At 38.0% G+C, this 144,179-nt stretch overlaps 4 protein-coding genes, 1 non-coding gene and 6 pseudogenes across 5 annotated transcripts; 9 read left to right on the top strand and 2 right to left on the bottom strand.

Moving 5' to 3' along the window:
* Positions 1 to 3,276: 3,276 nt before the first annotated feature.
* On the top strand, positions 3,277 to 4,207 carry LOC125120735 (olfactory receptor 140-like; annotated as a pseudogene).
* An 11,767-nt stretch (positions 4,208 to 15,974) lies between these two features.
* LOC125120734 (olfactory receptor 140-like) lies at positions 15,975 to 16,910 on the top strand (annotated as a pseudogene).
* A 7,324-nt stretch (positions 16,911 to 24,234) lies between these two features.
* LOC125120733 (olfactory receptor 4C6-like) lies at positions 24,235 to 27,271 on the top strand (annotated as a pseudogene).
* A 9,304-nt stretch (positions 27,272 to 36,575) lies between these two features.
* On the top strand, positions 36,576 to 37,511 carry LOC125120732 (olfactory receptor 4C15-like). The gene is given in 1 exon segment (XM_047769180.1): positions 36,576 to 37,511. A coding segment is annotated over 1 exon segment (936 nt).
* A 16,795-nt stretch (positions 37,512 to 54,306) lies between these two features.
* Positions 54,307 to 55,226, top strand: LOC125121136 (olfactory receptor 4C11-like). Its single transcript, XM_047769421.1, has one exon. The coding sequence runs from the start codon at positions 54,307 to 54,309 to the stop codon at positions 55,219 to 55,221; it is 915 nt and encodes a 304-aa protein (XP_047625377.1). The 3' UTR covers positions 55,222 to 55,226.
* An 8,846-nt stretch (positions 55,227 to 64,072) lies between these two features.
* LOC125121135 (olfactory receptor 4C11-like) lies at positions 64,073 to 64,986 on the top strand (annotated as a pseudogene).
* Positions 64,987 to 75,875: 10,889 nt separating this feature from the next.
* On the bottom strand, positions 75,876 to 112,966 carry LOC125120731 (olfactory receptor 4C6-like). Its single transcript, XM_047769179.1, is given in 4 exon segments — positions 75,876 to 76,068; positions 76,070 to 76,434; positions 76,437 to 76,915; positions 112,939 to 112,966. Coding segments are annotated over 4 exon segments (1,065 nt in total).
* Positions 112,967 to 113,204: 238 nt separating this feature from the next.
* On the top strand, positions 113,205 to 115,109 carry LOC125120730 (olfactory receptor 4C16-like; annotated as a pseudogene).
* A 3,514-nt stretch (positions 115,110 to 118,623) lies between these two features.
* LOC125121767 (small nucleolar RNA SNORA18) lies at positions 118,624 to 118,754 on the top strand. Its single transcript, XR_007133630.1, has one exon. It is a non-coding gene; the product is annotated as a small nucleolar RNA SNORA18 (small nucleolar RNA).
* A 6,776-nt stretch (positions 118,755 to 125,530) lies between these two features.
* On the top strand, positions 125,531 to 126,510 carry LOC125120729 (olfactory receptor 4P4-like; annotated as a pseudogene).
* Positions 126,511 to 134,526: 8,016 nt separating this feature from the next.
* On the bottom strand, positions 134,527 to 135,477 carry LOC125121133 (olfactory receptor 4S2-like). Its single transcript, XM_047769420.1, has one exon. The coding sequence runs from the start codon at positions 135,460 to 135,462 to the stop codon at positions 134,527 to 134,529; it is 936 nt and encodes a 311-aa protein (XP_047625376.1). The 5' UTR covers positions 135,463 to 135,477.
* Between the last annotated feature and the right edge of the window lie 8,702 nt (positions 135,478 to 144,179).

Genomic DNA, 144,179 nt, shown 5'->3' with positions numbered 1-144,179 from the left:
TGAAAAATAGTAAATGTATATGTATACGTATGGTTGATTCACTTTGTTTTACACCTGAAACTAACACAACATTGTAAATCACCTACCATCCAATAAAAATTTTAAAAAATTTAAGAGTGTTGGCCCAGGATTTAGTGCCCTAGCTTCTTATTTACTCTTGGCATATGGCATTCTTACTGCTGGTCTTATATTTTTTCTGTGGTAAATTCGAGTACTATTGCCTATTTTTTGCTATTCCATTTGGATATTATACAATTACAATTAAATGATTGAAATAAATGCAACTCGCCATCTCTAACTATAATTGAAGAATAGAATTTTGTTCATCATTATCATGGTAATCTAATTCCAGAATTGGCATGGGAAAGAACTCCTTTGAAGAGGCACTATAAATTTAATCTTGTGTTAAATGCCATATTATAATAGGATTCAAAATTATCATTTAATGTTCATCTGAAAATAACATTTAAAAATTATGATTTGCATTAATTCTAGATCACGTAAAATTAATATAATACAATTAAAATCATATTTTACATTCCTAAATGTTTAACTTGCACAATACTAAACATTGAGGGTCCATAATAAGCTCATATGTTATCAAAACTTAAATTCACAAGTATTTAAGTGAGATTCACCTTTTTTTTGTCTTGTCATAGTACTTTGTCTTCATGTAGACTCAGGGAGAGGTTCAAAATAAATGATGAATGCAATAAAACTTCAGCTCTGCTATTCAGTTAACTTACATGACATGATTAGGTTGTGGGCAAGGTCTGCTAACAGTAATGAAATACCCCTGAGGTCCAATTAGCCACAACTAAGAAACCTCATGGAATTCACTTGAAAAGACAATATGTTGCCGTACTTTTAAGGTCTACCATAGGTACTTTTATAAATCAACAAAACACTTATAGTTTAGCTAGTTGACATTTTTACATCTTACAACTCTACTTCTTTCTTAATAAACTGCCAGCTGTTTGAGGGCCCGAGCCTGTAGTTATGGTGGACAAGTTAAAAGGTAAGATTTTTTTTCCAGGAAATCATTTGATCATAGACTTTCTGATCTTACAAATCATTTCTCTTCATATATGCCAATCTGAAATTTTACTCCCTTCTTCAGCATACAAAACACCTTGAAAGATAATACTACCAATTTAGAAGTAAAAATATTTTGGGCTATTTTTTTCTTATTGATAAAAATTTAAAATATGTAAAATTGTAACAAATTTAGTTAGAAAAAATTAGAATATTTATACAATTCAAATTTTCATCAAATATTTTCTTCAATTTATGTTAAGTACACTCCTATGATACTGCCTAATTTTTAAAAACATCTTGTGAAAGCTGTACGTCAGAGACACACTCTTTTAATTATCCATTTTTCTGATGTTGAACATTCAATGTCATTTCTATTTTTTCATAGTTATTTTTAAAACATTTTTGTTAATTATGTCTAACACTTAATTATGTACACACTATAATTCTCTGATCTGTTAGGGGAGCCCAACTTAGAATAAGGGAGTGCAATGGAGCTGCTGTACTTTGTTTCCACATATGTATAGCATTTTCATTATGGATAATTAAAAAATAAAGTTCTTTAGCCATTTATCTTTGAAAGAAAAGACATGTTTTTTTGTAGAATCGATTTTATTATATTCATTTATTATCTTCTCTTTCCTTAGGAAATTTATATTCCCAAATTTCTCATTCTATTAGAAATGCAGTACCCTGTAACCAAATGATGGAAGATGGGCAGTATGGGAAGATGGGAGAAGGCATGAGAATGCATTTAACAGAACAATAAGGGAGTACGAAGAAAAAATGTATCATGAGTGGGTCCTTGCTGCTGTATGTTAATGAATTTCTGGCATTAAGGGCATTTAACAGGCAGACTCTTCTGGACTTTGTGTGAACACATTCATATACATAGTACGTGTCCAATAAATATTTGCTGAATGTGTGAACTTTGATAAATATTTATAAAAAGTAATAAATTTTATGTTTGTTTGTGTTGGTCTGTGTATATATGTATAGTACATTATCTCTCTGTCTTACCTAGCAGACTATTTCTTTTCTTCTCCACATTTAATTTTGATTTTTAGAACTTATTTTTTAAAACTATAAAATGTTTTAAAATAAAACTTATTTAAACTTTAAATAAGTTTAAACTTATTTTTAAACCCTTATTTTTTGAACAAAAGAGTTCTTTTGCTTGATATACCTTGTAACAAATACTAATTCAATGGTGTCTATTTTTATGCAATCAACAGAAACTGTGCTTGTACTAAATATGACTATTTTAACTTGATGTAGAACATAAATTTGAAGAATAAAAAATATTAATTAACAAGCCCACTAATTTTCTAAAGTAAAATGAACAATTAACATAGTTTTTTCCCAGTGGTAATTTAAAATTTTACCACATAAAATGTGGCAGAAACTATTAAACTGGAGGGCAGCTTCCTTTCAGTGTCCATTTATATTTCTCACATTGTAGAGAGAAATGATAAACAGAGCAGGAGAACTAGAACACTTGAATTTCCCCCAAGTTTATGATCTGGGGAAGCAGTATTATTCTTGCCCATGGAGAATGGCAACTCACTAAGCATATACTCATCACCTAATAGGTTTCAGACACTGAAGACACCATGCCTGGCAGTACTGCATGGGAGGAAGCATGCTCGAATAACTTATGTGTTCTGATGTGTACCAGGGATAGTGTGTCACCAATATATATATATTTCTGGTAACACTCTGCTTGTGATAGATATTTACTGATGGTGTATTTCTTTGCACATTTAGAGCTGAGCGTTCAAATGTGAATTATCTGTGAAGGAATAATTCTTAAATCTGCGGGCCAACTCTCCATTTCTAAGATACAACTGAAAATTACAATGTGTAAGTTCTTGGACACAGAGGAGGGCTCAGAAGCATGAAACACTGAAATGACCTACAAAGTCACTCAGAGTTAGAAGCAGGAGGAGAAACCTGATCTTGTTTAGATAGCATAGTGTTTATGTATCCAATGTTGCACCACAGATATTTAACGGGTGAAAGGTTGTAGGTGTCTGAAGAGATGTAAATTGTGGAGAAAATAAGGAAGAATTGAAACAAAGACTGGGGCAGGTCTGCCAAGGACATGCTCCTCACTGAAAGTGATGACTCTAGTTTTAAGAAAGTGAGACCATAATACTTTCCTGATGAAGACATGTCATTTTTTATTTTTTGTAGATATTCAGGACCCAGGAGTGTGTTCCTTCCTAAGTGGATTTCCACATGCGTCCCAACAATGTGACTGAATTTGTTCTCTTGGGACTCACACAGGATCCACACTTGCGGAAAATACCCTTCATGGTCTTTTTGTCCATTTTCCTGGTTGCCTTGCTGGCCAATCTCTTCATTGTCATTACCATCTCCCTCAGCCCCACACTTTTGACTCCTATGTACTTTTATTCATTCACTTGCCCTTCATAGATGCCTCCCTCACCTCTGTCGCTACCCCCAAGATTACCATTGACTTGCTGTACCAAGGACAACCATCTCCTGGGGTGGCTGCATGATTCAACTCTCTTTAGAACATTTCCTTGCAGCATCAGAGATCACTGTCCTCATTGCCATGGCTTATGACCTCTATGTGGCCATTTGCAAGCCTCTGCACTACATGACTATCATGAGACATGGGTTGTGTCAGTTCTTAGTGGTGGTGGCCTGGATTGGAGGGATAATACACGCTGCTGTGCAGATTCACTTCGTGCTTGAATTGCCCTTCTGTGGTCCCAATGTCATTGACCACTTCATGTGTGATTTCTTCTCACTGTTGGAACTTGCCTGTAGTGACACCTACTGGCATGGAATAGTGATATCAGCTAACACTGGGGGCATGTGCTTGCTCATTTGTTTCATGCTACTCACCTCCTACATAGTCATTCTGAGCTCCCCAAAATCCCTTGGCTCTGAAGGAAGATGCAAAGCCCTCTCTACGTGTGGCTCCCACTTTACAGTAGTGGTACTCACTTTTGTCCCTTGTATATTCATCTGCCTATGTCCTGTGGCCACCTATCCGGTGGACAAGTTGGTGAGTTTGTTCTGTGGAACTTTCACTCCCATGTTAAATCCTTTAACTTATACAGTGAGGAACACAGAGTTGAAAAATGCCATGAAGTGTTTGTTGAAGAGGAGAGTAACTTGGGTTGTACATGATGCCTAGAAATTAATAATTCATGTACATAGGGAGGTTTATATCTATTGTAAATTGTGAAAGAAAACTAAGAAATCTTGCCGATCAGTGACAGAAATAAAGGCCAAAACTAATATTTGTTGATTATTTAATAGTGGCTAAGTATTTATTAGTCATCTTGATAACATTTAATATTCTTCTCAAAGCTTCAATATTCATGTTCATAACTTCAGAATAGACAATGGAAAAACAATTATATAACCCTCATTTTATGAATATAGAGTATGTTTTACTCCAGATTCTTATACTACTTTACTAAATTCTTCACTGGTGTTACTTGGATGAAATTGGCTTTTCCACCTTGGTCTCAGAGCTTCTTCAATTTTTCTTAAACCTGTATTAAAGCAAAGAAAGCATAGAAATTCTTAGTAGATGCATAGAAAAGGTGCAGTTGCAAGAAAGAATTTCAGCAGGGTTTTTTTGTTTTTTGTTTTTGTTTTTGTTATTTTTGTAATATGAATTTACCAAAAGCAAGGAGAGAGTCACTTATAAAAGGGGAAAAGATTAATTTGCAATCTATTTCTTTACTTGGCACAAAGATAATTAGAAATTACTCTGAATTTGCTCTATTTTCTTAAAATCCTATGGCCAATAGTTTTGAATATAAAAGAGATGTTTTCATTTTCCATACCATGAATTGAGTCCTTTGAAACAAGTTTAAGCATCTTTTATCAAATTTGAATGAATATGATTAGTTTCCAAAGCTATGGTTCTGTAATTCTGATACCATATATACCATAAATTAATGCTTTATCAACTTCATTGATTTACCCATGTAAAAACTGGTGTTTCCATTATTAGCATCCCCACTTCACCTAAAAGCAAATTAAATCCAAAAGAGTTTCACTAAGTTACTTGCCTCTTACATCATGCATGCTTCATCCATAAAGTGTGCTAGGAAATATTACACTGGAAGGTGGTTTCCTTTCAAAGTTTCAGCTACAACTTCCAACCCAAGTCTTTAAAACTTGAACCTACTTTCTTTCTAATGAAATATGATTATCTGTGGTATGTTTAAGTCTACAGACAAAATTATCTGCAATCTTAATAATTAATGCACTTTGAATTTCAAGGAGATATCATCCATATATTGTAGAATTGTCTCACATGTAGCAATATATTTCATCACTGTATTTTCCTCTCTTTGAAAGTTCAAGTTATGCCACTTCACTTTTAAAAAAGAGCAACACTAGTATGGTAACATTTTTTTGGTAAAAGTAAAAATCCCCTTCAGATTTCATTCTCATAAGTGAAAATATGCACTAACATAGAACTTCAAAAAATCAAAATGGCTAAGGTGAAACTTCTGAAAGTAAGAGATACTTGCAATGTGCCTCTACATATGCGGAGAATAACAGGTGATTCTACATTATTACATCTTGTTAATCCAAGCCTCTCTGACTACAGCATTCCAACGAATTTTACTTCTCAGAAAATCCAAGTCTACGTTCAACCCAAACTATTTCTTCCACAAATTGACCATACATTAATGCCCCAGAACTGTACTGGGGAGAACATGTTTACTAAGATGTGCTTGGCTGTCTCCAAGGAGGCAAGAATATACAACAGAGAAAAGAGAGTCTCTTCAACAAGTGGTGCTAGTATTGACCAAAAAAAAAAAAAAAAAACTTAAAATTTAAGAATTATATTTTATTTGGTGGATGTTCTGAAGACTTGGGCATGGGCTAGATCATCTCAGATAATGCAAAGAAACTGCTATGAAGATGCAAAGGGAGGAGGCAGGATATATGAGCATGTAGTCAGAACATCAAGATTACTATTAATAAAAGAAAACCTCATACCTCAAGTTAAGCAACTTAGAGCTTTTCCATGCATGGGGAGATGCAGGGTCTGGGCTCACTGCAATCATTCCTTGGATAGGCACCTCAGCTCTCTGGGTCAGTGTCCTGTGCTTTCTCAGCCTGAATCTCCTCAGTGTGCCCATCCTGGATCTTTGGAGCAGGTTACTGGTAAATGGCTGGTAGTTTTTTTCCCATCCTGTGTTCCCTTTAGGGCTTACCATGAAGGTGGCTGTAGCGTGGTGTCTTGATGGCTGCCACACCCTTTGTTTACTCACATGGCAGGCAATATTTTAGTTCACTGTCCATATCTTTGGTCCAAAAGTCAACCAATATCTGGCAGATGTTTCATGAACAATTTATGTCCTATGACACTAGGAAATTCATCCCCAATCAGGTGAAATAAATACCATTGATGTGCCACTCCTGGTGATAATTTGTGTATTATGCCCTGTTGAGAATTTAAAATTCTCTGGATCCTTGTCTTACCAGTCTAATATAATCCAGGAAATATTTTCCCTTCCTCCTCCTTCTCATATCAAGAATCACACTATTGCAATTATTCTCTAGGTGTCATAAATGTGATCTATTTCCTCAAGATATTTAGCTATGCTCATTTTTATTGGAGTCTTGGATACATATTGGTTTAGGTAAGAGAAAAAAACTTATAAAATAGACAGGATATAAGTCATACAGTTAGTATCATTGACAAATTCATAGCACAGCAAGGAGACACAAAACAAAACACTTTGTAAGCCAATAAAATTAAATTAATGAGTAATGTAATGAGTGTTGAGTTATAATCTGGTTGCGATAAGCCATAAAATTTGCAGTAGACCTAGCTGGAAAAGCCACATTATGGACAAAACAGATAGAAAGAATAAGATGGTCCATCTTTGTTCACATAGGTATATTTACCAACTTGTTGTAGGTCATAGCACAAACAGAAACTTTTTCTGGAAAACAAAGATCCAAGGCCAGTCTATTAACCCCAAAATTTCATAAAGTTATAAATGATATCTATGAGTTTCTTCAGTACCACATGATGAATTAATGTTGAACTGGATGACGTCTTCAGGTTTTCCATTAGAGTTTTGCCATTTGTTACTCGGTTTGGTGACATTATCTAAATAAAGGCCACCAGAGCAATGTAATTGGCAGGAAAGTGGGATATTTATGTGATAATTTATGATATTTTAAGAAAGTAACAAGGATTACGACTGAAAAGATTATATTAGAGCATGTTAAATTTTATGAATTTCATATACAGTTTGGACAATATATAATAAACACATTTATCTAAATGCTATTACCAAAAGCTTATCTCCAATCACTTGAAAATATTTCTCAAGTAGTTTAACATACCAAAGAAACTTAATTAGTTTAAAGTTCCTCTCTGAGATGTCACAGTTATCCTTTGAAGGATCCCAGGTTTAGCTGGGGCTTTAAAGAACTTAAGTTAGCTTTTGATAGTTGAGAAATTTTTTCAAAAACTGAAAGTTTTTTAAAAAAACAAGATCACATATCACTGTGAAGCAATATTTATTGAACCAAAATCACAAGATTTAAATTAAAAAGCAAATACAGATCACTCAAGAGCCCTGAAACCCACATAATGTCTATCAATAGTAGTGCTTGAAGAAAACTTTGTTCTCTTAATAAAGGAAAAAAAATAAATCTAGTATTGTACTAGCTTCCTTTTTAATTTTTTTTTTTAATTTATGGCCACACCCAGAGCATATGGAAGTTCCCAGATCAGAGATTGAATCCAAGGCACATCTGTAACCTACACTGCAGCTGTAGAAATTTAATCCACTAAATGAGGTCAGGGATTGAAGACACATCCTCACAGAGACACTATCAGGTCCTTAACCAGCTGAGCCACAATGAGACGTCCAATGAGATATATATTAATAGTGATTCAAACCAATAGAACACAGGAGGCTTCCCCATAAAGAGAATGTTGAGGATACCACTAAATGAGACCCTGAAAGTTTTTCAAGTTTACTCCCCAAAATAGTGTGGCAGAGGTCAAGATTTCAAAATAAATACACACAAACACACACACACACACACATGCACACACACATACACAGGCAATTCTAAGAAGATCAGGTAGAATATTCAGATCTCAAAGACCAAGGAAGGGAAACATTAAGTTCCCCCACGAGGCATTTGTTTGAGGTAAGAAGCCTCTAAAAATATTTTCATAAAGTCAGTGTTTTTGCTTAACTGTATACTACCACCCCAAACAAATAAAATCAGCCCATTTGGGCTATTTAGGCCTGAGATGTCTTTTAGTATAATTTAGGAACTCTCAAGAGTGAGCTCTGTTAAGCACAGTACATTGATGGAGCTAGAGTGAAAACTGTAGGTTGGCTTTAAAGAGTTCAGATCAGCCTCCTCCCCAAACTCTCAGCTCAGACTGTTTAGTTTCTTTAGCACATTTCAGGCTCAACTAATATCTTTCAATCAGGGGAATTTTTCCACAGTTTTATTATTATTATTACTACACCAGGTGCCCATGATAAGTTTCATAAGGGGAATTACTCCTCAATATCTTTCAACCAGCGATCCAGGATCAAGGTGTCTGTTAGATACTGCCATATAAAAATCAAGATCATCAACAAATGCTAGGAAAGTCCAAAAACCAGGAAAAACTTGGCCAAAATATTTTGGACTCTCCAAGAATGTGGATGGGCAAAAGTGGCCTCTGCTTGTACAAAGGACCCAGGCTCTCACATAATTCATGCATACTAGGGAAGTCTGCCCTGAGGCCCTTTGTTATTGGTCACCCAAACTGACAACTGGAAAACAAAAAACAAAAACAAACAAACAAAAAAAAAAACACATCACCCGTAAAAGTTGAGAGTATATTTTATCTGGTGAACAAAACTCAGGACTTAAGCCTGGGACACAGTATTTCAATTTCAGATAATTCTGAGACAATACTCTGAGGAGGCAATAGGGGTGTACAGGCAGAATATACAGGAGTTTTTGCAAGAAAACACCAGCTAGTTGGAACCAAAAGATTATTGTTAATTAAAGAAAACTCAGTATCTCAAATTAAGGAATTAATCCCTTTTCCATAGATGGGAAGATACAACATGTCAGCTTATTTTAATCATTTATTATGGATTCACCTCAGCTCCCTAGGGACAGTATTCTGTGTTCTGTCATCCTGTGTCTCCTCAGGGTGCACTGTTGGGGCTGGATGTAGTGTTGGGCATTGCTTACATCTTGAGTTTTCCTCAAAGGTCACTGTCCAGGTATCTGTAATGTAATGCTTGATAGCTGTCACATCCTTTGTTTACTGATATGGCAGGTGATATTTCTTATTCACCAGTCTAAGGGAAAAGGAAATGGACCACTCTTAAAGTTGTTCAATCAGGGATGCATAATAAATTTACAAATACCTACAAAACTGGCTTTGTCTGCAATGGTCAGGGAAATCAATTAAACTTTTAATAGATGGTTCTCCATGTGGTCATGGCCTCTGACTGCTATGTGGCCACCTGTTGACCTCTGCACTATGTGATCATGATGAACCAACACACAAGCTGGCTCCTGGTGGAAGTGGGTTTTTGTTGATTGATTGGACAGATCCTTGTCATTTTCTGGATCCCATTCTGTTGTTCAGACACCATGGATCACTTCATGTGTGAGTTTTTCCCCTGAATTGCCTGCATTGACTCTTTCCTTGATGGTCTTGGTTCCTGAAATGGTGCAGTAGTCCCTGTGATCACTGTTGTAATGTTGTTGGTATCCAGTATGTTCATCCAGAGGACTCAGTTCTTCAGGGAGGAAGAAGTCCTGTCTGACAGTAGCTCCATCGTCACAGTTTTTCCGTGTTCTTTGTGCCTGTATTTTTATGATTCTGTGACTGGTAGCTACTTTTTCCCATGGAGAAATCCATAGCAGTGTTCACTATTATTGTTACTCCCATCTCAAATGCTGTTCCTTACACAGTAAAAATACAGCAATCACAAAGGCAACTAAAATGATATTAAACAGGTATGCAAATTCAGATAATGCATGACCCAAAATGTACATTTTTTCTATCATAATCTTTACATTTTCATATTTTATAACTCTAAATTTCTTTCCATACCTCTCATTTGACACTAAAAGCACCTGCAAGATGTTATGATTACCCCATTCCACACCTAAAGAACAATGAAATTCAAAGAACTTAAATAATCCACCCATGATCAGAAACAGAGCTAGTATTCAGAGCTCCATTCTTCTAAAGCCAATTTTGATTTTCTTTCAATAGTTTCAGTGCTGTCAGAGAAAATGCCATTCCCTCAGAACATCTCTTATTTTGTAGTAGTGTAAAAGTTTCCTTTCAGGAAGTTCCTATTGTGGGTCAACAGGTTATGCATGGTTCTAGGATCCAGAGGTTGTGAGTTCCATGCATGGCTTTGCTCAGTGGGTTAGGGATCCAGTGTTGCCATGAATGGTATGTAGGTCCAGACCCAGCTCAGATCCTGCCTTGCTGTTGCTGTGGCATAGGCTGTTAGCTTTAGCTCCAACTCGACCTCTAGCCTGGGAACTTCCACATGCCACACATGGGGTCCTAAAAGGAAAAAAAAAATGTTTTTTTCATTATGTAGTTATATACTATGCCTATATAAAAAAAATCAGTGGGTTCTCAGAAAGCTGTATGGCCTACTGGTACCTAGGATGCTATGGAATATGAAGTAGAAAGAAGATACTTACCAGTACTCACTTGACACATAACTGATACAACTATCCAAGGTTTATTGGAGTTCTTATTCTCTTTGGAAGAGTTTTCAGTGATTAAAAAATTATTGGCAAACTATTTAAAGTGATGTGAAAATTATGAAATGTTCTGAAATGGTTATAAAAATGTTATAAAATTAAAATTTTGTGGTATTAATTTACAGAAATTAATGGAATATCAGAAAGTTTAATTATATCATAGGGCCTGTAAGTCATCTTTGAGCCTAAATACTCTCCTTCCACATCCTCTTATCTTTTTTACATAGAATGTTTGGGTGCATGTGTTTGATTATATTTGGTATATAGAGGTATTTTTGATTATATGCCATAGGCAGTGATAATTTTTAGATTAACAGTGATTGCTTGCAATTAACTGCTTGTTCTTTTCAAAAGCACACAGTAAAATATATCTGTAAAATAATTTCACTATTAGATATTTGGCTTTCCACTTAGTTCCTTGAATCTGGAATCCTCTTTGAAAACTGACTAGATGAGTTATAGGAATATGTATATTTAAAAAAAACAAAACAGGAATCATTACTCCACATTTGACCAGACGAAGGATTTCTCAAACTAAACAAAATACCTACTTATAAGACTTTGTTGTGAATTAATTGTGGCTCTTTTCATAAATTAAGTCTTCTTCTAAAATAAAAATAAATACAAATGTGCATATATGTCATAGAGGTATTTACAGCTTCGTCTTTTGACAGACAAATCCAACTCCCATTTAATGGTTATCATATGCTGTATTGAAGAAATCAGTGAACCATGGATATAGCGATATTTAGCAAGTATATTGTAGTTATGAAAACATGATGGAGAATAAGAACACTAGCTTCATAATAAGAAGACATGAATTTTCTTTTACACTATGCCATCATCTTCTATATTAACCTTAAACAACTTGCCCCATTTCTACAGGTAATTTATTTAGGTAAATTGGAAGGTTTTTCTAAGTTCTGCAATTCTGCCCAAGCCAATGTGTTAATTGCCACAAATATCATCCTACATGCTTTTTCTTCAATTATAAGTAAAATTAGAAGAGTTCTGAGACCAATTCCACCTCTCATTTCTGGTAAGCAGCTTAGAGAATGTCCTTATGGGATGAAAGACTTTTGCAATGGATTAATACCATGGGAGCTCTGCTCCTGAGTGCTTTGTTATTTTGAGACTGTGTCTCTACCCATTAAAATACATGAAATTGCAGGTACCTGGTTTTTGTTAATTGGTACCTGGTTTTTGTTAATTGGTCTCTGAATCTACCAAATATCATATCATACCTCAATTAGTTTCTGATCATACCTCAATTAGTTTCAATTGTGCTAAGATCCATATACAATTCCTCCTGCTTTCATTCTGGTTTACCCTTCAAGTTTGAGATCCTGTGTTGCTGTCCTTTTAAGGTTTTAAACCATGTCATTCTTGCATTTATATTCTGGAAACAGCTTTTTCAGGTATTACTCCAGGAACTTCTCTTGTGAAAATTGTCTTCATAGGCAAATGTCACTGATTTAGATCTAAACTTTACTCATTTTCCCTTCCTTGCTACTATAGGTCTTAAGGCTAGACTAGATGGATGTAAGCTTTCTAAAACAACCTCTATATCCATCACTGTAGCTATTTAAGTAGATACTGGATCACCACTTAATGAATGGATATCAATCTCTCATGAGGTTGGGAATGATGACTTTTTCAATACATTCTAAGTCTCTGAACAGTGGCTTTCATTCCAGAGTTAGAGGCAAGTTCAAGATATTTCCAGGATGACACTAAATTAAATATACATTCCTTATAATTTCTTAGATAATCTCAAATGCTCATTCAAGCTGTCTTTGCTGTCTACCATCACAAATATTATTTTGGCACTAAAATATTGGAGTGTTTACTCTTTGTAGGTTGAGTCCTGTGGCTTCAGCTTTCTTAACCTATTTTCCTTCATGACACATGCTGCTCACAGTGACTACATTCTCCGGAGCCCATCCAGAGTTGTGTAATTTTTTTTTTATTAGGGTAAACATATTGGAATATGGTGAGTGAGTGAAATTCCTGAGTTTAACTGAATTATATTTATTTATAAAATAATTTCTAGTAATGATATATATTTCTTTAATATACAATTGCTTTAGGCCTTACAACTGGTGGACTATGCTAGTATCATGACACTTTAGTTGTAAACCAGCAATTTGAAGATAAGAAACCTGGCCCACGATTCAGTGACCTAACTTTTACTTCCCCTTTGAAAATGGTGCTCTTATCCCCTGTGTTGTATTTTCTACTTATAAATTGTGAATGTTATTGCCTAATTTTATCTCTTCTATAGCTATACTTTGAGATTAAATTTAAATGATGAATAAAGGCATTATTCATCATTTTTGAAAATCATTTAAAAAAGGAATTATTTCCATCATTATCTTGTTCATCCAATTCCAGAATTGGCACAGGAAACAACTTCTTTGAAGATGTACTGTAATTTTACTTGGTATGAAGTGCCAGTATTATAGTAGGGTTTAGAATGATCACCTACAGTACATCAGAAAATGATATTTAAATATTATGATGAGTGTGACTGATAGATCACCTATAAATAAAATATTTGAATTCCTTTTGTGGCTCAGAGGGTTAAGAACCCAAAATATTGTCTGTGAGGATGCAGTTTTGATTCCTGGTCTTGCTTAGTGGGTTGAGGATCCGGTGTTGCTACAAGCTGTGGCGTAGATAGCCACTATGTGGCTCAGATGTGCCATTGCTATGGCTGTGGCATAGACCAGCAGCTGCAGCTCTGATTTGACCCTTGGCTCGGGAACTTCTATATGCCATGGTTGAGGCTGTAAAAAGCAAGTAAATTATAAAGAAAACAAATTTAAATCAGATAGCTACCTTTTTTTTTTAAATATAGCAGTCAATATTCAGACTCCATATTATGCTCATTTGTTAACAAACAACAGATTTCAGATGTGATCCACTTGCTGGTTTTTTTTTTTTTTTTCCTCATCGTAGTATTTGGTCCTCATGAAGACCTAAGGGAAAGTTCTAAATTAAAGTGAAAAAAATAAAATTCTCCTCTGCTTTTCAGTTATGTGAAATAATTGGTGTGTTGGCATGATCTGCTAATGGTGGTGAAATAGCCCTAATGTCTAATTAGCCACAGTTTAGAATCTTCACAGCATTTGCCTACAATTAGAATATGTGGTAGCACTTTTAAGGCTCAAACAAAAGGCCTTATGCAAAGGTACTATTTATAAATATAGCTGAGCTAGTTGGCATGTTTAATCTTACAACTTCTTTCTTGGTGAACCAACAGCTGCTGGGGGTTCTATCCATGAAGCTGTGTCAGACAAATTCATAGGTGAGGTTTTTTTTTTCCTGGAACTCATACAATCATAGACTCCCAGGTTTAAATTGATCATACAAATTTATATAATCACTTCTCACCCTCAAACATGCATTCATATACATCGAGTCCAATAAATATTCATAGAATGAGTGAACTTGTAGTAGGTATTTATAGTCAGTAAAAAGTTTTATATGTGTTTGCATATATGTGTATATATGCATATATGCATATTGCATTATCTATCTTACCTAGTAAACTATTTCTTTTTGCTTTTCATATTAAATTTCTATTTTTAGAGTTTTAAAAATAGAAGGATTCCTCTGCTTGATAGGTCCTTGCATATTGACCATGTATGCAATGGTTTTATTTTGTTTTTATCCAAATCTGTGGAAGCAATAAGTTTATGGATTATGACTGTGTTATGTGTTGAAGAGAATTTTAAAGAATAAACATATTGAATAATAAATATTCTAATATCTTAAAAGTAAAAAGACCCAATATCACTCTCTTACCCAGAGGAAATTAGTATTTTCACACTTATCCTATAAATTAGTCAGAAAAACCTGGAATGGCACTTGGTTTTCAAATGTTTATTTCTGTTTTTCAAAGCGAGTAATGCTAAACAGCACAGGAGGATGAAAACACTTGAAAATCATGCATATGTTCGCCCATAAAGAATGGCAATTCATAAGCATTTACTTAATATGTAGCAGGTTTCAGACACTGTAGACATTATTCCAGGCACTATGGTGAGAAAACAGCTAAATAGCATATGTATGTTTTTTTTTCTTTTTTTTTTTTGTTATTCCCCCAATACAATTTTTTTTTTCTATTGTACATCATGGTGACCCAGTTACACATACATGTACACATTCTATTTTCTCACATTATCATGCTCCATCATAAGTGATTGGACATAGTTCCCAGTGCCACACAGCAGGAGATCATTGCTAATCCATTCCAAAGGCAACAGTTTGCATCTATTGTTTTGGTAGTAACCAGGGAGGGTGTCACCAACAATACATGTATTTCCCCAAACCGGCTTGTTTATGGCAGATATTTACTGACAGGGTCTTTCTTTCCACATTTTATTTTTTTATTTTATTTTATTTATTTATTTATTTTAGGGCTGTACCTGTGGCATGTGGAGGTTCCCAGATTAGGGGTCAAATCAGAGCTGTAGCCACTGGCCAACACCACAGCCAAAGCCATGCCAAATCTGAGCTGCACCTGTGACCTATACCACAGCTCATGACAATGCAGGATCCTTAACACACTGAGCAAGGCCAGGGATCAAACCTGCATCCTCATGGATACTATTCAGATTCATCTCCACCAAGCCACAATGGAAACTCTCTCTTTCCATATTTGAGAGCTGAGGGTTCAGTTATGAATTCTCATGGAAGAGAGAGTAACTCTTACCTGTATAAGTGACCTCTCAGCTCACAATATATATCTGAGAATTACAATGTGTAAGTTCACAAACCCAGAGGAGGGTTCAGAACCATGGGACACTGAGATGACTTATAAAGGCACTTGGAGTTGGAACCAAGAGGAAAATCCAGATCTCACACAGATGACACAGTGTTTTCTCAGTAAATTACACACCCAGTTTTGCCCTATAGATTTTTCACAAGTGACAGGTGCTAGGGGTCTGAAGAGATGTAAATCAACTTGGAGAAAGTAAGAGAGAACGGAAACAAGGGCTTAGGCAAGACTGCCAAGAACATGCTCCTCAATAACAGTGACCCTTTTATTTATAAAAATTGAGACTGTAATTCTTTTCTCATTAATAGTTATCATTCTTTATTCCATTGCACTCAGTTCAGGCCTCAAGAAGGTTTTCCTTTGCTGAATGGATCTCCACATGTCTCCCAACAATGTGACTGAATTTGTTCTCTTGGGATTCACACATAATCCACACTTGTGGAAAGTGTTCTTCATGGTCTTTTTGTTCATTTTTCTATTTACATTGTTGGCCAATCTGTTCATTGTTATTACCATCTCCCTAAGCCCCCCACTTTTGACTCCTTTCTCACTTACTTGGCCTTCATAGATGCCTCCTTCACCTCCGTCACCACCCCCAAAATGATTTTGACCTGCTGGTATCAGAGGACAACCATCTCCTGGGGTGGCTGCCTGACTAAGCTGTTTTTAGAACACTTCCTGGGAGGATCAGAGATCATCGTCCTCATTGCCATGGCTTATGACCACTATGTGGCCATCTGCAAGCCTCTGCGCTACACAACCATCATGTGACATGGGCTGTGCCAGCTCCTGGTTGTGGTGGCATGGATTGGGGGGATCCTGCACTCCACTGTGCAGGTTCTTTTCACACATGAGTTGACCTTCTGTGGCCCCAATGTCATTGACCACTTTCATGGGTGATTTCTTCGCACTGTTGGAATTTGCCTGCAGTGAAACCTACACACTTGGAATTGTGGTGGCTACTAACAGTGGGGGCATGTGCTTGCTCATTTTTTTCATGCTGCACATTTCCTACATTGTCATTTTGAGCTCTCTGAAATCCCATGGCTCTGAAGGAAGATACAAAGACATTTCTACATGTGGCTCCCACTTTACAATAGTGGTACTCTTCTTTGTCCCATGTATCTTCACCTACATGCATCCTGTGGCTACTTACCCTGCGGACAAGTTGGTAACTATGTTCTTTGCAATCCTCACTCCCATGTTAAGCCCTCTCATTTATACAGTGAGGAACACAGAGGTGAAAACAGCCATGAGGATGTTGTTGAAGAGGAGAGTAACTCAGGCCACTCATGATGCCTAGAGGTGATGATTTCTAGATTATACTTGTAAATTGTGAAAGTTTAGCAATTTTGCTGCTCATTGATTGGAAAAATGACAAGAACTTAACATTTGTTGAATCTCAAATAATAATGGCTAGTTATTTATTAGGTACTTTGACAGCTTTTATCCTACTTTACTAAGGCTTCAATATTCACATTCATAACTTCAGAATAGACAATGGAAATAACTTCTTTAACCCCCTAGTTCAATGATTGTAGAATATGCTTTTCTCAACTGTCTTACTCCTTCTCTACCAAATTCTTTGTATATGTTACTTGAATGAAATTGGCTTTACTCTAGACCTTCTTATGAGCAATCTTGAATTGCCTAACTTGTTGTAAACAAGATAATGGGTAAAAATTCTTTGATAGTTACCCAAGGAAGGGAAGGAACAGTTGGGGAGTGAAAGTATCACTGCTGATTTTTTTTTTTTTTTTTTTTGCTGCACTATGAATTTACCAAATGTGAAAAGGGAGACATTCACAAAATAAGGAAAAGAATAATTCATAATCTAGTTACTTTCATGGCTCAAAAATTAAGCCAGACATTTTGATATACTTTTTTCTTAAAGCTAGATTTAGTTGATTAAAAATGCTATTCTTTATTATATTCTGTACTTATGATTTTATAATGTTAAAAATATCCTTTCTTTTGTGAGAAAATAGTGAGAGTACATGATGGTTGGTGTTTTATGAATTTTATTTCTTAATGAAAACTTATTTTCAAAGTTGTTCATATATGTGAAATTACAGACTCTGGAAAGCACCTCCCTGCATTATCTGCCTCCTGTTAGGAACTCTAGGAGACCTGTGATGATTGCATGCTTCCTCCGCATGATATGGCTCCTGGAATGAGGGGAAGAAGAGGTAGAGAATGACTAAAGTTTATTTTATTTGTTATTTTATTTTATTATTGAAGTATAGTTGATTTACAATGTCATGCTGTAATTTGCTCTGGTTACTTCAATAGCCTTATGGCACACTTTTTTTTTTCTTGAATATAAAGAAAATGTTTTCTTTTTCCATACTAATACTTCAGGAGCCATTAGAAACAAGAAGGGTAACAATATTTCACCAAATTTCAACCGAAAGGTATATGGTCAGGTTCCAAATCTGTTACTCAGTTGTCCTTGGTCTGATACATACATTTACATAAAACAACCCCCTTACCATCTATCAAGCATTGTTCCTTCAATTGATTTACTCAAATACTAAACTGCTATTTTCATTTTTGTTATCTTTTTATTTTCTTCAGAAAAACAAACTGAAACCAAGAGAGGTTTACTAATTAACTTGCCTTACATCATATGTGCTTACTCCATAATATGTGTGAGAAAAACTAAAATGAAACTTCCTTTCAAAATTCAGCTACAAACTTCAAACTCAGGTCAATAAAACACAGTCTTTTTTTCAAAGGAAACGTAGTTTCCTGCTTTATGTTTAGGTCTAGAGATAAGAAAATTAACTGCTATCTTAAAGATTCACTTTACCCTTCTAGAAGACGGTTTTAAATTTGTTGTATCTTTGTTTCACATGAAGCATTACATTTTTGCACTACAATTTTTTTCCTCTCTTTGAATGTCTTAATTAAGCCACCTTTTACAAAAGACTAACATTAGCATGGCTATATATATATATTTACTTATATTTATATATTTATGTATAATACATATATATATGCAGAAATCCCCTTGAATTTCTTTCTATTAGAGAAAACAAGTACTATCATTGGTCTTAAAGGCAAAGTGGATGATGTGAACTTTTGGAAACTAGGGGATCCTTGTGATGCTCCTGTATACATGTGGAAAATATCAAATAATTCTACATTATTTACATCTTATTTTTTATAAATCAAATCTTCTCTGACAGCAATACTCCAACTCATTACTTCTCACAAATATCCTGTTCTCAAACTCACTGTACATCTGGGGCTATTTCTTCTATAAACAGTAGAACATACAGTAATTTTCAAGCATGGTACTGGGGTGACTCTGTTTACTAAGTTATGCATGGGTGTCTCCACTTCATAAGAAACAGAACTTGTTCACACAAAGTCAAGTCATGGAAGATGACATAATCCATACTTCATCTATTAAAATGATTAAGTTTGCAACTGTTCATGAAAATGAAACATTTCAACAGAATCTAGACTGAATGATATATGGTTCATTTTGTTTTATGACTGTTAGATAGGAGATTAGAGTAATTCAGGGATAACAATAAGAAAAATATTGAGTAAATGACATTTCTACTTAAGACCAAATGAAGGATTTAGAGGGCACTTGTTACCAATCAGTAATTAGGGGCTACCAAGGGCTCAGTGGAGGGGTAAGAAAAGTAACAAGGCAGAAATTATAAACTTTCAATAGCAAACTTAAAAAGCGTATGGATTGAAGCATGAAGTTTTTTTTGTTTTGTGAGAAAAATTAAAGATTATTAAGATGTTCCTTTGCACTCATCATTAAGAATGTCTCCTAAGGACAAATTGCCATCTGATTATTTCTGATTCTTATGAAACAAACAAAAAACATATAGGGGAATAAGCATATTTCTCCTAAAATTAATGAGATAGATAATGTTTGAATGTTGTGTAAGGATACATTAGTTTAATATGAAATTTTAGTGAAAATATTAGTCATTAGGTGAGAGGAATAAACTAACTATGGTTGAAGGTCAACTAAGAGGCATACATTTTGGTAGCTTCTTTACATACATTAACTCTTTTAATGTAGCAACATATATTATTAAAGAGATTTTTACTTCATTTCATAGAAGAAAATAAGACTCAATGAAGTTAAGCAATGATATCAAGTCTTCTTAACTCATATACTCTACTCAATCCACTTCAACATACTCCTTGATATCATGATGTGAAAATACCAAAAAGTAGATCTGGTCATTGGCCACATTGTGAAGATTGTTACTGAGGCAACCTCCCCCACCCCCTTTTTTGGGGGAGGGTGAGGGCTTTCTTCTCCTCAGCTATTCGTTGATATTCTTTACCCAGGCAACTTGCAGTCTCTTGATTCCTCTTGTGTCATGGAAAAACCATTAGTCATCTCATTCATGCAGATGGCGTACCCTTCCTTCATGGGCATCATGAAAAGTGAAATGTTATGGGCACAAGAAGTTAAATTCAAATAGTTGAGCAAGGCCAAGGATCAAGCCCCACCTCCTCATGGATACTAGTCAGATTCATTTCTGCTGCACCACAATGGTAACTCCAATAAGGAGGTGTTTATTTTTTTATTACTCAAATGAATTTATCACATCTGTAGTTGTATAATGATCATAACAATCTGATTTCACAGGATTCCCATCCCACAGCCCAAGAACATCCCCCCACCCCCAAACTGTCTCCTCCAGAGACCATAAATTTTTTGATGTCTGTGAGTCAGCATCTGCTCTGCAAACGAAGTTCCGTCTGTCCTTTACTCAGATTCCACATGTCAGTGAAAGCACTTTGATGTTGGTGTCTCATTGTATGGCTGACTTCACTTAGCATGATAGTTTCTAGGTCCATCCAAGTTGCAAAAAATGCTGGTATTTCATTCTTTTTAATGGCTGAGTAATATTCCATTGTGTATATGTACCACATTCTTCTTGATCCCACTCCTCTGTTGATGGACAGTTTAGGTTGTTCCCATGTTTTCAGCTATTGCAAATAGTGCTGCAATGAACATTGGAGGACATGTGTCTTTGCTGAGTGTCCGGTTTTCTCTGGGTAGATGCCCAGGAGTGGGATTGCTACATCAAATGGTAGTTCTATGTTTAGTTTTCTGAGGAATCTCCATACTGCTTTCCACAGTGGTTGAACAATTTACAATTCCCACCAAGAGTGCACTAGTGTTCTTTTTTCTCCACACCCTCTCCAGCACTTCTTGTTTGTAGACTTTTGGATGATGGCATTCTGGCTGGTGTCAGGTGGTACCTCAGAATGGTTTTGATTTGCATCTCTCTAATAATGAGTAATGTTGAACATCCTTTCATGTGTTTCTCAGCCCTCTGTATGTCTTCTTTGGAGAACTGTCTGTTTAGATCTTCTGCCCATTTTTATATGAGGTTGTTTGGTTTTTTTTTTTTGGTATGGAGCTGCAGAAGTTGTTTATAAATTTTGGAGGTTAATCCCTTGTCAGGCGATGACTTGCAAAGATTTTCTCCCATTTCTGTGGGTTGTCTTTTGTGTGGTTTAGGGTTTCCTTTGCTGTGCAGAATCTTTGACGTTTGATTAGGTCCCATTTGTTCATTTTTGTTCTTGTTGTCAATACTCTGAGAGGTGGATCTGAGAAGATGTTGCTGTCATTTATGTCAGAGAGTGTTTGGCCTAGGAGGTCTTTTAAATACATGCATTTGATGGTAACAATACATCTAAGAAGTAGGTAAACACGGTTTCTTGGGAGGGGTGAATGCTTATTATTGTTTATACATAAATTCATGGAGACAGACATGTAGGTAGATAGATAATCACATATATAGGCAATAAATTTATGGTATTACTATTTCACACGTGGAAGTCATTAAGGGAACAAAGTATCTAAAAAAGCACTTTTGAAGGTGTTCCTGTCATGGCTCAGCAATAATGAACCCAGACTAGTATCCATGAGTATGTGGGATCAATCCCTGGCCTGGCTCAGTGGGTCAGGGCCTCATCCGGTTGGTTAGGGATCTGGCATTGATGAGAGCTGACTCAGCTCAGATCCCATGTTGCTGTGGCAGTGGTAGCTGCAAGGCTGGCAACTGTAGCTCAATTTGACCCCTAGCCTGGGAACACCATATGCCATGGGTGTGGCACTAAAAAACCAAAACAAAACAAAAAGCACTTTTGAGTGGCGATAGTGAAGAAACAGTTGGGGAATACTGCCCTTACTCATGTCTAAATGGAGTGATTAGAATGTTAGTAGAGGAGATCCAAGCCAAGAGGTTGGCCCATCACCTGTGAGGATCATATTCAGTAAAATTCAGACTCTTCTTCTCATGAGAGTTCCCAGAGCATATCATCAGATAGGCTTATGAACCAATTGTACTTTATGAAGTGTATTGTAAATGAATGACAGCGGTTTTTTTTGTTTTGTTTTTTGTTTTGTTTTTTACTATTAAAATTAGAGAATGAAGGCTATAATCTCAAATATTTCAAAATTGAAAACATATCATTGGAGACTACTAATTGTTATGCAGTGAGAAAGAATTTAGATCTTTTTTTTTCTTGGCTAAGGAGAATTTTTAAATCTTTTATAATAGCAAATATCCCACTGTTAGATGTGACACAATTTTAGTACTAGTCAAATGATGTAGAGAGCATCAGATTAGGTGATGGAAAAATCAGTCCTGGTACTAGGTGGGTGGCCAAGAACAAGTCCTATTGACTTTTCATCATCTGTATTATCAGGCAGATGAATCACTGTGGGGCCATCCTTCGACTGAGGAAGAGAAATTAGTTGTGGAGCAAATAATTGAGTGCTTAATACCATGATCGTGTTTTGTGTTTGTGGAATCAGCTTGTCCTGGCTCCAGTAAAGCTCTGCTCCTGGGAGAAGTAGATCATTGCAGGGTTAGATGGGAATTCACTGATGGTGATTCATGCTTCAGTCTATAGAGACACAGCCTCAAAGGAATGCAGTTGAAATGATGCAAGTCTATACATTTTGAAATCCTGTGTCATTTGAAAATGGTATTCTTCCCTATATCACCTCATGTCTGTTGTCCAAAGAACAATTGATTAATGCTATTTATTCAAAGATGTGAATTTTAAACTGTTTACAAATTAAACTTGAATACAGCTAAAGGACATAGTTCCATGAATTATTTGTATAAACAGTTTATAAAAGCTGACTTTTTGGAAACCTTTCTTTTTTAGATGAAATTTGAATTCCTCTGCCATCCACATGGGTTGTATTGTATATAAATGTTTGGACACTTTGAACATTTGCTTAGAACACACATTTGCTAAGTTGAAAATCTGCTACTGTCAGTGTAGACAAAAAGTTTCTATTAAGTACATCCTGGATGGAGCCAGACCTCTGGTTACCCTGCGGTCTTTGCCTTCTGCTTACAGAGAATATCAAGTTTTTAGAGGTCACAGAGATAACATGAGATTGAGTTTTGGAGGTGATTTGATTATTAAATATGGTCTTATTAACATAAACTACCATTTTGAAATCATTGAAATAATTGAATAATATATGCACGCATATTATATTTTAAAATTGTCAATAATTCACCTATTTTGTATGTATAAACAAATTTTATCCTCAAGATGGAGAGCCTTAACCTTCCAAATTTTTTAGTTTAATTTACTTTTATCTCTTTTAGCATTATCAAAACTTAAGTGTCTACCTTTAACTCTATTGAGATCATGAGATGGCAAATAAAAGAGAGTGTTTCAAAGATGTGTTTTAGAAAAAGTAGTAATAGGAGTAGCTGGTATATATAGAATATCGATTTTGTTTAAACGAATAGTTTAAAGATTTTGTTTCCTTTCCTTCAAACAATTTTCTCTGTGTGTATGTATTATATAAATAATAGACATAATAGTTTTACCGTATAATATATATATGCATATATATATTTCTGCATTACTCTTGTACCAACTATTGTGTTTTTCTACTAAACACCTTTAAGAAAGACTGTATGTGATATTTTTATTTTGATAAGTTAAAAATTCTAAATATTTAATGAAACTAAAAAGTTGGATTAAATATATATCATATATATGTAAAGATACAATTACTTGTGAGCAGCTCTGCCTACAAGGGTAGTGTTGGTGTTTTTGCTGAGGGTGATATGAAAGTTTATTCAGGAATTAAGCCCCTCCCTCTGGAAGCATCCCGAGAAAGCATTATTTTTGTACCTACAATGGTATAGTAATTTCCATCCTAAAAATGTGGTACCTTAGATAATTCCATTTCCACTCATCTTTTAAAGAAGGTGCAGTGAGTTAGGAAGACTTATGGACAGCAATAACCCTTTTTCTTTTATCTTATGTATTTTTTATTTTTATTTTTTATTTTAATTTTTAATGTTATTTCCCCAACAAACTTTTTTTTTTCCCACTTACAGCATGAGGAACCAGTTACACATACATGTATACATAATTTTTCTCCCACTTGTGCTGGGTTGTAAGTATCTAGACATAGTTTTCAGTGCTACACAGCAGGATCTCATTGTAAATCCATTCCCTGAGCAATAGTTTGCATCCTTGACACCAAGCTCCCAATCCCTCCCACTCCCCTCCCTCTCCCCCAGGCAATCACCTTTCGAAGCCCTTCATTAGAGACATAGTCTGTTGATGATGCCTGTGCTCAAGTAATGGATCTTTTGAGGAACCAGGACACTGATGCTCCTAAAAATGGCAATATAGAGACTCTCCCTAAATACATTGCTCTCACCTTCAAGTTATCCAGGAATTTACTGAGTAAATCATTTAGCTCCATAAGAAATTCACATACAAGAAACACATATCAAACCATAAAGTTGGCTCCTTGGATTCATATCCAGGCTTTATCACTTGCTAACTGTATTTTCTTGCAGATCAATTATTTTGCTTTACTTCAACCATAAAATGTGTTTTATCATAGTTAATCATGAGGAGTAAATGAGAAAATGTGTATAAAGTATTGCAAAATATCTGGTATATAGCCTACACTAAATAATTTATTTATTATTGTTAGTTTGATTTGGATATGTATATAGATCACTTATCTCTTTATAGCAATTCCATTGCTTTAATTTAACTTTGGAGGCTAACCTTCATTGTTTATGTTATCAATGAAATTCTGTGAATGAATGATTGAGTGAATGTAAATTAAAATGAGATAATTTTTCAACTGATTTTTTAAAAAATATATTCAAAGTTGATAGTATTTAGTGTTGGCAAGTCTATGGAGAAAATAGCATATTCTTTAATATGCTATTTATGGGGATAAAATATGTTTCAGGATTTTGAGATCAATGCTAATTTAAACATATGTATATTTTTTGTCTTGGTGATGACATAGATTTCTCCCATAGAAATAAGTAAGTCTGTAAGTGATATTCTTTGTGATCCTGTGTGTAAGGCATAATATCAGAAATGAAATAAATTTAAAGCAAAAACAGATTGGTTATATTAATTATGTTGTAACCATAAAATGGAAAGATATGTAGCAATTAAAATAAAGGCAAATTCATAAATATTGACAAATAGTTCTCATAAAAACTGTAATTAGCATTTCAAGTGTATTATTATATTATACACTGTGTATTTTATATAGGGTAAAATGGCTCTACATATCCATAAATGACTGTGCCTGTACCTACATACAAATCCATACCTAAGGAGCATTTACTAAACTGTTAATAGAGGGGCAAATGAAAATGAGTGGTCATCGTTGGGAGAAGTTGTTTGACTTTATTATTATTATTTTTGGCTTCAGATATTTTTGTTGTGATAAAAAAATACAACACAATATTTTAACTTTGACCTTTTCTAAATGTAAAATTCAGTGACCATACATTCACAGTTTTGTATAACTGTTACAACTGCCTATAGCTGAAACTTTGTCATCATCCTCAACCAAACTCCATGCAAATTACACAATACTTTCTTTGACTTTAAACTTTCTATCACTCTATTTATACAAACAATTTTCCATGGGCCACTTTTTACTGTTATAATTTTAAAAAATAAAGTACATTTATTTTAACTCTTCTACTTTTGGTTAAAACTGTATATTAGAAAACAAGTCTGGAACATTTTTCATTTAAAGTCAATTCAAAAACTTACATACTGCCAAGTGTTGGGGACCCATTAAGCTGGTATCCAGTTAGCCAATTAAGCATTTAATAGATGTGTATATAAACACATGATCCAAAGGCAGGGGATCTGTTTTAAAATAGTTTGTGGTCAGTAGCTTTCTCCTTATGCTGGGCGAAGACATAAGGAGCTAATACAAGCCCTTTAATGATAAAATCATTCAATCTTTCCAACAACTCTTTCAGGTAGATAACATTACTTTCCCAATTTATGGAGAATGAAACTGAGGCACAGAGAACTTGTCTGATATACTATATGTACTCAGAAGCAGTAATTAAGTGTAATGTGAAAAATCAAGAATTTGTGTAGGTTTCCTTAAGAGTATAGCTCATATTATTTTCAATTGAATGGTAGTCTGGCTAGGTACCTGTACAAATGACCTCATATCTCAGATTATAGGGGTGTATGTGACCAACTCTCATGAGACACACAAAATATGGCAGGATACTGTACTACTTAATAAGCATTTAAACTAGAATTTAAGTTCACATTTTAATGACACTTTAATATATATAAAGCTGAATATTAAAATTTAAACTTATGTTTAATACAAAAACTCTTAGAAAAACAACTGTGATTTATAAAAAATAAACAACTTCTAGTTAATTACATCCCTGGATGGTCTATAATGAAATCCAGGTTTTCTGAGCTCAAAGTCCATATATGTTGCTTATGTCCACCATATTTACCTCCCTTAACCAACTGGGAGAGGCCAGGGATTGAACCTGCATCCTTATAGATACTAGTTGGGTTCTTAATCCTCTGAGCCACAAGGGATACTCCCTTCCTTGTCCCTTTTGGATGTCACTTTCTCATCTGTCATTGCCCCCAAGATGACTGTGGACTCCCTCTCGGAGAGCACTGTCATCTCCCTGGAAGGCTGCATGGCCCAGCTCTTCAGGGAGCACTTCTTTGGTGGCCTGGAGATCATCTTTCTCATTGTGATGGCCTATGACTGCTATGTGGCCATCTGTAAGCCCCTGCACTACATGACCATCATGAAGCCTTGGGTGTGCTGCCTGGTGCTGGCAGGGGCCTGCAGGGTGTGTGTGGGGAGGTTGGCACCCATATAGTAATACATCTTCTCTTCATGTATCAGATACCTTTCTGTGGTCACACTATCAGAGAGCACTTTACAGGTGATCTGTTTCCACTGTTGAACCTGGCCTGCATGGACACCCACCTCCTGGGCCTCTTAGTCCTCCTCCACAGTGGGGTGATGTCTGTGGTCATCTTCCTTTCCTCATCTCCTCCTATGTGGTCATCCTCTGCTCCCTGAGGTCTTGCAGCTCTGAAGGGTGGGGTAAAGCCCTCTCCACCTGTGGCTCCCACCTCACAGTGGTTGTCATGTTCTTTGTTCCATGCACGTTCTTGTACGTGAGACCTGTGGCCATTAACCCCATAGACAAGGCAATGGCTGTGTCTGATTGCATCATCACACCCATGTTAAATCCTTTGATCTACACCCTGAGGAACACAGAGGTGAAAAATGCCCTGACGAAACTGTGGATGATGGAAAAGACCTTCTGTTCTATTAACTTGCATGCTTAGAACAATTTTTTCTTACAAGGACCATGAGTTCTTACCCTCCCCAATTACTCCAAACCTTTGAGGACACAGCAGCCAAGGGCATCTTTTAATCATGCAAATCAGGGTTAGAGATTACAAAGCCATCACTGTCTATGTCTCTAGCACATTTCATCCCCCTTCCTTCTTTTCACAGGACTATAGCTGATCTCTCTCTCTGTCTCTTTTGCTCACTCTCACTTTTTACCCTGTATTTTGAATAATTCAAGCCTTTCTCAGTTCAAGGTTTTTATTTATACTATTCTGCTCACTGCTGGAATTCCCTTTTCCAGAATTTCAGCTTGGCTGGATCCAGCCCATTTTATCAACTCTCAGATGAACTCCCACCTCCTTAGACAAGTTTTCTCTGTTGAATTTTTTTTACTTTTCTTGAGTTATTCTCTAATCCATCTAGTTATACCCTTAATGTCAATGATCACAAGCTAGACTTTACAAATTATGTCTTGGAGTTCCCATCATGGCACAGTAGAAATGAATCTGACTAGGAACCATGAGATTGCAGGTTTGATCCCTAGCCTTACTAAGTGGGTGAAGGATCCAGCATTGCTGCAAGGTGTGGTGTAGGGTGCAGACGTGGCTCAGATCCCAGGTTACTGTGGCTGTAGTGTAGGCCCATGGCTACAGCTCTGATTCGATCCCTAGCCTGGGAACCTCCATATGCTGCTGGTGCAGCCCTAAAAATAAAATATAAAATAAAATATATAAAAATTATGTCTTGACTTTTATTTTCTCTGTGTTCACCACAAGTTTGTACTCCCTGTAAGGTCAGGTATTATGTTTATTTGTTCATGCTGAGGGTAGAACACTGCCAGTCACCTTGTATGTGCTTAATAAATATTGCTGAATAACTCTGAGTCTAAAAGTGACTTAGCTGTTTTTGATATTTTCAAATTCATAGATCGGGTAAAAAGAAGGAGAGAGCAAATAAATATAAGTAATAGAGGAGTTAGAATTTTCCAGTTTTCATGCTTCCAAGTGTCTTTGTGTGGAAGCAAGTACAATCTCACATTAGTAGTTGACTATTTTATGTGGAAGACAATACTGCAAAACTCTCTACTACCAGTTTTCCATGCTTGGAGAAACAGAATGAGAATCACTCATTCTGGAGTTAATGTACTTCAGAATCTAAGGTCCCTGTCAATATCTAGATATAGTGTCTATATCTATACCATTTATGAGAAAAGAGCAAGCCTATAGACCTATATTTTTTTAACTAGGGATAAATATTCTTTTTTTCTCTTTTTTTTTGGCCTCACTCAAGGCATATTGAAGTTCCAGGGCAGGGGAACGAACCCACTGGAACTCAGCAGAGCCCCAAGCCACTGCAGAAACCAGCAGGATCCTTAACCTGCTCTGCCACTGCCAGAACTCCAGGATAAAAATTCTTTCTGTTACAACCTAGAGTTGGGTTTCTAAATCCAAAGCATGTTTATTTTCTCCAAAGTCTTACTTTGTCTGTCACTAGAGAGACTCTGACAATGATTAGAGACTGACATCAATCTGCTTCTTTCCATAGGGTGTGAATACACATGAAAATAAGAGGGACAAACACCTTGGTATGGACTCTCTCTGAAGGGAACTCATGAGCTAAATCCAGATTTTCCCTAATCTTCAATCACAATGCTTCATTCCTTTAGAGTAAACAGATCTGTCATCCCTTCTTTTCCAAAAAATGAAAAAAATCCTTTAATCTCTAGAAATTGTGCTTTTAATTTTAAAGATATGGCATATCAAGCTCAGGTTCCAAGAGGGAAAAAAAAAACACCTTTGGTATGAATGCATACATGCTTGCATATTTATACATAAAATTTTTATTCTTTAATAAGCATGGACTGCTCCTCTAGTCCGCAAACACTACACCTCTTTATAGATTGATGATGTGCCCTATCCCAGAGCTATTTTTTTTTCATTTAATAAATACACAGGTATTTCACCCTAATTCTGCAAAAGGCACTGTGTTTCATCCCAGTATACACCCTTTTCTATTTCTGAATATGAAAGGAAACAAAAGCATGTTCCAACAGAAGCCCAGAAGATGTTAAAAAAAAAAAAAAAAAAACTCTAATTTTTACAAATAGTTGAGGAAGTCAAACTGTGTTTTGGAAAATTGTATTGATGGGAAATTTCCAAACCCTGAGGAGAACTGAGAAGCAATTCTGCAGGTTCATGACCTCTCAGGGAAACCTCTTTAAATTCCAGTTTGAGGTCAAGCTGGAAACTTTTGATCCTTTACTTTTTCCTTGAGGTCATGTTGAAGATAGTGCTTGAGAAACAGTGGGGGAAATTCTCTTTCTCATCTGCCAGAGTGTTTTTTCTCTCTCTCTTAAATGCAGAAGTAAGCCTGGGAACTCTACTTCATATTTTGGCCAGCTATTGAATGGACTTTTCTCTGTAGAGAATAGAAGATTGCCATTACCAGAATTTTCAAGGAACAGACATGTGGTGAGATTAATAATTCACATTTTTGCATTTTCAGAGGATTTTAAATTGGGATGTAGTCCTTAAAACATGGATATTGTGATGCAGGCTACCAAGTGTAAGGCAAGCTATGCTCTATCACTTACCCTGTGTATACCTAGGACAGTTATATACAAATTTTCACCCTAAAAATGTTCATTTTTGATGGGGTCCTATGTTAGCAAGGTCAAAGGATTTGGAAAAAAAAATGAAAGAATACACCTCGAGTTAACCAGACATAACTTGACACAAATGAGTGCTCAGTAAATAGCAGCTGTCTGAGTGCAAACTTTTTTTTTTTTTTTAATTTTGGTGAGATAGGAGGACCTATTCAATTCTAATGAAATTAGACCTAAGTTCAGTTTTTCATCTTTAAGTCCAAATAACTGAAATACACTAAGTGAAAATTCCTGTCATAGCTATTCAATAGCATTTTATGTGTTTGTTCTTAATATTTTTGCACTTATCATTCACCCTCTAAATCTGTCCTTCATCCTGGTGTTTTAGATAAAAAAGTGGAAGTTTTTTGAGGTGACACAAATAATACCAATATAGAAGCAATGTAATTCAGTTCTGTTTATCATTTAGGGAGTTATTGATATGTAAATGTAGCACTTAATATTCCCACAAGGAATTGCCTGGGGAAGGACATGAAAAGTAGGAAAGAGTCTCTTGCTCAAGTCACAGATTTTTTTATTTTAAATTTGTTCATTTATTTTTTTTCTACGTGTACTTGTCATAAATAGCATTTGATTTCTGCTTCTAATTGTTCCAGAATATTTAAATGGCTGAAGTTCTGGACTGACTTAGTGCTAGTGGTTGTGGTTCATCTCACTCTTAAAATGAGCTAAATTGCTGAGATAACAGATGGAAAGAAGTCTCAGGCATCCATCAGGAGGAACACAGCGGAAACATACAAAGCTTATTTTTTCCAAATTCCAGAAATAGTAGAGTAGAAAGTTTGAGACATTTACAGAGAATATTGAGAGGAAAGAAAAGGTCTGAAACCTGAAGAGAACACATTTTTCAACCTGTAAAGGAGAAGAATATGCTTAGCTAGATAGACAAAGAATATTTTTTTTTGTCTTTTTGCCTTTTCTAGGGCCGCTCCCTCGGCACATGGAGTTTCCCAGGCAGGGGTCTAATCGGAACTGTAGATACCGGCCTACACCAGCGCCACAGTAATGCCAGATCCTCATCTGTGACCTACAGCACAGCTCAAGACAACACAATATCCCTAATCCACTGATCAAAGCTGGGGACCTCACCCGCAACCTCTTTGTTCCAAGTCTTATTTGTTAACCACTGAGCTACGATAGGAGCTCCTTTTTTTTTTTTTTTTTGACAAAGAATAAATCTTTTATTGCTGAAGTAAATAACAATCGTGGATCAAAAATTCAAGGAAATTAACAGTGAGGGTAATGAGAATGAGGTTTTAATTTACTTAATAGTAAAATATGATCAGGAGCTCCCATCATGGCTCAGGGGTAATGAACCTGACTAGTATTCATGAGGATGTGGGCTTGATCTCTGGCCTTGCTCAGAGGCTTAAGGATCCAGGTGTTGCTGTGAGCTCTGGGCTGTGGTGTAGGTGTAGGTTGCAAACACGGCTTGGATCCCATGTTGCTATGGCATAGCCCGGCAGATGCAGCTCCAATTCAACCCCTAGCCTGGGAAATTCCATATGCCACAGGTGTGGCCCTAAAATGCAAAGAAAGAAAAAGAAAGAAAGAAAGAAAGAAAGAAAGAAAGAAAGAACGAAATAACGAATACAGCAATAAGAACAAAGAAAGAAAAAGGAAGGAAGAAGGAAAGAAGGAAGGAAGGGAAGGAAGGAAGGAAGGAAGGAAGGAAGGAGGAGGAAGGAGGAAGGAAGGAAGGAAGAAAGAAAGAAAAAAAAGAAATAAAGAAAGAAAGAAAAAAGAAGAAAGAAAGAAAGAAAGAAAGAAAGAAAGAAAGAAAGAAAGAAAAGACCATGGAAAACTTCTATGAGAAATATAACCAGAATGAAATAGTTCCTCTAGGAGTATATGCAATGAAAAGTGATATTAGAGTGAACACATAGGATAGGGAAGGCTGGGCCCCTGGTTTGGCTATTTGTGGATGGTTTACAGCAGATACTTTTAATATAAGATTCTATGTCATGTTAGCATGCTGGTTCCATCTAGGCAAATTAGTTACACTGGCTAGATAATAAAATTTTCTTAAAACATCATCTTTTTTTGAACAAATATGCAGGTGATACATAGTATGGTGTTCTGGGTATTAAAGTTGATTTGTAATGTTAGATTTTCTTGTATATATATGTATATATCAAAATATATATTGAAAATAAAAAGTCTCTACCATTTTCACATATTCCTTTCTTGATTTTAAAATTATATTAAAATGTCTGTATAAATGAGTGAGGTTGTTACAATATTTTTTGTGTTTTTCTCATTTAACATATTGTAAAAATTCTTCACTTCTATGTCCTTATATTTTAATTAATGTTTATGCCTAACACACTTTGCTATTAATTAATGTATTAATTAATGTATTATTAATGATATTAATGTATTATTATTCAACAATTAATATTTCTGAATTTTCGCTATAATATATGACACAGCATCATCTACTATAAAATTTATACCACCTCATTATACCTATAGAATAATTTTTAAGGTTGGAATTACTAGTATAAAGAATACAACCATATTTAGGATTTTGGAAATATTTGATAAAACATTTCCCAATAAGATTACATGAATGAAGCCGTTTCGTTGCAATTTAGAATTTAGAATGAAAAAAACATGATTTAGCAACATTTTACTATTTGGATAGATTCAATTCTCCAGTTCACCTTGTGTGTACAGACACTATTTAAAAATAATGCTTATATCAATATTTCACATCTTTCTCTTAAATTATACATTACAGAGTATGCTCATAAATACTGCCTTATTTGACTCTGAGGCCAGCAGTTTGAACAAGTGTTTCTCTATCTGTTTCATGGGAGAGAACTCCAAGGATTGTGCTTTATTCAATAACACAAGGTTATGAATCTGTAATAGCTAGATTTTTATATACAATTATTATATAACATTAATTAACTTCTATTTTGGAATAATTTTAAATTAATAAAAAAGTTCTCAGAGTTCCCATCATGGCGCAGTGGAAGCGAATCTGACAAGGAACCATGAGGTTGCGGGTTCAATCCCTGGCTTCTCTCAGTGGGTTAAGGATCTTGTGTTGCCATGAGCTGTGGTGTAGGTCACAGATGTGGATTGGATCTGGCATTACTGTGGCTGTGGTGTAAGCCAGCAGCTGTAGCTCAGATTCAACCCCTAGCCTAGGAATATCCATATGCTGCAAGTGGGACCCTAAAAAAGACAAAAAAAAATCCCAAGATATTACAGAGTTCCTGTCTACTGCTCAGTTATTTTTCCCTAATAATTATTGTATAAATTTTCCAGGAGTATATTTGTCAGTATTGTGAAGTGAACCTTGATATATAGCTCCTAAGAAAACACCAGATTTTTTTCACATTTCACAAATTTCCCCACTATTGTTTCTTTTCTTTTCTGGGATTAAAACCAGGACAAAAAAATGCATTAGGACAATTACCTTTTAAGTGATTTCAAATCATAAACCTTGTGATCACAAGCTCCAAAGAACTATAGTCTCCATTGCTGAAGTTTTAATGATAATTTGGAAATTTCTTTTATCTTAAAAAAGAGAGGACCGATTTGTTTATATTTAATGAGTATTTTTACTTTAAAATGGTATTTCCCTTAGAAACTCCCCAGATCAGGGAGTTAGAGAGCCTAAGAATCATTTAATTGTTAGATTAACATAGAGCCTTATTCTTTCTCTCCACCCTTTGCCCTATTTTTTTTTCCTATTGTACAGCATGGGGACCAAGTTACACATACATGTATATATACTTTTTCCTCCCATTGTTGTGTTGTGATGTAAGTATCTAAACATAGTTCTCAATGCTACACAGCAGGATCTCATTGTAAATCCATTCCAAGAGCAATAGTTTGCATCCATTTGCTCTTTTTGATCTTACTTGTACAATGAGGGTAACTGAAGAAGAAATAGACACAAGAGGGTCTGCGGGCCACAGTAGTTTATCCAGGGTTTATTAAAGACATTTAAAAGTGTCCCACATTTAAACAATAGCTTATCTTCTCTGTGACCAATAAAATATTTTATATTTGTGAATATCTAAAAGGATGAGTGAAGATATTTATCAGATTTGATCATGGTAAAGCAGAAATTAGAAGTAAAACATCACCATTTCTGCTGTGTGTCAGAGGCTCTGAGAGCTTACTTTTACTGTTTATCATATTTTTTTCCAGTGCATCTAAGTGCATAAATGGTTTTATGAGTATTACCTCATCTGATTCTCACAAGAGTAAATAAAAAGTCAAATATTAGAACACATACTTGTATATTTAGGTTTACTAACATTTCAATTATTTTTTTGTTAGCTGTCAGTGTCATTCAACTTTTTTTTTTTTTTTTCCTGGCTGTGCTCACAATATGCGGAAGTTCCTGGGCCAGGGATTGAAACCACACTGCAGATGCAGCTGAGCCATAGAAGTGACAATGCTGAATCATTAACCTGCACTACCAGGGAAGTCCCAGAATACACTTTTGCTTACAGGAAGCCTAATTATTCCCAGAATACACTTTGCTTACAGGAAGCCTAATTATTCCCAGAATACACTTTGCTTACAGGAAGCCTAATTATTCCCATCATGGCTCAGCTGTAACAAACTCCACTAGCATCCATGATTCCTGGCCTTGCTCAGTGGGTTAGGGATCTGGCATTGCCATGAGCTAAGGTGTAGGTCACAGAAATGGCCCCCACCTCACATAAGCCAGCAACTACAGCTCTGATTCAACCTCTAGCTTGGGAATTTTCATGTGCAGCACTAAAAAGACAAAAAAAAAAAGGTTCTACATATATGTACACACACAAACATGAATGCCCTTGGGATGATAATTTTCTCTTATATATACAGATGTGGACACAATTATCCTTCAAAGTTTGCTATGCAAATGAAATCAAAAGTTGGAGTAATGATCTGGATGGCCCATGGAATAGCTTTCTGTGTGGGTAAGGTGTCTGGTTTTGTAAGTGAGAGAAGAGTGACTAAAATTGGTAAGGGCATTTTATCATAAGGCACATTTTCACGTTTTCCAATTTAATACTCATTATAATCCTTAAGAGTAGGGAGGCTGTATATGAACATCCCTGTATTACAATAAATCATAAATTTGACACAGATACACATTGGTGAGTAGTACTTGATCTGACTTGGTCATGTTGTATAAATAATTTTCAAATAATTAATAAAGCATTAAGACTCTGGCTTTATTCAACGTATTATTTTTCTTCCTGACCTGTGTGATAGTTGCCCATTTTTATCTGCAAGTAGTCAGGCCATTACCTTTGATCCTATATCATCAGCTCTGTGTCCTTTATCAAAAGGAATCATTCAAATAGGAACAAAGGAATCAGAAGGTTTTAACCTCTACAGTGAATGGAGACTCTAGAAAGGTCATCCCTGCTCTCAAGTTCTTGCTAGAAAAGAAAAATGTTAACTTCTTTCCCCATAGAATCAGTGGGAAGGACTTGGGATTTGGACTCACAGGTTCTGGGTTAATATTCCAGACTCAGCACCTGTTATTTGTTTGATTTTCTCTCTTTAGGCATGAATTTCCTACCAATAAAATAGGGTAATATGATCTAATATGGATTGTTTCCAATTCAGGAGGCTCTGAAATTTTCCTTCCTTGCATTATGTCTTAGTCATCATAATAATACTCATTAGAAGGTGATATTATTTAGTATAGACTTGGGTTCTTATTGAGAATAGCCAACTCAACACATGTATACTAGTTATGCATTAGTCTAAAGCAGGGCATATTCTGACTGATCTTTTTCTTTTATGAAGAATGAATTAATCTAAAAGTCTCAGTTCATTTCAGTCTTTTAAAGAAATAACTGGGGGAATTGCCATGATATCCAAGCACCTCTTAAATTGGGTATTATGTCTTCTCCTTGTAGATAAGGAAGTTACCTGGTCAGAGGTGGCATGCAAATCATCTTTGCTCCCTTTCCATGCACATGGAGAGTGTGATCAATAAACTACCACCCTTCCTTCCTCAGAATTGGGATCCTTGCTTCAGAATCCGTCTCACGGTTCACTCCAGGAAACCATTACTAAGTGATTAGAGTTGGAAACTGAGATGAAAAATCTTTCTCATCCCTACCACACATCCCTATCCTTCCCTTTCATTGAAGTTTGGGCTTAGAGTATTTAATAATCTATCTATAGCTCAATTCTTCCTAATATCCCACTACCACCCTAAAAAAAGTTTCTAATTTCGTTTTCTCCATGAGCAGAGAAGCTCAAGCATGTAAGATAATTTTTTTTTTAATTTTCCTTCTGTACAGCAAGGGGATCAAGTTATCCTTACATGTATACATTACAATTACATTTTTCCCCACCCTTTGTTCTGTTGCAACATGAGTATCTGGACAAAGTTCTCAATGCTACTCAGCAGGATCTCCTTGTAAATCTATTCTAAGTTGTGCCTGATAAGCCCAAGCTCCCAATCCCTCCCACTCCCTCCCCCTCCCATCAGGCAGCCACAAGTCTTTTCTCCAAGATAATTTTTTATGTGAATGCACCAACTTGATGACTATGATAATATTACAAACATGGCTGAGACAGTTTTTTTTTTTTTTTCACATAATTGTAAATTCTACCTGCTCATCCTGGCAGCTTTCCCCTTTTACTTGGAAAATATGCAGAAGCAAAGCTTCATAACTGAGTTTTTCCTCCTGGGGCTTTCACAGAATCCAAGTGTTCAGAAGACAGTATTTCTCGTATTTTTGTTTATTTACATTGCAACTGTCATGGGCAACTTTCTGATTGTGGTGACCATGAGTAGCAGCCCAGCTCTTCCGGGCTCCCCCATGTATTTCTTTTTGGCTTTTCTGTCCTTATTGGATGCATGTTTCTCCTCTGTTATTGCCCCAAAGATGATCGTAGACTCTCTCTATGAGAGGAGAACCATCCCCTTTGAAGGCTGCATGACCCAGGTCTTTGCTGAACACTTCTTTGCTGGAGTGGAGGTGATTGTCCTCACTGCCATGGCCTATGACCGCTATGTGGCCATCTTCAAACCCTTGCACTACTCATCCGTCATGAATTGGAGGCTCTGTGGCATTCTAATAGGTGTGGCCTGGGCAGGGGGCTTCCTGCATTCCACGATACAGATTCACTTCACCGTCCAGCTGCCCTTCTGTGGCCCCAATGTCATTGACCATTTCATGTGTGACTTGTACCCATGATTGGAGCTTGCCTGCACTGACAGCCATTTCTTTGGGCTTTTGGTGACCACCAACATTGGATTAATCTGCATCCTAATCTTCTCCTTGTTGCTTGCCTCCTATGGAGTCATCTTGCTGTCTCTCAGAAACCATAGTACTGAGGGGCAGCAGAAAGCCTTCTCCACCTGTGGCACTCACATTGCTGTTGTGGTTTCATTCTTTGTCCCATGCATATTTTTGTATGCACGACCTCCCTCTGCTTTCCCCTTTAACAAGATGGTAGGCATACTTTACACCTTCCTGAATCCTTTGCTCAATCCTTTGATTTACACTTTCAGGAACAAGGAAGTGAAAAGTGTTATGAAGAAAGTGTGGCACAGAATAATGGCGGTTACTTTTTTTATATAATTTTTTTTATTTTCCCACTGTACAACAAGGGGGTCAGGTTATCCTTACATGTATACATTACAATTACATTTTTCCCCCACCATTTTTTCTGTTGCAACATGAGTATCTAGACAAAGTTCTCAATGCTATTCAGCAGGATCTCCTTGTAAATCTATTCTAAGTTGTGTCTGATAAGCCCAAGCTCCTGATCCCTCCCACTCCCTCCCCCTCCCCCTCCCATCAGGCAGCCACAAGTCTCTTCTCCAAGTCCATGATTTTCTTTTCTGAGGAGATGTTCATTTGTGCTGGATATTAGATTCCAGTTATAAGTGATATCATATGGTATTTGTCTTTGTCTTTCCGGCTCATTTCACTCAGGATGAGAGTCTCTAGTTCCATCCATGTTGCTGCAAATGGCATTATGTCATTCTTTTCTATGGCTGAGTAGTATTCCATTGTGTATATATACCACATCTTCCGAATCCAATCCTCTATCGATGGACATTTGGGTTGTTTCCATGTCCTGGCTATTGTGAATAGTGCTGCAATGAACATGTGGGTGCATGTGACTCTTTTAGATAGAGTTTTGTCCGGATATATGCCCAAGAGTGGGATTGCGGGGTCATATGGAAGTTCTATGTATAGATTTCTAAGGTATCTCCAAACTGTTCGCAATAGTGGCTGTACCAGTTTACATTCCCACCAAGAGTGCAGGAGGGTTCCCTTTTCTCCACAGCCCCTCCAGCACTTGTTATTTGTGGACTTATGAATGATGGCCATTCTGACTGGCGTAAGGTGGTACCTCATGGTAGTTTTGATTTGCATTTCTCTTATAATCAGCGATGTTGAGCATTTTTTCATGTGTTTGCTGGCTATCTCTATATCTTCCTTGGAGAACAGTCTATTCAGGTCTTTTGCCCATTTTTCCATTGGGTGATTGGCTTTTTTGCTGTTGGGTTGTATATATATAAACAGCCAACAGCTGTTGGCTGTTTATATATTCTAGAGATTAAGCCCTTGTCGGTTGCATCATTTGAAACTATTTTCTCCCATTCTGTAAGTGGTCTTTTTGGTTTCTTTTGGGTTTCCTTTGCTGTGCAAGAGCTTTTCAGTTTGATGAGGTCCCATGGGATTATTTTTGCTCTAATTTCTATTGCTTTGGGAGACTGACCTGAGAAAATATCCATGATGTTGATGTCCGAGAGTGTTTTGCCTATGTTTTCTTCTAGGAGTTTGATGGTGTCCTGTCATATATTTAAGTCTTTCAGCCATTTTGAGTTGATTTTTGTGCATGGTGTGAGGGTGTGTTCTAGTTTCAATGCTTTGCATGCAGCTGTCCAGGTTTCCCAGCAATGCTTGCTGAATAGACTTTCTTGTTCCCATTTGATGGTCTTGCCTCCCTTGTCAAAGATTAATTGACCATAGGTGTCAGGGTTTATTTCCGGATTCTCTATACTGTTCCATTGGTCTGTCTGTCTGTTTTGATACCAGTACCACACTGTTTTGATGACTGTGGCTTTGTAGTATTTCTTGAAGTCTGGGAGATTTATGCCTCCTGCTTGGTTTTTGTTTCTCAGGATTGCTTTGGCGATTCTGGGTCTTTTGTGGTTCCATATAAATGTTTGGATTGTTTGTCCTAGTTCTGTGAAAAATGTCATGGGCAATTTGATAGGGATTGCATTGAATCTGTAGATTGCTTTGGGTAGTATGGCCATTTTTACAATATTGATTTTTCCAATCCAGGAACATGGAATATCTTTCCATTTCTTTCCATCTTCTTTGATTTCTTTGATTAAAGGTTTATAGTTCTCGGCATATAGGTCCTTTACCTCCTTGGTCAGGTGTATTCCGAGGTATTTGATTTTGTGAGGACCAATTTAAAAAGGTATGGTATTTTTGTATTCCTTTGCTAAGATTTCATTGCTGGTATTCAGAAATGCAACTGACTTCTGAATGTTAATGTTATAGCCTGCTACTTTGCTGAATTTATGAATCAGTTCAAGTAGTTTTGGGGTTGAGTCCTTAGGGTGTTCTATGTATAGTATCATGTCATCTGCATACAGTGACAGTTTGATCTCTTCTCTTCCTATATGGATGCCTTTTAGTTCTTTTGTGTGTCTAATTTCTGTGGCTAGGCCTTCCAAAACGATGTTGAAGAGCAGTGGTGAGAGTGGGCATCCCTGTCTTGTTCCAGATTGGAGTGAGAAGGCTTTCAGTGTTTCCCCATTGAGGATTATATTTGCTGTGGGTTTCTCATAAATGGCTTTGATTATGTTCAGGAATGTTCCCTCTATACCCACTTTGGCGAGGGTCTTGATCATGAATGGATGTTGGACTTTTTCAAATGCTTTTTCTGCATCTATTGAGATGATCATATGATGTTTGACATTCTTTTTGTTAATGTGGTGTATGATGCTGATTGATTTGCATATGTTGAACCATCCTTGTGAACCTGGGATGAACCCATCCTGGTCATGGTGTATAATTTTTTTGGTATGTTGTTGGATTCGGTTGGCTAAGATTTTTTTGAGAATTTTTGCATCTATATTCATCAATGATATTGGGCGATAGTTTTCTTTTTTGGTGGTATCTCTGTCTGGTTTTGGAATGAGGGTGAGGGTGGCATCATAGAAGGTCTTTGGGAGTATTCCTTCTTCTTCAACCTTTTGAAAGAGTTTAAGTAGGATGGACACCAGTTCCTCCTTATATGTTTGATATAATTCACGTGTGAAGCCATCTAGTCCTGGACTTTTATTTGTAGGGAGTAATTTTATGACCTCTTCAATTTCATTTGTAGTGATCAGTCTGTTCAGTTGGTTTGTTTTGGCTTGATTCAGTTTTGGCAGGCTATAAGATTCTAGAAAATTGTCCATTTCTTCCAGACTGTCAAACTTTTTGTCGTATAGTTGTTCATAGTATTCTCTTATGTTTTTTTGTATTTCTGCTGTATCCGTTGTGATTTCTCCTTTTTCATTTCTAATTTTGGTTATTTGGGTTCTTTCTCTCCTCTTTTTAGTGAGTCTGGCCAGGGGTTTGTCAATTTTCTTCACCTTTTCAAAGAAGCAGCTCTTGGTTTTATTAATTTTCTCTATTGTTTTTTGAGTCTCTATTTTATTGATTTCTTCTTTGATCTTTATAATTTCCTTCCATCTGCTGACTTTAGGCCTTTTTTCTTCTTCTTTTTCTAATTCATTTAGGTGGAAGGTTAACTTGTCCATTTGGGATCTTTCTTCTTTTTTGAGAAAGGCCTGTATGGCTATGAATTTCCCTCTGAGACCTGCTTTTGCAGCATCCCATAGATTTTGAGAGGTTGTGTCTTCATTATCATTTGTTTCAAGGTAGTTTTTAATTTCCTTCTTGGTTTCCTCATTGACCCATTGGTTTTTTAGTAGCATGTTGTTTCGTCTCCATGCAGTAGGTTTTTTCTCTTTCCTTTTCCCATGGTTGATTTCTAATTTCATGGCATTGTGATCAGAGAAGATACTTGAGATAATTTCTATGCTCCTAAATTTATTGAGATTCGCTTTGTGTCCCAATATGTGGTCGATTCTTGAGAATGTTCCATGAGCATTTGAGAAGCATGTGTATTCTGCTTTTTTTGGATGTAGTGTCCTGAAGATATCAGTTAAGTCTAACTTTTCTATTGTTTCCTTTAGGATCTCTGTTGCTTTATTGGTTTTCTGTCTAGAGGATCTGTCCATTGATGTGAGGGGGGTATTAAGGACTCCTACTATGATTGTATTCTCATCAATATCTCCCTTTATGTCTGTTAATACTTGATGTATGTATCTGGGTGCTCCTGTATTTCGGGCATATATGTTGACGATAATCACATCCCCTCCTTGGATGGATCCCTCAATCATTAAGTAGTGTCTTCTTTATGTCTTTTGTTTTAAAGTCTATTTTGTCTGATATGAGCATTGCGACTCCTGCTTTTCTGCCGTGTCTATTGGCGTGAAATATTTTTCCCCACCCTTTCACTTTCAATCTATATGTATCCTTTGTCCTAAGGTGGGTTTCTTGTAGGCAGCATATTGAAGGTTTTTGCCTTTTTATCCACTCAGCCACTCTGTGTCTTTGGATTGGGGCATTCAGTCCATTGACCTTTAAGGTGATAATTGATAGATGATTATTTATTGCCATTTTGAACCTCGTGTTCCAGTTGATTTCTATGTTTCTCCATTTTTCTTTCTTTCTTTTTTTTTTTTTTGGTTTTATGGTCTCCTGTTATTATCTGCTTGAGTGTATTTTTTTCATTTTTTCCAAATGCAATATTTGCTTTTGGCTTGTGGTTGCCCTGTTATTTAAGTATGCTAACCCCTTCCCATAATTGTGTATTTTAGCCTGATGGTCCTGTAAGTTCAAACACTTCATTACTATCTTAAATTTAAGAAGAGAAACATACAAACAAACAAAAAGTTTTATTTATTTCCTAACATCCCTTGCCCACATTTTATGGTTTTGATGACTCTTTTTTATTTTTTTCCTTTTTAATTTTATTTTGTTTGAAGCATGTTCATGATTAAATCTGTATGCTGGCTTATTTGAGTGACTGCTCTCTGACTCTGGTTTCCTCAGTCCTAGTTCATCCTCTTCTTCTTCTTCTTCTTCTTTTTTCTTTTCTTTTTTCTTCCCTTTCCTTCCTTTCTTTTTGGCTTAGAGAAGCAATTTCAATATTTCCTTTAACCTGGGCTTTGTGATGCTGTATTCTTTAAGATTTTGTTTGTTGGAAAAAATTTTTTATTTCCCCTTCTCTTTTAAATGATATTCTTGCTGGATAGAGTATTCTAGGTTGCATATTTTTTCCTTTGAGCATTTTAAATATCTCTTGCCATTCCCTCCTGGCCTGTAGTGTTTCTGAATAGAAATCAGCTGATAACCTTATGGGAGTTCCCTTGTAGGTAACATTCCGCTTTTCTTTTGCTGCTTTTAGGATCCTGTCTTTATCACTAACTTTTGCATTTTTATTATGATTTGTCTTGGTTTGGGTCTATTTGCGTTCAGTTTGTTTGGGGCCCTCTGTGCTTCTTGTATCTTGAACCCAGTATCCTTTAGATTTGGGAAGTTTCCAGCGATAATTTCTTCAAATATATTTTCCATTCCCTTATCTTTTTCTACTCCTTCTGGAATTCCTATTGTGCGTAGATTGGCCCGCTTTATATTATCCCATAGGTCTCTTATATTGCTTTCCAGTTTTTTGATTCGGTTTTCTGTCTGCTGACCAGATTGGGTGATTTCCATTATTCTATCTTCCATATCACTGATTTGTTCTTCTGCATTACTCATTCTGGTTTTTACTGCCCTTAGTTCAGTTTGCATCTCTGCAAATGAATGTTCTGGTTTTTCTTGGCTCCTCCTTATATGTTCTAGCTCCTTTCTGATGGTGTCTGCATTACTGTTCATATCTTCTCTTAATTCCTTCTGTATTTTCACTGTTTCTCTTTTGAACTCCAGGTCTGTCAGACTGCAGAGATCAGTTTCATTGTTGACTGTTTTAGGTGAGTTCTCCTGTTGGTTTGACTGGGGGTGGTTTCTCTGCTTCTTCATCTTGCTTGTTGTTTTCTTTCTCCTGAGGGAGTTGTACTCTCCGTGATCGGGCAGTGTTTGCCTTGTCACTGCCATGGAATATTTCCTGAGGGCTGGCGTTGTTGGTCAATCTTTTTTGAGGTAGTGTGGCTATTCTGGAGTGTTGATGGGGATAACAGGGTCTCTTTGAGGCAAAGGAGGACTTCCTGAGGGCAGACAGGACTGGGAGGTCCACACCACGATGGCAGCAGATTTCACTCGGTCATGCAGAGCTTGCTCTGGTATTTTTAGGCTGTGGGGTTCTTGCAGGGGGTTGGCGGTGTTGGGCTACTGTTCCTCAGGAATGCAGCACCCCCTGGGTGCTGGGACAGCTATCTGGGTCACTTAGAACCTAAGAGGCTCTTCCCTAGGGTAGCCCAACTCAGAAGGATGGCCTGAGAATGTAGGCATATCTTTTCACCGTCTGGCCAAGCTTGTTGCAGCTTTTCTGGGCTGCAGGGGCTCCTCCAGGGGGCTGGTAGTGCTGAGCAGCTATTCCATGGCACGAGGCACCCCCTGAGGGCTTGGGTGGCTAGCAGGGCTGCTGAAAACCCAGGAGGCTCCTCCCCAGGGCAGCCCCACTCAGAAAGACCATCTGAGATCTTTTCCTGACTCGGCCAGGCTTATTGCAGTTTTTCTGGGCTGCAGGGGGTCCTGCCTGGAGCTGGCATTCCTATGCAGCTGATTCACTAGGTCTCGGCACCCCCTGGGGGCTTGGGCAGGTAGCAGGGCCACTGGAAACCCAGGAGGCTCCTCACCAGGGCAGCCCGACTCAGAAAGACCATCTGAGATCTTTTCCCAGCCCGGCCAAGCTTATTGCATCTTTTCTGGGCTGCAGGGGGTCCTGCCTGGAGCTGGCAGTCCTATGCAGCTGATTTTGTAGGTCTTGGCACCCCCTGGGGGCTTGGGTGGGTAGCGGGGCGCTGAAAACCCAGGAGGCTCCTCCCCAGGGCAGCCCAACTCAGAAACACCATCTGAGATCTTTTCCCAGCTCGGCCAAGCTTGCTGCAGCTTTTCTGGGCTGCAGGGGGTCTTGCCTGGAGTTGGTAGTCATATGTAGCTGATCCACTAGGTCTTGGCACCCCCTGGGTTCTTGGCCTGGTAGTGGGGCCACTGAAAACCCAGGAGGCTCTTCCCCAGGGAAGCCCGACTCAGAAAAACCATCCGAGAATTAGGCAGTTCTATTCACGGCCTGGCTAGGCTTGTTCTAGCTTTTCTGGGCTGCAGGTCTTTTCTCAGGGGCTGGTGGTGTTTGGTGCTGCTCTGCGGAAGTGTAGCCCCTCCAAAGGGCAAGCAAGCCTGTGCAGGGACAGCCCCTGCGGTGGTAGGCTTCAGGCAATTGTTGAGGCCAGCCCTCCTGGATGGCAGGCAGCCCCAGGTTCTGAGAGAGCGTAGGGGGTGGCGGGGGTGGGGGGAGGGGATGCACTGGGAAGCACAGCTTTCTGCTAGCTAGTGGGCCTGTAAGCTTGCTGTGGCGTGGCGAGTATTCTATGGGGACCCACCCCTTCTTCTCTCCCCTCCCCAGCATGGGCGCAGACCAGGCTCTTCTCCCAGGTTCCCTCTGATGCAGCTTTCCACTTCGCCACCCCTAGAGTATTGCTCCCTTCCTCTGTGACAGCTTTGTTTTCTAGTCCCCCAGGAAGTCTCTGCCCTGTCAAGTCACAGACCAGTTTCTAGACCTCCCAAGCAGTCTCCACTCCGCCCCACCCCCCCCCAGCCTATTCTTGGGGAGTAACCTCTGTAGCTGAGGTCTCGGTGCCCAGCCCCCACCCAGGCGTCTCAAATTTGGTGACTGTGCCCGTAGTTCAGATGGTGCGTTTGGTTCTTGATCGGCTTTTCCCTACTCCAACTTACTGCTACACTCTTCTCTGCATCTGGAGATTCCTCTGGTTCGTTTGATCTTTCCCCCGTGTAGGTGAATTTCCAGGGTGCAGGATCCCTTTCTCCTCCACAGTTCCCTTTCGGGAGTGCACGTCCGGCTCGGATTCACCTTCTCTCACTCTCCTCCTTTCTCCCGTTCTGCCCCGTAATGTCACGAACTTCTTGCCGTTATTGGAGTTTAGGTTCCTCTGCCAATGATTGGTTGCTGTTCTGTGCAAGTCTTTTATTCTGTAGATGTGCTTTTTTTGTTGTGTTTGTGGGAGAGTGCGAGCGTGTCCCCCTACTCCTCTGCCATCTTGTCCTCTCTCTCCTCGAATAATGGTGGTTTCTAATGAGACATAAAACAATAAAGATTGAGAAAAAAGTAAAAATTTGAATTTTCAGGTTAGACAAAAACTTTATGCAGATGGGCCTTGTTGGGAAGGTGGTAAAGTAAGGTAGTATAAAAAGCATTAAAAAAAGGGTCAGGAAATTATGTTTCAACTTTAGATTAGTTATGAACTCTGACTTGACAACTCAGTATCCTCATACAGAAACTAAATGGATTGAATTTTATGCTCATTAGGAATCTAAAAGTCAAAAAAGAATGAACAGACATTAACTCTCAGACCTCTTTCCACTCATTTGATGCTTTGGAAAACCTTTGTGGAGGGAAGATAAAACTATCTTAGATATTATAAGTGGAAACAATTTTAACATTAAAAATTATATTTAGAATGTGATTTCAGCAACAGATGGAAAAATCATGATTCAGGAATGGAAGGGCTTAGAATATTCACAGAAGCTCCCCTGTACCTTGTATCACATGGCTACATATTTTAAAACAGCAATTCATACCTTAGATTTCATAAACCCTCTCCCTATCTACACTTTATTTTTAGAGATACATCCCCACTTGTTGATATACTGTATAATTTGTTTACTTATTATTACTGATTTTGTCTGCCTTCTCTCATAGAATGCAAGAGAGGATGTGGGATGCTATTTTTTCTTTTGTTTATTGATGTGTCATTAACGTCCAGAACAGCCTGGTGTAGGAGCTCAGTAAAGATCTGCTGAATAATTGAATATCCAAAATTAAACACTATCTTTAACAATAACACAGCAATATTTCAATTTTGGCAAAGTAGTAAAATTATTGTTGATATTAGTCCTTTGATTCTGATGACACCTCTAAGTCATGTATTGATATAACACAGACCAGAGTATTTAAAGTACTTTCTGTATTCTAGTTAATTTCCCTCCCAAAATTCTAAATATAATACACAAATTCAAGTAGAAAATGAAACCATTTTTTCTGTATACACCTTTTTCTCATTTTTTTTGTCTTTTTAGGACCATACCCATGGCATATGGAGGTTCCCAGGCTAGGGGTCTAATCGGAGCTACAGCTGCCACCCTATGCCACAGCCACAGCAGCACCATATCCGAGCCGCATCTGCAAACTACACCTCAGCTCACCAGCAATGCCAGACCCCTAACCCACTGAGCAAGGCTACGGATCGAACCCACAACCTCATGGTTCCTAATTGGATTTGTATCTGCTGTACCACAATGGGAACTCCTCTTTTTCTCATTCTTTATTTTCAAATTTTCCTCCACTCCCTATAAAATTAAATATTACTTTCAGTGATCTGACTTTTATTCTGAAAGTATTTCTGATTCCAATAAAATTTCTATGACCACAAACTTGAATTTTAGAGTGTGTTTAATCTGGCCAGAGTATCTGTATCATTCACTGAGCGCCTTGCCTTAGTAAGATACAACTTTAATTGAAAAGAGTTTAAACTAGAGTCCGAGTTCATCCTAAGACTGAATGTGAGACAGTGCTAAACTCAGAAATGATAGAAACCTCAGTGGTCCTCTACCCCTGCTTCCACAGTTTCCATGATGGAATAACCATTGTCAACTGCCTTCAGTAAGATCTTGGCCTTGGTATAACAAAACTAGGATTCCAGTTGGGTAATCCAATATTTCATATTAATATTAATTTTAATAAACTCAGATTTAGGAAACCCAGACATTGAATGAACTTCAAGAGATCATTGACTCACCTTTTGCCTTTGTCCAATTCAATGATCTCCTTTGAAATTGCTCTTTGCAATTTTCCTTCCCAAAAGAACTTACAGAGCTTACATAATCCTTCAAAGGCAGGGTGTTAATTTAGGGCTCTGTGACTGGGAAGTTTAATGCAGTTTAACTCTTTCATTGCTATTCTTGTTTTCTAGGTTAGGAAGTCTTATGACATTACTATGAATGTCATACTAAAGAGATTTAGATTCATAATAGTAGTTAATAGGTTTGGGGTCTAGACTCAGTTCTGTTTTTTGTATTTTTGGTTTTTGTTTTGTCTTTTTTTCTTTTTTTTGGGCTGCATCCATGGCATATGGTGGTTCCTAGGCTAGGGGTTGAATTAGGCTACAGCTTCTGGCCTACGCCTAATGCACATCAATGCCAGATCTGTGCCGCATCTATGACCTACACCACAGCTCATAGCAATGCTGGATCCTTAACCCACTGAGCGAGGCCAGGATCAAACGCACAACCTCATGGTTCCTGGTTGGACTCATTTCTGCTGCACCACAATGGGAACTCCATAGACTCATTTCTGTTTTTAACTAGCCAAGTAAACTTAGTGAGTTATTTCACTTTCTCTGTCTCTAATGTCTAAGGAAGATTGAAAAAAATGCATAAATATGTCTTCTGTACTTTCTCTGAGACAGGGATGCTTTCTTTTCGTATGTTATATATCATAATAATTTGGGGAAGGTTTAAAAGGTAAGTCTTTATATCCCCATTTAATTGATGGGAGAACTAAGGCTCAAAGACTTTAAATGACACACAAAAAACCTTCCTCAGAGCCTTCCATTTCACTTGTTGTTAAAAAACAACAGGTGTTGGGGTATGATTTTTCTCTATAAATTTTCTCAGAGATGCTTGGCCTTGCTGGTTGCCATTAGACCTTCAGCAAAAGTGGGAAGTGTGGTGCGATCTTTTCGTGGCATGCTCCCTCTGCAATTTCTCTCTTGCCCTCTCTCCTTTCATCTCTACCTTGGACCTATCACTTCACCCTCACTGAAGGTACTTAGCAAGAAATGTCATACCTTGCAAGAAACTCTTAGACCAGAGTGTGGTTGTAAGATGTACTCCCAGATAGAAAAGTACTTTTGTAATTCAATCTATCACTTCTTTAATAGCTTGTAACCATTCAAAACCTTTCCTTTAAGTGGAAGGACATATATATTTGAAAAGATAGAGTTCCCACTGTGGCATGGTGGGTTAAGAATCCAGTTGCAGTGGGTCTGGTCACTGAAGAGGCATAGTCTTTTAAAGGATCCATCTTTGCCATAGCTGTGGCATAGGTCACAGCTGCAGCTTAGATTCAACCCCTGGTCAACTTCCATATGCCTCAGGTGTGGCGGTGAAAGAAAGAAGGAAGGAAGGGAGAAAGGGAAAGAAAGAAAAGAATGGAAGATAGGAAGGATGGAAGGAAGGAAAGAAGGAAGGAAGGAAGAAGACAGGTATTCAATAATTCCTTTCATTTTCCTTCTTTCCTGTCTTCCTGCCTACATTGACTAAAAACTGAATATTAATAATGCTAAATTAAATATATATTTAATTACTACTTGACATTTAACAATGAGAAAATAGGAAAATCAAGATGTTGAGAAACTGTATAAATTCATATAGTAGAAAAGTGGTGAGGCCAGGACTTGTTTACTATATCTATTTCATTAACTGGCTTCAAAGACTCCCAGGCCTCCAGAAGAGATGGGCTTAAGGAAATCTGACAGAGAAGGGAACGGTTTTTTCACACCAAGTCACGTGAGTTGAAATTTAACTAAATGGCCCCAAGATTTGTTTTGCCCTTGGACTGTTTGAGCACGATAGCTCATGGCATATCTTTTGGGATTGGTTTGGGAGAACTAGTTTCCTGGAAACGCCTTAGGCTGAGGGCCAACCTTAGTCGTTTGCAACCTTTTGTGGAAATTACTATAAATATCCAATGCAGTAAAAAAAAAAAAAAAAAAAAAACAAACACTTAGCTCATGATTTTCCATAAGAGGTACTGTAGGAAGGGAGGTAGCTTCAGAGGCATTTCTGTCTTAGAATGCAGAAGTGATTTTCTTCATAATGTTTCCAAGCACGGAATTAAGAAATATGCTCCAATTATGCTCCAAATACCCTCCTCTCTGCTCCTATACAGACCTCATTGTTTTGTCTAATTCAGTTCTTCTGGGGAGGAACTGTGAGAAGTAGCGCCACATGCATAGTTCCTTTTCCCCATAAAACCTGACCTTCTATAACCTCTTGTGATAGAAATCACTGATCAATCTCAATGAAGTGTATCTGGTGTGTTTTATTCAGGCTTCATTCATATAATTCACCTTCTAAGTAAAGGAAAGGTGAAGATAGGAAAAAATCTACTCTATTGGAAGTCATCTATTTGGTCATAAGAGGTAAGTGTTTCAGTTTGTCTGAAATGTGTTCTTCTAATTGCCTCTTCAAGATTGATCCTGTTTCTTCTAGCAATCTTAGAGCTCCGGGTGAGTATACCCACAGTGAAGACTTAAGCCTTCCCTGAGCTATCTCTCAAATGCATCGCTGCACACAGAGGATGCAATACATGGCACCGAGGCCAGCTTGCTAGAAGTTTTTATCTTGAGGATGCCCTCCTTTGAAGTTTTAGGTCAGTGGTAATGTTTCTGGGACAGAGTATAAAAAAGGCTGCACCTTCTACACACCTGGGTTTTCAAGACCCTTCACCACCCTTGACCTATGGCCCCCTCTCACAGTCCCTCCCACGTTTAGGGGGCAAGTGTTGGTATTGTGGGTCAGGGAGAAAGAAGCTGAACTCTGTGATAAAATCTTGGGTAAAACTACCCTCTAACATTTTTTGTTTACCTTCCTGGATCCTGTCCTGGACTCCTTCCCTGGTATCTATTCACTTTCACTCTCTCCTGCTCTGACTTCATTTCATCTCTGCTTCTTTCCTCCTCTTCACTATTATTCCTTTAGGCATTTGTTTTTCTGCTTTGCCGTTAATCTCAACATGCAGTTTAAGTAACTTGACTTTGGAGTCAGGATTGAAATTTAAGGTATCAATTGTCATCCTTCTATGATTGTTCAGGTTTTCTCTTTTCTGAGATACAGTCTACCTGGTAATTTGGATGTGATGTTTCATATGACAAGGAGAGTGAATGCTGGAGGGAGAAGCTATCTAGTTGAATCCTTCTCTAGTTCTAACCTGGCTGTCTTATGTAAAACTTTTCTGTATCACAGGTCAAACCTTGTACCTAGAAAAGAACAGAACTGTACCTAGAAAAGAACAAAGCAAATAGCCACATATACCTTGTCAAAAAAAAAAAAAAAAGAAAAAATGTGTGGGTCAAGTGAAATAACATAAGTGAAAACTTGTTTGAATAAGGTTATCATACAAGATTAATATTTTCCTATATATCTAAACTCACATAGTAATAGGGGTAGATACAGATGTCTAGATGTATATCTGGGGAGAAAATTGGAAGACTTTTGTTACCCGTATATTTGAATTGGTTAAAATTTCATCAGGTGAAAACAAAACTTAAGGGTCAAGGAAGGGAAAATATCTCCCTCAACTACCATGATGTCCTCCTAAATCAAAGAGGTAAAGAAATAGTTAGATATAGTATGAATAATTAGAAATAATGGCTGAATTCCATGATAAAATTCTGCGGTGGTATTGATCTGACCTCAGGCACACATCTTGTCAAGTGTTGCTTTTCTGTCTTTGTATCTCCAAATCTTCTCTTTGCTTGTTTAAAATAAAACAAAATAGAATTACGTGATTCTGGATTTCATGGTTGTCCATTACTTGTGCATAAATTTACCTCTTAATTTTTTTTTTTTTTTTTTTTTTTTTTGCTTTTTAGGGCCGTACCTTTGGCATATGGAGGTTCCCAGGCTAGGGGTCAAATCAGAGCTACAGCTGCTGCCCTGTGCCACAGCCACAGCAACACAGAATCCAAGCTGCATCTGCGACCTACAACACAGCTCACAGCAATGCTGGATCCTTGACCCACTGAGTGAGGCCAGAGATCGAGCCCACATCTTCAAGGATACTAGTTGGATTCGTTGCCCCTGTTCCACAATGGGAACTCCCTCTTCAGCTCTTTTATTTAACAAGAGTGTAGTTTAGTTTTTTATGAAGAGGATATCTATTTTATCTGAAGAAATGCATGCTCTTCCCCTTCAAAAAGTATTTAATCACTTTTCTCACCAAATCGCTCCTCTTGTCCCCAAAATCTCCTTCCATTCTGCCTTTATTCATTATTGGAAACCTAATGTATTAAAGTTAAGTGATCATTATTTTCTTTTTTATAGTCACTAGAAATAATTGGAACTGCCAAGCATAACTTGTAGTGATTATAATATTTCTAATTTCTCACACTGAACTAATATGATTTTAGTTCAACTGCAAGGAAGTAACTTTATCAGAGGTAAATGGACGATTTGACTTACTCATACTTAAATATTTATTCTACTTAAGGAAACTCAGTATAAGCTTACTGAATACTTGAGTTTTAGGAAAACCTTATTGGAAATTTCTGTTTAACACATTTAAATCCATAAGTCCACTTCTTTCTCATGTTTGAACTTCACTGTCCAAATGATTTATCTCTAGGGATTCTTCAACTATTGGAATCAAAATTAATTTGGTATTATCACATAGAGTTGTGTGTAATTTTTATATAATTAATGATCTTACCTAGATATATGTTATCCCCCCAAATCGGTTTTAAAGAGGCTGAGGGCATCTTTCCATGCCCTATCAGTTGACTCCAGACATAACTAAGTTCTTAGTACACGTATGATGACAGAGTTGATGGTGTTATTGATTGATTACTAATTGATTGTTGACTAATCAGATTAGGAAATGTATCTCACAACTCATTAAAATAAATTCTACGTCATTTGACATTAAATTTAAAAGGCATAGAAATACTATAAGATAATAAATATGATATCTCCCAGGGGTTCCTTCCTGGTCTAGTGGTTAAGGATTAGGATGTTGTCACAGCAGCAACTTGGATTTGATCCCTGTCTGGAAACTTCTTAATGTCATGAGCATGGCAAAAAAAAAAAAAAAAAAAAAAAAAAAAAAAAAAAATATATATATATATATATATATATATATATATATATATATATATACAACAAATTTAAATAGTAAACTACAATCTAAAATGAAAACAGGAGTGAAAATTGATAGTTTGGTTTTTTTTTTTGATCTTTGTAATTATTTGTCCTTTTAGGGGCCGCATCCATGGCTTATGAAGGTTGCCCAGGCCAGGGGTCGAAATCGGAGAGCTATATCCACTGGGCACTACCCCACAAGCCACAGCAAGGCAGGATCCCAGCCGCATTTGCAAACTACATCACAGCTCACACCAATGCAAGAGCCCTAACCCTGAGCAAGGCCAGGAATCAAACCTGCAACCTCATGGTTCCTAGGTCATATGTCGGTTCCTTCCACTGAGTCCATGGCAGGAAACTTTTTCTTCCAAATTGGATAGGTTTTATTGTATACAATTGAGAAAGCCCAAAAAATGTGCATCAGAAGCTTAAAGATGTCAAAATTTAACTGGACAAAGAGATATACTATAATTCAAAATAGATGAATATAAGAAATCAAATAACCAAAAATGTTCTATTAACAATCCAAAAGGCATATGATCCTAAGTTTAATTCTGTATTAAGTAATAAAATTCCCCAAGGGTTAGATTTTATTTGTAATTTAGTGCATATCTGCTATAGTTTTAGAAACATGGGAAAATTATTGATCATTTGCACCTAAAAGATAATATTTATATATTTTATAAATAGTTTTCATACAGATGTGTAAGGAAATGATATTTTCCTCTAGGCTATGGGAGTAAGTTAATTATGAATTTTTGAGAGTACTATTTCTCATCGGCTATAATCGTAGCTTCAAACTGCAGACATTTTAGTATGTGAATATACTCATTCTATAATTATTTTTCCCAATAAATATTTGAAACAAACAAACTGGAGGGTTATTTGAGAACAGTTGTCAATAATTATGAAAAGATCAATATTTATGTTAGTAATTCCCTGGACATACATTTTAATGAAATTACTAAAATAAGCAAAAGGCTGTTATTGAAAGTATTTTTATTAAGACAAATATCTGAAAAAAACTTAAATGAAAATGAATGGTAGAATTTCTGTTATGACATTTTTCCATGTTAATTTATAATTGCTAAATAGATACATTATTCAGTCAAATGCTCTACCACTGAGCTATGACCCACTAAACAGATACATTATGGGAGATAATTCACTACATGGAAAGGCCTTTTAAAAAATTAAAAGGAAATAAGAACTGTACTTATAGAGGATGAGTGAATATATGCATTATAATTCGAATGTTTATATATGCAAAGACTGAAGTAGAACAGTGAGAAGTATTGGTAGTGTTGAAATTCTGAAATACCTTTTTAAAATTATGTTTTAGAAAAGATGAAATTTGGAAAGAAGGTAAACCTCTGAATGATGGTGGTAGGAGAATCAAATATAAGAGAGAACATTACACAGGTTATCCAAATATAAGAAGTGTCACAACAGGTCAGATCCAAAGGATGTGAAACTTAGTATCATGCTTCCAACATAAGCTATGGATTATTTCAAATATATAGCAAATTTCCTCAATTTTTCTACCTTCAATGATTTACTAAAATATATCATACGCTTTAACTGACAATGAAGGTAAAATTACAGCTCTAATGAGCCTAAATATGGAAAATAAATTTTTTAAAGCATAATCTAACCAAGATATTGAAGTCCAAATAATAAATGTGCCTGCAAAGTATTATTTCTAAATATATATAGGGATATCATTTGTCAATAACTGAGATGCATAAATATTACATATGCATTTACATCATATATACATGCTTAATAAAGCATCTATTAGAATCTCTAATCATCATATGAAGAAAAATCTTCAAGGCATTAAAGTTACTTGCTCAAGATCATAAAGCAAAGTCACTAGTTCTCGGACCTTGGTCCAGAGCACAATCACTTGAGGGCTTCCCATCTCCCCCCAAAATTTTTGTCCCCATAGGAATACCTTGAAAGGATGCCTATGGTTAAAGATGAATGTCACTGTTTTTTTAAAAAGTCTTCCAAATGAATGTAATACATGAAAAAAAAAATGAGTAACACTGAATTATACTTGTTCATGGAGTTAGAAATTTAAAAGTTGTAATTCCAAGCCCAAATACACTGCCACTGTCAAGTCACAATTGCCCCATTTTTCTTTACAGATGAAGCACTTAGCTGTATCTGTTCTACATTCACCATAACCATGCAGATGAACAGCAGTGTGAATGAGTTCATTCTGTCTGGATTGACACAGGATGTACTAATGGGGAAAGTAATATTTGTGATCTTCTTGTTTCTATACCTCACGACTCTCTTGGCAAACTTCCTTATTATGATGACCATAAAATATAGCCAGACACTTGGGAGCCCCATGTACTTCTTCCTTTTTTATTTATCCTTTGCTGATGCCTGTTTTTCAACAACCACTGCTCCTAGGTTGATAGCAGATTCCATATCTGAAAAGAAAGTCATCTCCTACAGTGAATGCATGACCCAGATCTTTGCAGTTCACTTCTTTGGGTGCATGGAGCCCTTGGTGCTGATCCTTATGTCCTTTGATCGCTATGTGGCCATTTGTAAGCCCCTGAGGTACACGACCATCATGAGCCAACGTGTCTGTGATATGTTGGTGAATCTGGCCTGGCTGGGGTCTTACATCCATTCTTCAGCACAGATTGTCTTGGCTTTGAGATTACACTTCTGTGGCCCCAATGATATTGATCACTATTTCTGTGATATGCAACCTTTGTTGGAACTTTCCTGCATAGATACTTATATCATCAACCTACTCAGTGTGTTTAACAGTGGGGCCATATGCATGATAAGTTTCATAATGCTGATTATCTCCTATGCTTTGGTTTTACATTCTCTGAGGAATCAGAGTGCAGAAGGAAGAATGAAAGCCCTTTCCACCTGCACCTCCCACATTACTGTTATCATTTTATTCTTTGTACCATGTATATTCACATATACTCGCCCTTTAACTCTGTTTCCAGTGGATAAGTTAGTGGCTGTGTTTTACACTATTGTGACACCTTTGCTCAACCCTCTGATTTACACTCTGAGGAATGCAGAAGTCAAAAATGCCATGAGAAAGTTATGGTGCAACAAACTCTGACTCAACGTGGCAAAGAGCAGAAGATGTTAATTGTTAATTCTGTCGTGCAAAAAATAAAATTGAATAGATGGAAAAGAGAAAATGTTCTACTTCTGGTATAGACAATATAATCCTCTTACAGGAGATGTTTGAGGGAATAGGTAGACTATATTGATGACAGATCTGAATTATTTTAAGCCAGTGCCACACAGAGTGAGAGAATATGAAGTACCACTGTCTTTGTGGCAGCACAAGCCCATTCCTCACTCTCATTCTGCATTGAGCCCTCTGTTCTTTTGAAGCTTGTGAGCCAGAGCATGTTGTTTCTGTAGGTTTCTGGTTTTGTACATTATTATTTTTTCATGCTTCTTATCCATGTTTTATAATTTGTTTCTGATTTCCATCATCCACGTTGTTAGCAAATCAACCCTGGTGCTACTGAGTCTGTACCATGTCTTTTCTGGCTCAAGAGTCAATAACATCAAGTCACTCCCAGAAACATATGCCCAACAAGCAGCATAAATATCAACTAGTTAAGCCCCTATTTGATGCTTATCTACCCTTTGTAATACTCTTAAAAATTGACCTTTCATTTGCCTGCCTATGTACAGGGAAATAACATCACGTTCTATTCCAATAGGATAATTCTAGTTATAACAAATTCATTGTATTGATCCATAATTGATCTTTATGTACATTAATTTATTTTTATTTTTCATGTCCATCATTACTTTTGTATTACTTAGTTTTACATATATACCTACTTTTGTAATTCAAGTTCATGGGTACTTCCCTAATCTTTGGTGGCTGGATTAGTGGAAATTTTATAAAATTGTAAGAGTTACAAAAAACAGCACCTCATGGATGAGATCATAATATAAAGGTAACAACGAACATATAAAACAGAGCTAATGTCATAACAGCCCATCCAAAGAGGAACAATGTCCACAGAAGTGCGATTCCTAGCTTGGGACGCAGAAGAAAATATATCAAAGAAGCTAAATGTCTCATTAGATATAATCCATAGGCCTATTGCAGAGAAGTGTTTCACTGACTAGTGGATAGGACTGGCCAGTTGCCTAACATGTACACTTCTGAATGAGGAGAGACTCTTCAGGCTACAGATATTGCAACTGTACATTTATCAAGCAAATTTTGTCTGGTAATTGCGCTTCCTATAGAAGCCCTCCCTGGATAGGAAGATATTGATCAGTGACTGGGATAAGTATTTTGGTGTTTTAATTTATATTTTTTTCATAAATCATTAAATTTATATTCTGGTTCAGGTACTGTTAACTAATAAGTATAGACAATAGGAACCATTTATGAAGAGTGGGCATTGATTATCTCTCTGAGAATAAATATATAGGCTATTTTCCTTCAGATCTGAAGATTAGACCATAATGTGTGGCAGATAATGCCATGTAATGCCATTTTGAGATGTTTTTCATGACCTTGCCTTCTTGGGAATATGTCACTGATGGACTGTAAAACTCTGATAATAAAGTTTGGAAGATCTGATTATATTCCCACTTGTAACAACTTCAGATGTTAACTGGTCTTATTGGGTTGATCTTTCTTTATGTATAAAAGTATTGAATTATAATTTTGTATACCTGAAACTAATGTGATATTGTATGATAATTATAATCCAATTTTAAAAAGTTTGGAAGATTTGTTTATTTATTTATTTATTGTTTTTTAGGGCTGCACCCATGGCATATGAAAGTTCCCAGGCTAGGGGTCAAATTGTAGCTATAGCCACCAGCCTATACCACAGCCACAGCAATGTCAGATCTGAGCTGTGTCTGCGACATTCCCCATAGCTCACTGCAATGCCAGATCCTTAACCCACCGAGTGAGGCCAGGGTTGAACCTGTAAACTCATTGTTCCTAGTCAGATTCGTTTCCACTGACCCATGACAGGAACCCCTCGCAGATTTATTTAAAACTCGAATTCTTTTCTAGAAAACTTTTCAAGTACATATTTTACAGATGATGAGGCAGGGCCTTCTTAATTTGTAACATAAGCATTGATAGGAATCAACTAGAAGAGAAAAAACTGCAAAGACAAAATCATATGGAGGTTAAACAATATGGTACTAAACAGCAAATGGATCAATGAAAGAAAATCAAAGAAGAAATTGAAAAGTACCTAAAGACAAATGAAAACAAAAGCACAAAGATCTAAATTCCATGGGATGTAGCAAAAGCAGTTCTAAGAGTTAGGGTTTTTTTCGTTTTTTTTTTTTTTTTTTTTTTTTTTTTTTTTTTTTTTTTTTTCAGAGCTGCATCTCTGACACACGGAAGTTCCCAGACTAGAGATCAAATTGGAGCTGCAGCTGCTGGCCACAACCACAGCCACAGCAATGACAGATCAAAGCTTCATCTGTGACCTGTACCACAGCTCATGGCAACAACAGATCCTTAACCCGCTGGGCAAGGCCAGGGATTGAACCCACATCCTCATAGATACTACTTGGGTTCATAACCTCCTGAGCCACAATGGGAACTCCTAAGAATGATATTTTTAGCAATACTAGCACACATCAAGGAACAAACAAAATCTAAAACAACAACCTAACCTTAACCTAAAGAATCTTCAAAAAGAACAAAACCCAAATTTAGTAGAAGGAAAGAAATAGTACAGATCAGAGAAGAAACACAATGAAATAAGGAATGAAACAAACAAAAGAAAAAAATCATGGAAACTAAAGTCTGGAATTTTAAAAAGATAAAAAATATGTATATACATGACAGACCTTTAGACAAACTCATCAAGGAGAAAAAGAAAGGGTCCAATAAAATCAGAAATAAAAAAGAAGTTACAACCAACAAAAAAGAAACAGAAAGGTGCATAAGAGATTACTATGAACAATTATATGCCAAAAAAAGGACAAATTCCTAGAAATGTGTAATTTCCCCAAACTGAAACTGGAATAAATAAAACATATGAACAGACTAATTACCAGTAATGAAACTGAATTAGTAATTTAAACAATCCCCCGACAAAAAAATGTCCAGGACCAGATGATTTCACAGGTGATTATATGAAACATTTAGTCAATAATTGACACCTGTCCTTCTCAAACTATTCCACAGTAATTGCAGAGAAAGGAACACTTCCAAACACATGGTATAAGGCCATTGTCATTGTGATACCAACAGCAAACAAAGATATCACAAAAAAGGAAAATTACATGCTATTATCTCTGGTGGACATAGATGCAGAAATACTCAACAAAATAACTGCAAACCAAGTTCAACAATACATTAAAAGGATCATAAACCACAATCAAGTGAGGTTTATCCCAGGGATGCAAGTATGGTTCAATGTCTGTAAATCAATCAATGAGATATACCACATGAACAAATTGAACAAGAAAAATCATATGATCATCTCAATAGATACAGAAAAAGATTTTTACAAAATTCAACATCCATCTATGATAAATTATTCTCAAAAGAGGTGTAGAGGGAATATACCTCAATATAATAAAAGCCATATGTAATAATCCCACAGCTAATGCCATACAGTGAAAAGCTGAAACCATTTTCTCTATGAAAAAAATAGGACAGGGATGCCCACTATTGCCACTTTTGCTCAACAAAGTATTGGAGGTCATGGCAGAGCAATAAGATAAGAAAAGGAAGTAAAAGGGATCTAATTTGGAAAGGAAGAAATAAAACTGCCATTGCAGTTGACATGATAATATAAACAGAAAATCCTAAAAATACCGACAAGAAACCTCTAAAGCTTGTCAATGAATTTGGTAGTTTCAGGATACAAAATTAATATACAGAAATCTGTTGCATTTCTATATGTTAACAATGGCCCATTAGAAAGAGTAATTAAGAAAACAATTCCATTTATAATTTCATCAAAAATAATAGCATATCTATGAATAACTATGGTGGGTTCTAAAAAATAAAATGAATGAAAGAATATAACAAAAATAATAAAAATGAAGCAGACTCAGAGTTATAGTAGTTACCAAAGGGGAGTGGAGAAGGGAAAAAATATGGATAGGGAATTAAAAGGTGCAAACTACTGTGTATAAATAAATGCATACATAAATACATAAACTACTTGTTTTGGCAGCTTTTCCACAAGTTTAGCATTGCTATCTAATACAGTTTAGCACTGACACATAAACAGAGGGAAAAAGAGATAAGGAGAAGCAGTATCATATAGAGATGAGCTCATGGATGAGAGAATGCATTTTGCTTCGAGTTTTAGGAATATTTTCTGGGGAAAGTGTTTATTAAGGGTCAGTTATGATCAGGAAGATTTATTTTTTTTTGAATTATGATTAGCTTAAATTTCTCTGAAAATGCATGTGTTTAGGGTCCCAAAGTTAAGGAGAAGTTTTATTTCCTATGTTTTATTAAAACACTAAAATAAAATTAAGTTCTGGTGACTTTAAATTCCATCTCTATGCTCATGGACCTCATTTATATCTGTACATTTATATCTCTACTGCAGACCTCTCCCTTGAATATCGGAGTTGTATACTCAACAGCTTGCTTGATATATTCCTGTATAAATCTGATAGGAATATTCATATTTAATGACTGATTATTCTTACCCAAAACATAAGCTAGATGTAACTTTCCCCAGGAATTTCTATCTTTCTAGATTCCAGGCAGAAATTATGGAGTCAAAAACATTGACTATATCACAGACCTACACCTAATTTGTTAAACAAATAAAATTATGTGCCTAAAATATATGCAGAATATAATAATGTTTTCACTAATTCTACTACCTTCTTGGTTGGAGCTGTCATTATCTCTTAGCTCCAGCCACACTGGCTTCATTATAATTCCTTGACCGCAGGATTTCACATTGTGATCTTTGCTTCAGCTAAGAAATTCTCTTCCAGGAGAAACATTCTTCCAGGAGATCTCTGGCTAATATCCTCCTCTCCTTAAGGTATTATTCTAATCTCTCTTCCATAAAGCCTGCCTTAGGCCATATTTAATACAGTATTCCCACTCGCATTCCTGATCCCCTTATCTTACTCCATTTTTCCCTCTTTTTACACAGCAATTTTCATCTTCCAACATTTTATAATATTTATTGTTTCTTGTCTATTTTTACTAGAATGTAAGCTCCAAAAATGTGGGGGTTTTTGTTTACTTATTCAGGAACATATACCAACTCATGTGGAGAGTGTTTTATAAAAAGTTTAATAAAACACTGTATTCCTAATTAATCATAAATTGAATTTAACCCTCGGAGTTTTATATGCACATTAAAGTTTGAGAAACATTGCCACAGAGCACTGCCATCTAAGGTTGAAACACAATCAACTTGGTTTCAGATTTTAAGAAGGGAAAATCAACTTAGAAGATACACATACATTGTTTTAGATCTCAGCCTGGAGGTAAATGTGTAGCCTTCTCCTCAAATCCAACTGTCTGGAAATTAGTCACAGAATTACACTTAGATGCAAATGGACCCTGGAATGTAGGCTGTGCTTAGGTGGTTATGAATGCAGACAGCCCCCGCCCCCCGTTACTGCAGAGCAAGGGGAAAATAGATTCTAGTAGATAAATAGCATTCTCTGTCCCTAATGCCAAGCCCCTGGAACATCCACAGAAACATTTTTCATTCAAATTAAATTTAATTTATGTCTTTAAAAAATTATTGTTAAATCTCCAGTGCCTAGAATAACTCTGGTCAATAAATACTTATTGCATTAATAAATAAAAATTACAGAAATATAAAAACCATCAGAAGTTGGGAAATGGCATGGAAAAGATTGTCCTTCATACCCTCAGATAAAACCATATAGCAATACCACATATTAAAGAGCAGAAGGGAAAAAAATAGAATGTAAATATGGAGAAAACACACAAAAAGCCAAAATCTGATTCTTTGACTAGAATAAAATTAATAATCTCCTACCATGTGTTGGTATTTAAGGGAGTATATACATTTGTCAAACGTCATCTAGTGTATGCTTAAAAATGGTGCATTCTATTACATGTAAATTATATTTTAAGAAGCTGATATAAAAATAAAAATAAGTAAAAATATTTTATTTACATTTTTTTCTTCCTCTAATTGACCAATTGACTTCAAAATATAAAAATTGTAGAGATTTTAATTAGTAAAGTCTCATTGTCCCTATTTATATTTTACAAGTATAATTAGGATTTATAAGAATTATTATGACTAACAGTAATGTTTTCTAGAATATGCAGTAGGAGAAGTTAAGAAACTTGCTTAAAGCCACAGAAACATAAATCATGAGGCTAGAATTCAATTAGATCCCATTTATTTGAATCTTTACCTGAGTTCAGAGCTTTGTCTGCCTTAGAAAAAACCTGACTTAAAAGACAGAAACTTTGGTAGCATTTAGTGTTCCACACCTCAGTAGACTGAAAGTGTGTTTTTTCTGGAGTAGGGTGACTGAGTGGAGGCTTTGGTAATTGAAAGGGGAGGCATCTGTCCCTTAGGAATGAAGAGGAGGGGAGGAGGGCTCTGTGGACAGAATCTGCCTGTTGGCAGCCTTGTCTGGGATTAATTATCCCTATGTTTGCTTTGATTCTGGATTAACTGAACTAAGTGGCTCATTTAGCAAATCCTTCAGGATTGGGTGGGAAGGGTGGAAACCTTGTTCCTCCAAAAACTGGACATTTGTGAACTTTTTGTGAAATTCCTGTAAATACCTGATGGAGGAAATAGGAATATTTAATTCACATGCTCTGCCAGGGAATGATTTGGGACAATGTAAGTGGCTATTTAGAGATGCTCCTAACACAGTATAGTGGGGGTATTTCCTATTCATTCTAGAAATTTCTAAAAATAGAAGTAAGAAACTTTCTGCCGGTGTTACGGACCCTTTTAAAGAGTCTAACGATGCCTTCTAGGAAGGGCTGGCTCTCTATGGAGAATCCTCTCTCCCCATAGATCCTGCAACAGAAAACAGAGTGGATCTATTTGAAGTACAATTTACATGTTGCAGACACTGCACAGGATTCATCTTCAGAGTAAATCTGAATTGAAGGAATAAAAGCTATGAGCTCCCACTTGGATATCATTTCATTTATAAAGAGAAGAGGTAAGTTCTCTAGCCCAACTGAACAATTTCCATTTTCTTGCTTTTCATTCAAGATTGGGTTTTTAGGACAGTTGCTTTTATGCAGTTCTATCTCCTGAGAAAGAAGTAATTCAATAAAATTGTTTCCCTCCATGATGAAATCATGAAGTTTCAAGGTTCCCCAGCTTCTACTGGTCTCTTCTTGATGCAGCACTGGCTCCAACCTATTCTTATTGGAAAAAAGAGGGTATATTGAGTAAAGCATAGGTATGTTATTCTATACCTGCCGATGTCTTATTTGCAAAGCACAATGACAGGAAAAGGATGGGGTGTATGTTGATGATATGCAGTGAATATGCATTGATACTACTGATACCGTGAGTCTATGATACTCTGATACTGATTTTCCTGATCTTACCTTACTTACATTCATTGTCCAGGACCCACCAGTATCCCTCCTCACAGCCTCGGATTACATTCTCTTTCTGAGACTGGGGTAAGGGATAAAAAGGGGAGTGGGAGAGAAGGAAACAAACTCTCTAATGAAATCCTAGGACGAACTCCTCTGTATCCCTCACATGGGTCTTTGCTCGCTTTTGTATTGGGTGTTTTTCACTGTTTCATCCCCTGATTCTTCTTCCTTCTCAGGCTATTTTCTGCAATCATATTTTTCTCTGATCCCTGCCATATTTCACATATCTCTATATTGCCTCTATTTTCCCTATTATTTTTCAAATATACATATAAAAGGATGATCTCTCTGTTTGACCCAACCTGACATTTGCATACATCTGAGAGTCAGGACATGCATGGAATGTGTCAGGGGTTTTCTTCTTTACCTGCTTATGATTTCCAGGCTGTATGCTGACTCTCTCCTGATGGTTGTAGACTAGTGCTTTGCAAGGGAGCATAGGGTGGCATAGGGTGACACAGAGATTGCCATGGAGCACAAAGGTTTGAGTTCTGGTCCTGGTTCCTCTGTAATTACTCTCAATTAAATCCTGCCTCCAAGCTTAGCCTAGACTGCATGAAGAAAAATGAAATGAACTTGCTTTATGAAATAGCAAAATCAAATAAACAAGAGATATTAAAGAAAAACGAGATAAGGCTGTAGTTAGGGATTGCATAATTTAGTAAACATGTACACCTATGCAACACATATGCAACACATATTCACACACACACACACACATGCACACGCACACACACACACACACACTTTAAATTAGTTGGCCATAAGCAAGTTATGAAACTGATAATATTTTCTTCAAGAGGGTTTCTCCAACAATATCCATGTTTAATCATATTGGAATAGTGCTATTATTATTTCTACAAACACAGAAATGTTGCAAAATACTTGAAATATATGTAGGTAGATAGATATAAAATATTTTTATATTTTATTTTTTTCCTAAGATTTTTTTAGGAAAACTCAGACTAAGATAAGGCAAATATTAGCAGTCCATTTATTATAGGAAGGCTAAATTTTAAAGTGTTTAATTCATTTGATCAAGGGACGTATTCTTTATGCAGTTCTCAATCTTCATTGTAATAAACATTCTTAAGGGAATTTACTTTTTGTTCTCAAAATACCAAGACCTGGATCCAAGGCAACCAGTTTCTGAACCAACAGATGGACCTGGGAGAAGCTTGGACATCTGCAAATTTCCAAAGATTCATAGCAGATTAAAGGCGACTGGAAGTAACAGTGCATGAAACAAAAGGAATACAGAGTTCAACCCACTGATTTTCCGAAGGTGTCACTTTTTCTCTCTGCAGATTAAGCCTTTGTCAACGGCATCTTACCTACAACCATTGGCATGTCAATAAATAACAGTGTGACCGAATTCATTCTTTTTGGATTGACACAGGATGCAGGAAAGCAGAAAGCAATATTTGGAGTATTTTTGATTCTGTACCTTGCAACACTGTTGGGGAACTTTCTCATTGCAGTGACTATTAGGACCAGCCGGACACTTGAGAGTCCCATGTACTTCTTCCTATTTTATCTGGCCTTTGCTGATGCCTGCTTCTCTACAACCATAACCCCCAGGTTAATTGTAGATGCCCTTTCTCAGAAGAAGACCATTTCCTATAACGAGTGCATGACCCAGGTCTTTGCAAGCCATTTCTTTGGCTGCATGGAAATCTTTGTTCTCATCCTCATGGCCTTTGATCGCTATGTAGCCATTTGTGAGCCCCTGTGATACACAAACATCATGAGCTGGCAAGTCTGTGGTGCACTGGTGAAACTGGCCTGGGTGGGATCTTGTATCCACTCTTCAGCACAGATTTTCCTGGCTTTGAGATTGACCTTCTGTGGCTCCAATGTGATTGACCACTATTCCTGTGATTTGCAGCCCTTGTTGAAACTTGCCTGCATGGACACATATGTGATAAATTTGTTGGTTGTTTCTAATAGTGGAGCCATATGCATGGTGAGTTTCATAATCTTGCTTATCTCCTATGTTGTAATCTTGTACTCACTCAGAAACCACACTGCAGAAGGAAGGAGGAAAGCCCTTTCCACATGCACCTCCCACTTTATTGTGGTTGTCATATTTTTTGGCCCATGTATATCCATATACACACGCCCGCAATCACATTTCCAATAGACAAAATGGTGTCTGTGTTCTATAGTATTGGGACACCCTTGCTCAACCCCCTGATCTATACATTAAGGAATGCAGAAGTAAAAAGTGCCATGAAAAATGTATGGTGTAGCAACGTGTGACTTCAGTTAATAAATGATATACAGGAATTCTAATGTATATTTCCTTAACAGATTAGTTTTGTTTAATAAGCAGGAAAGATAACATATTTTTGTTGGGAAACAAATAATTAAGAAATATGTAGGTATAGATAAAAAGATAGCTATAGATACATCATACCTTTATTCTAGAGGATTGCATTAAATATGATTAACGATTTTGAACACTCTCTGATGACTCTTACTTGAATTCTATCAACATCTGACCACACTGACATGGTAATCTATCGAGATATTTCTTAAAAAAGAAATGTACTACTGACATAATGAGTGTTTGTGCTTGTGTTCACATTGATTTTTTTCTAGATTTTATTCTAGATCTTATGAATGTGTTCATAGGAGTTAATCCATAAGGGGCAGGGACCTTACAAAATCAAAACTACTGTCCTGACCATCTGAGGGTTAGAGAAGATGTACTGAGAAAATGTTGCTCTGGAAATTCATGCCTGAACCTGCCTCTGCAGTGTATCTGCATTGATGGACCCTCAAACTCCAAAAAAAGCTGGAAATATCAATGAAAACCTAGACTATCCTTGGAAAACCTCTCAAAGTTCTAGGCAGAGTGAGGATGGGGGGAGTCTTATATTTGACTTTGTAGGAAATATTAGCCAGTCAATTGCCCTTCAGAGTCTTTCACATCACTCTTCCTAAAGAAGAGGGAAGGGGAAGTAAGAGAGTTTGGCAACAGGAATCTGCAGAAGAGGAAGTAAAAGGAAGGAAGAAGGACAGGAAATGATTCATGTTGAAGGGAGAAAATGTGAAATGTAGTGGTCATTTTATCCAAGTGGGAGAGAAGGAGCTTTATCTTCCATATGTTTTGAGAATCACTTTTGGGTATATGAACATTTGCAGGAAAAAAATTGTTTCAATATATTCCTGTATTATTAAGCTTCCTTGGCTGTTATGCTTTTTTTTTGTTTTTCTGCTTCCCAATAACATCTGAAAACTCAAAAATTCAGATTTCTTGGGGAGCTTGACATTGAAAAGTCAGTTCTAGTTCTTCTCAATGTTTGCCCTTCAGCTTTATAAGAGATTTTTAAAAACTGAGTATTCTCACTTTTGAAAATAGCCTAGTCTGTATGTATAATACCCACTCGACACCACTGCCATCACCTTATAATCTCATAATTAAATAGCATCTTTTTTTTTTCAGTACCCAAATTTATACTTCCTATCAAATTGGCACCAAAAATATTCCTTTAATAATGCAGGCAATCGAGAAAAAAAACACAATGAACTTAATAAGTATGTGAAGCATTGCTATCAAGTGAAGTCAAATATTATCATGTTGCACCAAAGAACCCTAATTGTTCTGATATAGAAAGTGGTGGCAGAAAAAAAAAAACTGTTTAAGACTATAAGGGACATTTATCAGAGCTCTCAATATCATATTCACAAGTGGCAGTTTTGTTTCACACTCCCTCCACATAAACACTCCTGATTTTTCTAACTTTATATCTAATAGTTCTATTTTTAAAATATTTGGGTCTGGTCCTATACAGATTACATTTAAGTGTAATTAGTTCTTAAGTAACAAAGATATAATCCAAATAAAACTTTAATTCTTATCTCTGGCTGGCTTTTCTTGAGTTTAATAGATTGGGGAGATTTTATTTTTTGTCTGTGCCTAGATGAAAACCCAAGGATTTTATTTTCCTTAATAGGTAATACAGAACCCAGTTTCACTTAGATTTTAGACAAGGGCTAATTAAAAAAATAGCCAAAAGACACAAAAGTTTTATTGACCTGGTGTCTTAACAACCTGGCTTACTGTCTCTGGGCTTGAAGGATGTTGAAAACTTTTTATTTTATTTCCTTTTGGTGACTTTTTCTAGGTCCTCTCATCCTGGTATTCTTGACATAGGAGGAAAATATCTATTACTTATAATCATTAGTGACTCCATGCTTAGCCCTTAGAAAGCCAGGGATTACTTTAAAAATTCTGCACTCTTTTATGTGACTCTATTGGTTTGGTCCTTCAAAAAGTCATGTATGCCCTAAAAAAAAAGAAAGAAAAAGAAAGTAGTTCCTGTCATGGGGCAGTGGAAATGAATCCGACTAGGAACCATGAGGTTGCAGGTTTGATCCCTGGCCTTGCTCAGTGGGTTAGGACTCTGGAATTGCCATGAGCTGTGGTGTAGATTGTAGACATGGCTTGGATCCTGTGTTGCTGTGGCTGTGGTGTAGGCCGGCAGCTGTACCTCTGATTGGACCCCTAGCCTGGGAACGTCCATATGCAGCTAATATAGCCCTAAAAAAAAAATGCCTTGTATGACTCCACGATGGCAGTCTGTGGGGAAACATCCATGCATCTCTGCCCTAAGGAACACTATTAATGCAGAAAGACTGTTAATGTATCCTGACCTCATTGACCCACACTAGCCTGATTCCACGAGTCTCCTTCCGGTCTAGACTTTTTTGATCACAGTCCCTTGTGCCCACCAATATTGAGGACATCATGCTAGGCTCTCAGAGTTACACTCAACTGCATGCACATGCACAAACACACACAAACACACACATAAATTCACACACACACAAAGTATGGGATAAAGACAGGGCATATCTCTACAGCGATTTTCTCCAAGGTTGTTCTCACAAACCAGTCTCCCACTTTATAATCTGACTAGATTTATATCCTTTGTCTAGTTGTAGGATGCTTATTTTTATTAATTCCTTTGGTTTGAAGACAGGCATAGAGTGATTTGAGTGAGGTTTCTAATTGCATATCTATTGTGTCTAGTCAAAATTTCAGTTTTAACTTTTTTTTTTTTACTTAAGAAATGTTAATTCATAAATACTTTGTATTAACACTGGAATTCAAGCGAATTTGTCTTCTTTTAGAAAGGGATTGTACATTATTCCAAGTAGAGAAGTATTTCTTTGGACTCACATAAAGCATACACTATATGGACAAAAAATTGTACAATTATTTATAAACAGGGAAAATGACCAAGTGAATTAGGTGGAGAATGACTTTAGAAGGAATAATGAAGAAAGAGGGAAGTAAAATGTCAACTAAAGAAAAAAAAAGAGCACAATCTCAAAGTTGAGAATTATGTTTTATTTGGTGAACAGAACTGAGGACTTAAGTCTAGAAGATAGCGAGACTGCTCTGAAGAAGGAAGTAAAGAGCCAGAGTATTCAGGAGTTTTGCAAAACAAACAAATAAACAACAACAAAAACCCAGGTAGTATGAACAGAAAACTGTTACTCTTAATAAAGTATAGCACTGGAACTATGTCTGGTCACTTGTGATGGAGCATGATAATGTGAGAAAAAAGAAAGTATACATGTATGTATAACTGGGACACCTTGCTGTGCAGTAGAAAATTGACAGAACACTGTAAATCAGCTATATGTAAAAAAAGAAAAAGAAAAAAAATTAAAGAAATCCAGACTTTAGCACTCCTCTTTCTATGGAGAGATGTAAGTGTCTGGGCTCTTTGATATCATTCCTTTGATATATGCCTTAAGTATCTAGGGCCAGTATCCTGCTCTGCTTTTCTAAGTGTATATCACATTTACCTTTGGAGCCTGGGTGGAGATACCAATTAAACTTCATGGTCTGAGAGTGGGAGTGAGCATGTGGGGTCTAGTATCGCAAAGAAAAAAGAAAGGAAATATATTTACTGCACAACATACAAAACCAAAAGCATCTATACCAGAGATTGATCACTCTGCTTTACCCATTTTCACAACTGCTTTATGAGGTACCCAAGGCAACAGACACTCCCATGCCTGCCTCCTGTTCATATAGTGACATTGCATAAATTGGAAATGCCAGGTCTGCCATCAAGACACTTTACTTCCACATAGCAAATTGCCATAGCACACTAAGTGTTTACAAGACCCTTCCCTGCCATATGTCAAAACACTGCAGTAATTGGAGTTCCTGTTGTGGCTCAGGGGTTAATGAATCAGACTAGGAAACATGAGGTTGCCAGTTTGATCCCTGGCCTCACTCAGTGGATTGGGGATCCGGCATTGCCATGAGCTGTGGTGCAGGTCAAAGATGCAGCTTGGATCCCACATTGCTGTGACTCTGGCACAGGCCTGTGGCTACAGCTCCAATTAGACCCCTAGCCTAGGAACTTCCATATGCCGCAGGTGTGGCCCTAGAAGAAAGACAAAAAAAAATCTCAGGAATAAATACAAACATCTTGGATACTTTGATGTAAAAATTCCTTGGATGGAGGGCCCAAGTACACACAAGTGTGTGGCAGCTTTGGATGTCCCCTTTAGGCAGAATCAATTCTTATTGATGCGGTTCTATACCATGCCATGGAAAATTCACTCTCCATTGGGAAACATTTTGATACTATTAACATTCAGTTAGAGTCTCTCAGAGTTACTCTTAATACTCTGGCTAGGGCAGAGAAAAGCATTCCTACTGGAGGTTTCCATGATCTCATCACTTTCATCTCTGCCAAATTAGAGGCATTAGTGTCCCTCAGTCAGATATCTTCCATTGATTTCATGGAACATCACAATCCTTTCTCAGGCAAGTTCATTAGTTATTGTTACGCAAATCATTTCCAGTTTGATTTTGTCTATAGCTTCCCTCCCTCCCTTCCTTCCTTCCATTCTTCTTTTTCTCTTTATTTCATTTTCCCCTCCCTCCTTCCCTTCTTCCCTCCTTTCTTCCTTAATTTCTTTTTTTCTCCTTCTATCAACCAATTGTTTATTAATCACATACTAGATTCCATGACAGGTGGATATAAAGTTGAAGAAGAGAGTCATGGAGACAGTCTTTCAGAGACCTACGTCTAAGGCCTTCCTTAAAGTTGTCAAATATATAAGGAAGTGTTCTTTTCATGGTTCCTGCCCTTATGAAGGATTTTTGTTATTTCCAATGTCTCTTGTAATTTCAAGGTGGAATGGAAGGACATTGGATTTAAACCTTTTTTCAAATCATCTTTTTCCAGTGAAATCCCACTTTCTTTTCCATAATTCTGCTCCTGATTTCTTGATTATCTTGGTACTTCTCTAAACTGACTTCTTGGTATTGTCTCTTTCGCTATAAATTACAGTCTTTAAAAGAAGTTATATGTTGGAGTACCCGTCATGGCTCAGTGGTTAATGAATCCGATTAGGAACCATGAGGTTGCAGGTTCAATCCCTGGCCTTGTTCAGTGGGTTAAGGATCTGGTGTTGTGGTGAGCTCTGGTGTAGGTTGCAGACGTGGCTAAGTTCCTTCGTTGCTGTAGCTGTGGTGTAGGCTGGCAGCTATAGCTCCAATTCGACCCCTAGCCTGGTAAACTCCATATGCCTCGGGTGCAGCCCTAGAAAAGACAAAAAAAAAAAAAAAGAAGGTATATGTATATGGGTATAACTGAATCACATTGTTGTACAGCAGAAATGAACACAACATTGTAAAACTATATTTCAATAAATTTTTTAAAAAATGGGAAAAAAGGTCAATATAAACCTGGGTTCCAATCCTTTGCTCACTCTTCCAATCTTGTCACATGCTTTACCTAGGAAATTTCATCTACCCTCCTCTTTTCAGTTAACATCTATACTTATATTCACAAAATCTAGATCTCCAGCCTGTTGGATATCTCCACTTATACATCGCATGGGGACTTCAACCGATTGTTTGAGGTACTCAGTCTGAGATCATTAACTCAGCACACCATGACTGCCAGGATGCATCTCTCCATCACAATTTTCTATAGCATTTTGATGTACAATGTATTTTCTATAAATCCATAGTTACTCAAAACCAATGATAATGATAGCAATTGTCATTAAATCCTGTCTCTGTTAGCCATTGCTTCATAACAACCATGTAAATCAGTGGCAAGAAAAATATTTGTTGTTGTTTATTGGTCTAAGGATGAGCTGCATTGTACTTCTACTTTCAGCTGAGAGCATTTATACATCTGTTGTCAGCTTCATGTTGGTAGATGGCTCTGTGCTCTCGTTCAGATCTCTCACGTGTTTGAGGTTCACCCAGCCATAGTCTGACTTAATGGGATCTTGACTGGGACAAAGGCACTCTCTTCCTGGTGGTCTGTCATCCAGCACACAGATCTGGGCTTGTTTTCAGGGCAGAGGGTTCTAACAGAGCAAATAGAAGTAACAGGGCCTCTTGAGACATAGGCTCAGAACTGGCATTTTGTTCACAGCATATTCTGAGTCAAAGTGAATCACAAGGAATGCCTAGAGTTAGAATGGGAATGGACTGCAAAGTTGCAAGGGAGCCTAATAAATGTGTTCACAATATAATCTCCCCCCAAATTCGGACCATGTACCAGGTACTTTTAAATGTTTTGATATAATTTAATTGAGTTACTCCCTGTCAGTGCATATAACATAGTGCTTTATGCGTCACACATTTGCTCATGCTGATCCCATTGCCTGGAATGTCCTGTACTTTGCTTAATTTGGAAACATCTTACTCATGTTTTAAGACACCCTCTTTAATGTCATCTCTTCCAGGAAGTTTCCACTGACCCAAAAAGCTTGACTAAAGGCTCTTTATCTACACCCATCTAATATCTGTAAATTCCATTTTCACTAATGTATCACTTTATATTAAATTTAATACATTTGTGAACTTTTTCCATTGGTTTTACATTTCTTGTCCTCAGGGATTTGGTAGAAAGAAATTTATGAGCCTAGAGCCAGACTGTGTGTGGAACTAGGCTTAGCAATTTGTCTTAAGCAAGTTACTTAATCTCTCTGTATCACTAATATTTATTTGGGCACAATACACATAATCAGTATCATTTAAATAAGTTAAAACATTGAAAACACTCTTTGAGAAACTTTTAAATGTCAAAAAACAGGGATCATCTCCATGAAACAACTAAGATGACCTTCTGAAATTATATGGCTTAGAGGAATTGGTTGAAACAGTTCAAATTTGGGAATGAGAAGAACACAGATTTAGCACTTCATTGACAGTTTATATTGGAGACAATAATTCACAGGAAATGTTTCATTTGCTTTGCTACATTTTCCAGCTTCCTTTCAGTCCAGGGTAACTCTTTTAGAACTTAGCTGCCTGGCCTCTGTAGATGTTTCAGATAAATCTTAGAATACCAGGCTCAAGAAATGTGAGTCTAGGATGAGTGCCACCTTGAGGCTGAGGCATGAGAGCAAATGTGCCCAAATCTCCAGTTTCACTCCTCTTCCTCAGTAACTAAAGTTGCTATCCATTCAGTTATGAGAGGGTAGAGTTTTGTCCCTGAGTGTGTAAAGCAAAGGCCCAAATTTGAGGAACATGTAGAGTGAATGGGAAATAAGTTTTTCAGGAGTTCCTCGTGGCTCAGTGTATTAAGGGTCTAGCATTGTCACCTCCGTGTCTCTGGTTGCTGCTGTGGCATGGGTTCAATCCCTGACTGGGGAACTTCCTCATGATGAGGGCAACCCCCCCCAACCCCCAAAAAAGGAGTTCCTGTTGTGGCTCAGCAGAAATGAACCTGACTAGGATCCATGAGGATAGGGGTTCAATCCCTGGCCTTTCTCAGTGGGTTAAGGATCCAGTGTTCTCATGAGATGTGGTGTAGACTGGAGAGGTGGTTCAGATCCAGTGTTGCTGTGGCTTGTGGCCATACCTTGGCAGCTATATGTCCAATTCAACCCCTAGCCTGGAAATGTCCATATGCTATAGATGTGGCCCTAAAAAGCAAAAAAAAAAAAAAAAGTTGTTTTTATGTCTGTTCTTTATCTTATGGAATTTCACCCTGCAATACACAATTTAAAACTGAGCAACTGATTTAGATCACACAGGACACTTTGAAAACTTCAGGACTTTTTCTCTGCCCAGCTTCTTCTGTTCCAGTGCTCTGCTTCTCAGACTGAAGCCTCTTCAGCCACCCTGAACTCTGATCTCTGCATCCATGCCATGGTGCTTAGGTTTTTTTGAAACATATCCTTTCATCGAGTAAAGAATTTCACTTTACTTTTAGTTTGCTCTTTTTTCCAGACTAAATTTTATCAAATTCTGTTTTGGCATTCCTTAAAAATGACTTTTTAACAGTATTATTTTATTAATAGCAAAACCTGGCAACAGATATCAGTAAGCCAAAGGTTGTATCAGAAAGCAGTTTATTTAAAAAATGATCAGAAAGTACCTGCTAAGATGTATTCAATAAGAAATAGAGGTACCCTGTTATCTGAGATCTAATTGTATTCATCTTTCAAAGAGATGTGAGTAAACAGGCAGATGACCCTAAATTATAGAATGACAGAGCTATAAATTCTCTCTACAATGCAATAATATCATACTAAGCTAGCATTACCTATTTTTTATTGATCTTTATCAAGTTATTACCTCAGGTATTAAATAAGTACTGTAGTTACTGTTGTGGCTCAGTGGGTTAAGAACCAGACATAGTGTCCATGAAGATGTGGTTCCATCCCAGAATTAACTCAATGTGTTAGGAATCCAGCATTGCTGTAAGCTGCTGTGTAATTCAAAGATATGGTTCAGGTCCAGTGTTGCTGTGGCTGTGGTGTAGGCTGGCAGCTGCAGTTCTGATTGGACCCTTGGCCCAGTAACTTCCATATGCCACAGGTGAGGCCCTAAAAAGAAAAAAAAAAGCGAAGTCAAGGACTTCACTCCAAGGTCCTTTCTCATACTAAGTAATTATAATTAAAAAGAGATCATCCTAAGGTTTTCTAAAGACCCTAGTAATCATAGTATTATGGATTTAGTCTTTAATTATATATGGAAAAAAAAGAGAAATGTAGATTTAAGAAAAGTCCTTTACTCAAACAATTTTAAATGGTATTGTGAAATTTCTTCTATAATTGAAAATTAAAAGATGACTTAAAGCAAACTACAAAAACTTTTCACACCATGTTCCCATCTCCTCTGTAGCACAAAAGTTAGAGTCAATCTGTGTTATTAAAGCATCTTAGATTTTGTTTTTGTTTCGTTTTGTTTTGTTTTTTGTCTTTTCGCCTTTCCTAGAGCCACTCCCATGGCATATGGAGGTTCCCAGGCCAGGGGTCTAACTGGAGCGGGAGCTGCCAGCCTATGCCAGAGCCACAGCAATGCCAGTTCCAAGCCGTGTCTGTGACCTACAAGACAGCTCACAGCAATGCTGGATCCTTAACCCACTGAGCAAGGCCAGGTATCGAACCTGCAAACTCGTGGTTCCTTATTGGATTCGTTAACCACTGAGCCACGACAGGAACTCCATAGTCTTTGGCTCATTTTTAAGAGCAAATATCAACATGTATTCTTCAGGGTTTCAGAGAGGATAGAAGTATTAGCCTTGCATGAATCAGAGATCTGTATACACTTATTTTGCTTCTTACCACTCTCTACATGGATTGTTATATTCTATTCATTTTTGTTTTTTATGTTTCCTTGAAAATACCATAGTATTCCTTGCATTAGAATTTTCTCTCTCTAGAATCATTCATCCCACTGATCTTCACATGACTGTTTACTTGTGAACAGTTTTGCCACTTATTGGTGCTCCTTGGTGTTAAACATATTTGTTAATATATTTCAAAACTTTTTCTAAGGTCATCTCAATAAAAGAAAAACTGTGCTGAAATATTACCTGCTAATAGAATCTTTCCCCAACTACCCAGCATGAAGTACCTTCCATGGAATAATCACAGCCCTCCACTTGCATTAACTCTGCTCTAAAAATCATATTCTGCCTTTTTGTTTTGTTTTGATTATTTGTTTCTTTTTTTTAGGGCTGCACTTGTGCCATATGTAAGTTCCAGGTTAGGGGTCAAATGGGAGCTGCAGCTGCTGGCCTACACCACAGCCACAGCAATGCCGGATCCTGAACCCACTGAGCGAGGCCACGTATCAAACTTGCATGATCATGGATACTACTCCGGTTCATTACCACTGAGCTGCAACAGGAACTCCAATTTATTTACTTATTTATTTATTTATATTTGGCCACATCTGAGGCATGTGGAAATTCATAGGACAGAGATCAAACCTGTACCACAGGAGCAACTTCAACTGCTGCAATGACAACACCAGAACTTTAAACTGCTGTGCCATGAAGGAACTCCTAAATTGCTTAATTTTGAATTCATTGATTGTTTCTGCTTTTCCTCCAACCATTTGAATCTGGTGATTTGAGAAAGAAAGACTCTTGTAGCCTATAGTCATTCACCAGGTATTTATTGAAAATTGAACATGTGCCAAGCAAAAATAAAACTCCTTCCTTCACAGATGTCCCCTCTGGAGAGAGATGGAAGGTAACAAAACTCAAATGCTAATCACAAAAAGCAATTTTACTTTTGGTCATTGTTGATAAAATGAAGATGTTTGTAGATGCAAACTATTACATTCAGAGTGGGTAAGAAAGAAGGTCCTACTGCACAGCACAGGGGACTATATCAAATCTTTGGTGATAGAACCTTATGGAAAATAGGTTACTATGCTGTCCAGCAGAAATTGATACAACACTATAAATCAACTATAATTTAAAAAAAAAAGTTTTTGACATAGAGAATGATGGGGAAAGTAGAAGAATCATTGAATAGAGTTATGGAGAAGGTTGTCTGCCATAATGACACAGAAGTTACAGAAAAACAGCCACCAAAGAAGATTAGGGTCGGTTTTCAGAGAGAGGGAAGCAACAGTGCTGTGGTGAGACAAGGCTTTAACAGCTGTAAGGACAGATCACAAATCTCAACTTGGCGGATGCATAGTGAGGGGCATGTGAGGGGCTTGAGGTGTGCTTGGAGAGTTAGAGGCTATAGAAAGATTAATCAGGTAATTTAAGGACAAGGCAAGATGCTTCTATAGGCAATGGGAAGCTGAAGAATGTTATGAAACAGTAAAGTATCCTAATCCTTGTAAACAATCTAAATCATAAATTGGATGAATATTTTTAAGAAAACCCTCCAGCTGTTTATGGAGAATGAGCAGTTTTATTTCTCACACATTTCTGAAAGAAGAATCTCTCCTTATCAGAAACACACAGTATTCTAAGCGTGACAGTCACTTGCCAACCAAAAACCCTGGTTGCATCCAGTTTCCTCATGGTATTTTTCACTTCTGTGTTTCTCAGGGTGTAGATCAAGGGATTTAACATGGGTGTGATGGGATAGATTTAACATGGGGTAGATGGCCATTTGTCTCACGTACAAGAAAGTGCATGGAACAAAGAACATGACAACCACTGTGAGGTGGGAGCCACAGGTGGAGAGGGCTTTACCCCACCCTTCAGAGCTGCAAGACCTCAGGGAGCAGAGGATGACCACATAGGAGGAGATGAGGATAAGGAAGACGGCCACACACATCACCCCACTGTGGACTAAGAGGCCCAGGAGGTGGGTGTCCATGCAGGTCAGGTTCAACAGTGGAAACAGATCACCTGTAAAGTGCTCTCTGATAGTGTGACCACAGAAAAGTATCTGATACATGAAGAGAAGATGTATTACTATATGGGTGCCAACCCCCCCACATATACCCTGCAGGCCCCTGCCAGCACCAGGCAGCACACCCAAGGCTTCATGATGGTCATGTAGTGCAGGGGCTTACAGATGGCCACATAGCAGTCATAGGCCATCACAATGAGAAAGATGATCTCCAGGCCACCAAAGAAGTGCTCCCTGAAGACCTGGGCCATGCAGCCTTCCAGGGAGATGACAGTGCTCTCCGAGAGGGAGTCCACAATCATCGTGGGGACAATGACAGAAGAGAAAGTGACATCCAAAAGGTACAAGGAGGTTAGGAAAACATACATAGGTGGTCTCAGACTCTGACTTGTGACCATGGTTATCACAATGAGGAGGTTTCCCAAGATGGTGAACACATACATGATTAGAAACACAGCTGAGAGTAGTCTCCTCAGCTCTGGATTCTCTGTAATGCCCAGAAGGATGAATTCTGTCACGTGGATTTGATTTGCTATGTATCCTGGCAAACTGGTGGTGGTATGGGTACTAACTGCGAGTTATAAAATCTGAAAAAGCAACGTATGATTTAGAATTAGTGATTCTTTGACTTCATGTATTTCCAGGATCTCAGGGGATTTTTTTTTTAATGTATTCATCATCCAAGCCTTTGGCTTTTAATAACCTGCAAAATAAAGAGCTTAAAAGAGAACTCCTTAATTAATGCTAGTTTCTCCCTAAGACTTTCCACCTCTCCCTTTAAATGGTGCTTCCAAGGGAAATAGGTTTTCCCCTTTTACTGTTACTATTAATAGCCAATTTGCTCAGCATCTACTTTACTCCAGGTACTAGAATAATCCTATGGCTGACTATTTTTATCACTGAGGGAATTGATTCTCATAGATTTTAGGAAATTTTGCCAAGTTTGCACAGTGAGTCTGTGGTGATGCCTAAATGTTTACCATACTTTCTGATGCCAGATATCAGTGCCCTCAAACATCAATATTTTTCTCTAGTCATTATACTGTGATTTTATAATTTACCAATCACCATGCTAAGTATATGACAATATATCATTCCTATTTTATCTTCAAATACGTATGAACTTATTTCTTCTTTTTGTGCTCTTTTTTAAATGCTATGACAATTCTTTTGTAATTCTGTATTTTATCATAAATATTAAATTATTGAAATACATCTAAAACTAGTGATTGTATAATTCCTGACTAATATATTTATCATTAATGAAGATTCCAATGTTTGACGATCCAGCCAGACCCAGGCCACAATATAATGGACTCATATCTGAATCAGCCCAAGTCATTCCTTTCATTTCTTCTGTTCCCTAAATGGAGCAAAATATTCTGAAACATAGTAGGGACAACAATTCAATAATTAGCTTTTAGGTTCACTAACTATGTTGCAAGGTGCCAAGTATAATATATGTATTACCTCATTTAAAACTCATGGTACCATGTAAAGTAGTTACCATTACTATTCCCATCTTAAAGTAGAGAAATCGAGGTCTTGGGAAGTTAAATCTCTTGCATAAGATTATATACCTAGCTTGCTATGAAGCTGATGTTTTGATCTCACAGCTCAAATTCTTTTCTTTTTTTTTCTTTTTTTCTTTTTTTCTTTTTTTGTCTTTTTAGTGCTGCACCTGTGGCATATGGAAGTTCCCAGGTTAGGGGTCAACTCAGACCTGTAGCTGCAGGCCTACACCACAGCCACAGCAATATGGATCTGCACAGTGTCTATGACCTCCACCACAGCTCATGGCAATACCAGATCCTTAACCCACTGAGCAAGGCCAGGGATCAAACCCTTATCCTCATGGATACTAGTAGGGTTCATTAACCACTGAGCCACAATTCTTAACTTCTATGTTCCACCACTCAAAAAGAGAGTAGATTTATACGCTATTTCAGAATTATTCCTGCAACCTAAAAAAGGGTTACAATGAAAATATGCTTCATGCTTATTGGGATTTTTAAGAAGAGGCTGAATGCCATGTCTTAGGAGTTGTGCCAGCAGCATAACTTCAAATTGATATTTGGACTATAATACTCTGAAAATGCTGAGAGGTCACTCTAGCTACTCAACAACCCCACTTCCCCCTCACGCCCACCGTTTTCACAAGAGGCAGTGTGTCCACAAGTGACTATGGAAGGACCATTTGGAGTTACCACTGTTGCTCAGTGGGTTAGGAACCCAACATAGTATCCATGAGGATGCAGGTTCAATCCCTGGCCTCGTTTAGAGGGTTCAGGGTCAGGCATTGCTGCCAGCTGTGACATAGGTTGCAGATGTGGCTCAGAACCCATGTTGCTGTGCCTGTGGCATAGGCTAACAGCTGCAGCTCCTATTCAAACCCTAGTCTGGGAACTTCCATGTGGCTCAGGTTCAGCCATAAAAAGAAAAAAAAAGGAGGTCCTTTCGTGGCTAAGTGGTTAACGAACCCAGTCAGGACCCATGAAGATGTGGGTTTGATCTCTGGCCTCACTCAGTGGGTTAAGGATCTGGCATTGCTGTGAACTGTGGTATAGGTCACAGACATGGCTCAGATCCAGCATTGCTGTGGCTGTGGTGTAGGCTGGCAGCTGCAGCTCTAATTCGACCCCTAGGCTGGGAATTTCCATATGCCATGTGTGCGGCCCTAGAAAAGTCAAAAAAGAAAAAAAAAAAAAAAGGATTGCTAAGATTTTTCTAGTAAGAGCCCTGTGAAATATAAGGATCACTGGTTCAGGAGTCAGAAAAAGAATAGTGGGTTTTATTCCACATCATGTCACTAACCTAGTTGGTTACATGGGCATGCCACTGGAATCTCTAAGCCTCAGTTTTCTCATTGGCAGTATAAGGATGGTTCACTAGAAAAGTAGTAATAGAAGGAACTCTGTCCTTTTCATACCCAAACATTCGCCTCATAAGTGCATTCACTGCTTATGCCTCTGGGCAAAATTTTCTAAGATAGTTGATTCATTTCATGTTAAAAAAAAATTGAAAACCACTGCTCTAAGTTCTACCTAATACCCCATCTGCCCTTATGGCTTGGAAGTTAGAGTAACTCCTGCCTGACATTCAACTCCAGTCTGTAACATCACCTCCTTTGCTTATTCAACTTCATCCCTTGGTTTTCCTCCCTCTATTTATTTCACGGTCATCCCATCCACTTCCTGCCAGACTCACATCCTTTTCTTTCCTATCTGGCTTTCTGTTTGCAGGAAATATTACTGGATCAAGACATAGCAAACCACTCTCCAAGTCACAGGTAAGTAATTGCAGCCTTATCAAGCCTCAATTTCAGCAGCAGTGCCATTAGGAATAGAGAAAGCATAGATGCTATGTGTGTATTGCTTACTATTTGAGGGGAATGTGCAGGGGTTTTTTTCTCACCTAATAATCACCAATAGTTAAATGATATATTATGATCGTGTGGATTTTCTGAAGGCTAACAGGTAAGTAATTGCAGCCTTATCAAGCCTCAATTTCAGCAGCAGTGCCATTAGGAATAGAGAAAGCATAGATGCTATGTGTGTATTGCTTACTATTTGAGGGGAATGTGCAGGCTAACAGGTAAGTAATTGCAGCCTTATCAAGCCTCAATTTCAGCAGCAGTGCCATTAGGAATAGAGAAAGCATAGATGCTATGTGTGTATTGCTTACTATTTGAGGGGAATGTGCAGGGGTTTTTTTCTCACCTAATAATCACCAATAGTTAAATGATATATTATGATCGTGTGGATTTTCTGAAGCATCCACTGAAACTTAGAGAAGTTGCATAACTTCCTTGCAGTTCCTTGGCAGGCATGTGATTAATTCCAAAGCACACTAAATGCTATGTGCTCTTAAATTAAATACTATGCTTTCTGACCTATACTTACCTCCTGCCTCACAGAACTGCTGTGAAGGTCAAAGGAGGTAATTCACAGGAAGAAACTTTGGAAAGCAATATACACCCTTTTTTTTTTTCCTGATCACACCTTATGTTTTAAGGTGTGTTATGTTATGGTCATACCTAAGTTCTAGGCTTTCTTATTGCCTTTGTCCAGTCCATCTCTCAACCAATCCATCACCACATATCCTGCATGCTACCCTTTCCCGAATGCCTGCCTTCACCTTCACCACCCTGAATGTTGATTCCACTTACTCATAAAAAAAAAAATCTGTATATTATGGCTGTGGGTTTATTTCCTGCTTCTTTTATTTCCATAGGGACATGTTTAAATATTATTATTTCACATTTATAAAAGTTCTTAATACATTAGTAAGAATGCATTGGTATCAATACAATCCAATACATTGTATCAACTGGAAGGAAGGTGCAACATATTATAGGACACAGGTGTCAGCTCATCCTCCAGGTTTGAGAGCAGATCTGTTCTCAGAGTCTGGTTGCTATGTCTCCACTAACCAGGCACAACAATGCTATTGACCGGCTTTTATTTTACCGTGTATATTCCTCAATATGCTTCAGCCAAAACCAAGACGTAAACAGTATATTGAACTTCCAATCCAGTGTTGAATCACACCATCAGCTGCATCTCTGATATTTCCTTTCACCATTGGTCAGTGGAGTTATTGTTTAAGAAGGCTGTTCAAGTGAAGACAGGGCGATTACAATGAATGCTTTTCTTTTTCTTTGCCAGTCTACTTTCCTCACTTTTCCTTAATTATTCAAGCAGACAACAACATTTTGAAAGTTTGTGAGATGTGATACATTTCCTTCAATAAGGGAAGGACTGGTAAATTTAAAATAATTACAAAATGAATCAAGGTGAAGTGGGTAAATGAAAGAGAAAGACATTAATAAAGAAGCCCTAATACTTAAAGTTAGTCTATAGCTAAGAGAAAGGAAGACTAGGGCTCTTCCCAGCAGAAGGAAAAACGTGGGCAAAAGCCCAGAGGTGGGTTTAAGAGACATTGTACAATGTAAAATCGAGAGCAAAGGCATTGAGTTACATATGCTAGTTCTAGTTTTGATTTCTGGAACTCTTTTTAGCCATGTAATTATTTTAGCCGTGCAATTTATTCTTCCAGGTGTACATTTGCATTTAGAAATATGGAATTTGTATAATTATACAATACGTGCACATATATATTGTACTTTACATTTTAATGAAAAAATTATCATTGCTATCACTCCACGTCAGTATATGAAGATTTACTTTATTTCAACTTTCTGCTGTTTTAACAAAACTGCAGTTTTAAAAATTCTTTTGTGCTTGTGTATACATCTACACAATATATACACAAGCACAATACATACGCAAACACAAGACGCATTTTTACAATGGAATTGCACAATCAAGGAATATAAACATCTTAAACTGAATAGGTATTGGTATATTCTCCTTTCAAATATTTATTCCCACCAATATTGTATCAGAGAGTTTTGTTCCTTCTACAATTTATACCTTAAAATGCTGCACTGTAGTTGTAAATCAACTATATCCCAATATAAAATAAAAATGAAATAAAAACTAAAAACAAAAGAATGCCTTGTATGTTGTAAAACAAACAATGTTTGTTGTTTCAACAAAAATTTAGTTTCCTAGATAAAAGAGAGTGAGAATTATTTTTTGTTCATTCAGTATATCTGTTTCAAAATAATGATGGTAATAATAACAACTAGCATTTATTAATTATAGAGTTTGTCACTTTCTTAAGGTCACAGAGTTAGTGAGCAGCATAACTTGAATTTGAATTCCAGGAAGCCTGACATGGTGGCTTCTCTTTCCCAATACTGTTTTGTATATAAATATATAATTTCTCTGGTGAATATCTGAGTACCGAGATGCTTCTAGTGCTTGCATTCGAATTGTCAATTAAATGTATAGTTGGTGCACTTGTAGCTTATAGAACTCTATGAGCATTCAACTCAATAATTAGATTTATCCCTGAAGGACAATTCCTTTATACAAATATCTTCCCAGTTCCTTTCTATTTTCAAAAAGCTGAGGACAAGTTAGTCAAGTGCAACAAACTCCAGTAAAATTTTGCAGAATGAAAGTGACAGTGGTGTTGTAATTAAAAAATAGTAATAATAATAATAATAATAGTAAAGGTCTATGGTAACTTCTAATGTTTTCCTGGGATGGTCCTAAGTTACTTCCCTGGTTAACATCTCTAAACCAGCAGCATTACAACCACCAGCACCAGTACTGGCACCATCACCATCATTGTCACTGTTATAATCATTCCTGCACGTAGATCTACTTACAATGAAATTTAGTACTTATGTTTTGACACAGATAAATATTAAAGTTCTTCTTATTATTAAAGCCATCAATCCAATATATTATTAACTAAATATAAGACATTTTAAGAAAAATAGTACTTTAGTTTTTGGTTTTTTTGTTTTTTGTTTTTTTAAAGCAGAGGTTAGAGGTCAATAGCAGGAAAGAAAGAAAAGGTCTTGGGATACAGGAAAAAGGAGAAAGAGAAGGGAAAAAATGGAAAAGATTGGTAAACGCATGTGAGCTCACAGGAAGGAAGAGGGGGATAAAGAGGGGTTAGAGGAGGGAGGGAGAGAGTGAGAAAGGAAAAGAGATAGTGATAGAGAGAGAAAAGTGAAATTGGAATGAAGGGTAACAGAGAATTTCCCGGTAAGTATTTCTCAATACATTATCCACTCATTTTCTTGTTACCTATGAGCATTTTTACAAATATATATAGTTTATTTTATTTAGCAATTTTCATTTCTAAGATAGATCCACTCAATTTTTAAAAATTTGCTCAAAAGATTATGAAAGCAGATCAAGCAAAATAATCTAACTCAAAACTCAAATTCATAATTCAGATTTCCTAATCCAGAGAATATATGCTGCTTACAGATAAACAATGAGATGGTGAGTGTGAATTATTTAAGTATTTAAGAATAATAGATGTACTTTTTCATTGTAATTAATTCAATTAATTATTTCCATGTTTTGAAAGTGAATTCTATACTATACTTCCATGAAACCACCACAAGTGTACATATGAAATAATCGACCAAACAATAAATAGGGTTCTTAGAGCTTAGTCTTAGAGTTAGTCAAAAATAGAAAGTTTTATGAAGAGAGATTCAAGGGTCATTTGAAGTCTAATCAAAGGTTTTACCCAACTCATAATACATTTAATAAAGTACTTTTTAGAGGGTCCAAGATCCAGTAGAAATTATTCCAACTTGGTTTTTCTAACAGTGGAGGCAAGCAATCTGGGATATAAATAAAGTAAAAGTCATCTTCTTGGTCAAATTTGCAGAACTGTTTTTATTGCTTTCCAAAAGAAATTTAAAAAAGAATCTTTATTTATTTTTTTGGTTACTTCTCCCCTTTTTTTAATACTTTTTTGAATTTTCCCACTGTACAACAAGGGGGTCAGGTTATCCTTACATGTATACATTACAATTACATTTTTTCCCCACCCTTTCTTCTGTTGCAACATGAGTATCTAGACAAAGTTCTCAATGCTATTCAGCAGGATCTCCTTGTAAATCTATTCTAAGTTGTGTCTGATAAGCCCAAGCTCCTGATCCCTCCCACTCCCTCCCCCTCTCCCTCCCATCAGGCAGCCACAAGTCTCTTCTCCAAGTCCATGATTTTCTTTTCTGAGGAGATGTTCATTTGTGCTGGATATTAGGTTCCAGTTATAAGTGATATCATATGGTATTTGTCTTTGTCTTTCCGGCTCATTTCACTCAGTATGAGATTCTCTAGTTCCATCCATGTTGCTGCAAATGACATTATGTCATTATTTTTATGGCTGAGTAGTATTCCATTGTGTATATATATCACATCTTCTGAATCCAATAATCTATCGATGGACATTTGGGTTGTTTCCATGTCCTGGCTATTGTGAATAGTGCTGCAATGAACATGCGGGTGTATGTGTCTCTTTTAAGTAGAGTTCTGTCCAGATACATGCCCAAGAGTGGGATTGCGGGGTCATATGGAAGTTCTATGTATAGATTTCTAAGGTATGTCCAAACTGTTCTCCATAGTGGCTGTACCAGTTTGAATTCCCACCAACAGTGCAGGAAGGTTGCTTCTCTCCACAGCCCCTCCAGCACTTTTTATTGGTGGATTTATTAATGATGGCCATTCTGACTGGTGTGAGGTGGTATCTCATTGTAGTTTTGATTTGCATTTCTCTTAAATCAGCAATGTTGAACATTTTCTCATGTGTTTGTTGGCCATCTGTATATCTTCTTTGGAGAAATGTCTATTCAGGTCTTTTGCCCATTTTTCCATTGATTGATTGGCTTTTTTGCTGTTGGATTGTATAAGTTGTTTATATATTCTAGAGACTAAGCCCTTGTTGGTTGCATCATTTGAAACTATTTTCTCCCATTCTGTAAGTTGTCTTTTTGTTTTCTTTTGGGTTTCCTTTGCTATGCAAAAGCTTTTCAGTTTGATGAGGTCCCATGGGATTATTTTTGCTCTAATTTCTATTTCTTTGGGAGACTGACCTGAGAAAATATTCATGATGTTGATGTCAGAGAGTGTTTTGCCTATGTCTTCTTCTAGGAGTTGGATGGTGTCCTGTCATATATTTAAGTCTTTCAGCCATTTTGAGTTTATTTTTGTGCATGGTGTGAGGGTGTGTTCTAGTTTCATTGCTTTGCATACAGCTGTCCAGGTTTCCCAGCAGTGCTTGCTGAATAGACTTTCTTTTTCCCATTTGATGGTCTTGCCTCCCTTGTCAAAGATTAATTGACCATAGGTGTCAGGGTTTATTTCCGGATTCTCTATACTGTTCCATTGGTCTGCCTGTCTGTTTTGATACCAGTACCACACTGTTTTGATGACTGTGGCTTTGTAGTATTTCTTGAAGTCTGGGAGAGTTATGCCTCCTGCTTGGTTTTTGTTTCTCAGGATTGCTTTGGCGATTCTGGGTCTTTTGTGGTTCCATATAAATGTTTGGATTGTTTGTTCTAGTTCTGTGAAAAATGTCATGGGCAATTTCATAGGGATTGCATTGAAACTGTAGACTGCTTTGGGTAGTATGGCCATTTTTACAATATTGATTTTTCCAATCCAGGAATATGGAATATCTTTCCATTTCTTTCCATCTTCTTTGATTTCTTTGATTAAAGGTTTATAGTTCTCGGCATATAGGTCCTTTACCTCCTTGGTCAGGTGTATTCCGAGGTATTTGATTTTGTGAGGACCAATTTAAAAAGGTATCATATTTTTGTATTCTTTTTCTAATACTTCATTGCTGGTATACAGACATGCAACTGACTTCTGAATGTTAATGTTATAGCCTGCTACTTTGCTGAATTTATGAATCAGTTCAGGTAGTTTTGGGGTTGAGTCCTTAGGGTGTTCTATGTATAGTATCATGTCATCTGCATACAGTGACAGTTTGATCTCTTCTCTTCCTATATGGATGCCTTTTAGTTCTTTTGTGTGTCTAATTTCTGTGGCTAGGACTTCCAAAACTATGTTGAAGAGCAGTGGTGAGAGTGGGCATCCCTGTCTTGTTCCAGATGTGAGTGAGAAGGCTTTCAGTGTTTCCCCATTGAGGATTATATTTGCTGTGGGTTTCTCATAAATGGCTTTGATTATATTCAGGAATGTTCCCTCTATACCCACTTTGGCTAGGGTCTTGATCATGAATGGATGTTGGACTTTGTCAAATGCTTTTTCTGCATCTATTGAGATGATCATATGATTTTTGACTTTTTTTTTGTTAATGTGGTGTATGATGCTGATTGATTTGCATATGTTGAACCATCCTTGTGAATCTGGGATGAACCCAACCTGGTCATGGTGTATAATTTTTTTGATATGTTGTTGGATTCGGTTGGCTAAGATTTTGTTGAGAATTTTTGCATCTATATTCATCAATGATATTGGGCGATAGTTTTCTTTTTTGGTGGTATCTCTGTCTGGTTTTGGAATGAGGGTGAGGGTGGCATCATAGAAGGTCTTTGGGAGTATTCCTTCTCCTTCAACCTTTTGAAAGAGTTTAAGGAGGATGGGCACCAGTTCCTCTTTATATGTTTGATAGAATTCACGTGTGAAGCCGTCTAGTCCTGGACTTTTATTTGTAGGGAGTGATTTTATGAACTCTTCAATTTCATTTGTAGTGATCAGTCTGTTCAGTTGGTTTCTTTTGGCTTGATTCAGTTTTGGCAGGCTGTAAGATTCTAGAAAATTGTCCATTTCTTCCAGATTGTCAAACTTGTTGCTGTGTAGTTCTTCATCATATTCTCTTATGTTTTTTTGTATTTCTGCTGTATCCGTTGTGATTTCTCCTTTTTCATTTATAATTTTGGTTATTTGGGTTCTTTCTCTCCTCTTTTTAGTGAGTCTGGCCAGGGGTTTGTCAATTTTATTTACCTTTTCAAAGAAGCAGCTCTTGGTTTTATTAATTTTCTCTATTGTTTTTTGAGTCTCTATTTTATTGATTTCTTCTTTGATCTTTATAAATTCCTTCCTTCTGCTGACTTTAGGCCTTTTTTGTTCTTCTTTTTCTAATTCATTTAGGTGGAGGGTTAACTTGTCCATTTGGGATCTTTCTTCTTTTTTGAGATAGGCCTATATGGCTATAAATTTCCCTCTGAGCACTGCTTTTGCAGCATCCCATAGATTTTTAGAGGTTGTGTCTTCATTATCATTTGTTTCAAGGTAGTTTTTAATTTCCTTCTTGATTTCCTCATTGACCCACTGGTTTCTTAGTAGCATGTTGTTTCGTCTCCATGCAGTAGGTTTTTTCTCTTTCCTTTTCCCATGGTTGGTTTCTAGTTTCATGGCATTGTGGTCAGAGAAGATACTTGAGATAATTTCTATGCTCCTAAATTTATTGAGATTAGTTTTGTGTCACAATATGTGCTCGATTCTTGAGAATGTTCCATGAGCATTTGAGAAGAATGTGTATTCTGATTTTTTTGGAGGTAGTGTCCTGAAGATATCAATGAAGTGTAACTTTTCTATTGTTTCCTTTAGGATCTCTGTTGCTTTATTGGTTTTCTGTCTAGAGGATCTGTCCATTGATGTGAGGGGGGTATTAAGGTCTCCTACTATGATTGTATTCTCATCAATATCTCCCTTTATGTCTGTTAATATTTGATGTATGTATCTGGGTGCTCCTGTATTTGGGGCACATATGTTGACGATAATCACATCCTCTCCTTGGATGGATCCCTTAATCATTAAGTAGTGTCCTTCTTTGTCTTTCTTTATGCTTTTGTTTTAAAGTCTATTTTGTCTGATATGAGCATTGCGTCTCCTGCTTTTCTGTCGTGTCTATTGATGTGAAATATTTTTCCCCACCCTTTCACTTTCAATCTATATGTATCGTTTGTCCTAACGTGGGTTTCTTTTATGCAGCATATTGAAGGTTTTTGCCTTTTTATCCACTCAGCCACTCTGTGTCTTTGGATTGGGGCATTCAGTCCATTGACATTTAAGGTGATAATTGATAGGTGATTATTTATTGCCATTTTGAACCTCGTGTTCCAGTTGATTCTATGGTTCTCCATTCTGCCTTTCTTCTTTTTTTTTTTTTTTTTTGTTGGATGATCTCCTGTTATTATCTGCTTGAGTGTATTTTTTTTCATTTTTTGCAAATGCAATGTTTGCTTTTGGCTTGTGGTTGCCCTGTTTATTAAGTATGCTAACCCCTTCCCATAATTGTGTGTTTTAGCCTGATGGTCCTGTAAGTTCAAACACTTCATTACTATCTTAAAATTAAGGAGAGAAACCTACAAACAAACAAAAAAGGGTTATTTATTTCCTAACATCCCTTGCCCACATTTTATGGTTTTGATGACTCTTTTTTATTTTTTTCTTTTTAATTTTATTTTGTTTGAAGCATGTTCATGATTAAATCTGTATGCTGGCTTATTTGAGTGACTGCTCTCTGATTGTGGTTTCCTCAGTCCTAGTTCATCCTCTTCTTCTTCTTCTTTTTTTTTTCTTTTCTTTTTTCTTCCCTTTCCTTCCTTTCTTTTTGGTTTAGAGAAGCAATTTCAATATTTCCTTTAACCTGGGCTTTGTGATGCTGTATTCTTTAAGTTTTTGTTTGTTGGAAAAATTTTTATTTCCCCTTCTAGTTTAAATGATATTCTTGCTGGATAGAGTATTTTAGGTTGCATATTTTTTTCTTTTAGCACTTTAAATATCTCTTGCCATTCCCTCCTGGCCTGTAGTGTTTCTGTAGAGAAGTCAGCTGATGTTCTTATGGGGGTCCCTTGTAGGTAACATTCTGTTTTTCTCTTGCTGCCTTTAGGATCCTCTCTTTATCCCTAACTTTTGCCATTTTTATTATGATGTGTCTTGCTGTGGGTCTATTTGGGTTCAGTTTGTTTGGGGCCCTCTGTGCTTCTTGTATCTTGAACCCAGTATCCTTTAGATTTGGGAAGTTTCCAGCGATAATTTCTTCAAATATATGTTCCATCCCCTTATCTTTTTCTACTCCTTCTGGAATTCCTATTATGCTTAGATTGACCCACTTTATATTATCCCATAGGTCTCTTATATTGATTTCCAGTTTTTTGATTCGGTTTTCTGACTGTTGACCAGATTGAGTGATTTCCATTATTCTATCTTCCATGTCACTGATTTGTTCTTCTGCATTATTCATTCTGGTTTTTACTGCCCTTAGTTCAGTTTGCACCTCTGCCAATGAATGTTCTAGTTTTTCTTGGCTTCTCCTTATGTTTTCTAGTGCCTTTCTGAGGGTATCTGCATTACTGTTCATATCTTCTCTTAATTCCTTCAGTATTTTCACTCTTTCTCTTTTGAACTCCAGGTCTGTCAGACTGCAGAGATCAGTTTCATTGTTGACTGTTTTAGGTGAGTTCTCCTGTTGGTTTGACTGGGGGTGGTTTCTCAGCTTCTTCATCTTGCTTGTTGTTTTCTTTCTCCTGAGGGAGTTGTACTCTCTGTGATCGGGCAGTGTTTGACTTGTCACTGCCGTGGAACATTTCCTGAGGGCTGGCATTGTTGGTCAATCTTTTTTGAGGCAGTGTGGCTTTTCTGGAGTGTTGATGGGGCTAACAGTGTCTCTTTGAAGCAAAGGAGGACTTCCTGAGGGCAGACAGGACTGGGAGGTCCACACCACGATGGTAGCAGATTTCACTTGGTCATGCACAGCTTGCTCTGGTGTTTTTAGGTTGTGGTGTTCTTTCAGGGAGTTGGCGGTGTTGGACAGCTGTTCCTCAGGAGTGCAGCAACTCCTGGGGGCTGGAGCAGCTATCTGGGTCACTGAGAACCTAAGAGGCTCTTCCCTAGGGCAGCCCAACTCAGAAGGACGGCCTGAGAATGTAGGCAGATCTTTTCACAGTCTGGCCAAGCTTGTTGCAGCTTTTCTGGGCTGCAGGAGCTCTTCCAGGGGGCTGGTGGTGCTGAGAGGCTATTCCGTGGGAGTGCGGCACCCCCTGGGGGCTTTGGCAGGTACCAGGGCCGCTGGAAACCCAAGAGGCTCCTCCCCAGGGCAGCCTAACTCAGAAAGATCGTCTGAGATGTATTCCCGGCTCGGCTAAGCTTGTTGCAGCTTTCCTGGGCTGCACGGGGTCCTGCCTGGAGCTGGCAGTCCTATGCAGCTGATCCACTAGGTCTCGGCACTCCCTGGGGGCTTGGGCGGGTAGCAGGGCCATTGGAGATCCAAGAGGCTCCTCACCAGAGCAGCCCAACTCAGAAAGACCATCTGAGAATTAGGCAGATCTATTCACGGCCTGGCTAGGCTTGTTCTAGCTTTTCTGGGCTGCAGGCCTTTTCTCGGGGGGCTGGTGGTGTTTGGTGCTGCTCTGCGGAAGTGTAGCCCCTCCAAAGGGCAAGCAGGCCAGTGCATGGACAGCCCCTGCGGTGGTAGGCTTCAGGCAATTGTTGAGGCCAGCCCTCCTGGATGGCAGGCAGCCCCAGGTTCTGCGAGAGCGCAGGGGGTGGCGGGGGTGGGGGGAGGGGATGCACTGGGAAGCTCAGCTTTCTGCTAGCTAGCAGGACTGTAAGCTTGCTGCGGCATTGGGGGTATTCTATGGGGACCCACCCCTTCTTCTCTCCCCTCCCCAGCACGGGTGCAAACCAGGCTCTTCTCCCAGGTTCGCTCTGATGCAGCTTTCCACTGCCCACCCCTAGAGTATTGCTCCCTTCCTCTGTGACAGCTTTGTTTTCTAGTCTCCCAGGCAGTCTCTGCCCCATCAAATGGTTTCTAGACCTCCCAAGAAGTCTCCACTCCGCCCCGCCCCCCCAGCCCGGGGACTAACCTCTGGAGCTGAGGTCTCGGGCCCAGCCCCCACCCAGGCATCTCAAATTTTGATGACTATGCCCGTAGTTCAGATGGTCCGTTAGGTTCTTGATCGGCTTTTCCCTACTCCAACTTACTGCTACATTCTTCTCTGCATCTGGAGATTCCTCCGGTTCGTTTGATCTTTCCCCCGTGTAGGTGACTTTCCAGGGTGCGGGATCCATTTCTCCTCCTCAGTTCCCTTTTGGGAGCGCCCGTCCCACTTGGATTCACCTTCTCTCACTCTCCTCTTTTCTCCCGTTCTGCCCAGTAATGTCATGAACTTCTTGCCATTATTGGAGTTTAGGTTCCTCTGCCTGTGATTGGTTGCTGTTCTGTGCGAGTCATTTATTCTGTCGATGTGCTTTTTTTGTTGTGTTTGTGGGAGAGGGCGAGCATGTCCCCCTACTCCTCTGCCATCTTGTCCTCTCTCCAAAACAGAATCTTTAAATATTTACAATCCTAATGAAAACATCATCTTTCTGGCCTGCCAAAGGATTTAAATTCTCTCCAGTTAAGGACAGTTGCTAAAAAGCATCCAAGTACAGTGTTTACCAAATCATTCAAGTCCTTTTTTGAATTCTAGTTGAGGTTGATCTAGTCTTAGGTCAAAGTAGAAATAATTTTTGCTCAGCTTCTGAGAAGTTACATTACAGCTATAACCTTCACCTTTAGGTGATGGACTCAGGCTATAAGTGGTCTGAGCAGCTATCACTAGGCACAGACTTGCATCATTCTAGTTCACCTCTTGTGTCTGATTTTCCACTGACAGGTGTTAATCCCTAATCCAGTGAATTTCCATCCACCTACTTCAATAATAGGGTGTTCTCCGGTAAGACCATCCCTGGGGGCAGATTGATATGCAAAAATCTAGATCACAGTATAACCATTTAATCATTGTTTCCTGCATTGTGCCCTGTACCTAAATTACAGAATGGGCTACACGTGGTATCACCCAACAGAGTCATATGCTTCTTGCGATGCAGTGCTTTTTTTCCCCTTCCCATTGGAAAATTTATTTTTAAAACTGAAGTAGTTTTTGGTGGCAATTGGTATCCTTGATCAGTTTCATAATGTAAGTGAAAAGTAAGACTTAGTTCTTGGAAATAATTCTTAACTTATGAAGATCCTCTACTCTGAGGTAGCCAAAATGACATACGTTATCTCCTAGGGTTCTGATACTTCCTGGATTGCTGTTGCCATTTAAAATATTGTATTATTGTTATTATTATTATTATTATTATTATTATTATTATTATTATTATTATTTTGATTTTTAGAGTGGTACCCATGACATATGGAAGTTCCTGGGCTAGGGGTTGAATCATAGCTGCAGCTGATAGCCTACACCACAGCCACAGCAACATGGGATCCTTGCCAAATCTGTGACCTCTGCTGAAGTTCATGGCAATGACAGATCCTTAATCCACTGACAAGGCCAGGAAATGAACTTGCATCCTCATGGATTCTAGTCAGGTTCTTAACCTGTTAAGCCACCATGGGAACTCCAGCTCTTTCCATTTTTTATTGTTTATTTCTCATCCATAACTATTTTAGCACCTCCCCCATTAATCTGTCTTTCACTTACACTCCCTTTATAAGTTTGATATTTAAATATTTCCTTATTTGATATTTAAATATATTTTTTTAATACTTCTGCAGTGCTGGCCCTTGGCCTGCTGTGGTCATAGGCCAGGCTCAGGTAGGATAGGACTATCAGATGATTTGCCGGGAATTTTCCATTTCCCTGATGGAACATTATTTCCCAAAGTTATAGAGGATGACGTGCCACAACAACTTTATTGTAATTTTTGAACTAACTAGCCAAATTATTTTAATGATTGGAGGTGTAATTAGAGTTGGATTGACAAAAATGATCTTGCACTTCCCAAAAGCTGTATTTTAGTACACAGAGCAGTGAAGTGAGGTTTAAAAATAGGAGTTGGAGGAGTTTAACTGCTACCTACCATCTGTGGAACAATGAGCAGAAAGCAAATTTCTCATCTTCCCCTAGGCTTGGTTTGCTCATATGTTGCCAAGAGCTAAAAGAAGATGGCCATGGCTATCATACTCCAAGTCCCTCAGGAGAGCATGTAAAGGGAAGGATCTAATTTATATCTAGAGACCAAGATCTAAACACGGCTTTTAGCCTTCCCAACCTTCCCAAATGAAGATAGTGGGCTGGAGGTCAAGAGAGTCAATGCAAAGTGCTAAGTGAAAGTGTAAAGTTTGGACTCCAGCTATTCACTGGGAAAAAAAATCTTTTTTTTTTCCACACAGGGAGACATTTAAAGGCTTTATTAAAGTGGTAAGGGGAAAAAAGAAGACAGAATGAAGTTTCTTTGGAAATTGGAATGATTTCCATCCTTTGTGCCTAGCACTGAATTCTAAGCCATTTTGCTAAAAATATACTAATAAAATGTTCATTTTTGTCTAAGGGTCAATTTTTCAACCTTACTGAGTAACCAATAATTTAAAATATTTATAGCAATTACAGCAATTTATATACAATGAGCTGTTTTGAAAAGATTTCAAAAAGATGTTATGTAGATATGTAAGGGATTCACATCTCATCTAGATTTGTTTCAGTTTAATTTATATTCATGATATATAACCAAACATCTGAATCTAGCAAGTGTTTTTCATCCTTTAGTTCTGCACATCTTAGAAATATTTTCATTAGTTCCACAAGTATGTATTGATTAACTCCTATGGGCCCGAATATTTCAGGCACTTGAGATGAAACAGCAAACAGAAAAAGAATGATTCCTTCCCCCATGAGCTTAGATTACAGGAGAATCTAAGGAGAAAGACCTGGATTAATTATCTAACCTATAAATAGTGTGTTTCCTTAGGTTTAGACTAACTTTGGGAAAGTAAAACGTAGACTATGGAATAAGGATTATCATGGCAAGGTCAGCTTGAAATTTTATTTTATTTTAATTAATTTATCTATTGATCTTTTTATGGCCACACCTGGGGCATATGGAGGTTCACAGGCTAGGGGTCAAATTGGAGCTGCAGCCACTGGCCTACCCCAGAGTCACAGCAATGCAGGATCCGAGCCCACATCATAAACTACAGAACAGCTCACGGCAATGCAGGGATCAAATCTGCGTCCTCATGGATACTAGCCAGATTCATTTCCACTGAGCCACAATAGGAACTTCAGTTAGAAATGTTAAGCAGTCAGTCTTAAAATTTAAATGATCAGTCTTCATGGAGGACATCACGTTTGAATAAATATTGGAAGATGCTGAGTCAGCCATGAGGATATTCACTTGAAGATCAGGGTCTGGTGGATTCAAGGACCAGTAACCTGGTGGTAAGTGAGGTGGGAAGCCAGAGAGCAGCAGGAGATGATGTCCCATTATGAATATAGTGACTGGTAGGTTGAGGTAAGGATTCCTTTTTGTTGTTGTTGTTTTTTAATTAGAGTATAGTTCATTTAAAACGCTGTGCCAATTTCTGCTGTACAGCAAAGTGACCCAGCTATAGGTATATATGCACATTTTTTTTTCTCATACTACTTTCCATCATGTTCTATCCCAAGAGATTGGATATATTTCCCTGGACTGTACAGTAGGACCTCATTGCTTATGCATTTTAAGTGTAACATTTTGGTAAGAGTGAAACTGAGCACCATTAGAAAGCTCTGATCAGAGAAGAACAGACTTGGCTTATCTGTGACAAGATTACTCTGACTGCTCAATTACGGGGTGACCTGGGGGTGGGGGTAAGGGCAGTAATGATAGAATCAGGGGGGGCAAGTTAGGGAATGATCTTGGTGAGAACCAAATAGGACTTCCTCTGGTCAACTTGGTAATGATAGTAAGAAATGTTGAATTCTGTACATATTTTGAAGGTAGAACCAGCAGAATTTTGTGTCAGATTAGATGCGGGTATGAAGGCAAAAGGGAAGAGTTACCTAAAGTCTTTTGGCCTGAGCTAGTGATAGGATGGACTTGCCTTTAACTGAGGAAAGACTTCTCTGGAAGAAGAACATGGTGGTGGGGATGGGGCGAGGGTGAATGGCAGTGCAATCAGTTCATTTTTTGACATTTAAAATTTGAGGTGTTTCTACACAACACAGTTGAGATTTCAATGGGCAGTTAGGTTGAGTCTGGAGTTAGGGAGCATGGTCTTGGATGCTGATATAATTTGCAGATATTCAGCAGTGATAATTCAGAGCTATAGGATGGGATGCATTATGGAAGCAGGATGTAGTGACAGATCAAAGAATGACACCTAAGACTGAGCCTGGGGTACAGAAATCTTAAGTAGTCAGAGAAAAAAGACAGAGTCAACAAAAGAAAATGGAGTGGCGTGTAAAGCAGGAGGACAATCAGGAAACCAAGGTCAATGGAAAACCAAGTGAAATAAGTGTATAGAAGAAGGAGCTATGGATTTAACAATGTGCAGGTCATATGCAATGTCGCCAAGAATTTTTGTTACGGTGGAATGCTGGGGAAAACTGTCTGGAATTGGTTAAAGAAGAACTGAGAGGAAGGGGATTAGATATAGGTAATATGAAAACTTTTCCACCATATTTTACATGGTAGGGATGTAATTAATGGAAAAGTAGCAGGGAAGGGAGTGGGGATAAAAAGGAGGCTATTTTAAGATGAAGAAAACAACAGGATGTTCAGTGGTGATGGGAAAGGTCCTGCAGAGTTTGCTAAGGGGAGAGAGGAGTGAATTATCAGCCCTTAGGTAGACAGGAGGAAATGGGATCTGGTACACAGAAGAGATAGTGACTTTGGACAGTAGAACAGATAGATTACAGGAATCAGGATTCTATAACAGGTAGAGAGGGGCAGGGGAAGATGATTATGTGGTTATAGATCCTGGGGGTGAACAGACAGGGTGATGTGAATTTGTACAAATGATTTCTAATTGTTTCATGGTTTAAGTAGAAAGTAAAGTCATGGCTTGAGACTGAGAAAGGAAGAGGAAGTACTGGGATTTTAAAGACAGAGGGAAAGGTGGAAGTCCTCCTCTAGTCCTTTATCACTAACAGTCCTAATAGTCCATTACTCACTTTAGAGCAGTGAGAGAATAAGTGGATCCTGGAATTTCAATGGGATGGTCAAGCAGCATCAAAGACTCACCTGAGATCCAGGTCATGAATTTAAGGTAATATTGGTTAGTGTGATCCCAAAGTACATTCCCAGGATGAAGTACAACTTAGTTAAAAATATACACAGACCGTTAACATTCTCTGAAGACAAGCGCATCTACAAAATTTCTGGGTGAAATTTGAGTTGGACTTAACCTACTATTTGACTTGAGTGCCACCTAGTGGGAAGGTAGCCTAAGTGTCATGTTAACCAAAGGGTTGTAGAAACTATAGAAATGATCATGAGCGTTTGAGAAGAATGTGTATTCTGATATTTTTGGATGTAGTGTCCTGAAGATATCAATTAAGTCTAACTTTTCTATTGTTTCCTTTAGGATCTCTGTTGCTTTACTGGTTTTCTGTCTAGAGGATCTATCCATTGGTGGGAGGGGGGTTTTAAGATCTCCTACTATGATTGTATTCCCATCAATAATTCCCTTTATGTCTGTTAATATTTGTTGTATGTATCTGGGTGCTCCTATATTTGGGGCATATATGTTGATGATAGTAAGAGAAATGCAAATCAAAACTACCATGAGATACCACCTCACACCAGTCTGAATGGCCATCATTCATAAGTCCACAAATAACAAGTGCTGGAGGGGGTGTGGCGAAAAGGGAACCCTCCTGCACTGTTGCTGGGAAGGTAAACTGGTACAGCCACTATGGAGAACAGTTTGCAGATACCTTGGATATCTACACATGGAACTTCCATATGACCCCACAATCCCACTCTTGGGCATATATCTGGACAGAACTCTACTTAAAAGAGACACATACACCCGCATGTTCATTGCAGCACTGTTAACAATAGCCAGGACATGGAAACAACCCAAATGTCCATCAACAGATGATTGGATTCGGAAGAGGTGGTACATATAAACAATGGAATACTACTCAGCCATCAAAAAGAATGACATAATGCCATTTGCAGCAACATGGATGGAACTAGAAACTCTCATACTGAGGGAAATGAGCCGGAAAGACAAAGACAAATACCATATGATATCACTTATAACTGGAATCTAATATCCAGCACAAATGAACATCTCCTCAGAAAAGAAAATCATGGACTTGGAGAAGAGACTTGTGGCTGCCTGATGGGAGGGGGAGGGAGTGGGAGGGATTGGGAGCTTGGGCTTATGAGACACAATTTAGAATAGATTTACAAGGAGATCCTGCTGAGTAGCATTGAGAACTTTGTCTAGATACTCATGTTGCAACAGAACAAAGGGTGGGGAAAAATGTAATTGTAATGTATATATGTAAGGATAACTTTATCCCTTTGCTGTACAGTGGGAAAATAAAATAAAATAAAATAAAAAAAAGAAATGATCACTAATCAGGTTGCCCTCATCTGTGCAGGGATAGGGTTGGGTGGGTTGTTCCCCTACCTGTTTAGGAAATCATCCTGGGAATTGATCTTTATCTTAACATTTATCATAGAGTTGGCTGAGCTTATTTGTCCACAGATTTGACAAATTCCCAACTTAAAAAAAATATGTTGCCTACTACCTTTAGTAACTAGCTTTTCCTTTTTGCGCCAGGTTGAGTCTTTGTCTCTTTTTTTCTCTGAATGGTTTGAGTAACAGTGTTGTCCTTAAGTTAAGAATTCTGGATTAATCAATTATATGCTAATAACATTTATTAAAAAAAATTCTGGGAGTTTCCATTGTGGCTCAGTGGTGAATGAACCTGACTAGTGTCCATGAGGACACGAGTTCGCTCCCTGGCCTCCTTCAGTGGGTTAAGGATCCTGTGGTACCATGAGCTCTGGTACGGGTCACCGACATGGCTGGGATCCTGCATTGCTGAGGCTGTGGCATTGGCCAGCAGCTACAGCTGCAATTAAATCCCCAGCCTGGGAACCTCCATATGCCGCAGGTGCAGCCCTAAAAAAGACAAAAGGGAAAAAAAAAGATTTTTGTGAATGGTATATTTGGCATCTATTCCAAATGGGTTTTGAAACATCTTAAGTCTGGCAGAAAACTGCTACTACTGCCCCAGGAGCAGTCTCTAGAGCACCCTGTATTCCTGATTTTATCCCAAATATTTCTTGCTGAGTCTTCCTATAATAGCAAGATTCTTCCACTTTGTAATACCTATAATTGTAGATGAGGTTCAAATTAGTTTTCTTGTGATAGATTTTTTAGTCACTTTTCTCCCATGGTTTCCTTTTCCATCTTGAGCAGGACCGTAGGGTTGGTCCATTTAGCTTCTGTTTTTTGGGTGACATTTCCAATCTCAGAGGGCAAGACAGTTACCCAAGTGATAGATAAACCGACAAAGAAGAATTGTGACCGTTTACAGCTGTCCCTTAAAGATGAGGACATTTTTGGAACATTGCTTTATATATATATATATATATATATATATATATATATATATATATATTACTTATTTATTTATTTTTAGGGCTGCCTGAAGCATATGGACGTTCTCAGGCTAGGTGTCAAATCGGAGCTGCAGCTGTTGGCCTACACCACAGTTACAGCAACACCAGATCCAGGCCACATCTGTGACCTACCCCACAGCTCATGGCAACACAGGATGCTTAACCTACTGAGTGAAGCAGGGGAGTGAACCCGCATCCTCATGGATACTAGTCATATTTTTAACTCACTGATCCACAACAGGAAATCCCTGAAACTTTTCTCATAGTCCAGGAGGCTTTAAAAATTACAATACCCTCAGCTTTTATCCCATTTGGGGTAGTTTTATAGGGATCAGCACATTTAACTTCTTTAGGAGGAAGGTTGTGGCTATATCAAGTGGACATTTAAATTTGGATTTTTAATATCCGGTACATGGATAAGGAAGCATTGAGGTGGTAATATATTGAGACAAAATTATGTTTCACTTTTAAAAATTAATTAATAATGACGTTTTCTGACATAGAGGTCATTGTGTGCATTTTTTTTTTCCTTTTTATGGCTCTACCTACAGCATATGAAGTTCCCAGGCCAAGGGTCAAATCAGACTGTAGATGCTGGCCTACACCACAGCTACAGCAACGCTGGATTGAAGCCACATATGCAGCCTACTCTGCAGCTGTGGCAACACCAGATTCTTAACCCACTGAGCAAGGCCAGGGATCGATCCTGCATCCTCACAGAGACAACATTGGGTCCTTAACCCACTGAGCTGCAATGGGAACTCCCACATTATTTCTATGTATACATATATTTACCACTTCTGGGGGCCCTCATTCCTTTCAGGGGATCCAGATTTCCCTGGGCTATCCTTTGTCTTCTGACTAAGGGACCTCCTTAACCCTTGTAAGAAATCTGGAATTGATAGACTCCATGACTTTTGAATACCTCAAAGTCTTTACTTCACCTTCAGAATTTTGAAGGGTATTTTGAGAAGTATTGAATTCTAACTAGACAATTTTTGTTTGAATCCTTTAAGGATGTTGCTCCAGCCAAGTTATTGAATGTCTGTGTAAGTTCCTAGCAATACTTCCTTTAATAGCACTAGTCCTTGGGAGTTCCCGTCGTGGCTCAGTGGTTAACGAATCTGAGTAGGAACCATGAGGTTTTGGGTTCTATCCCTGGCCTCACTCAGTGGGTTAAGGACCTAGAATTGCCATGAGTTGTGGTGTGGGTCACAGACGTGGCTCAGATCCTGCATTGCTGTGGCCCTGGCATAGGCCGGTGGCCACAGCTCCGATTAGACTCCTAGCCTGGGAACCTCCGTATGCTGTGGGTGTGGCTCTAGAAAAGACCAAAAAAAAAAATCACTAGTCCTAAAATTTCGTAAAGATTTTCTACATCTTAAAAACCTCAACTATCCACAAGATTACCTACACATTAAAGAGTTCCCCAGTAAAATCCTTAATAATACACTTTTTAACCAGACAGGTTTGCTCATATTGAAAAATAAATGTGCAAAACATGGGCTGGAACTTTGGAGAAAAAAAAAAAGGGAAATGCCTCTCAGATATCAAAATATAGCAGACAGATATAATAATTATAAAAATATGATATTAACAACAGATAAATATCTCATTTAAACTGAACATAAACCCCTGACATAGAACACAGCGAATATGACATTTTGGAATAAGGTTAAAGCAATATCTCAAATTATTTGAAACATATAAATCATTCAAAAAAGTTACTAGGACAGGAATTCCCGTTGTGGTGCAGGGGAAATGAATCTGACTAGGAACCATGAGGTTGCAGGTTCAATCCCTGGGCTCGCTCAGTGGGTTAAGGATCTGGCATTGTTGTGAGCTGTGGTGTAGTTGCAGAGGCAGCTCAGATCCTGCATTGCTGTGGCTATGGCATAGGCCAGCAGCTGTAACTCTGATTTGACCCCTGGCCTGAGAATCTCCACATGCTCACAAATGAGGCCCTAAAAGCTAAAAAAAAAAAAAAAAAAAAAAAAAGGGAAATGTGTAGCTATCTGGAAATGTATTATTTTTATCACAGTAATAAAAGTATACAAAATTTAAATTAGAAGTATTGTCATTGAAACAGAGGAAACTATGGAAAAATTGACAACTTTGCAATAGAGAAGGCTTCTCTAATAAGGATGCAAGGGCAGTTGGGAGAGAGAGAATTGCATATCAAGACTCAGAACGTGGAAAATTCAAGACTGAGAACAAGCGAGAAAGAAATATGGATGTGAAAGTGTAGTTTCCTTAAAATTAAAGGGAGGAGAAGGGCCTGTACTTTATATTTTGGGAACCTCTTCTAGTCATGTGTGAGTATCGGGGGAAAGACAGGAATAATCCAGGCAGTCTAGTCTCATGTTCTCAGAAGAGCTCAACTTTTTATGTTTCTAGGGTTTGAGGATTTAACTGTGCACAGAAACTCTTCATGTCTCCAATTCACCAAAACGCTAGGATTATGACCATGTTGGTGGTTGGAGAAGGGGCTTGTGGCAGCTGTTGCTCTGGGCTTGGATTCCAATAAGTTAATTGGATTCAGGAGTCAGAGAAAGATTGCAGTGGGGGAAGTTCTGGGAATGTGAGTCTCTGTGCATCTTCTATGTGTTGATATTCTATAAGCAAGTTGAGGTATTTGTATGTATTAATCTTTGCAAGAGTAAGAATTCTCCAAGATAAGTGATAAGCATGAACGCTCTGAGTATTAAATAGTTCAAAGACAATTCAGATATCTTAGGTTATTAAATAAATAGGAAAATCAATTGATAGTTAATGTGGCTCTCAAGAGAGTTTGTTTGGAGTTCTCTTGTGGTGCAAAGGGTTAAGAATCTGGTGTTGTCGCTGTAGCTTGGGTCAAAGCTGTGGCCTGTGTTCTATCCCTGGCCTGGAAACATTCATATGCCATGGGCACAGCACCACCCCAAAAAGAGAGTATTTTGGCTACATACTAATATTGGGAAGGATGTTAAGGCCTTTTTGTACCAATAAATGTTTTAAGAAATTTAAATAATTTTAAACAAGGAAGAATATTGGTGGTTAGAGAATATTCATATGAAAGTTATTAAACAAAGAAACAAACAAAAAACCCCAGAATGTCTCCTGCCCCATTTCAAAGTATCATCAGCAGGAAAATTCCAAACATGTACTATGGCATACGTGGTAAATCATATTTTAAAAAACTAAGACAATAAATAATACAAAGAATATGTGTAAAAAAATTAATTGGCTGAGGTGATTGATTGAGTTACATCCAGCCAGCCTTTGACAACCTGAATGGGAACAGAGGTGCCAAAGTATGTATTAAATAGCATTTGCTTCTATTCCAAGAACCCATAAGCTCTAAGGTTAGAGCTTACTAGAGCCAGCACCAAAAGAGAGAATACTAATGGACACCAAATCTAACCAAAGTCCACTCTAACCTGAGAGCATATTTCATTGTGGATTCCTATGATTTAATGGGGATGGGACCTCTGATTTATGTTCCTGGCTGCCTAGACCCCCACAAATTTTTGCCCAAGAAGCTCATTCCAGATGGTCGCTCACGATAAGTTAGCTCTACCACACACCACCGATGAGTTACTTACATTGCTGATGTTATAGTGACCTCCCTACATACATACACAAGTGTGCCTGCACCAGTCTCTGACCCCACACAGCAAGAATAGAAATCATGCCAGTTGTTACTTTTTTGGTTCTATTCCAGGAGCCGGGGATCCCACATCAATTTCTGTTGTAGCATGACCTGCTGAAAGCAATGCTGAGAGGTGATTTTGGAAGTATTTGTGGGTACCAGAAATGGTACCTAGAGCATCCACCTTCCTCAATGGGTTCCAGAACGAGCTTATTTTCCTTCCCTTTAAAGATTGGGCATTTTTAACGTGGCCAAACTGCATCTTAACTTTGATTTCTCCTCTTCCCTCTTCTTGCCCAATTCTAGTAACTTTTTTCAACATCTCATTGAAGGAATTCTCTGAGACCCTTTCCAATGTTCATCACTTTAAAAAAATCCCCAAACCAAATCAAAAGTAAAAATTTATAAATATAAATTTCATATTGTTTCGGGGATTGCATGCACACACACCCAAGTAAATATTACCAATCTGTGAAAGCCCTATCAGATAATTTTATTAATTAGATTGCAGCAAGAAAAAAAAATAGGATCCCATTTTTTATAAATGAGATGTTAGGTTAGAAAAAAAGAGAGGAAGAAAAAAATATGCAATTACATTTCTGCTTCATGATCTTATTGTACTTGTTCCTGGTATGATTTACTCTGAGTTTCAGCTGTGGCTGCCATATCTGTGTTCACATTTTGGAAAAGAGGTTAATTTTATAAACATTGATATTGTAAGAATGTCAAATTGTTTAATGTTTCATATCCAATAAAAAGTGAAAAACAAAACCATGAAACAAATAAAGAAATATTCCCTCCAAGTCACATCTAAAATGTTCACCAGTATTTGAGAGAAAATGTTCATTTAAAACAATAAATCTGAATTCTGTGACAAACTTGTAATAGTACCGTGATGGGGATTGGACATGGCACCATCCTATGCAGTCATTTCCCTGAAGGGCAGAGTTGTCAGGAACAATACTTGTGTAGACACTTAGCTCTTCAGCCTTTCCAGTGCCGAAGTCTAACCCGATAAATGATTTTGGCTGAACACCAAGGCTGAAGCTGAACTTCAGAGATTACCTATTCAAAAGTTTTCTGTAAGATACATTTGAGAAACAACTGGTTACACATTAAAAAGATACCCTTAGGTGTCATGAATATAAACAATGGAACCCTCAAAGGGATACCAAGTCTTGAATGTGAAAATGGCACTGTGCCCATGCTCTGAGTGACAGGAAGGGGGAGAAGAGTGATCTTAGGAAGACATTCTGTCTAAAAGAGGGAGTTGGCATCGAATCATGGATAGGAGGGAAAGGAAAAGGGCCTTTGTCGCAGTTCTTGACTGGATGGGGCACTGGAGACAGAGACATCTTTCAAGGTGGCTGATGTAGTGTCTTCAGAGAATCTTTGATTTTATTGGGGAATTGAGACCTACTAGTAGGAGCCATTGTCAGTAGCTCCATTGTAGGATTCAGCTCCAAACTTTCTAGCCTAGAAACCATTGGTTGCTAAAAGAAGTTATCACTGGGGAGTTGATAAATTAAAGTGCCTGTAAGTGTGGAAGTGGTTTTGGCAGCAAGCATTCTTAATAATTGAAACATTGCATCAGCCTTGGAGACCAAGAGACCATGTTGGAAGGAGATAGTGACCACAAATCACCATATCCCTCAGAGAATGCACTTGCCTGCTTCCTGAGCCAAAGGCAGGGACTGGAGTTCCAAGGCATCTGTAAGTAAGGCTGATCTAAAGAATGTATCCTGGCCATTGCCTCAATGTAGCTAATGACCCTCAAAAGTTACCCTCCAGAGGAACATTTGCCTTTTGCCCATAGAAGTTATACATCAACAATTAGGTAAATAAATTGGATTAATTTGTATTAAAGACAATTTTGTTTCCAAGAAACTTTGTTCCTTTTCTTTTTCTTTTTTCTTTTTGCCATTTCTTGGGCTGCTCCCATGGCATATGGAGGTTCCCAGGCTAGGGGTCGAATTGGAGCTGTAGCCACCGGCCTATGCCAGAGCCACAGCAACACGGGATCCGAGGCACATCTGTGACCTACACCACAGCTCATGGCAATGCCAGATCCTTAACCCACTGAGCAAGGGCAGGGATTGAACCTGCAACCTCATGGTTCCTAGTCATATTCATTAACCACTGAGCCACGGTGAGAACTCCTTACTTTACTTTTTAAAATTGTTACTCAATGATTTTTATTACATTTATAGTTTGTATAACAACAATCACAATTTTATTACATTTCCATCCCAAACCCTCAGTGCATCCCCTCCCCCACCCTATCTCATTTGGAAACCATAGGTTTTTCAGACTTAATTTTTAGAGCAGTTTTAGATTGACAGTAAGATTGAGAGAAAGGTAGAGAGCTTTCCCTTATACTCTCTACCCCTACACACACGTAGCCTCCCCCAGGAACAACCTCCCCTACCAGGGTGATACAGTTGTTCCAATTGATAAGCTTATATTGTTACAAAATAATACTTGAAGTCCATAGTTTACCTTAGGATTCTCTTTTGATGTACATTTCATGTCTTTCGATGAATGTACAATGACCCCTTCCATCATTCTAGTATCATATAGAGTGCTTTAACTGCCTTAAAAATCTCTATACTTTACCAATTCATCTCCCTCCACCACTTTTAAATAATGAAATAGGACAAAGGGAAATCTATCTTTAGTTTGGCCATCTTTTGACCTTCTTCACTCAATATAAGGAATTTGTATAATGTATCATTAATAAAAGCATAATCATAAACCTCAAATCTAACTTGATAGACCATATATCAATAATATTTTAAAAAATAAGGGTAATAATCATCAAATCTAACTTCATAGAGCATATATTTAAGAAATAAGGGGGAGACTTTCTGCTTTGAAGACATTCTCTTCCATTCACAGGACACTGGTCTACTTTAATCTTCAAAAACTTATAGTATAGGAGTTCTCATTGTGGTGCAGTGGAAACAAATCTAACTAGCCTCCATGAGGATGTGGGATCGCTCCTTGGCCTCGCTCAGTGGGGTTAAGGATCCAGAATTGCCATGAGCTGTGGTGCAGATAGCAGACGCAGCTCAAATCTGGCATATATATATATATATATATATATATATATATATATATATATATATATATATCTGTTGTGTAGGCTAGCAGTTGTAACTCCGATTCAACCTCTAGTCTGGGAACTTCTGTATGATGCAGTTGTGACCCTAAAAAGAGCAAAGAAAATCTATTCTCCAAGTCCACGATTATGATGGAGCATGATAAAAAAGAATGTATACCTCTATGTGTGACTGGGTCACATGCTGCACTGTAGAAAATTGACAGGACACTGTAAACCAGGTATAATGGAAAAAATAAAAATCATTATATAAAAATGAAAATAAAAACAAAGCAAAGAAAAAAAGCAACTTATATTTCAAATATGACAAGGATAAAGTAGCTAAGAATTGATATTTTAAGGAGTTCCCGTTGTGGCACAGTGGTTAACGAGTCCAACTAGGAACAATGAGGTTGCAGGTTCGATCCCTGGCCTTGCTCAGTGGGTTAAGGATCTGGCATTGCCATAATATGTGGTATAGGTCACAGATGTGGCTCGGTTCCCATGTTGCTGTGGCTCTGGCATAGGCCGATGGCTACAGCTCCAATTCAACCCCTAGCCTGGGAACCCCCATATGCCATGGGAGCAGCTCAAGAAAAGGCAAAAAGACAAAAAAAAAAAAAGAAGAAGAAGAAGAAAATGAATCTACGACTTTATTCAAACTCAACATAAAACTTAGTAACATAGTGTCAGGTGCAAAAATAAAAGCAATTTCTAGTAGACTGCATATAAGATGCTGAGTTCTCTAAAATTCAAAGCCAGGAAAAAATATGTATAGATAAAATATATTTTATTTTTAGGATAAAATCAAGATATTGGTTACTTTTGAGGCAGGGGACAGATAGAGAAGAAATTAAAATATTTAATTATTGGTAATATTTTAGTTCTTGAGACGATAGCAAGGACTCATTTTATTATTTACATAAATGTATAAAGAATATAAAATAATAAAATAAAAGATTCTGAAAATGTTTGGAATTGGTGAATTCTTCCATTGAAAACTTATGATTAGAATGGATTTCTTGGGGAATTCCTATCTTGGTGCAGTGGTTTAACAAATCCAACTAGGAACCATGAGGTTGTGGGTTCAATCCCTGCCCTTGCTCAGTGGGTTAAGGATCTGGCGTTGTCATGAGCTGTGGTGTGGGTTGAATATTTGGCTCAGATCCCACATTGCTGTGGCTCTGGTGTAGGCCAGTGGCTACAGCTCCGATTTGACCCCTAGCCTGGGAACCTCCATATGCCACGGGAGTGGCTCAAGAAAAGGCAAAAAGACAGAAAAATAAAAGAATGGGTTTCTTGGGAATTCTTTTGTAGCTCAGCTGGTTAAGGATCCAGTGTTGTCACTGCTGTGGCTCTGGTTACAAGTGTAGCATGGGTTTGATCCCCAGACCAGTAACTTCCACATGCCATGGGTGCATCCAAAACAAACAAACAAACCAAAAAAATGGGTTTCTTCTGTTTGTTCACTTTTCTTTCTTTCTTGGATCCAATTGCAATCAGACATTATGATTAGGCAAGTTTTCTGGGTCTATATCTTCAGAAACTCTATTGGGAAAAAAATGTGACTTTTCTCAATAGTGAAGTAAAACTCCTTCAATAAAATATGTATTCCTTAGTAAGTGTCCTGATACTAGCATCAGTTAGCAAAACAAATGGAAATGAATTAGAATAAAATGTGAGCTATCTAGCAGGGCTCATGTACATTTTAATCCTCAGACCACTTTCTACACATCTGGGGCTCCTTCCTTGGTGAGGGATGGAGACAAGCACACAGAACAGAACCTCTGGCTTCAGGCACCATGGGGGTTTTCCTAGCTTCTGATTACAAATAGTTTACAAAACCTGGAGAAGCCTGCCTAGCAAAAAGGGGAAACAAAGGCATTGGGTGGGAACAGGGTGCTTTCACAAAGGACAATGTTTTTTTTTTCCTCTTCCTTTCTCTGTCACCCTCTCTGCCATACATGTGCCTTTTCCTCTTTTTCACTGGTATCTTTGGTCAGCCTGAGGCACCTAATACTTCCAAACTCTCTTCTGTATTTGGTCCCTGAATACAAGGAGGGGTAACTTACATTTCTACAGGCTAAATGGAACAATGCAAAGCTCAATTTATGAACACATGGGGGATGTTTCTGATTAGCAAAGGAAAAGAAAATTTAGGGAATACTACTGTCTAGGATGCTAATATCTTGCATCATTATATCTTAAAATATTCCCTTCAGAGTTAAGAAAGATATTTTTTTTTTTTTAGTATTCTATGGGAAAGCTTCTTTCAAAAAGGGATGGAAAGACTTGACACAAATTTCGAGTGTTCTATCAGGTAAATGACAGACTACTTTCATCACGATACTGAGAAAAGCATCATTACAGAATAATCTAACATTTTCAAATATATTTCCATGTGTCTTATGACTATGTTGTTCCTCCTTCCTTTAAGTAAGAAACAGCAGCAATAACAACAATAAGAACAACAAATAGAGGTAATGACTGTGACAATTTCTGGAGAATGTTAGCTTTCCACATCCAAGAGACAGATTTAAATAGAAGGCTGTATATCACAGTCTAAAATGATTACCTCTGCTGCTTATTTCTAAAATGATATTTTAAGAATATAATTTGCAGATGGCACACATCTGAGATTTAGTTTGAAAAGCTAAATAACTACTCTTGATGGAAAGTTCAGAGGAAATGTGACAAGATGGAGGCTAAAAACTGTATCATGAAGGTGAACGGTAATATGTCATATATATAAGAAGGGGTTATCATTCCTTAATTTGGGCTTTTGAAGGATAAACAATCTTGGGGTCATCCATTATCCTTCACATAAGAGAAAGAAGATTTTTTTTCATAGACGTAAAATCAGTGTAGGGATTCTCCCCAAGAGAGTGGTATAGGATAACTGATCAGAGAGGGATGGATAGTTTAAGAGAGTCCTAAGAAAAGCAATGCTTCTCACAATGGCTTCTCCTATAAGACAGATTTGAAGGATTGAAGGATTCACTTACCACTATGGATTCCTCCCTTATCTTTGCTCCATCTCTTCTTTTCTTTTCTGTTTCTTTCTTTCTTTCTTTCTTTCTTTCTTTCTTTCTTTCTTTCTTCTTCGTTCTTTCTTTCTTCTTCTTTCTTCCTCTTCTTCTTTCCTTTCTTTCCTCCCTTACTCCTTCCTCCTTCCTTCCTTCCTTCCGTCCTTCCGTCCTTCCTTCCTTCCTTCCTTCCTTCCTTCCTTCCTTTCTTTCTTTCTTTCTTTCTTTCTTTCTTTCTTCTTTCTTTTTTTCTTTCTTTCTCTCATTATATTTTTTCTTTTCATTTTATGACAGCACCCATAGCATATGGAAGTTCCCAGGCTAGGGGTAAAATCAGAGCTGCAGTTACTAGCCTGCACTACACCCACAGCCATAGCCATGCCAGATCTGAGCCACGTTTGCCACCTACACTGCAGCTCATGGCAACACAAGATGTCTTAACCCCCTGAGTGGGGCCAGGGATTGAACCTGCATCCTTACAGACACTAGTTGTGTTCTTAATCCACTGAACCACAGTGGGAATGCCACCTCTCTACCTTTTCTATCTGGTTTTCTTTCAGTTCTTCTCGGTTAACCGGATGCCTCAACATATTCTCACTTTATCATTCTTTTGACACACTTAGCCATGTTAAAGTTGGCTAATCTTGTTGAAAAGTTGAGGTAAGTTGAGTAGTTATTAAAGGATGTTCTACTTTAACTGTATAGTTTGTGTCCCAAGCACAGCAACCCATTTTTATTCCCACTGTACAGCATGGGGATCAAGTCATTCTTACATGTATATATTTTTCCCCACCCTTTGTTCTATTGCAATATGAGTATCTAGACATAGCTCTCAATGCTACTCAGCAGGATCTCCTTGTAAATCTATTCTAAGTTGTATCTGATAAACCCAAGCTCCCAATCCCTCCCACTCCCTCCATTTCCCATTGGGCAGCCACTTCTCCAAGTCCATGATTTTCTTTTCTGAGGAGATGTTCATTTGTGCTGGATATTAGATTCCAGTTATAACTGATATCATATGGTATTTGTCTTTGTCTTTCTGGCTCATTTCCCTCAGTATGAGAGTCTCTACTTCCATCCATGTTGCTGCAAATGGCATTATGCCATTCTTTTTTATGGCTGAGTAGTATTCCATTGTGTATATATACCACCTCTTCCGAATCCAATCATCTGTCAATGGACATTTGGGTTGTTTCCATGTCCTGGCTATTGTGAACAGTGCTGCAATGAACATGCGGGTGTATGTGTCTCTTTTAAGTAGAGTTCTGTCCAGATACATGCCCAAGAGTGGGATTGCAGGGTCATATGGAAGTTCTATGTATAGATATCTAAGGTATCTGCAAACTGTTCTCCATAGTGACTGTACCAGTTTACCTTCCCAGCAACAGTGCAGGAGGGTTCCCTTTTCGCCACACCCCCTCCAGCACTTGTTATTTGTGGACTTATGAATGATGGCCATTCAGACTGGTGTGAGGTGGTATCTCATGGTAGTTTTGATTTGCATTTCTCTTATGATCAGTGATGTTGAGCATTTTTTCATGTGTTTGCTGGCTATCTGTATATCTTCCTTGGAGAACAGTCTATTCAGGTCTTTTGCCCATTTTTTCCATTGATTGATTGGCTTTTTTGCTGCTGGGTTGTATAAGTTGTTTATGTATTCTAGAGATTAAGCCCTTGTCAGTTGCGTCATTTGAAAATATTTTCTCCCATTCTGTAAGTTGTCTTTCTGTTTTCTTTTGGGTTTCCTTTGCTATGCAAAAGCTTTTCAGTTTGATGAGGTCCCATGGGTTTATTTGTGCTCTAATTTCTATTGCTTTGGGAGAATGACCTGAGAAAATATCCATGATGTTGATGTCAGGGAGCATTTTGTCTATGTTTTCTTCTAGGAGTTGGATGGTGTCCTGTCATATATTTAAGTCTTTCAGCCATTTGGAGTTTATTTTGGTGCATGGTGTGAGGGTGTGTTCTAGTTTCATTGCTTTGCATGCAGCTGTCCAGGTTTCCCAGCAATGCTTGCTGAATAGAATTTCTTTTTCCCATTTTTTGTCCTTGCCTCCCTTGTCAAAGATTAATTGACCATAGGTGTCAGGGTTTATTTCTGTCTTTGAGGCAGTATGGCTTTTCCGGAGGGTGGGTGGGGCTGACAGCAAAGGAGGATTTCCTGAGGGCAGACAGGAATGGGAGGTCAAGATTTCACTTGGCTGGGGAGAGCTTGCTCTGGTGTTTTTGGGCTGTGGGGATCTTTCAGGTGGCTGGTGCTGCTGGGCAGCTGTTCTGCAGGAGTGCAGCACCCCCCATGTCCTGGGAGAGCTATCTGGGTCACTGAGAACCGAAGAGGCCCTTCCCCAGGGCAGCCCACCTCAGAAGGACTGTCTGAGAATGTAGGAAGATCTTTTCACAGCCCAGCCAAGCTTTTTCTAGCTTTTCTCGGCTGCAGGCATTTTCCCAGGGGCTGGTGGTGTTTGGTGCTGCTCCATGGGGGTGTAGCCCCTCCAAAGGGCAAGGAGGGCAGGGCCAGGGACACCCCCTGTCATGGTAGGCGTCCAGCAATTGTTGAGGCCAGCCCTCCCAGATGGCAGGCAGCCCCAGGTCTGGCGTGTGCCTATGGGGTGGTGGAGGGGATGCACTGGGAAGCACAGCTTTCTGATAGCTGGTGGGCCAGTAAGCTCTCTGTGGCGTGGGGAGTATTTTATGGGGACCCACCCCTTCTTCTCTCCCCTCCCCAACACGGGTGCAGATCAGGCTCTTCTCCAAGGTTCACTGTGATATGGCTTTCCACTTCCCCTCCCTTAGTGTATTGCTCCCTCCCCCCGTGACACTCTGCTTTCTAGTCTCACAGGCAGTCTCTTCCCCATCAAACTTGACAGACTGGTTTCTAGACCTCCCAAGTCGTCTCCTCTCCACCTTCCCAGCCCTTTCCCAGGGACTAACCTCCAGAGTGGAGGTCTTGGTGCTCAGCCCCCCCCCCCAAGAGTTTCAGTTTTTGGTGACTGTGCCAGTAGTTTAGATGATCTGTTCAGTTCTCACTCTGCTTTTCAGAACTCCAACTTACTGCTACACTCTTCTCTGCATTTGGAGATTCCTCTGGTTCAGTTCATCTTTCCCTCAAGTAGGTGGTGACTTTCCAGGGTGTGGGGTCCCTTTCTCCTCCACAGTTCCCTTTTGGGAGCTCCCATCCAGCTCGGATTCACCTTCTTTCACTCTCCTCTTTTCTCTTATTTTACCTAGCAAATTCACGAGATTCTTGCCATTATTGGAATTTAGGTTCTTCTGCCAGTGATCGGTTGCTGTTCTGTGTGAGTCGTTTATCCTGTAGATGTGTTTTTTTGGTCTATGTGTTTGTGGGAGAGGGCAAGCATGTCCCCCTACTCTTCTGCCATCTTGCCTCCGCTCTGCAACCCATTTTTTTGGTGTTAGATTCCTTTGAGAATCTCAGGAAAGCTATCAAGACACATCTAGAAAAAGTGGGTCCAAGGTCAAACACAGAGACATGCAGAAAAACACATATCAATGTTAGGAGTGTAGGGAACATGTCAAGGCTCTCCTTGTGTCCTTGAAGGGCCAAGAATTCATGTAAACCTTCTCAAATACTCAAGATGATCTCTCTTATGGGTGTCAGAGCTCCAAAATCTTATATAGCCATGTGGTGCTGCTCTGAGTACAGTTTCTACTCCAGGGTATGGAGCTTATTTACTAAGTTATTTAAAACTTATCCCATTTTTGTCTGCATTTATAGATTGGGAGCATGTTTGACTGTTCAGCATCTGTAATGTGTATATATATATATATGGCCATAGTACTAACAATGTGAATGTTTTGTCATCAGAACAGTACTAAAACAATGAGAGAATTATTATAAGAATTAATTTACAAAGTTTAACTTTAAAAACACTTATACAAAAAAAAAATAAAATAAAAAGGAGCCCCTGCTGTGGCACAGTGGAATCGGCTCTGTGTCTGCCCTGCTGGGACACAGATTCAATCTCTGGCCCAGTGCAGTGGGTTAAGGATCTGGTGTTTCAGTAGCTGTGGCATAGGCTGCAACTGTGCTTTGTATCTAATCCCTGACCCAGGGACTGGGTGACCAAAAACATAAAAATAAATAAATAAATAAAAACACTTACTAAATACCTATATTGCACAGGGTTTGGGGCTTAGAAATATGGAGAATAAAATCCTGAGAATACGTAGTTTTCAAAGATTCTCCCTCTAAGAAAGTATCTAAAGAAAACACACACAATTGCACTTAAGAATTATCTATACTATTATAAGAAAAGCTATTAAAAGAAGCCCTTGGAGAATAGGAGAAACTTCCATTACCACAACACACTCACTGAAGGCAGTCAGAAGAGATTTCCTAGTAGTTGGGTCCTGAAATTGTGAGACATTTAAAGTAGCTGGAAGTAAAATTACATTACAGGAAGGAAGGTGACTAGTGATTATGCTGTTGATTGAAAGTTTGAGGAGATTCACAATCATTAATAAATCAATGAAACCACATGTATTTATGGTTCTAAATTTATCTCAAAAAATGTTTGTCCTAATGTATAAATAAGGTTGTTCTTGAAATGAGCAGTCTAAAGGGATAGATGATATATGAATTAAAAGCCATACACTCAAAGGAATGGTCACAAGCATAGGCCATATTTTCAAGTACAAATACTTCATATGGACCACTCATTCAAATAAGTTGAGGGAAGTGCAATTTTATTGTACTGATTAAGATACTAAGACTCAGTTCTCTGAAAGCTTAAAATGTTTGCCAACCATAACATGGTCTAAAGAGATTTTTTTCTTGGATGTAATAAAATAATTCACTTTATTATATATTTCCCATGAGTAATTTTTGTTTTGGAAGAATATTACACATGTTTCAACTTTGTTAAGCAGAACATATACCAAAGGAGATCAAAAGTATAATTAAGAGTAATTTTGCTTTCTATTTGGTCTGTCACAGTCTTTGCTTTGGCTGCTCACAACTTTCAAGAGAATGCATTGAATGTATGGCTGGGACTGAGAAGGAATACAATGGGTTAAGTCTTCTAAATTATATTTAAATTTGTCACATTCAGTTCCTGTTTTTACTTGCAAATGGTGTTCTTTTCGACATCATCTTGACAAGAAAGACTTAGAAGAAAGATCTTCTTCTTCAAGGTAAACTAATGACAATATTTTTTTCCATATCTGGAAAAAAAAATCTTCCTTTGAAAGAAAGGAAGTTTCAACATTGAATTATCTTTGATTTTGCCAGGTCAGAAAGCAAATTGAATAAAGTTGGTTACTAACTCTTCTCTACCCTTTTCATGAAAAATTATATTCCTTCCTTCTTCTGAATATCTGAATATTTTACAATGTGGAGATTTCAGGTACTTGGATAAAAAAAACTCTACTGGGGATTAGAACCATGATCTGGTCCTACATGAACTGCCTGGTGATGTCTTCCCAAAGGACTTCAAACCTAAAATGCTTAAGTCAAACATTTGAATTGTGAAAATATAAACTATTGAATGATAATATCCTCCTGTAATTTATAGGCAACCTCAGGAAATTTGCATCCTTTGAAGGGTGATTTTCAGAAATTGGAAAAGTGAAAAATAGAAATGATGATATTGAACATATTACCAATTACCAAAGAATGTTCACTTCTCTATATTAGTGTATGTCAAATACTAAATGTCATAAAAGTGCTTCAAAGTAAGAGCATTTTACTTAGAGATTAGAAGTGCATACTCTTCCTCCTTTCAATCGGTATGAATATTTAGAAGACAGTGCACAGTGAATTTGGGCATATTATATTAATATACCTAATAATAAAATATACATTTCCATAAAAAATATACAAATGCATGGTTAATATGCATGTACAGAAGACATTCGTATGGGGTCAGAGTAGGCTGTGATATGTACCTTTATATTATGCACTTCCAAAATGCCAGCTGATACACCACCCCAACATGGGCCCCTAGATTTATTGAGTATGGAACAATAATGAAGTTAATAAAATGGATCTGTATCTCTTAACTTTATATTCACTGAATTATTAACATTAATCACAAAGGGTTGCATTTGAAGAAGGCTACAGAAAAGTCTATTACTCACAAGCTTATTTGAGACTCATAATGACTTAATGAGGTAGTCCTTACAAATTGGGGAATGAAGTATTAAGGTGACTTGTTAAGAAACCATAGGTAAAATATCTATGAGGAGGAATATTTATTTTTCTAAAGATATTCCTAAAAATCACATATCACATCATGAATGAATTCTGTTCTTTTTTTGCAGATAAACCATTTAACACTCACCTCTTCTTATTCATGAAATCATACAGCTGAACAATAATGTGATTGAGTTCATTCTACTTGGGTTGACCCAGGATCCTGTTAGGAAAAAAAATCTTGTTCGTTACTTTCTTGATTTTCTATTTGGGGACATTATTGGGTAACTTTCTGATTATTACTACCATCAAGACTAGCCAGGCTCTTGGGAGTCCAGTGTACTTCTTCCTTTTCCACTTTTCCATATCTGATACCTGCTTATCCACCTGCACATCTCCTAGAATGACTGCAGATGCCCTTTTGAAGAATGCCACTATCTCTTTTAATGAATGCATAGTGCAATTCTTTTCATTCCATTTCTTTGGCTGCCTAGACATCTTCATCCTTAACCTCATGGCTGTTGACCACTATGTGGCCATCTGTAAGCCCCTGCACTACACGACCGTCATGAGCCATCGAGTCTGTGGTGTGTTGGTGGCTGTAGCCTGGGTGGGATCCTGTGTGCATTCTTTAGCTCAGATTTTTCTGGCCCTGAGATTACCATTCTGTGGTCCTAATGTGATAGATCATTATTCATGTGACTTTCAACCTTTGTTAAAACTTGCCTGTGCAGAGACCTGTGTGACCAACCTACTCTTGGTGTCCAATGGTGGAGCCGTCTGTACAGTGAGTTTTGTCCTGCTGATGTTCTCCTATGTCATCATCTTATATTCTCTGAGAAACCACAGTGCAGAAGGGAGGAAAAAAGCCCTCTCTACCTGTGTCTCCCACATCATTGTGGTCATCTTGTTCTTTGGTCCTTGTATATTTATATACACATGCCCTGCAAACACCTTCTCCATGGATAAGATGATAGCTGTGTTTTACACACTGGGAACACCTTTGATCAACCCTTTAATTTATACACTAAGGAATGCAGAAGTGAAAAATGCAATGAGGAAGTTATGGACCAAGAGGTTAGTCTCAGATGACAAAAGATGAATGGGAGTTTCAGTTTTCCTCATAGTTTGGATTGACCTAAAAGGAAGTCCACACTGAATAATAGCTTATTATGGAGTTACTATAATCCTAATTTGGGGCAAGAAGATGAGTTTCCTTAGGATTATTGACAATACAAACACACATACTAGATAGTGTTGGTCAAATTTATGTAGAAGAAGAGACAGGTCTTATAGTCATGTGAGACACCTTGTCTTAGATGGTCAATGCTATCTAAGTCTCTCTGCTTTTCTTGTCTGCCTAATATCACTGGTGGGTTTGATCTCATGTTTCCACTGCCCTTTGCATTTACTTCTATTTATAGTAATACTTCTTTTTTTGTTGTCTTTTTTAGCTATTTCTTGGGCCACTCCTGCGGCATATGGAGGTTCCCAGGCTAGGGGTCGAATCACAGCTGGAGCCACCGGCCTACGCCAGAGCCACAGCAACGTGGGATCCGAGCCACGTCTGCAACCTACACCACAGCTCACGGCAACACCGGATCGTTAACCCACTGAGCAAGGGCAGGGACCGAACCCGCAACCTCATGGTTCCTAGTCGGATTCGTTAACCACTGCGCCACGACGGGAACTCCTATAGTAATACTTCTATTTGCTTATAACCACAGCCTGACAGGGTTTCCTTCCAGAGAGATTATTTACTAGAAACTGCAGTCTTATGTCTCATTGTGAACCTTCAACTTGGTTGTTCTTCCTGACTCAGCAAAAAAACCAACAGGTTCAAATCATCAGACTCTTCATATTTTAAATGCAGTATATTTAATCCAAGAAACCTCCCTTCTTTTTCTCATGGTTATATTTGAAATTCTTATCATATGTTTACCTATATTCTTCTAGAACAGTGACAGAACACAGTGAGAAAATTCACCTTTTTGTAGGAGTATTTTTGTTTTTACTTAGGGAGGTTCTGATTGCTGGGGTTGTACTCATATTAATGTTCTTTCTGTTAAAAATCCTTTTCTGTGGAGTTCCTGTCGTAGCTCAGTGGTTAACAAATCCAACTAGGAACCATGATGTTGCAGGTTCGATTCCTGGCCTTTCTCAGTGGCTTAAGGATCTGGCATTGCCATGATCTGTGGTGTAGGTTCAAGACGTGGCTCAGATCTGGCATTGCTGTGGCTATGGCATAGGCTGGCAGCTTCACATCCGATTAGACCTCTAGCCTGGGAACCTTCATATGCCACAGATGCAGCCCTCAAAAAAGAAAAAAAATCCTTTTTTCTATTAAAATGATCCCTTATATTATGTAAGAAATATTACATTTTTCTTGAATCATATTAATTTCAATAATTTGTTTATAATAGTGGGTTATTACAATTATAGCATAGATGGCCCAAATTGAGGTATATTCATGTAAGCTAGAAGTACAGAGTACCTGTAGTTGATGCTAGAGAATTTGAAAATAATAATCAATTAAAGAAAGAATGTTATAACCCAGAGGAGGGTTTTTAGGATTGGAAAATAGTTATCTCAGAGATATGAATTGTTTTAGTGAGTTTTAATGTAACTCAGAAAAGAAATCTGAGAGAGACTAAGGCATTTAGATGAAAATTATATTTATGCACTGGAGGTGGATATCATCTTTTGTCACCATTTACCATCACTGCAGTCTCTAATTACAGGATCACTAAGAATCTTTCTGATTTCAGGAGTTCCCGTCATGGCACAGCAGAAACAAATCCAACTAGGAACCATGAGGTTGCAGGTTTGATCCCTGGCCTCACTCAGGGGGTTAAGGATCCAGCATTGCCATGAGCTGTGGTGTAGGTCGCAGACAGAACTTGGATCTGGCATTGCAGTGGCTGTAGTGTAGGCCAGCGGCTACAGCTCTGATTAGACCCCTAGCCTGGGAACATCCATATGTCGAGAGTGCAGCCCTAAAAAGACAAAAAGATAGGAGTTACCATTGTGGCTCAGTGGGTAACGAATCCAACTAGGAACCATGAGGTTGCAGGTTTGAACCCTGCTCAGTTGGTCAAGGATCCGGTTGTTGCCATGAGCTGTGGTGTAGGTCACAGACTCGGCTCGGATGTGGCATTGCTGTGGCTCTGGCATAGGACAGTGGCTACAGCTCTAATTAGACTGCTGGCCTGGGAACCTGCATATACTGCTGGGGCAGCCTAGAAAAGGCAAAAAGACAAAAAAAATCTTCTTGATTTCAGTTTGTTGTCTGATTACTATTTTTATCAATATAGAAAATTTAATATTTTTTTCCTTATTTGGAACTTCCATTTCTCTTCACATATACTAAATTATACTAGGATTACTAAATTTATATTAAATTTATTGTACCAAGAAATTTACATTTCTTTAGTTTGAGAAAAATGTAATTTATTTCTCAGTAGGATGGAAACCTGTGAATCCACAGTGAACTCCAGTGAAATATATACATCACCTTTTTATTATTATATATTTTTTTTCTTTTTAGGGATGCACCTGCAGCATATGGAATTTCCCAGGTTAGAAGCTAAAGAGGAGCTGCAGCTGCTGTCCACAGCCACAGCCACAGCAATGGGGGTTCCCAGCTGCATCTGCAACTACACCACAGCTTATGGCAATGTCTGATCCTTAACCCACTGAGTGAGGCCAGGGATCAAACCCACATCCTCACAGACATTATGTTGGGTTCTTAATCTGCTGAGCCACAATGGGAGCTCCTGCATAACCTTTTTAAAATCAAATTCTATATTTTTCATGGCTAATCTATCTCAAGCAGTTTATCACTGATCATAGCTACTATAGTTTGATTTATTGTTTTTGCAAGATTTGTATAGTGGTTGACTCTGGTTTATAGAGTTTTAGTCAAAAACTTATATTTCAAGACAAGGAAAATATGTATCCTGGATTCAATTTGGGTACCTCCCCAGATACACTCTTTATAATATGTCTTCTGGGCAGGCTATGGATTTAGGACTCCCGTGTCACTGTCACTACATCTCTTGCAGACAGAAATGTATAATCAAATTCCTGACTATGAGTCTGTATTAAAGATAAGAGAACTGCAAAAAAAGGCTGAATGTACATCCTCTCGGGATTTTCTGTTGAAGTCAGTGCTGTGATAGAACAAGAGTGGGACCCTGAAGTTTAAAATAATTACAATTGTGTGGAGAAGGTTGAGAAGCATAAACTTGCAAATATTCTTGCATGGCCTTGGTTGTCATAAGTAGCTCCCTCTTTCTTGAAAGAGAGGAAAAAACCATCTCCCCAAGCCTGCACACCATGCTATCACCTTGTTTGAAAATAATTATCATGTAAAAATATTTATCCTCCCTATGAAACTTCCTCCTTCATCCCTTGCTGCTTCCAAAACAGCTAGCCAGGGACAAGTCACAGGAAAGTCCAAACATGAAAGTACAATTTTGCTCAAAAAGGAAAAAAAAAATAGATAAGGGACTTATAGGACTTGGCTACTCTGCATAAGTGTGAACCAGGGAGCACACTTCATTATGGAACTGGATCTTAAAGGTGCTGATACAGAATGGAAGATATTGTCTGATGTTGAGGTTTATCTTAATGTGGCTTTTTCCGTAAATCTGCATTATTAGAAATGCCTCTTAGAGTAGCTCTGTGGTCTTGATCACTCATAGAACTAGGTGTTAGGTTTGTAGGAAATAACTACAAGGCAAAGCTAATAAACACAGGTTTTGTTTTTTGTTTTTGGTTTTTTTTTGAAAGTTATAAACTTTAATGAAGGAAAAGTAAACAGAAACATTCATTGTATTCACACTTTGGAAGAGTCACTATCAGAGAAAGTGCTGATTCTCTACCCATTTTGTTTGTAGATTCAGTGCAGCTTCTGTTTTTTCTATTTTTTTATTACTCAAATGAATTCATCACATCTGTAGTTGTATAATGATCATAACAATCTGATTTCACAGGATTCCCATCCCACAGCCCAAGCACATCCCTCCACCCCCAAAACTGTCTCCTCCAGAGACCATACGTTTTTGATGTCTGTGAGTCAGCATCTGTTCTGCAAAGAAGATCAGTCTGTCCTTTTTTCAGATTCCACATGTCAGTGAAAGCATTGGATGTTGGTGTCTCATTGTATGGCTGACTTCACTTAGCATGATAGTTTCTAGGTCCATCCATGTTGCAAAAAATGCTGGTATTTCATTCTTTTTAATGGCCGAGTAATATTCCATTGTGTACATGTACCACATCTTCTGGATCCACTCCTCTGTCGATGGACATTTAGGTTGTTTCCATGTCTTGGCTATTGTAAATAGTGCTTCAGTGAACATCAGAGTGCATGTGTCTTTGCGAGTTGTGGTTTTCTCTGGGTAGATGCCCAGGAGTGGGATTGCTGGATCAAATCATAGTTCTATGTTTAGTTTTCTGAGGAATCTCCATACTGTTTTCCACAGTGGTTGCACCAATTTACAATCCCACCAACAGTGTACTGGTGTTCCTTTTTCTCCACACCCTCTCCAGCACTTCTGGTTTGTAGACTTTTGGATGATGGCCATTCTGGCTGGTGTCAGGTGGTACCTCAGAATGGTTTTGATTTGCATCTCTCTAATAATGAGTGATGTTGAACATCGTTTCATGTGTTTCTCAGCCCTCTGTATGTCTTCTTTGGAGAACTGTCTGTTTAGATCTTCTGCCCATTTTTAGATGAGGGTTTTTTTTTTGTTTGTTTGGTTTTTTTTTTTTTTTTTTTTTTTTTTGTATGGAGCTGCAGAAGGTGTTTCTAAACTTTGGAGATGAATCCCTTGTCAGTTGATTCACTGGCAAAGATTTTCTCCCATTCTATGGGTTGTCTTTTTGTATTGTTTAGGGTTTCCTTTGCTGTGCATAATCTTTGACGTTTGATTAGGTCCCATTTGTCCATTTTTGTTCTTGTTGTCAATACTCTGAGAGGTGGATCCGAGAAGATATTTGCTGTCCTTTATGTCAGAGAGTGTTTCGCCTATGTTTTCCTCTAGGAGTTTCATAGTGTCTGGGCTTATATCTAGGTCTTTCATCCATTTGGAGTTTATTTTTGTGTATCGTGTTAGGGAGTGTTCTAATTTCATTTTTTTCCATGTGGTTGTCCATTTTTCCCAGCACCACTTATTGAACAAGGCTGTCATTTCTCCATTGTATATTCTTGCCTCCTTTGTCATAAATGAGTTGGCTGCAGGTGTGTCGGTTTAATTCTGGGCTTTCTATCCTGTTCCACTGATCTATATTTCTGTCTTTGTGCCAGTACCATGCGGTTTTGATGACTGTTGCTTTGTAGTATAGTCTGAAGCCCGGGAGCCTGATTCCTCCAGCTGCATTTTTCTCTTTCAGGATGTATTTGGCTATTCTGGGTCTTTTGTGCTTCCAAACAAACTTTAAAATATTTTGTTCGAGTTCTGTGATAAATGTCCTTGGTAGTTTGCTAGGGATTGCATTGAATCTGTAGATTACCTTAGGTAGTATAGTCATTTTGATAATATTAAGTCTTGCAATCCACAAGCATGGTATATCTTTCCATCTATTTGTGTCATCTTTGATTTCTTTCATCAGTGGATTGTTGTTTTCAGAGTATAGATGTTTTGTTCCTTTAGGTAGGTTTACTCCTAGGTATTTTATTCTTTTGGATGCGATGGTAAACGGGATTGCTTCCCTAATTTCCTTTTCTGCTTTTTCATTGTTATTATGTAGAAATGTTGTTGATTTTGATGTATTGATTTTGTATCCTGTGACTTTGCCAAATTCGTGGATGAGCTCTAACAGTTTTCTGGTAGAGTCTTAAGGATTCTCTAGGTATAGTATCATGTCATATGCAAATAGGGATAGTTTTACTTCTCCCTTTCCAATTTGGATTCCCTTTATTTCTTTAGCTTCTCTGATTGCTGTGGCTAGGACTTCCAGAACTATGTTACACAGTAGTGGTGAGAGTGCATATCCTTGTCTTGTTCCTGATCTCAGTGGGAATTCTTTCAGCTTTTCACCATTGAGAATGGTGTTCGCTGTGGGTTTGTCGTATATGGCCTTTATCATGTTGAGGTAGGTTCCCGCTATGCCCACTTTCTGAAGGGTTTTTATTATAAATGGGTGTTGGACTTTGTCAAAGGCTTTTTCCACATCTATTGAGAGGATCATATGGTTTTTATTCTTCAGTTTGTTAATGTGGTGTATCACACTGACGGATTTGAGGATGTTAAAGAACTCTTGCATCCCTGGGATAAATCCCACTTGATCATGATGTACAATCCTTTTAATGTATTGTTGGATGCAGTTTGTTAGTATTTTGTTGAGGATTTTTGCATCGATGTTTACCAGTGTGTCTTTATCTTTTTGACTTAACTTCACTCAGTATGATAGTCTCTAGTTCCATCTATGTTGCTGCAAATGGCATGATTTTGTTCTTTTTTATGGCTGAGTAGTATTCCATTGTGTATTTATGCCACTTCTTAACCCATTCACCTGTGGATGGACATTTAGGTTGTTTCCTTGTCTTGTCTCTTGTGAACAGTGCTGCAATGAACATGCGGGTGCATGTGTCTTCTTCAAGGAAAGTTTTCTCCGAATATATGCCCAAGAGTTGGATTGCTGGGTCATATGGTGGTTCTATATTTAGTTTTCTGAGGTATTTCCATACTGTTTTTCATAATGGTTGTGCCAACTTACATTACAATCAACATTGTAGGAGGGTTCCTTTTTCTCCACACCCCCTCCAGCATTTGTTATTCATGGACTTGCTAATGCTGGCCATTCTGACAAGTGAGAGGTGGTACCTCATAGCAGTTTTGATGTGCATTTCTCTAATAACCAGTAATGTTGAGCATTTTTTCATGTGCTTGTTGGCCATCTGTATATTTTCTTTGGGGAAATGTCTATTCAGTTCTTCTGCTCATTTTTTACTTGTGTTGCTGGGTTTGTTTGTTTTTGCGGTTGAGTTGTATAAGTTTGTATATTTTTGAGTTTAAGCCCTTGTAAGTTGCATTGTTTGAATTTATTTTATCCCAGTCCATAGATTGTCTTTTTTTATGGTTTCCTTTGCTGTGCAAAAGCTTGTCAGTTTGATTAGGACCCATTGGTTTATTTTTGTTTTTATTTCTGTTGCCTCAGGAGACTGACCTAAGACAACATTTGTAAGATTGATGTTAGAGAATGTTTTGCCTATGTACTCTTCTATGAGTTTGATGGTTTATTGTCTTATGTTTAAGTCTTTAAGCCATTTTGAGTTTATTTTTGTGCCTGGTGTGAGGGTGTGTTCCAGTTTCATTGATTTACTTGAGGCTGTCCAGTTTTCCCAGAAACCCTTGTTGAAAAGGCTGTCTTTTTTTCCCATTTTATATTCCTGCCTCTGTCAAAAATTAATTAACCATAGGGGTGTGGGTTTATTTTTGGGTTCTCTATTCTGTTCCATTGGTCTGTATGTCTGTTTTTGTACCACTACTAGACTGTTTTGATTACTATGGCTGTGTAATGTTGCCTGAAGTCTGGGAGAGTTATGCCTCCTGTTTGGCTTTTGATCCTCAGGACTGCTTTGGCAATTTGGGTCTTTTATGGTTCCATATAAACTTTTGGGTTGTTTGTTCTATTTCTGTGAAAAATGTCATGGTTAATTTGATGGAGATAGCATTGACTCTGTAGATCACTTTGGTAGTATGGCCATCTTTATGATATTAATTCTTTCAGTCCAGCAGCATGGAATATCTTTAATTTTCTTGATTAATGTTTTATAGTTCTCATCATGTAAGTCTTTCACCTCCTTGGTCAGGTTTATTCCTAGGTATTTAATTTTTGGGGTGTGATTTTAAAAGGTATTATAGATATTTTTTCTAATATATCACTGTTAGTATACAGAAATGCAACAGATTTCTGAATGTTAATCTGGTATCCTGCTACTTTGCTGAATTCATTGATCAGTTTGAGAAGTTTTGGGTTGAGTCTTTAGGGTTGTCTATGTATAGTATCATGTCATCTGCATACAGTGACAATTTCACCTCTTCTCTTCCAATTTGGATACCTTTTATTTCTTTTGTTTGTTTGATTGCTGTGGCTAGGACTTCCAAAACTATGTTGAATACAAGTGGTGAAAGTGGGCATCCTTGTCTTGTTCCAGATTTTAGTGGGAAGGCTTTCAGCTTTTTTTCCAATTGAATATTATATTTGCTGTGAGTTTTTCATAAATGGCTTTTATTATTTTAAAGTGTGTTCTCTCTATGCCCACTTTGGTAAGTGTTCATCCTTTATGAATGGATGTTGGACTTTGTCAAATGCTTTTTCTGCATCTACAGAGATGCTTGTGTGGTTTTTGACTTTTCTTTTGTTAATGTGGTGTATGATGTTGATTGTTTTGTGTATGTTGAACCATCCTTGTGAATCTGGGATGAATCCAACTTGGTTGTGGTGTATGATCTTTTTTTATATGTTGTTGGATTTGGTTGGCTAAAATTTTGTTGAGAATTTTCACATCTATATTCATCAAAGATAATGGCCTATAATTTTCTTTTTTGGTAGTTGCTTTGTTTGGTTTGGGGATTAAGGTGATGGTGGCTTCATAGAATTCTTTGGGAGTGTTCCTTCTTCTTCAACCCTTGAATAAATTTAAGGAGGATTGGTAAAAATTCCTCTTGGTATGTTTGGTAGAATTCTCCTTTGAAGCCATCTGGTCCTGGACTTTTGTTTGTAGGGAGTGTTTTTTATTACATATTCAATTTCATTTCTAGAGATCAATCTTTTCAGTTGATCTGTTTCTTCTTGATTCAGTTGTGGCAGGCTCTAAGTCTCTCGAAAGTTGTCTATTTCTTCTAGGTTGTCAAATTTGTTGGCCTATAATTGTTTATAGTATTCTCTTATTGCTTTTTTGTATTTCTTTATAACTGTTGAGATTTCTCCTTTTTCATTTCTTATATTGTTTACTCACATTTTCTCTCTCCTCTTCTTGGTGAGTATGGTTTTATTGTTTTGTTTTTTTTTTTTCTATTTTCTAAATCTCTATTTTGTTGATTTCCTCTTTGATCTTTATGATTTACTTCCTTCCACTGACTTTAGATTTTGTTTGTGCTTCTTTTTCTAGTTCATTTAGGTGGTGGGTTATGTTGTCAATTTGAGATTTTTATTCTTTTCTGAGGAAGGCCTGTATCACTGTGAACTTCCCTCTAAGCACTGCTTTTGCAGCATCCTGTAGATTTTGAATGGTTTTGTCTTCATTATCATTTGTCTAGAGGTATTTTTAAATTTCCTTTTTGATTTCCTAAAAAGTTAAGCTGACTACTTAGGATATTAACAGTTTTTAATTTTGGAATCAGATTCTCTAATTTCATGAAATATTTTGTCACAGCTTTTGTTTTAATTATTAAATGTGTTGGTTAATTTAGGAAATTATACATCTTAAAAAAATGTCAGATGGAATAAAGTGCAATGTTCAGTTGCTGTAATAACCTTCACAAAGAGGCTGACAAATGTTATCAATGTATAGGGTTTATCATTTTATAAAACTGAGCCTTGAGGTTTTGTAATAATGTTTAGGTCATCTTGCAGAAAGGCACTAAGAGATGTAGTGCTATATTTTGCACCAATGAAATATTTCCTTTGTAACTAAAATATCCCAGGACTTGGTCCCATGGACATATGATGAGCCTGGTAAGGAAAGGGAGTCAGTTCAAGGTGTTGGAAAGGACTGAGTGAAAAAACATCTCTAAATGCTGTCTGCTCCTCCAAGGGTGCTGTCACAAAAGGAAGTTTCTGAAAGTTTGACTAAAGGACAAAAATGATGAGATCTCCTGGGTTAGACTGGAAAGTGAACTGGGAAATAAGGTGATTTCAGGAAGCCATAAATGTCCTAGAAGCCCACACAATGGAGACTTTCTCCCAAAGATGTGATGGTTGCTCTTTTCCTCCCTCCATTTCAAAAATGTTCATGAAAATTTTCTTAAGGCACTTTCTAATATAGTCACTCAGATATTCAAAATTATACCTCATGGAAGTTTAGTGACATTACTAAACTTTCAGTATGTAGCACAGATATAGTCATTGGGAAGGACTAAGAATTATGGTGACCATCTTGTCATTAAAGAACAGACACCACCAGTGCTCTTTTACATATAACCAAGATTCAAAAATCACTCTCAGAGTTTAATACTGAAAGCACATCTCAAAATTGACCCCAAAAAGAGTGTCCTATCTTTAAATATTTACCTGGCTGTTCATAGGAAGTGTGAAGCTTTGACATTTATCATCATGTCAATGAGTTGCTTATTTGCTCTATTCTTGTCTCTGTATGTCTGCTCTAATGAACTTTACTTGTGGGTAGAGATTGTGTGTATTTTGTACCTTGCTGTACCCTTAGCACCAAGATAATGATTGTCTTATAATAGACAATGTATATTTATTGAGTGAGTGAGTTGTAAATAATTTCACAAAGTTGCATGTTTCAGGCATATTAACTTCTTCCTCTAAATGATCAGACCCTCAGAAGCAATGAGACATGAAAGCATCACAGAATTCATCCTCCTGGGTCTTCTTAATGATGAGAAGGCAAAGGTTGCCTGCTTGGTGCTGTTCTCACTTTGCTACATTGCAATCCTCTCAGGAAACCTGCTCATTCTTCTCACCATCTCGGGCAGCCACCTCAGTGAACAGCCCATGTACTTTTTCCTCAGCTACTTCTCTTTCATGGATGTTGACTTTACCTCCACCGTGGCCCCCAAACTCATCACTGACTTATTGGCCCAGCAGAAGATCATCTCCTACAACAGCTGCATGACCCAGATGTTTTCTGCCCACTTCTTTGGAGCCACTGAGATCTTCATCTTGGTGGCCATGGCCTATGACCACTATGCAGCCATCTGCCAACCTCTGCACTATATTGTCATCATGAACAGCCAGGTGTGCTATGTCCTCGTAGTGGCGTCTGCTCTCGGAGCATTTATCCATTCAATCCTGCAAGTACTGATTGTTCTAGAACATCCCTTCTGTGGCCCCAATCAGATAGACCACTATTTCTGTGATGTGTTCCCCTTGCTGAAGCTGGCCTGCACGGACACTAGCCTGTTGGTGATCGCAATCATTACCACCACAGGGGTGCTGTCCATTTTGACCTTTGTGGCCTTGGTCATTTCTAACATCATCATCCTGTCCATGCTGTGGACCCACTCCTCCGAGGGCTGCCACAAAGCCCTCTCCACCTGTGGCTCCCATGTCACCATCGTGTCCTTGTTCTTCTTGCCCTCATATTCACCTATGTCCCCATGGCTGATTCTGTCAGTAACGACACAATTTTTGCCCTGTTTTACACCGTGATTGCCCCCATGTTCAACCCTCTCATCTACACACTGAGAAACATAGACTTGAAGGATGCCATGAGGAAAGTGTGGTGCTGAGATTAACTCACCAAAGGGAAGTGTAGCCACTGGGGTGTGTGCCCTTTGCTGGATCTTTTCTGTCCACAGAACCATTAACATGAACACATGCAGAAGGTACAGGGAGATTCTGTACTGCCAGCAAAAGTTGCAAGCCTTGAAGAGAGAGGGCCCCTCTGCCACTTCCCTTTCCTTGCTTTTCCTTTTTTTTTTTTTTTTTTTAATCTTTTTAGGGCCAGCACATGTGGCATATGGAAATTCCCACGCCAGGGATCAAATTGGAGCTTCTACCTACTCCACAGCTTGCAGCAATGCCGGATCCTTAACCCACTGAGTGAGTCCAGGGATTGAAGTTAAATCCTCATGGATAATAGTCAGGTTCTTAACCTGATGAGCCACAATGGGTACTCTTGTCACTTTACTTTTTTGAGACTGTACTGGGGGAGTAGATCTGACACTCTGGAACTTATGACTAACATTATGGAACATTCTGTCCTTAACAATCATTGGGATAGTGGGCATCAAAGCACTTTTGTCAGGGCAAATTATGAAGACTGCAAGATTTAACAGCTGTGGCCATCTTAACTGAGACCCCTCTCACAGAGCTGTCCAAAACACCTCCATATTTTTAAGGCTTCCACTGCAATAATTTTAAAAAGGCAATGTGAAACATTTTACAAGTGTTTTACACTTTAATTCTTTCCACACATTGTGCTTCTAAAAAATGCAACATAAATATACTACTCATACCATATTTATGGATGTTGTGGTAATTAATATTTAGTGCCTTATCAGTGGTAGTTAGAAGTTTTAAATTGGATAATGAACTATTTTTTCAATCCTAGAAATGTAATTTTGTTGTAAATTATCACCTCCTTTTTTTTGGGGAGGATCAATGTCTTTAGTTTGTGAGGAAAAAATAAAGTTATGGAGACTTGCCAGGGCCCTCAAGTTATGGCAGAGCTGAGTCTCCTAATTCCCAATCCAGGATTCTTCCCACCATAGTCCCTTCCTGACATAGCTTCACCTTGAATGCCTCCATTGACAGGGAGCTCACCATATCCTGAGGTCACCACATCCTGGTTTAGAAGTTTTAGTGTTAGAAATGTCTTCCGAAAATTGAGCCAGAAACTGCTTGCCCCTAATTTCTGTCTTTCCTTCTTGTTCTTCCCCCATAAGTCATGCAGAGGACAACTGGTTCTAGACTAGAGTTTCTCAGCCTCTGGGGCCAGAGGAGTTTTTGTTGTGCATGTTTGTGAGGGGGGAGATGGTGTGGGAGTGGTGTACGAGTACAGGAGGAGTTTGTGCATTGTAGGATTGGAACAGAATTCCTGGACTTGACCTCCTGAATCCCGTACTCTCTCAGTAACGATATCAAGTTTCTCTAGACATTAGCTACGTGCCCTCTGGGGGTAAAATCACCCTGGTGAAGAGCCACCATTCTATAGGAATGACAGTCCAAGGTTTCAGGGTCTCTCAGGAGCCTAGAAAGAGATGGCTCCCTTGTCTCCACCCAAAGAAGCCAGCACATAGCCCAGGGGGAGGTAATGGACGAGCCATAAGCTTATCCTTTAGAAAATAATGACACAGATTCAATTAGGTGCCTCAGTGTCAGGAGTCCTGGAGGACATTTCTGAGCTCCATGATGGTTCTCTGGGTATCTCTGATGTAGAAGCAAGACTTGGCATCATGGGAATATCTTGACTTGGCACTCAAGCCAAGGAAGAGGCAGCTCCCTCCTCATACATTTTTACTTCTGGAAAGAAAAGGGGTCAGTCTTGAGAAGGGGATGTGTGATAATAACTCCAAGCCCTGCTGATGGAGAAGATTGGTTCCACATGCAGACAGATGGGAGAGGAAGCTGGGGCGAGGAAGGTAGACCATAAGGCAGTTCCGGAAGACAGCCTGAAGTAGTCAGTGTTCTTCTCACTTCAGCAACCCCCCCAAAAAAAGAGTTCAGCCACAACTTGAAACATCACCCCCCCAGATCATCATGCAGGAGGCCGGAGGCCCCACATGTGCTAGTGGCAGAGCACATTCATATTGGAAATAAAGGACAAAGACATTGAGAAATGGATAATGGCATAGTGTGGCTGGGCAGCCTGATGGCCAGGCCACCAAGTGGGGCCTTATCCCCTCATTTTAAAAGTCTTCATGGTGTACCAATTGATACTCTTTGTAAATATGCAAAGTGAACAGCTCCCACTCTGTGAAAGATCATGAGCTTCAGGAAGCACAAGGCTGAAGGGATGGATGTTCCTGGGATGCATTTGGTTAACCCTCTCTGTTCCTCATGCTAATAGTATATTTTTATATATTCTCCCATTATCCAAGCTCTGAAAATCTGTCTCATTTCCACTCACACAGTTCCTCAGAGGAGGGAGAAAGATTAGACTAAGAAGCAGGTATAAATTGGGGCATAAGCGAAGATCAATTTTGGTACATTAAGGTCTTGGCACCTTGAGACAAGAATCTTTCAGTTTATGAATTGACAGAGACTTCTGATGTCACCCAGGGTCCTCTGAGTCCTTGAGGGGGTGTTCACTAAGTTTTCAAATATGAGAGACCCAGACTGCGGGGAGCCAAGGAGATACTGGAGGCCAAGGAAGGGAACTAGCCTGAAGGCACAGTTCCAAAGGCAGGGTTCCTAACTGAGGAAAAAAAGCCTACCCGCTGGCACAGTTCTGAGGGCAGGTTTAGGAACAGGAAAAGGGGCTTCCAGGGGCACAGTTCCAGAGAAAGTTCTAAAAATAATGAGGCTCACCTGCTAACCCAGCAACAATGGCAACAGTAACAAAATGAAGGCTTTGCACAATAGTGCAAGAATAAAAATTGCTTCTGGGAAAATACACTCTTTCCTGTTATTTACTTATTCTTCAGCCTTTTCTGTCATTTGTTTGTTATTCTTTGTTATTTTTCTATATTGTTTTGTGATTCAATAAAATTGGAACAACAACAATTGGAACAGTAATAAAATAATAAGAGTTTCACCCTGGTGAAATTCCCCCTATTCAGATCTAATGTAAGCAAAAACAAAGTGTTCACTGGTTTGCTACAAGTAAGAATAGGTTTTAGAGTTAGTTAGGTCATTGTGGAGTGTATAATAGGTTAGAATAGGTTAGACGTACATTGTTCTTGATGGAAAAAAATTATAATCTTGCTTTTTAATACGTTTTTGTAGGGGGCTTTTAAGTTAATGAATTAAACTTGCTTTGATATAAAAAATATTTACTCAACCATCCCCCTGACCATAATGCTTTGAGTTAGTACCCCAAGCTTTAATCGGAAAAATGATATTTTTGTAATGCTAATTTTTGCTTGTGACCTTTCTAGTTGTTAAAGATTAGCTTAAAACAATAATGGGTGGCGCTTGCTGAGAGTAACCACAAGACGTTTATACCGAACTGCCTGATTTTCATATAATTGCTTTTTCCACATAATGTTTTGTACTCATTATAATTTTACATTGATGCATTGTATCTGTTAGTTTTAAAATTCTTGGAACAAAATGTATGTCTACTCTACCATATAGTCTAAAATTTAACCTTTGAGAATATGATGTAAGCACTGTGATGTAAGTTACAATTAAGCTGTCCATATAAACTGTTACCTATGCTAATAAAATTTGAGCAGTCCAGCGCCCTGAATGAAGGGACAAAGGGGCTGTCTCCGTGTGCTTCGTCAACACTGTCCATCCCCGGAGGGATACCCTGGCTGCTGGAGCTGGACTCCGGCACCAGACCTCTCATCATTTGGTGCCCCAACCTCTTTACCCTAGTCCCCACTAAGAAATTGTGTATGTTTAAAGAATTGTTGTGCCTTGTTCAACAGGAATCCACATTTTAAGGTGAGGTTTACAAACACAGAAATTAGCTAGAGGTTGATGAAGATTTTGGCAATATAGTTTCTCTTCCAACAAGACCCTGACATGTGTACTGCCTGAAAATTTAGGAGACTTAAAACATGATGGGAGGCAGAAAAATAATGAAGTACATTGAAAAGGAGCTGAGCAAGACAATAGCAAAGCAAATCAGGGTTTTTTTTTTGACATAGGTCTGGTGGTGACTACCTGCTGGGAGGCTGATCCGATTCAGGAAGGCAAAGGGGGACAGAACCATCAGAGCTGCATGGGCAGCTGCCAAATTCCAGTGTTTATTTTTCATAAGCCTGTTCCTGATGCTTATGTAGGCCACTTTTTCCAGTGTTGGATTATATTTTCTCACTGTGACAAATTCACTATTTTGCTGCTTCTAAGAAAAGACATGTCTTAAAGAAGTCTATTTCAACATGGCTCATACTTACCTTGTGTTGACTCTATTCTTATAATTTATAAACAAAGGAGGGGTGAAAAGGAATCTACCCAAGTGTGGTAGTACTATGCCCTTCTCTTCCTATGTGTTATCCTGGATGAAATAAAGGGAGGGAGGCTGGCTGCCTACTTAGGTATTTAGAATTTGCTTTTTATTATTCATTATTTATTTTTATTATTTATTATGTAACTTATCATCTAATTTATTATTTATTATTTAATTATTTATTATTATTTGTATTATTACTGTCCCTCATGCCCATTCTGCCCTGGTTGGCCTTTTACACAGCTCCTTTCAAAGCACTTTCACTAAATACACTGGCGGTTTTACCAATTCAAAAATATGACTCCCGGAGCCTCTGTTGTGGCTCAGGGGTAATGGACCAACTAGTATCCATGAGGATATGGATTAGATCCTGACCTTGCTCAATGGGTTACGGATCGGTGCTGCCATGAGCTGTGTATAGGTCACAGAGGCAGCTCAGGTCCCATGTTTGCTGTGGCTGTGGTGTAGACCCAGCTCCAATTTCTCCTAGCCTGAGAAGCTCCACATGCCTCAGGTGAGGCCCTAAAAGCAAAAAAAAAAAAATATATATAGATGTGCCTCCCACTCCTACAGTGTGATCATGCTATTCTTAGATAAATCAGCTCAATAATGTCATATATCAGCCATTCCTAAACTCACCACTTACACATTAGACATTGAAAATTCTTGCTCATGTGTCTTTGGATCAACTGGGGTTCAGCTGACCTAGGTCAGCTTGACTAGGCTAAATTCCAAACTGCAGATTAGGCTCAGAATACACTTCATGTTGTTTCCATTTTTTTTTTTTAAATAAAATGAAGTGGTAGGTTAGCTGAGGAAAATGAAATTTTACATCTGTACATGTGATGTTGGACTGTATCATTGACTTTATGGAGTACAAAGAGTATGTACAGTGTTGCATCTCTCTACACTGCGGTGCACTTACCTTGTGGATTTTTTACACTGAAAGTGTAGAAGAAGAATGATTTTGAAGATCTGAAGTAAGCAATGAAGTTATATTACACCTCAGAACACAAAACAAAGCAGGTTACCAGGTAAGAACTGAACACATCAGAATACTGTCAAGATGAGGACTTCTCACTCAGTTACTATTTTAAAAAATGTAGTGAAAATTCTGGAGGCTCTGACATGTGATGTGTGTTTCCATCTCTTAGATATGTTCAAAAGAGAAAAGGGATAGGACATGTAGAGGACATGAAAGCTGGTCTTTACCTCTTCATTGAGTAGTACATATTTATTTTATTTTTTTTGCTATTCCAGGGGACAGGAGTATAACCACAGGCTAGAAGATACACAGATATATTGTTTCTACTGTGAAATAAACTAGGTTATTCATTTAGAAAATAAAAGCGTTACCATTTATTTCCATCAGTGAAGGCTGTAATCAAAGTCACATCTGTCTTCTTTTAACAGTGAGATTATAAAGATATATGACTGGCAGCCAATGTATAGATCCTACGTCTATAAAATAAAATGATGTTGTTGATGAGACTCACCCCCACAGAAACTGGAGAGTGTTGAATTATCATGATTCTTGGCCATCTCTTTCCAAGGAACCAAGAAGACACTCTGAGCTCTTCTGATTGGATTTTCTCTGAGGAACTTTTTTGAACCAGAATACATTTATAAACTCAGTGGTAGAAACAAGAAAACAATTTCATATGTTCTGTTTGTTGATCTTTTTTGTATATAATGATTTTTATTTTATTTTTTCACTATAGCTGGTTTACAGTGTTCTGTCAATTTTCTACTGTACACCATGGTGACCCAGTTACAAATACCTATATAGATTCTTTGTTGATCTTTGAGAGTACTGAATCTGTCAGCTTTTACCTTCCTAGGGATGATCTTTGAGAGTACTGAATCTGTCAGCTTTTACCTTCCTAGGGACTTCAGACCATCAATATCCCTAATGTCCCTTGATAGTCAAGTCTTTCGTGCAAAGACATAAAGGGAAGATCATTGTGGAGGACACATCAAATGGATAGCATTTATTCATTCCAGAATTTTATAAATTTACTTCAAGTTTAGGTCTCTTTGTGTTACAGCAGAAATATATAAATATATATCTGAAAGTAAGGCTCTTGGGGTTTTATTGATCCATAAACCCCTTGTGCTCTAAGAACATCAACAAGCTCCAGTGTTTCCAAGTCTAAGGTCTTGGATGTACCATTGCCTGGATAAAAATTATCAGAGAAGATTGTTAAAATGGAAGATTTGTGTAGACCCTCTAACACTAGCCCACTGGATCAGAAATTCTTGTAATAGATGCTTTTATCTATTCGGGAACCTCTCAAGATGATTTCAATGATCAGACAAGTTTCAGAAGTACCAACCTATGGACCACTTTAAAAGTGAGCAAATGGAGGTTCATGTAGGTTCAGTGAGTATGTGCCCGAGCCGGGACAATAAGCATGGGTTTGTGTGGCCCAGGGCAAGGGACTCCTAATTGTGACTTTGAATCCAGGTATCTTGCTTCATTTTGATCTTTCTTATCTTAATTCTGTGAATGCCTTATCATTAGAGATCATTTTTTAAAGGACTACATTACAGTCCTCAACCTAATGTGTGAGTGCAAAATACACACACATGCACACCACACACACACACACACCCACACTCCACAACAATAAACACAGACCCAGGTAGGGGCAGCAACTGGAATAATAAGATTTATGGAAAAAACAATGAAACACTTGCAGAGAGATAATCAGTGATGTGATCTCAGGTTGGGTGAAGTGATGGAGGAATATAGCACCAGGAAGTGCCAGTTCACATAAGAAAGATATTTTTACTTGTTCAGAACAAATGCCTCTGGAATCCACAGCTGGAAATCAGGTCATGCTAATCAAGGAAGCAGTGATAAATGGCTCATAGTTTTCAGTAAAGCTGCTTGGTTCAAAGAGTGGAGGGAATATGATTTCCCAACCATGCATTTCAGCAAATTGTATTGACCCTCTTGATTGAGGCACAATCATGTATTCATTAGAAATATTTTGTTTTCCTTCAGTTTCATGAGCGTTTCCTGTTAGTCACTTTACATTAATAGGGACAGGTTCTCTAGCTACAGAGTACTAGTAAAGATGAGTCAATTAGCAGAAGTGCATTCATGGGATTTAAGGTTAAACTGGGGATCTTAGAGGTAGTTTTTTTCCAACTTATGGTTGGGTGAAGAAACTGAGCTAGAGAAAGAAAAAAGCTTTTTTCTCCAAACCAGAGGACAAGGGCAGGTCTTTTTGTTTTCCAATCTGTTCTTTATCTCGTTGATGTTCTGTGCATACAGCCCCCCCAGTCCCACCTCAGGAAACTTAGTTTCACTGTTTAGAGGATTTGTATCAGAACACTCAGATCTATGTCATTTTCCATGTAGCCTTCCATTCATACAGCATATAATTTGAGTGCACAGTATGTAACGATCATGGTTTGAAATACTAGAAAACAGCCTTACTTCACAGAGGACTCTCATTCTTTAAAGACATTGGCCAAATGGGGAAATGGGGAGGAGAAAATCATGGTTGCTGAGCATGATCCATGCTGAGCTTCTGAGTTTAATGAGATTTCTTTGTCCTTGATATTTTAGAAAATTATGCTTATGGACTTTTCAACCAATAAAGTAAGAGTGATTTTAAAATACCTTACCTTCTATAGACCATTTTATTCTCTTATTTGCTCCCTCCAAAATAATCCCTGTGAGGTTATTATTGACTTCCTGTGCAGATGAGAACATTGAAGATCATCCACCTTGCATTGTTACTTCCAACTATTTACCTTTTGCTTCCCAGAAAATCCACCTGCTGCACAGTTTCTTCATTGAATTTTTTACTTCTGCATTTCTCAGTGTATAAATCATGGGGTTTAACATAGGGGTGATGATGGTATAAAACAAAGCCACCATCTTATCCTCTGAAAAGGTAGTTTCAGGACGCATATACATGAATGTACAGGGACCAAAAAAGATGATGACCACAGCAATGTGGGAGCCACAGGTGGAAAGAGCTTTGTGTCTGCCTTCTGCTGACTGCTTTCTCAGGTACACCAGGATAAAGATGTAGGAGATGAGCAAGATAACAAAGTTCACCAGAGTGATGATACCACTGTTGGCTATCACAACAACACCAACGACGTGTGTGTCTGTGCAGGCAAGTTTCAGCAGAGGGTGAATATCACAGAAGTAGTGATCGATCTCATTGGGCCCACAGAAGGGTAGTTGGACTACTAGAGCCACTTGGATAATGGAGTGCAAGAACCCACCTAACCAGGTCCCCAGCAACATTTTATTGCATCTCTCTCTGTCCATGATGGTCATATAGTGTAGGGGTTTACAGATAGCCACATAACGATCATAGGCCATTACAGTAAGGATGAAGATCTCAGTGCAACCCAAGAAGTGTGCCGCAAAGAGCTGCAACATGCACCCATCATAGGAGATCGTTTTGGTCTTGGCCAATAAGTCAACAATCATCTTAGGAGCTATGACTGAAGAGTAACACACGTCCACAAAAGACAGGTAGTTGAGAAAGAAATACATTGGGGACTTGAAAAGTTTGCCCACATAAACTGTGAGCATGATGAGCAGGTTTCCCAGAAGGATGACAGAGTAGAAGAAAGAGAACACCATGAAACACACTTTCTCAACCTTGAGGTTCTGAGAAAGACCCCAGAAAACAAATTCAGTTACATTGTTTATCTTCTCCATGGAGTTACTCTAGAAGGCCAAATTCCCAAGAGATCATCAACTTATGTGAAAGAAAAATATAACAAAGACCACCAACATTTATGTATAACTCAAAACAAATGAAATGAATCAGCAGAATAGTTAAAAATGGAGAAAAAATAAAGGGTGCTTCCAGCTGGTTGGCTTGTATACCTAAAAAATTGAAATCCATATTCTGATCACCTTACTTCAGAATGATAGTCTAGTCATTCACATCTGATGAGGAAACAGAGGCTAGAGAAATAAACTCCTCTAAGCACACACCTAACCCTGAGTTCACCTCCCTCATCGTTCATTAAGGTTCTTTCCTTTGTTTCTAACAATTTACTTCTTTCTAATCCTTCAAAGGCACTCAACCTAAATTTGAGATACCTTTTGAGTTGGAGTAGATGGTAATGTTTATATTTTGAAAAAATGATCTTATTCTCATAAAATTTTAAAATGATAATTTCTGTTTAGTTATTACAAAATACTGTCTATATTCCCTGTGTTATACAATATCAATTTGAGCCTATCTTACACCTAACCTACTGTTTTGTACTTCCCACTCCCTGAGATCTGAAGTACCCCTCCCCACTGCTCCCCACTGGCAACCACCAATTTGTTTTCTAGATTTTTGTGTCTGCTTTTTTGTTATATTTTCTGGTTTGTTTATTTTTCGTATTTCACATATAAGTGATACCATATTACTTTTTCTCTAACTTATAAAATTTAGCATCTTATTTTGTGTACAGAAGTCAAAACATACTCCCGATATTTTCCCTTCTGAATACTGACATGAGGGCTCAATTAGTTGGGACTTGATAAGCCTTCAGATGCTTCTCCTTTGAAAATTCTGATCTTTGCGTGCATGAATTTTTGATCCCCTATTTAATATAAAGCTTTTATGGTCAAGAAGTAGTGTGGAGTAGCAGAAGGTAAATCAAAATTATACAAATCTGGATTCTGAGATATTGTTGCTGTATCTCTAAATAAATCCTTTAGCTTCCTGGGGCTTCTGTTATTCCATTTGCAAAATAAGAAAGTTTATATAATATAACTGCTATTTCTACTATGGAATCAAATCAATTCTTTCAGTTTGGAAAACCATCAGACTCTGAAAAGGAGGCAGAAACAAAGGAAGTGAAAACAATAATAATAATAATAATAATAATAAACCTGCTGAAGATACACCAGGAGCTGTTGGATTTGCAATGAAAGAAAGGGAAATTTCATCTTCAGACTGTGTTTCAGGATTCCCCAGGAATTGCTTTACCTTGGTATTTTAAGCATTCCACAGTAGACTCTTTTTTTTTTTTTTTTTTTTTTTTTAGGACGGCACCCATGGCATACAGAGGTTCCCAGGCTAGGGGTTGAATCAGACCTGTAGCTGCCAGCCTACACCACAACCACACTGGATCCGAGCTTCATCTGTGACCTACACCACAGCTCATGGCAACGCCAGATCCTTAACCCACTGAGTGAGACTAGGGATCAAACCCGCAACCTCATGATTCCTAGTTGGATTTGTTTCCAATGTGCCATGACGGGAACTCCCACATTCATCTCTTAATGTAAAGAAGTAAATAAGTTGGGGGGGGAGAAACAACTCTGCTGTTAATCTCACCACTCTTTCATATTTATTAAGTTATGCCTCTCCACTTCGTGAAAGTTTAAACACTCTAGTAAGGTCACTGCAAACTATGTGTGGAAAGGGCTTTGAGACAGTTTTGATTAAATGGGCTCAGAAGTGACTCTTCAAAGCAAGGTACAGATGTTAACAATTCCTTTAGTTCTGGGCTGGGGTAGAATTGCATGCTGTCTTAGGTAAGCATCAGGAATTGTGTCTACCTGAGGACACATTCCAAAGATCTGTCAAGTTCAAGTTCAGGGCTTACAGTCCCTATTGAATCCTGGGCTCTCCTCTATCCCCTGTAGCAATGTTGGGCCTGGCTTTTCCAGCTTATGGGAAACTACAGGGCTGTTTTTCCTCAGATCTGTATGTTAGAATTATATTAGTCTATTTAATTATATTAGCGTCTTCTCATATATAAGACAAAATAATGGTAACAAGAATGAGGTAATAGTAATAATTCAAAATCACACTCAAACACATTCCCTGTTTTACATGCTTATCTAACCCTTTTGTTTTTCCTCCTGAATTGCAGAAAATATACTATTCCCAACTGAGAGCCTTTCCTTTTAAGAGAGCTCAAATCATAGCGGTTTTTGACAACTGTGAATAATGTTCCTTGGTTCTTATCTAAAAACTACATTTAAACGCAAGCCTAGCAATTGTGCCTCCATCGTCCATTCTCTAATGCCCATGAGAAATTCCTCTTTCTCCGTGAATCAATACCTTCCTTCCCTTTCTGAGCATTTCAACATGATAATGCCTCACTTTCCTTTGAAATTCTGGCATTTTCTTACTCATAATCAGGAATACACCCTGTCATAGGCTTGTATGGATGCACTTCATTATCTTATCATCATCCATAAAATTATAATTATACAGTATCTTGAAATTATATCACAAGCGATCAAATATAGATATTTGATTAAATCCTCTTTGTCCACAAAATTTAATACTAGTTTTAGAAGAAAAAAAATCTCACCAGTATTGCCCAGGGCTTGAGTTTTGCTTTATTTTTCTCTCTCTTCTGATAATTTTGGGGGTGCTTTTCCAAAATAAAGTTAAGAGTGATGCCTTAAGAATTGCGAATAATTAATTTCAAAGAATCTCTGACCAAAACCTCAAAGTTTGGTAGAAGTCATGTCTTTGTTGCTCCCAGGCTGTTTGTCACCAGCTGAAACCTGTCATTTCACAGTACTTTTGGCAACAAATGCTGTTTATCCTACTTCTTGTTGGGTCACTTTAAAGAGAATGATTTAAAAGGTTAATGACCCTGGGGAAAGCCTTTACCCAAAGTCTCCCTCCATAATCAGAACCACTTTAGAGAATTGACAGAGATTTAATTTCCAGGTGACTTTTCAATTTGTTTAAAACAAAGAAAATACATGTATGGAGTTCCCATTGTAGTGCAGTGGAAACTACACTACAATGGAACCATGTAGGAACCAACTGCTACGAACCACGTAGTTTTGGGTTCAATCCCTGGCCTCGCTCAGTGGGTTAAAGATATGGCATTGCCATGAGCTGTGGTGTAGGTCACAGACGTGGCTTGATTCTAGCATTCCTGTGGCTGTGGTGTAGGCCAGCAGCTACAGCTCCGATGAAACCCCGAGCCAGGGAACCTCCATATGCCATGGGTTTGGCATTAAAAACACAAAAGACAAAAAAAAATAAAAAATTTAAAAATTAAAAAAAAAACTGTAAATTTTTTTTAATTAGTTAATTCTAAAAACCTGTTAATAGTTGCATTTGGGACCATAACACTAATCCAGGGCTGTTTTGTAAACATAGGTATATATTGCCTTATGATTATTTTTCTTGTTCATTGACATGATATGTATATGTATTTGCATATATTTTATATAATTTGCTTATTTAATATAACATATATATTACAAAAATCTCTTTTTGCAGGTATTTCTCTATTGAATTTTAATCGTCCTGCTTTTTTAGAAGTTCCATTTGATTGGAACAGAATGGACTCCATAGCACTATTGGGCTTCACTGCGTTTCTTTTTAGTTGAGTCTCTGCTGATTTCTGGAGAAACTAGTGGGGAAAATTTCCCTTCCAGCCCATACCTGGAATGAATCATGGTGCAGCCTTTCATTTTTTTTTTTTTTTCACCTTTTGATTGTATACCTTTAAGGCTGACTCTGGACCGCCTAATATTCTTTCTTATTCCTTTCAAATTCCTACCCTTTCCTTTCCCCTCATTAATGTTTTATTTTCTTTCTCCTCCCTGCCTTCACCTTCCCCCTCCCTTCTTTTTAATACAATGTCCAAAAAGAAACTGTTTCACACTTTGAGAGGGAATTTACAAGCTGCCCACCGCAGATGCTTTCTCGATGTCATTGGACCTTCTAATAGAGAGTATGCTTTCCTTTTCCAAACAATCTAAATAACTAGGAAAGGGAAAGATCGATTTATCCACTTCCCTTCCCTACTGATTAGAAGTTTATATGTGATATTATTACGGACTCTTTGAGTTGGGTTCAGTTCAAACGCAAAGGGAAGCTTTGTTCTTTTATTATTATTATTATTATTATTATTATTATTATTATTATTATTATTACTACTATTATTTTCTTTTTAAGGCTGCACCTGTAGCATATGGAAGTTCCCAGGCTACAGGTGGAATTTGCACTGTAGCTGCCAGCCCATGCCACAGCTACAGCAACTCAGGATCCAGACTTCCTTTGAGACCTGCACCTCAGCTCAAGGCAACACTAGATCCTTAACCCACTTAGCAAGGCCAGGGATCTAAGGATATCCTCAAGGATACTTGTCGGGTACTACCACTGAGTCACAACTGGAACTCTGGAAGCATTATACTTTGATCAAATAATAGAGAAACATGCAGTTCGTGTAGTCGCTCAGTGGTAGCAAACCTGAATAGTATCCATGAGGACGTGGGTTCGATGCATCGGCTTGCTCAGTGGGTTAAGGATCCAGCATTGCTGTGAGCTTTGGTGTAGGTTGTAGATGCAGTTGAGATCTGGCGTTGCTGTGGCTGTGGCAGCTACAGCTCCGATTGGACTCCTAGCCATGGAACCTCCATATGCCCTGGTGTGGCCCTAAAAAGACAAAAAACAAAACAAAACAAAACAAAAAAACAGAGAGGCACGCTGTGGTTTCCTAGTGCACAGGTTCGTCCTGACAGACAGGCGGTGGGCGGGGTTCTCAAGGAGGGCGAAGGAAGTGGATGGGGTTCTCCTCAGCAGGGAGGGGAGGGTGAGGAGTTCTCATCAGCATGGGGAGTGGAGGGGGCGGAGTTCGTGAGGCCAGGACCTATGAGCAGCTCAGGCTCCAGGGGTCAGGCTGGGCACAGCACTTCTCCCCAGGCTGCTCGCTATCTTAAATTGCAGTGTCATACCCAGTGCTTCAGCGCAAGGTCACTGGGCTGAGGTGTGGTGAGACCATTTCGCAGGAGGAGCTCCAGTCCAAAGCGCCGGATCTCTACACACCGCACTCTGCAAGTGGGCAAGGGAAAACTGGATTACACACAAAGGCAACGGAAAAGGTGAGCCTGCATTTTATTAGCAGATACTGTTTTTATTTATCAAAAGTTGCTACAGGGCTTTGCTGGTGACAAATGCCTCTCTGCTTTCTGTCCTGCAGAGTTGGTTGGGGCAGGCAGCATCTAATATAAATATCATGTGAGAGCTTTCACGATTTCTTCTACCTGGAAAGCGGATTTGAGTGGTTTAACTTCAGGAATGTTAAGGTGTCCCTTCTCTTGGGCTTGGGCAATAGGTCTAACCTACAGGAGTTCAAATGCATTTAACTGTAATTTATCGCTTGGGGCTAACTGCCTGCAGAGCAGATTAATCAGAAGCAACTTGACCCAGTTTTCTAGAGTTTTTTAGGTAGCTTGGCTAAGGCCCCTTTCAAGGTCTGATTGGATCTACTTTCTCTGATGACTGAGGTCCATTTTATTTACGGGGAACTCATTATTCTTTTGTCACTTGAGACACAAATGCTGGATTATTATCCCTTTGTAGAGATTTTGGAACCCAAATCTGGGGATTATTTCAATAAAGCCTGAGCCACTTCAGCTGCCATTTCAGTTCTAGCGGAAAATCCTTCTACACACACAGAAAATGTGTCCATAGTCCCAGAGACACCTGAAATTCCCCAGGACTCTCAGTATGACGGTAAAATCTGCCAGTTTTCTCCAGCATATTTCCCTCTGACCTGAAGGGGCCTTATCTGGGGGCCTCTTAGGGATCTGATATGGGGTTGTTCATTGTGCAGATGGGGCACGTCTCCACTATCTGACTGATTGTACTTTCCATGCCAGGATTTACCATGACCTCAATTAACCATTACATAAGACTGGAGATCAGAATGTCATCTACCTACTGGAAAAGGGTTCCTACTCCAGATATGGCTCCTACTCCAGATATGGCTCTTTTAGGTCTTTAGCTAATTTTCCTCAGAGATTGTGGGGGGGTGGTCTGTAGCTAATTTTCCTCCTGAGTTTTGAACCCTGGGGCAGGACTGGTGAACAGTATTATTATTTTTGTTGTGTTTAGGTTCTGCCACTCAAAAGGCAAACATTCCTTATGATTGTGGGGCTAATGGGATACAAAAGAAGTCATCTTTTAAGTTTAACACAGAATACAGGTCCATGTGTATGACAGAGTGGTTAGCAGGGTGTAGGGATTAGAGACTCCTTAATGTATATTCTTAGTGGCTTCATTGACTGGCCTGAGGTCCTGTCCCATCCAGAATTCTCCATTGGGTTTCTTCATGAGCAGACTGAGGGTACTATAGGCTGATTGTGAAATGGTCTGATAAAGCACTGGTCAGTTAAGTTTTGTAAGAGGTTCAATGTTCAAAAAAGACCTCCTGACAGAGTACATACTGTTTTCTATTGGGCAAGTTTTCCATTGATGAATCATGGGAGTATCTCCTATAGCTCATCCCACCTGTCCCTGTATCCAGACCTTGAGATTTACTCCAGGGAGGTTAGTCCTCAGCCTCACATTATCATCTTATGCCCTTTGTCTTTCTAAGGGGACACCAGTCTCCATCTTGTCTTTCATCAGATGGACAGTACACCCAGTTTTTTAAGATATCTCTTCCTAGTGGAGGTATAGGGCATTTGGAGACTTACAGGAAGGAATTTATAGGCATATTTTCATCTGATTTACATTCTAATGGCTCTGTGAATACCTATTTTGAGGCCTTGCCTGCTACCCCCATAAATTTATAACTCTGGTGAGCAAGTTTGCCTGATCTGGTGTTCAGAATTGAGTACGTGGCATGGACATGGACTAAGATTTTGAAAGGCCTTTACCTTATGAACCATGTCAGCCAGGGCTCCTCAGAGGTCGATTGGAGTGACAACTTAGTAGCCTTTGGCTCCACCATTATTCATCTGTTTGGACCATCTGCCTTTGAGGGTAGTGGCTGGGATCTGCCATTTCCAACCCCTCAGGGGCTGTGAGGGCATTCCCTATTCTAGGGTCCTTCTTGTTTGCATATGGTCCACTGATGGTACTAGTTTCCTTGGTTTGCAATCCCTCAATAGGGGCTGGGTGTCACACACAGAGTTGAGAGTCTCCATGGGTGGTTAGTCCAGATTCCTGTGCCAACTGGTTGACTTGGAGGGCAACAGTCCGAGGTGGACTTGGAGAGGTGCTCCAAGCCAAGTGCTAGATGCTCTAATAGAGTTAATGTAGCTTGTACTGAGGTTCCCATTGAGGATACTACTAAGTGGTATCATAGAAGTCCATGACCATATGCAACATGTGTTTGTTGTATGGGTCAGACCAGGTAATTAGATGATAAAATTATGGAGAACCAGAATCCTTCAAATCTTTTAGAGTTGCTTTTATCCTTGAAATTCATTTTAAATATGACTTTATTTTGTCTGTGATGTAGGGGATCTTATAGAATAATATACATGAGGTTTTTTTTTTCAGATGCTGTGTGTACATATATTCAATTGATCTATTCAAAGAATAGATAAATAATTGTAAGATACATTCATTGACTTGCCAAATCTACTCATAGACAGTCTTGCTTCAAAACTTAATTTATGATGTGGCCTTCAGAAGCCTTCACTCTAGCTGGAAGATTATGATATTATTTTAGGGGACAGATTAGATATTGCATTCATTCATTCTCAAGAAAGTTTGAGTATTCATTCCCCTTTCCTCAACACATAGTCCCTCTGGAAAACTGATCTCTTGTCAACCTGTCCTCTCTCCAGGAAGCTCATGCACCTGCATGTAATTTGCTATATAACCTATAAGCCTCTCCAAGCTCCATGGAAATGGCAGCCTGTGGAGGGTGCCAAAATATTGAGCCTCAGGTTCCCTTTCAAAATACAGAATATTTTTACCAGAATTAGGTTCTTCCCACCACATAAATCTAACAGTTTCAAGGCCGATTCCTCCAAAATGCTTTCCTGAATCACACAAGTTCATATCAATGAAGTCCTGCAAATACATTTGGGGTGTAGGCTATTTCCTTCCATATTCAGAGCTTTACTTGGGTTATGCTGAACTTTGAGTCTATATATTGGTCTGGAGATTACGAATGTTGTGGCATCTGATTTTGAGAAGGGAACATCTGAACATCTGTCTTTTGAGAATCCTGTTTCAGGTGAGGTACATTCTCCAAGGAACACTTATTTTGTTTTTTGTTTGTTTGTTTGTTTTATTTTATTTTTTTGTTTTTAATAAATTGTATTTTATTGAAGTATCGTTGATTTACCGTGTTGTGTTAATTTCTGCTGTATGGCAAAGGGTTCAGTTATACATATATTTACATTGTTTTTCATTGTCTTTTCCATTATGGTGTATCACAGGATATTGAATACAATTCCCTGTGCTCTACAGCAGGATCTTATTGTTTTTCCATTCTATACATAACAGTTTGCATCTACCAACCCAAACTCCCCATCCATCCCAATTCCTCCCCCATCCACTTGGCAACCACAAGTCTGTTGTCTAAGTCTATGAGTCCGTTTCTGTTTCACAGATAAGTTCATTTGTCATATTTTATTTTATTTTACTTATTTCTTTTTTTTTTTTTTTCGTCTTTTTAGGGCCTCACCCGCAGCATATGGAGTTT

Source organism: Phacochoerus africanus, chromosome 2, assembly GCF_016906955.1.
Source record: "Phacochoerus africanus isolate WHEZ1 chromosome 2, ROS_Pafr_v1, whole genome shotgun sequence".
Classification (NCBI taxonomy): Eukaryota; Metazoa; Chordata; class Mammalia; order Artiodactyla; family Suidae; genus Phacochoerus; species Phacochoerus africanus.
Note: the sequence above shows the minus strand (reverse complement) of the source record. Positions and strands in the feature narration are given on the sequence as shown.

What these genes read in the sequence shown, in the direction of transcription:
- LOC125121136 (XM_047769421.1), top strand. Translation starts at nt 54,307, where the DNA reads ATGCAGATGAACAGCAGTGTGAATGAGTTCATTCTGTCTGGATTGACA.
- LOC125121133 (XM_047769420.1), bottom strand. Translation starts at nt 135,462, where the DNA reads ATGGAGAAGATAAACAATGTAACTGAATTTGTTTTCTGGGGTCTTTCT.